The 140355-nt window shown below is 31.3% G+C and overlaps 8 protein-coding genes and 9 long non-coding RNA genes across 45 annotated transcripts; 6 read left to right on the forward strand and 11 right to left on the reverse strand.

Moving 5' to 3' along the window:
• Positions 1 to 4202: 4202 nt before the first annotated feature.
• On the forward strand, positions 4203 to 8944 carry LOC123891778. Its single transcript, XM_045941672.1, has 5 exons — positions 4203 to 4377; positions 4814 to 4887; positions 5565 to 6574; positions 6638 to 7389; positions 8298 to 8944. Exons 1-5 carry the CDS (start codon positions 4203 to 4205, stop codon positions 8942 to 8944), a joined length of 2658 nt encoding a protein of 885 aa, XP_045797628.1.
• A 6582-nt stretch (positions 8945 to 15526) lies between these two features.
• Positions 15527 to 16856, reverse strand: LOC123891786 (glycine-rich cell wall structural protein-like). Its single transcript, XM_045941678.1, has one exon. The coding sequence runs from the start codon at positions 16854 to 16856 to the stop codon at positions 15900 to 15902; it is 957 nt and encodes a 318-aa protein (XP_045797634.1). The 3' UTR covers positions 15527 to 15899.
• Positions 16857 to 25305: 8449 nt separating this feature from the next.
• On the forward strand, positions 25306 to 25830 carry LOC123891799. Its single transcript, XM_045941689.1, has one exon. The coding sequence runs from the start codon at positions 25306 to 25308 to the stop codon at positions 25828 to 25830; it is 525 nt and encodes a 174-aa protein (XP_045797645.1).
• A 1564-nt stretch (positions 25831 to 27394) lies between these two features.
• LOC123884349 lies at positions 27395 to 28272 on the reverse strand. The gene is made up of 2 exons (XR_006800741.1): positions 28199 to 28272; positions 27395 to 27853 (listed from the first exon to the last, which is right to left on the reverse strand). It is a non-coding gene; the product is annotated as an uncharacterized LOC123884349 (long non-coding RNA).
• Positions 28273 to 34239: 5967 nt separating this feature from the next.
• LOC123885583 lies at positions 34240 to 35408 on the reverse strand. Its single transcript, XR_006801192.1, has 2 exons — positions 35182 to 35408; positions 34240 to 34573 (listed from the first exon to the last, which is right to left on the reverse strand). It is a non-coding gene; the product is annotated as an uncharacterized LOC123885583 (long non-coding RNA).
• Positions 35409 to 44787: 9379 nt separating this feature from the next.
• Positions 44788 to 45424, reverse strand: LOC123899263. Its single transcript, XR_006805555.1, has 2 exons — positions 45260 to 45424; positions 44788 to 45063 (listed from the first exon to the last, which is right to left on the reverse strand). It is a non-coding gene; the product is annotated as an uncharacterized LOC123899263 (long non-coding RNA).
• An 11279-nt stretch (positions 45425 to 56703) lies between these two features.
• Positions 56704 to 60245, forward strand: LOC123891809. Its single transcript, XM_045941696.1, has 6 exons — positions 56704 to 56784; positions 56828 to 57493; positions 58432 to 58659; positions 58923 to 59227; positions 59723 to 59965; positions 60041 to 60245. Exons 1-6 carry the CDS (start codon positions 56704 to 56706, stop codon positions 60243 to 60245), a joined length of 1728 nt encoding a protein of 575 aa, XP_045797652.1.
• A 57-nt stretch (positions 60246 to 60302) lies between these two features.
• LOC123885564 lies at positions 60303 to 61720 on the forward strand. Its single transcript, XM_045934851.1, has 2 exons — positions 60303 to 60428; positions 61211 to 61720. Exons 1-2 carry the CDS (start codon positions 60309 to 60311, stop codon positions 61436 to 61438), a joined length of 348 nt encoding a protein of 115 aa, XP_045790807.1. The 5' UTR covers positions 60303 to 60308; the 3' UTR covers positions 61439 to 61720.
• Positions 61721 to 63763: 2043 nt separating this feature from the next.
• On the reverse strand, positions 63764 to 64522 carry LOC123885313. The gene is made up of 2 exons (XR_006801127.1): positions 64307 to 64522; positions 63764 to 64218 (listed from the first exon to the last, which is right to left on the reverse strand). It is a non-coding gene; the product is annotated as an uncharacterized LOC123885313 (long non-coding RNA).
• A 167-nt stretch (positions 64523 to 64689) lies between these two features.
• LOC123884678 lies at positions 64690 to 92234 on the forward strand. The gene is made up of 3 exons (XR_006801034.1): positions 64690 to 64865; positions 91763 to 91848; positions 91960 to 92234. It is a non-coding gene; the product is annotated as an uncharacterized LOC123884678 (long non-coding RNA).
• Positions 72972 to 87694, reverse strand: LOC123919633. 21 transcript variants are annotated; one of them, XR_006814200.1, is made up of 11 exons: positions 87507 to 87667; positions 87238 to 87383; positions 87077 to 87133; positions 86575 to 86672; positions 85307 to 85547; positions 85101 to 85200; positions 84634 to 84787; positions 84483 to 84548; positions 82795 to 84378; positions 82459 to 82607; positions 72972 to 73406 (listed from the first exon to the last, which is right to left on the reverse strand). It is a non-coding gene; the product is annotated as an uncharacterized LOC123919633 (long non-coding RNA). The 21 variants fall into 21 exon arrangements; XR_006799559.1 differs by lacking the exon at positions 84483 to 84548 and having other exon boundaries at positions 73209 to 73406; positions 82795 to 83029; positions 84183 to 84378; positions 87507 to 87676; XR_006814065.1 differs by lacking the exon at positions 87238 to 87383 and having other exon boundaries at positions 73210 to 73406; positions 82795 to 83029; positions 84188 to 84378.
• On the forward strand, positions 73461 to 77588 carry LOC123908718. Of its 9 annotated transcripts, XM_045963297.1 has the most exons (11): positions 73461 to 73746; positions 73807 to 74099; positions 74181 to 74267; positions 74711 to 74787; positions 74875 to 74925; positions 75001 to 75081; positions 75537 to 75633; positions 75710 to 75831; positions 75927 to 76011; positions 76103 to 76247; positions 76669 to 77588. In XM_045963297.1, the coding sequence occupies exons 6-11, from the start codon at positions 75030 to 75032 to the stop codon at positions 76846 to 76848; spliced, it is 681 nt and encodes a 226-aa protein (XP_045819253.1). In that variant the 5' UTR covers positions 73461 to 73746; positions 73807 to 74099; positions 74181 to 74267; positions 74711 to 74787; positions 74875 to 74925; positions 75001 to 75029; the 3' UTR covers positions 76849 to 77588. The 9 variants fall into 9 exon arrangements, with proteins under 9 accessions (XP_045819253.1, XP_045817779.1, XP_045819145.1 ...); XM_045961823.1 differs by having other exon boundaries at positions 74038 to 74099; positions 74875 to 75081; XM_045963987.1 differs by lacking the exon at positions 73461 to 73746 and having other exon boundaries at positions 73877 to 74099; positions 75496 to 75633.
• An 8732-nt stretch (positions 92235 to 100966) lies between the features above and the next one.
• LOC123883189 lies at positions 100967 to 101623 on the reverse strand. Its single transcript, XR_006800199.1, has 2 exons — positions 101445 to 101623; positions 100967 to 101320 (listed from the first exon to the last, which is right to left on the reverse strand). It is a non-coding gene; the product is annotated as an uncharacterized LOC123883189 (long non-coding RNA).
• Positions 101624 to 106687: 5064 nt separating this feature from the next.
• Positions 106688 to 108182, reverse strand: LOC123915072 (pyruvate, phosphate dikinase, chloroplastic-like). Its single transcript, XM_045966475.1, has 4 exons — positions 108073 to 108182; positions 107883 to 107972; positions 107433 to 107749; positions 106688 to 107343 (listed from the first exon to the last, which is right to left on the reverse strand). Exons 1-4 carry the CDS (start codon positions 108163 to 108165, stop codon positions 107187 to 107189), a joined length of 657 nt encoding a protein of 218 aa, XP_045822431.1. The 5' UTR covers positions 108166 to 108182; the 3' UTR covers positions 106688 to 107186.
• On the reverse strand, positions 108182 to 109785 carry LOC123917833 (beta-galactosidase 5-like). The gene is made up of 8 exons (XM_045970043.1): positions 109715 to 109785; positions 109548 to 109625; positions 109249 to 109308; positions 109006 to 109101; positions 108803 to 108915; positions 108652 to 108718; positions 108458 to 108550; positions 108182 to 108298 (listed from the first exon to the last, which is right to left on the reverse strand). Exons 3-8 carry the CDS (start codon positions 109249 to 109251, stop codon positions 108182 to 108184), a joined length of 489 nt encoding a protein of 162 aa, XP_045825999.1. The 5' UTR covers positions 109252 to 109308; positions 109548 to 109625; positions 109715 to 109785.
• Positions 109786 to 131267: 21482 nt separating this feature from the next.
• On the reverse strand, positions 131268 to 131770 carry LOC123883696. Its single transcript, XR_006800562.1, has 2 exons — positions 131562 to 131770; positions 131268 to 131472 (listed from the first exon to the last, which is right to left on the reverse strand). It is a non-coding gene; the product is annotated as an uncharacterized LOC123883696 (long non-coding RNA).
• A 1996-nt stretch (positions 131771 to 133766) lies between these two features.
• Positions 133767 to 134473, reverse strand: LOC123881953. The gene is made up of 2 exons (XR_006799747.1): positions 134198 to 134473; positions 133767 to 134100 (listed from the first exon to the last, which is right to left on the reverse strand). It is a non-coding gene; the product is annotated as an uncharacterized LOC123881953 (long non-coding RNA).
• Positions 134474 to 140355: the final 5882 nt, after the last annotated feature.

Here is a 140355-nt window from a genome sequence, read left to right on the forward strand (position 1 = left end):
TTTGTGAGGATAAAAAATATAATTTAACCATTAATCATTATAACAATTTAAATTTGTTTTTTCAAAATTAAATATTTTTTAAAATAATATAAAATTGGAGAAGCATAAATTATTAATAATATTTGTTTCGAACTGCTCAATCTAGGTATACCGTACTCGACCTCATCACAATGAATTCATCCCTCTGAAACTTCTAAGCCGTTAGATATTGATCTCAATGGTTTAATGTATTCCCCTTAGACATCGCATATGCAGTTACAACTTGCTCACCTATTTAAGTGTGAACCACGTTTGCGTCAAGGTAGGATACAGTGTTTCTACTTTCACTCAACCCCCTTGATCTCATCCTGACTTGAGCGTCATAATGCTAACCTCTTTGGCAGATACATTTGCTACCGTGAACCACCACTCTATGAACTTGTAACTGCCATAACTGCTCAGCCTATGTTTGGTTACACGTCCAAAACCATTAAACGTACGTTTATGGGCCTTAACGTGATTTTATCATTCTTACAAAGTGTTTGGGTTTTTATGGAGAAATCAATTTTGTAGTCAAAACGTGATTATATATGAAGCTGGTATTTGTAGCTTTCGCGTTATGCAAACTTGATTCTATCATTTTTTATATTGTTAAACTGTGTGTATATTCCCAACTAACCTTCATTGCCTTTTGTTTATTTAATTTAATGCATTTTTTTTAATTTCAATTGTTTATTGTGACACAATAATTTATAAGTTTTGTTGACTAATATACTAGGACACTAATTAATATTTCATCGGTTCTTTTTTAAGTGTCGTTTTGAAATATTAACATCAAATTAACGAAGTGTATTTTTGTACATATTTTTCCTGTTATACTCTCATTTTAATCCACCAATAAATTCTTATTTTTTTAGTCCTTGTGAGCTTAACTTAGTTGACAGGGGCGTCACACTATATGTGCAGGGTTCGAACCTCGGACACTCTACTTATTCAGCTTTAAGTGAATTTTTTAGCCACCGGACTACTTTACCCAAAAAATAAGGTCAAAATAGATCATATTAGTAAAAACATAAGGTTAAACAACATCTCATATGCTAATATTTGCATGTATATATTAGTAAACAAATAAGATCAAATTAGGTCATATGAATAGTACACTAAGTAAAAAATAAGTCATTTATTTTGGAATAGAGGGAGTACATCATATTTAAATAAGAAGAATTTTCTATTATATGCAAATTTATACATATTAAAAAATTCAAAAGAGTAAATTTGTATTAAAATTTGTGTATTTTATATTAAATGCATAATTTTTAATAAATAATTGTTGTTTTTCAATACAAAATTACTACGTTTTGTTGTACATAGACAAACCCAAATAAAAATAATGTATGTTATATGAATTTATCTATGTCCATTATGGTAATTATACATCCAAAAGCAATTTTGTTTAAAATTATCCAAACAACATGGATTGATAACAATCAATTCTAAATTATTGTATCCAAACATAAATCAATTCTGTCAAACTCAATTCTGTCAAAATGAATTCTATCAAACTCAATTCTGTCAAAATCAATTCTGTCTACCACAGAACCAAACACATACTCAATCTTCGTCATAGGAGTCAACTAATTCAGTTCTCTTCATAGCAGTGACAGAATGGAAGTGATGACATGCATGCAGGACCGAAAGTTTTCTAAGAATATAAGTCATAACTATATAGTGGAAAAAGAATCTTGAAACTTATGAGATAAGGGATAATACCCCTGTTTAGACATAGAAACAAAAAAATCATGTTTTAGTGGAAATAAGGGAGCAAAAACTATATTAAAGTAAATTATTTATAAAATTGTTTTCATTAGACAAACTCAAAATTTGACTTTACCAAAATAAAGTTTCCACAAAGTTGAATTTTATCTTTTTAGAATAGTAATAGATTCCAAAAACCTCAAACTTGAATTTTTCGTAATATTAAATGTGTTCATACAAAAGTCTGTGTTTTAAAAACGTCAAGGGCAAATTCGAGATTTAGGGGTTTGAAAGGGTTGAAGTAAAATTTGAGGGGTAGGAGACTAGGAGGTAAATTTTTTCTAGATGTTTTCTCTTCCGACCCCGTGATTCTTTCTAACCCTCCAACATTCCAATTTTATCCTTGCAGAAAAATTTGGTTCGCAGAAACCGAATTTTTTCTAGTGCAAATTCAAAGAAAAATTCGGTTTCTAGAAACCGAAATTTTTTTTTCAAGGGAAAAAAAAAATTGGTTTCTAAAAATCGAATATTTTTGCAAAAGCAAAATTAGAAATTTAAGGGGTATAAAAGAAACACAGAGTCGGAAAAGAAAACATCTTTTTTCTAATTGCTGAACTTGGCCAAGTGGCAGCTGGTGGCTTTGTAGCCTCTTGGGCCTGGAGTTCTCTTGTGGATGGGGCGGTCCATCAGTGAGTGTAGGGGGGAACCCAGCAGTTAGACGGGTGTATATAACATAGCCAAACTCGTGAAAGGAAGTACAAAAATTAAATCCAAACATTTACTAATATAAAATGAAAATTTAATCATTTGATTGTGTTTAAACAATTAATGAATTTCATCAAAGACAAATTATTCAGAAGAATCTGAGTTCGAATTTTAGGACAAACAATTCTTAGTCAGACTATATATACTAATTAATATTTTCAACCGAACTCTAAATTATCAGAATCTCTTATGATATCAGAGGTTAAGAAAAATGATATATTTTTTTTCTTTCTAAAAGTTGGCCAAAATCTACCAACTTAATCAAGCACCACCATCACTAGTAATCAACAAATTCTAAGGCTTCATCCATCTCTAACTCCAGTTTAAACTCGAAATAAAAATCCCCACGAAGAATGTGGTTATATATATTTTTTTGACGAAGAAGAATGTGGTTATATGATAAGCATATTTTATTAAATCACAATGATGACAATGAATATGGGTATTACGACGACTTACTTTTGCACGAAAACAAAGAGTTTTTATAATGCAATCTTTACTTTCTTACACACTTTTTATTTTGATACATAGACAACAAATACCATTGAAATTTACGAGATATAAGTTTTAAATTCAAGTTAATATATTCAATCTGCCAATATTAACATTAATTGATGGTTGAACAAAATATCATGAACACTTTTGGATTGATTATCTCTACTTTAGTCACATTTTCTTCCACAAATAGTAACTAAGCCGAATGACATGAACTCGAGATTAAGATTTCTTTTTTAAATAAAAAATAAAAATAGATAGAATTTTACTTTTTTAAGCTGAATTTTAAACCACTTATTTTAATTGTCACGTGTTAGAATGATAAAACTAACATTTTATTTTTGTACAAATTTTATGTCACTTTCTTTTTCACTACCAATACATCATATCCATCATATCGGTTTTGGTTATGGCTCCATAGAGGTAACTGTTGTTCTATGATCATGGATATTTAGATATCTAAGTTTTGATAATAATATTGATGATGTTTTCTTAAATAGATTTCAAATTTTATTTTGTCTCATACATATTTTATTCAGATTATTTCAATTCTTTGATCTCAAAAGTTCTGGGAATTTTATTATTTTTCTCTGTTTTTTATGATAGTTTATTATTTTTCTCTATACAAACACAATGAGAAAATGCTTGTATATTATGGATGACCTTTTTTCTTTTTTCTTCTAAAACTTTTTCAAAAGCTTCTTCAATTGCAATTCCTATTAATTTTTTTTATTATTATTATTAAATTCCTCTAAAACAATAATTTATTATTAAATCAATTATGGAGATTTATTGTTACATTTGAAAGTTAAATTTGATAGGAAAAATTCATACACAATGGCGTTTTAGGCGATACAAGATTATCAATGCAATATCAATTCGGGTTGGCACTGATGGTTGGACCTTCTGATCACACCCGACTTAGGTTTAAGTCCAGAATTCTCTAATCGTTAGCTTATACGTATATTGCAGCGTAAATTCTCAAAGAGGTTGGTCGTTTTCTCTGATATTGCAAGAGTTTATGCCTCCCCTTATCTACATTTTTAGCAACAATTTGTTTTGTTTTTTCAGAATGTAACTTGTATAAAATGGTGTTAAACTTGTAGAACTAAAACTACTTTTGTTCATGTATGTGATTATTAATTAATATTTGTTTTGTGACATGTATTAGGTATATAAAACAGTGTTGATATTGAATTTAAGTAGCCATGGGAAAGCGAATTAGAGATAATAAAGAGGTTGGAATGTCTAATGGAATCAATTGCCATCATACTCATCCAGGAAGAGTATGGGGAATTCTTCATATTATAAAGTATCATCATTGGCGTCATGTCAAGAGAAGGATTACACCTAGAAGGTGTAGTGGTGGAAGTCATGATGCAAGTAAGTCCGATGTTCAAACCATGTCTGTGTCTGGTGTCTGACATATGTTGATGTCCAAAATCATTATAACATCAATGCATATGTAGTTGCATTTTGGTGTCCGTGTGTGCTTTATAGGTTGCGATGAAATTTTTGATATTGTCGAGATCATCACAGTCAGATGTGTTGTGATCTCCAATTGCAGTCGCATATACATTAAAAACCTGATGTCCCAATTCGTAACCGCAAAGTATAATGTACGGACACTCTTTAGATTAGGCGTGTTCCAGTGTCATACATGCATCGGTGTCTGACATCGATATATATGGTTACATTGAATTATGTCATTTTTCTCAAATTATCATCAATATGGATGTGTCGGTGTCCGTATCTGTGTCCATGCTTCATAGTTTCTATTTCTACTAGTTAAATGTCAGAACTTGTTTTCACTTTTAAGGGGATGAATTTCCAGGTACTTCTAATGATTCTGAGGTTGATAATGTGGCAGATCCAAATACAGCTTTATCCAATGTAAGTAAAGGATAATATTTTGGTTGCTTTCATTTCTTTTTGGTGTTGCTCTTCTTTGGTTTTGAGTCTATGTCATTATTCTCCTCTTATCTAGAATATTTGTTTTTTGTTATATATTGTGTTGATCTTACTTCCTTTATAATGTTAGACATTCTGATATTCATTTTGTATATCATTCTATGAAGCATCGAATACAGACACTGGACATGACACCGCACGTCGAGACATTTAGTTGACATCACCATCATCCAGGATCTGTTTGGATAGACTTATTTTGGTTTATTTACTGACATATACTATTGTGAGCTATGTCGCATCACCACTTCCAATCGAACATGTCCTGGTGTCCGACATGTGTCCGTGTCTGATAGTGACACATTTGATTACATTGAATCATGCCATTTTCTCAAAATTTTATTGGTGCCTACATGTTAGTGTATGTGTCGAATCCGGTGTCCGTGTTTGTATCCGTGCTTCATAAGTTGTGAGACTGTCTGAGAGAACTTTATTGAAACAACTTAGGATGTACGCATAAGCTATTTTCAGCTTATTACAATAAGCTTTCCAGAATAGCTTACGAAAACAACTTAAAGCTTATTTGAAATGATTTAGCTTTATTTTATTGTAGTCTCATAAAGGAACATAGTGAAAGTAATATCTAATATAAAGTTTTCCAGGTTGAAGAAAATAAGCTGGTACACTCCACTCCACATACCAAACAATCTATAAAATCAAGACTAAAATCACTTCTACATGAAGATATATACAAAAAGAAAGGTAGACATAAGAGAAGTTCAACCTGTCCTGCAAAGCCGTCGCAGTCGCAGCTAACTCGCGTTGATTCCGTTCATCACCTAGAGGTTGATCCACTAAGTGAAATGTTGTTAACTGTTGAAAATCCAGAACCAGTTATAGAAACTTTTCAAAACCATCTTGCTTCAGGAACATTAGAAGTTTTGTCACCAGTTTTCTCAGGTAGCAATAAATCAATCAATAGCAATAACACTAACAATGATAAATGTGTGGAATGTGGTGCAATGTTTTCTAGTGAGCCTTTGGAAAATCATGATGATAAGATTCATCATAAGCATCATAATATATCGATAGGTGATGGTTTGCCGGAAGATAAATTGATGAATGCGAAAATATTTACAACCGATGCTTCACCACATCTTTTCAAGGATTTTCTTGATGCTTTAGAAGTAATCAATACAAACAAAGACTTTCTAATGAAATATATCAATGATCCTGGATCTCCTTTGCCGTTCGAAATTCATACTCAACAACAGTCTCCTAATTTTCAACCAAGACGCGCCAATTCAATTTCGTTACCTGTTTATGGATCATCCTCAGGAACCAAAGATTCTGAGCACATGGTAGATAAATTGGGGAAGATACAATCACAAATTCAAAATTTAGGAGATTTAAACAAACCATCAACTTCTTCTTCACATAAAGTTGATGAGGTACACAATTCAGATCAAGAATCGGTTGAACGAGATTGTAAAAAAAATTCAACAGATTTGTCACAGGTTCAAAATCAAGTGAAGCCTAGGAACTTCATGGATCTTAGAAAGAAGATAAAGCATATAATTGAAGAAAGCAAAAATGAAAAGCGTCGCATTACGATGGATGCTATAGTAGATAAAATTCCTGGCGGAAATAGGTTTTCGGAAAATGTAAGGAAGTTGATTAACCATAGTCAATCCAAATGTCACAATAGAGAAGGAAAAGAAAGTGGAGCAACAAGTGGTTATTATGGTAATCGTCTTTCTAAGTCTTGCTCGAAAAATAAGAGTCAGTTATCGAGTATGAGGACTTCATCTCTAAAAGAATCGGTTGATCGATATTCTCAGCTTTATGACACTTGTTTTCAACATGAAGCAGCAGCTAGCAATAATGAAGTTAAGTATCCTAAAACTGAGAGCTTAAAATTGAAAACAGAAGAGAAAAGTTCGATATTAAAGACACCGAAATCCTTTCAAAGGTTTCTCTCATTACCTAATCTAAAATCTCAACTCAATCAAAGTGGCGAATCTTCTTTGCAATCATCTCCTAAGAATTTAATTAGAAAATCTGAAGACAGAACAATAAGCAGTGAAGAACCTTCTATGCAATCATCTCCTCAGAATTCAATGAGAAAAACTGAAGACAGAACCATAAACACAAATGATGATTTTTCGAAGAGTCAAATTCTGTCACCTACACTTTCTGATCATACAAATGAAGAAAGCACTGTGAATGATGAACAAAAACAAGATCATGTTAAGAGTGGTTCAGAATCAGAATCAGAATCAGAATCAGAAGCCGGATCAAATGTTAATGATGAGATAAAGTCAGATAAGAGTATAGTATTTGATGGTTTAGGAACCTTGAGAGGAAGTGAAAGTGCTGCTAGCATTGGATCTAATGCTATGTTGGTTGAAGCAAACTCAACTTTTTCTTCTGAAGCCAGCTTCTTAGATTGTACATTTGAGTTGGAAAACTTAAATGGATTGGAAGGTATATATACTTTTTCCTTTTTCTATTTTAACATTACAATATGTCATTCTTAATATATATAATCCAAACTCATTGTATGTGTGCATGCATATGTTTTTGTATGTGTCAAGACATGCTTAATGTTTTTGTAATTGTTTAGCTTAATTAGATATTTTTAATTTGTGATTCTTCCTATATAAATAGACCATGCTCGTATATCATGAAAAATAGCGGTTTGTTCAAATTCTGCTATACTACAGAGCTATAGCGTCGCTATTTGACAACACTTTGTACTAACAGCGTATCATGGAAAAATAGTTTTTGTTCAAATTCTGCTACGCCGTAGTGTTATAGCACCACAAAAGCGACTATTTGACAATGTTAAGAAGTCCTACATAGGTTGCGAGAACTGGATATATGTTTATAAAGTAGAGGCAATCCTCACCTTACAAACCGATTTTGTAGGATTGAGTTAGGCTCAACTCTCAATTCTAAGATGGTATCAGAGCCTCCTCCACGATCCGCTGGCCGCCTGCTATCAGGTTTCTGATCGGACCATCCCCATTTATATCCGCGCCTCGGGCCCAATAGTGTTGTTGGGCGTGAGGGGTTTGTTAAGAAGTCCCACATCAGTTGTGAGATGACCTGGATTTATGTTTGTAAAGTAGAGGCAATCCTCCTCACCTTAAAACGACCAAACGAAAAGGCCATGTTCCGGAAAATAAATCAGAGAAAACAGCCATTTTTTTGGATAGGCAAATATTAGCTGTTATGTTACTATATTCTCCTTTACTATGGTTTGAACCTCGGTCCTTAAATTCTTGTCATGTTGATTTGCTTATGTTTTTTCTGAAAACAACATATTACATTCACCACGGTTCTTCGTGTCGGAATTGATTGTTGTAATATTAATGTTTGTATTGAACCAGATCAAGAATTAAAGCCAGTGCCAGCTGATGTTGAATTGAATAACATATTTGAGCAACAAGAGGCTAAAGATGAAAATTTTCTGAAATTTGGATATGAAATTCCAAGCATGGAAATTGATACAAATAATGAAGCTGCATATAATTATGTAAAAAAAGTTTTAGAACTCTCAGGCTTCACCAGCAATGAATCTCTTGGAACATGGTATTCAGATAATCAACCACTTGATCCATCAGTTTATGAAGAATTAGAAGGATGTTTACTTCTTGATCCTGATTGTTCTGGTAATTGTGATGAAGGTGGACAATGCAATCATCTTCTTCTATTTGATATAATCAATGAAGGATTATTAGAGATTTTTGGAAGATCATATAATTATTACCCTAGGCCTTTATCTTCACTATCTTATGTTCATCCATTGCCAAATGGAGGAGATAATGTTTTGCATAAAGTATGGAAACTTATTAGTTGGTATCTTAATTCAGCTCCTAAAGAGGCTTATGCTTATACATCATTGGATTACTATGTTGGTAAAGATTTAGCAAAAAATGATGGATGGATGAATCTTCAATTTGATTCTGAATGTGTTGGGCTTGAGATTGATGATTTGATTTTTGATGATCTCTTGGAGGAAATTATCTACACTTAAAGTTCTTTATGGGATTAACTAATTTTCTGCTTCATACTTTATTTATTTTGTTGACGATAGCCATCTGGTTCCTAGGGGAAGGGGCTCCAGTAATCTAGAGTTCGGCCATGAGGTTAGAAAAATATGATCAAGAATTGTTCGCATCAGGAATCAAACTCAAATTCTCCCGAACGGTCCGTCCTATGGGGAGTTCGTATTCGAGCCCAATGTCTTAGTTTGCTTCATAATGTGGCCAAATTTTGATATAAGAGTTAATGTAGCTTCTAGTGTTTATTTTTCCTAGTTTAGTTCTTTTATAGAATTAATTAATGATTTAAGGAAATTTATCTATGTATGTATTTTAATCATGCATATTGTACAGATGGATTATAGTTGTTTCAATTTTGTACTATTTTTTGTAACCAAAAAAAAAAATTGTACTATTTTTTAACAGAATGTTTGAATCTTACACTAACCATACAAGTTTCATATATCATAACTGTATTTGAGAATATAATTATTTGAGTTATACACTTATTAGTTATTGTGGTTTATATGGAAATTTTAATTAACACATAATGTGACAAAGGATACGTTATTTGATTGATTTCTTATGACTAGAAAACTATTTCCTTTTTTTAAAAGAAATTTTTTAAGAGGTATCGCTAATAGTGCAATCCCTCTTGAGTATGGGCTATAGCCACACCAGCCCAGCCCAAATTTTTCTAAAAATAAAAAATAAAAATTTTATAAATAATTTTAAGTCATTTTGTATATATATTCGTATAAATATTAATGTAAATATTAGTTTAGAGTTTATTATTGATAACCGTAAGTATCTCGTATATATATATATATTAGTTTAATTTTTAGTGCAAATATTAGTTCATAGTCTATCATTGATGATTTCAAGTTTTTGGTTATACATGAAGTATTATTTTAAGTTATATAGTTTAATTTTGGCTTAATTGCATATTTAGTCCCTTATGTTTATTTTAGATTTTAATTTGGTCCCTTATGTTTAAAAAGTTTCAAGTTGGTCCCTTATATTATTGATCTCAACATAAGTTGGTCCTTTTCATTAAATTTGGAGTTAATTTTTTCGAACTTTTTTGTTAAATTTTGAGTTAATTTCTTCTAAAATTTCATATAGTACTCTCCTAAGTGGTTCATGTACGCAAATTCATTAGATATGTCGACAATTTAAACAAAAATTTGACGAAAATGACCAAATTGAAACTTTTTAAAGATAGGGGACCAAATTGAAACCTAAAATAAACATAAGAGACCAAATATGTAATTAAGTCTTTAATTTTATAAAAATCAACTTTGAGTTTTTTGTCAAAAAATAGTGGACAAGGACAACTAATTGAATTTATAGGATTGAGTAAAATTAGCAATTGAACTAGCATATAAATATAATATGACATAAAAAAATGTTTAATATATTTAATTTTTTCAAGTAAGATAATACGGGTAAAATTGGAATAAAAATTAATAAGTTATAAGTTGATTGAGTTAAACAAGTGATATGCATGATTTATCATATATTCAATAAATTATAGTTTTTTTTTTTTTTTTTTTTCGAATAGAAATTTTGTGGTTTTGAGATATAGTTTATTGGTTTCTTTTTTTAAATAATTAGTTTCTGATTCATTGGTTTGTTGTTTTTTTTTTGGATATACATATTGTATTAGTAGTAATTTCACATATTGTTTGTTGTTTAACTGAATTAATATCAAGATGAAAAAAATTGTAATGTCTAAATTTTTTTAGCCCCACTAGAAATTTGTGGCTGGGTCCGCCCACTTGAGGTGAGATCCATTAAATCCATATCACTTTTAAACAATACCTCATAAATTACTTCACTGGTGAAATCCTTTTTTGTTGAGTAACACTGATTTTTTTTTTTTTTTGGGGATTATGAGTAACACTAATTTTAAAAGTGTGTTTTGATGAGTTAATTAAATTCTTAAAATAATTAGAATTATTGGCAATTCAGATGCTTCATTCTTAAACATGGTTGAACTGCTTTACCAATCTGTTAGAACAGAATAGTTCAAGCAATATCTTATGTATTAAGGTTTTTTTTTTTTTATGATAACAAACATTTAACGTAACAAAAGGAATCATCAGGGCCGGTTCCGAGATTTTCGAGGTCCAGGACAAATACTAAAAATGGACCCCTAATAATTTTTTTTTAAACAAAACATCATTTATTTAAATTGTAAATAATGTTAACAACATCAAAAATAGTTATTTATTTGTGTAATTAACATAAAAAAAAAAGTCATATATATTCCGCAACATTAATTGAAATTGATTAACAAATAAAATTAATAGTGTAACTAAAAAATTAAGAGAAAATTAATAAATAAAATTAACATTTACACAACAAATAAAATGAATAACAAAATTGATAGTATTTTGATGATCTAAAAAAAAATTGATAGTGTTTTTAATAAAAATTACAATTTAATTTTATAAATTCATTCTTTATTTTCAAAGAAATTTTTCAAAGAAAATAACAAAATGTAATTTTTTTTTAATATAAATAAAGTAGTAAAGTAATAAAACAAACAAAAAAATTCCAACCAAAAGATATCAAAGATAGGAGTTGAACCCACTCCTCCTAGATCATTCAATACAAGACTGGTGCGCGCCAACCAACTGTGCTATCTTCATCTCATGTAAACGAAATGTCAGCAACAATACTTAACCGATTTTCATATGATGGGCATACAAAAAACAAATGAGGCCCCTGTTTTTTGGAGGCCCTGGGCTCGGGCCCTGCTTGCCTTGGCCCAAAACCGGCCCTGGGAATCATTTATCTAATTGTGCATTTAAGTGTGTAAGAATGAGAAATAAGCTTAAAAGATACATTCCTTTGCGAGTGGTTGGTGGTACCTGGGCTCCTTTCCTATGCGATTGCGATCCTGTCTCGTTGTGAAGTATAATTTGCTAGTTCTGTGGGATTGGGCTCAAAGTGCCTCTAGGAGTCGCACGTTTGCTGGTTCCATTCAACAGTAGATATTTGAGCGTTTTGTTGTTGGAGGAGTGTGTAAATACTTTAAAGTATTCATTGGTGTGGGGGTTAGCCGGTGTGATTTGCTGGCCATTTGGGTTTGATGGTCTTGGTTGTGGTCTTCTCTAGTGACTATACTTCTGATACCGCCTCCTACTTATGGTTCAGGGGTTAGTGTTGTAGGATTCTCTTGGTTCAGTGGGAGGACGTCTAAGGTAGCATTATTGAAGGTGAAGTTGGTTTCAATGTCTGTCTATTTTGCATAAGCTCAAAAATAAGTAAATCCAAACGGACTCTTAATAGTTTCACTTATATTTTAACAACCGCTACTATAGGGCTCAAATGGCGGTCTCATAGTTGTTCGTTTATCTTAATGTTTTTCTGGATTTTTAGGTTTCTTTTGTTTTTATTTTCGTTTTCCTTAGTTTTAATTTGGGTACGGTTTTGTCCCCCCAATTTGTAATTTCCTTTTCCCTTTCTTTATATATAGAGACGAGCACTTGACAAAAAATTAGAGTTCACAAGGGATGTCAACCTAGTTGGGATGTCTTCTGTACTTTTTCATATCATTATGCTCTTAATAATTCAGTTAAAAAGAATATTTAACAATATCTTATAACCAATTTTTAAATATTTTTTACCTTACAAACTTAAATATCAAATATGTATTATTATTATTATTATTAGTACAACTATTATTATTAAACTGAAAAGAACAGAAAAAGAAAAACAGACAAGCTATTAAACTGAATGAAAGTAAACATAAACATCCTCTTAATGTAATTTTTTTTTGTCTTAGATGAAGTGGTAATCTAGTGAAATTAAACTCGCATATAATTGTGAGATTCCGAGTTCGAACCCTGGTCACGACGTCCGGCTTAACAATTTTGACATTTTTGCCAGTTGAGCTAGGAATTATGGGACGTCAATGTAAAATTATTTTACATATATATCTAATAATCTAATAATATATTAACACATTATGTAATTTGTTTTAAATGTCATGATGTGTCACATTCATTAAATAATGTGACAACACATTAATATTAAATATATGTATAGAATAACTTTACACTAAATGTGTACAATAATTAAACTCAATTTTTTAGGAGTTTGAATTACGTAATAAAAATTCGAAATTCGTAATTAAACCATACAAATATTAATGAAGTCAGACGAAACTGGGTAACAACTGCATCGCATATTAGCATGGAGTAATAACTGCGTGTGGGTGATGCCATATGGCTTTGAATGAAATAATAATGCTAGCAACACACTCTTTAACAAACACACTCCAACACACTCTCTTTTATTAGTTAAAATTCACATGGGTCCCATAAAAAAATGCGGACCCGTATAACTTTTATGGGACCCATATAAATTTTAACCAATAAAAGAGAGTGTGTTTGTTATTTGAGTGTGTTGCTAGCACTCCTCTTGAATGAAATCCAAGTCAAAGATACAACGTACTTACTCAACGTACTTACTGCTACGTAATATTCCCTCGGAATCTCTAATTATTTTATAAAAAACTTTTGATTTTTTAGATTAATTTAATAATTAATGTATAAAATATTTGATTTATATTATAGATCAAATTTATGAATTATTCAATGAACTTAAAAAATTAATAGTTTCTTATAAAAATAATCAAAGGGAATAAAACTTTTTCGTTGCAGAACTCAGCCCAACCATACAAGTGGCAGCCATGCAAAACGGAAGTCCAGAATGCATTTTGTTTACCATCTGACTTGAACTTACACTTTCTATTTTAGCGAGAAACAATTAATTTTTTAAATTTATTAAATAATGAATGTATCTGATTTATATTATAGATTAGATACATTAATTATTGAATTGGATATAAAGCGTGAATAATTTGTTATAAAAAGTGTCGGAGGAAATATATATATCTTTTTTGAACACTAAACAATGAATTATATAGGTAGTACTCGCCCAAAAACTATTGTACAGAGTAAAACTCAAAACCTATTCCTCCCTACTAAAAATTAACTAACAATACAATCAAGAGGATTAACGTGCCATTCATAAAATAAACAAGGAACCTTAATTTTCTTTGCTACCAATCATTTCCACGAAGTAATTTAAACTTTGTCGAATAATTCTTCCGCGCCAACCTCTTTTGACGCAAAGAGGGAGTATTGTTTTCATAAATAAATGTTAAGAGTCCCTTATTAGATGCGAGATGGTCCGAACATAAATTTTATAAGTAAAAGTGATCATTGATTTATAGATTCTAAGATGGTATTCTCAGGTGAGGATTACCTAGGATACCATCTTTTTTTTTGTTTTAAAAAAAAAGATGGTATCTTAAGTAATCTTCACCTTAGTAGCGGACAAAAAAAATTATTTTGCTATTTTAGACAAATTTTACTTTGAATAAAAAATTGTCTTGCATGTTTAGTGAGCCATCTTAGTAATAATGTGGTGCTAAAACTACTCTTGACGTTCACTTCGGCAATGTTTTTTTCTCTTTCAATAGGAGAGTGCATCTTCTTCCTCTAAAAGAAATTCATCTCCCCCCTTTCAAGAGTAATGTAATGTTTTCCTAATTGGAGACCAATTTCTAAATTTATGTTTTGAAAAACATCAGTTGTTCATTTTTTTTTAATGAAAAATATATGATATATAAATATAAAAATGAGAACAGTACAAGAGAAAGTTCGGAAAAGTAAAGAGGTATCAGAAGTACACTCTATCAGAACCTACTAATCTCTATGATAAGATACAAAAACAAATAGGCAAAATAAAATTACAAACAAGAAGACATATCACCACCAAAACTATAGCCCCTCAAAGACATCATGAGAACAAGAAAATCTCTCAGGAAGAGAGAGACAATGATTAACCACTGGTAGGACAAAGTCAAAGAGGATCTCCAATCTTCCTGACCCAACGAGACCCAACGAGACCCAACATGACAACCCAGCAAAATCTATCGGTTCCAGCATAAAGTATGGTGAATTCCCCACTCATAAAAGGAACAGGGGGAGTCAGAGTTTTTTCATAGAAACCACTTCCAAGATAAAAATTTCACCCTATCTACCAGACACTCGACTGAAAATGTCCCTTGCGAAAAGGAAACGTCATTTCGAGATTTCCAGATAGTCCACACAATAGTATGCCAAATTAACAACCACCCAAATTTATTTTTTTCTACCCACACCCATGCCCAAGAAAACCTAAATAAAAAAACCTTAAACATTTATTTATATAGGTACATGTGCCGGTACGTTGAAATTAAAATAATTTGCATTGAAGTTTAATTTTTAACTTGTTCAATAATCTCACACTATTTATTTGTTGATGTTGATAGTTTATGAACTATATATTTTTTGACAATTATCAATTTTATCAAACAGATTATTTGCGATCAGTATTTATTTTGAAATTATAAATTCATATATGAATTAATTTAATTTTAAATTGATTTAGCTTCGGATAATTTTGGCACTGAACATATTGAAAAAATCACAATAATTATTTATCTAATTTTTTTATGGAAAATAAATATTTCATTTATTCAAAAAATGTTTTGCAAAAATATGCATCAATACACAACACACCTGCAATTCAAAGGAATATAGTACTAGTACTATTTAAGGCTGCCAATTAAATATCCTCAATATGAACTTGAAAGATAGCTACAAAATTCCATATGATAAGAACATGAAATGCGATCACTACAAGAGTTTTGCTTACAAACTAGGAATAACAATAAATTGATGCATGATTAAAAAGAACTTCAAACTCTAAATTGATCCGACATGACAACAACATTTGAAGCTAGAAACGGAATAACATTAATAAATTACTTGGAAAAGGAAATGCTAAACCTAAGACTATCTAACCTAAAACAATAATAATATTTGAATTGGCAACACAATAAATCAACAACAACATGCATGCAAAGGATCAAAATGAATCTAATTAAGGACAAGGGTGAAGAACATCTCCACAACTTGTAGTCCCCACACCACCACCCAAACCACCACTACCACCACCTAAACCACCGGCACCGCCAGCACCACCGGTCCCACCAACGCCTCCAACTCCTCCGGTACCACCAAAACCTCCGATTCCAGAACCACCACCTAAACCTCCACTTCCACCACCCAAGCCGCCAGCTCCACCACCGGCACCACCTAAACCTCCAACACCACCGGCCCCACCTAAACCCCCAACACCACCTAACCCTCCAACTCCTCCACCGTGACCGCCAAGAACTCCAACTCCACCACCAATCCCATGGAAGCCACCAATTCCAGCTGCACCGCCGATCCCACCAATTTTACCTACACCTCCAATCCCACCAAACTTCCCAATACCACCACCAATTCCAGCTGCACCACCAATACCATGGATACCACCAATTCCACCACCAATACCATGGATACCACCAATTCCACCACCGATCCCACCAACCTTCCCAATGCCACCACCAATCCCACCAAATTTTCCAATACCACCACCAATCCCACCAACCTTCCCAATGCCACCACCAATCCCACCAAATTTTCCAATACCACCACCTATCCCACCACCAATCCCACCAACCTTACCAATTCCACATCCAATCCCACCACCTATCCCACCAACCTTCCCTATTCCTCCACCAATCCCACCAATCCCAGCATAACCACCAGCAAATCCACCAACACCACCAACCAAAAAATTCTTCTTTTCATCAACACCCTTACCATTCAAACTCTCTCCATGTTTTGCACCATTTGCATGCACCACACTCACATTTTTCTCATCACCACCCTTTGGAACATCAACTGCTACACTTGCATGTTCATCACCACCCTTTGGAACATTACGTGCAACACTTACATGCACTAAAACTAGTACAACAAACACAAGAATTGTACTAAACTTCACCATCTTTACTTACCTACCTTTTCAACAGTTTTTCAGTGGGAAAAACTCTATGTGATGCTATAGATTGCATGCAAAATGGATGTTATATAATAGTAGAAGTTGTATAGTTGACAGTTGAGAGTAATAAAAGATAGCAAGTGAAGTTAATAAAGAGTTGTCAAGTGTCAAGAATGCATGGGAAGAATTTAATAAGTTTAAGGGTATCAGAAAGTTAGGTAGAATCAAAAGAAGAGAAAATTTAAGAAGGTCATGTGGGATGTCGATGATATAGTAATTGTAGAAATCACAACAACAAAGGTTTATTGTTTCCAGTAAGTTCTGGACCATGCTTCTCTTCATCCAGCGCCTATGCCACCACAAATGTCTTGTATAATTGGCTATCCAATTTTTAATTTTTTTATTTTTTTTATAGATAAATAAAAAGAAAAAAAAATACATTTATTAAGAATATAACAAAACATAATATTTTTTTATCGACAAACAAAATAAATTTGAAGTATTTTCACTCTTTTAAATTATAAGTCGTTTTGATTATTTCATGCAAATTAAGAAATGTAATTTAATTTTATATGAAAAAGAAAAATTATGAGATAGTTTACAAAATTGTCTTTTAATTATAATAGATGATTATTAGAATTTGGGACAAAAGTTAATTTGAGAGCTGAGATTTGCACTACCCTTATAAAGACTATCTAGACGGAGCTACTTCACTCTTGTGAAGGCACGTGCCCCCACTTAATTTTAACATGCTAGGTGTATATATAATGTGCCACCACAACACATACCAATACATTTTTTATTTGACAATAGGTCTTCATCACCTTCCTTTTTTTTTCTTATTCTGTTTTGTTTGTAATAGTTTTTCATTTCTATTGGTTTGAGGTTCGATTCTCCCTAACGCCAATTTAGATGGGCTAATTTAGCTTCTTAAAAAAAAAAAGTTCTTCATTTCTATATCAAATTTTAATACTATGTAGAGAGCTTTTATGATATATTAACAAATTGAAGAGTACGTGTGTTACTACGTTTTTTTTTTGTCAAAATCAATTAAAGATAATTTTCAAAAATGAAAGAGCTATTTATGGACATTTTGTATTTTTTTTTATAATGTTGGCAATGAAGATCGAACCTAGGACCTCAATCTCATGCATACTATTCAATTCTCTCACGACTAGACCAATCATTTCATAAAAAAAATAAAAATATAAATGATCGAACTATTTAAAGGACCTAACTGTTATCTACAAAATTTAAATGATCGAACTGTTACAAACGCGAAACTTAAAAGACTTTTGAATCCATTTAATTTTTTTAATACTATAAATTTTTATGTAAATATCGTCCCCACTGTTCAAAATTGCTAGCTCCGTCATTGACTCTAGCCAATGTGGGACTTGTAACACGCCCCCTCACGTCCAGGACTGAACAAGCTGGAACGTGGAATCAACAACAACGGGTGACCCAAATATGGGAGGTCTCAACAACAAACAACAAATAGTTCTAGGATATATAGACTCTGATACATACCATATTAGAATTTGGGAGGCCTATACTCAACCCCAAAAGCTAGCTTGAGAGTTGAAGTTTCCACCACCTTATAAATGATATCTATGCCATATCTCTGTACCTAATATCCAAATATACCCTTGTCTTTTGTTTTAAATTAAATTATTTACTACATGAAGATGAACCTGTCAAAAGGGCTGGTCCGGCCTAGCCCGATCCGCCCCGATGGGCCAGACTATATATATGGGCTAGCTCGGTCCAATTATTATTCGGCTTCACATTTATCAGTTCGGCCCAGCCCGTACGGGCCATGTGGGTTAATGGGCCGGTGATGATTATTTTGCAAGTGTACAAAATTGATCAAGTAATAAAGTAAGTAAGTAAGATCGTCTTCATAGGGATTGCGTATACAACAATTCAATTTTCACTAAATTAGGATCAAATCAATAATTTGGGGGGGGGGGGGGGGGGTTTCAAGTTTGTTTGTATCAAGAGCATAAAAGAAATAATAAAAGATAAAGTTTGTTTGTTTTCAAGATGAGAAGAATAGTGAGGTTGTTTCGAATCTCTTCCCTTTTCATACTTGTTATCCTGTTATTGTATTTCACAATTCAAATTAAGTCTAGTTCATCACGACAAATTAACCCTTAAATAGTAATAATCACTCCCGTGTCTTATTACCCTATTCACTAATAAAACACTCCCTAATCCCTTATATATATATATATATATATATATATATATATATATATATATATATAAATCCTAAATAGTTCTCCTACCAGTAATCCTAACCCTAATTGTATTAACCAATCATAGCTTTTAAATCATTTTCTTTAAAAGGTAAATAATAAAAAAATTAACAATTGTAATTAATTTTTTATTTAGCCACATGTCACATTGCTTCTAATGATTTGTCATATGCCACATTTAATCTGAAGCATTCATATGCCTTTTCATTTTATTTTTAATCATACACCATTATCCTTTTCATATGTCCATTTTAATTACCAAGAAATGTAATGGTTTCCAATGAAAAGTATTTTTTGAACCAATGAAAAGTTGTACAAATTTAATTTCATATAAGCACCTATATTTTCGGTGGACATTATAAATACTTTTCTATTTCTTTGTTTCTTTTTCAATTCTTTCCACCACCTGAGTTATTTGGAAAGAATTGATTTTCTTCTTTACCTATGCTTTTTTTTTATCTTCCATTCACATTCACCTCTTCATCTTCTTATTTTTTTTCATTTTGTTCCTTTTTAATGAGCTTGCTCATGGTATTAGGTAATAGTTCGTCATTTTAACTATTTTTGTTTCCTCCCTTAATTACTCGCATTCAAGATATTTGCAGCAGTAGGTTTAATTCATATGTTTTGAATATCTATAAAATCTTTTGTTTTGTAGATATACTAATTTACATTGGTTTATCTAACAAATACTTTATTTTAATTTTTGTCAGGTAGATGTTGCTATCATCATGGAAGTAGGACTTGGTGTGATTGCTAATATATTTATAACGTAATACTACTATTATGCATTTGCCTTTATATATGCTACTATTTATTTTGGGTTTCTATTACGGGAGTATATATATTAAATAGTGTATTGTTTTTTTTATTTATTTATACTTTTTTATGCTTGCATTATATATATTTTGATTTTAATTTAGAGATTGATATACTTGATCTATATATATACATGATTTATATTATAATTGTGTTTCTCCAAGCAATTGACACTGTTTATGCTTAATAATTGATTTGTTTGATTGATTTTTGGTTACAAAGTTGGAAGAACTTGAAGAACTATGTTTGTACCAAAAAAACAACTATGAACTATGTATGTCCTTGCCTAAAAAAATGTATGTTCATGATTTTTTATTTATTTCAAGTTTCAACTATAAGTCATTCCTCCTTCAATTATTTAGAGTTTTTAGTTGACGTTATATTATAAACAACAAATAATACCTTTGCATCGCACGGGTAAGGGTCTAGTAAATTATGAAATCATTAAAGATGCGCGTTAATTCAAAAGTCACAACCACAAACTACGTATCCCTACAATAGCCGCAAGTTACGTATCCTTAAAATAACCCTATTGAATAATTATCATCAATTTTTGAATATCAAAAGAAAATTCCGTAAACAATCGATATCTATATAATTTCACTAATACGTATACTAATGAAAAACATTTAACATAAATGATAATTAAATCATTAATAAAGACTGAATTGCAATAATATAATAACCAATTACATGATCAAGTAGTTCTTGTGAAGTTCATCTACTCAACCTAACCTAAAGGTATTAGCTACTATTAAGCATATTAAGACAATAGAGTAAAAACATGCATAAAAAGTAATCTCACTGCCTTGCGGAGGAAGTTTCATCTCCCTGTGGTGCGGGAGAGTCTCCTTCCCTTGAGAGCTCCTAAGCCCTCCTTGCTCCTCCTCCTTTGCTCTTTAGAGGCTTATAGTTCTCTGAAATTCTGAATGAATAATTGTGAAGGAGGAGAGGTCTATTTATAATTTTTTTTTAGTGAATTTGGGCTTTTATATTGTGCTGCGATAATCCCAGCGTTGGAACCATCGTGACCACGATGATCCCAACGTTGGTATGATAGGTTTGTCTCTTCCTTGGCAACCAAGTTTCCTTCTCATCGTGGTACGATGTAATCCATCGTGGAACGATATGATAAATTCAAAATTAGATTTTTGCTTCAACATGAAAGTTGTAGCTCTTTGTTTTAACTTTCGAATGCATGGTCATGGGTTTCGATCCGATACACGTAGCTCTAGTTATGGCATTTTTGCTACAATGTGGTATATCAACATATTTCTTCCTTTTTTTTGCCATTTTTTATGCATTTTCTTCAACTCTTGCTTCTTCTTCAAGTGACTTAATTTTCTTAGGTATTTTCCATGCTTTGGTCTTGAAAATTACTAAAAACTACAAAAAAAACTAACCTAAAAACTATATAAAAATATAATATAAATACCTGTCATCAGTCGGCCCGACCCATTTCACTTTATTTTTTCTCATTTATTCGATCTTTTTTTACATGACTTTGATGTATTAGTTTCTCATAAGTATACATTTTATTGAGATATAATTGTATGCAAGTGTAAATAATTTTTACATCAACACTAGATATCAATTAAACTCAAGTTTCATTATAAATAAAAGAAATTAAATCAAATCATTAAATTATAAACTTAATTTTTTAAAAAGTTTTAGGTAAATATGACCCTTTTTATTATGCTTACACATTTAACTATATTTTTTATAATAATTTTTTAATTAGATGATAATTTTTTATATTTTAATTGATATTATGTTTACAAAAATAAAATAATTTTGTCAATAATGGGCCGGCCCGAAGCCCATTGGGCTAGTCCGGCCCAATTTTCATTTGGGCTACACGGGCTTGGGCCAAAAAGGTCCGGTTTCATTTGGGCTAGATTTTTTGCGGCCCGATCCGCCCAAGCCCGTGTATTAATGGGCATTACCGACCATTTTTTACGGCTCTACATGAAGATGACCTTTGATATGTGACAGTACACAGGTGTGTAGAAGCTAGTGTGGGGTGTAGGGTGAGGGTTGTCTCCAGTGTATTTTTCACTTAATATCTTCAACTGTGTTCATCCACCCATTGATTTAATTTTTTTAATAATTAAAATTATAAGTGGTGAAAAAAATAAAGGGTTGAGATTTCACTAAGAAAAAAGGGCCTTTTTGTTTTAGATTTAAAAAAATTGATTTTTTCTTTGTATTTTTGAAAATAGATTTTCTAAAACCGTTTTTCAAAATACAAGTTTTTTTATATCCGTTTTTTCTAAATTGAAACACTAGTTTTGATATCATATAACATAAACACATATGATTGAAGATCAAAACATAGTCAAAATCACAATTTTTCAAAAAGTTGTATTTAAAAAATGATATTTATGAAAATCTATTTTAAATATATATTTTTTTTTTTGCAAAAATGGAGAGCATGGCATCATAGTAAGTCATCGACATCCCAACTATGCTGGCACCTCAATGCACTACCACTCCTCTACCATCACACCAAAAGTATTATTAAAATGAAAAACAAAAGAAAGGGTGGGGGGACATAAACCAAACCCACCAAAACAAGATTAGCAAAAGCGATAATTAGACAAACCAACTCTATCTCTAAAGAAACTCTCTCTAGAGCAACTTGATAATTGATCCCACCAGACTAACCCATCAACAAAAAAACCCGCATTAGCTAATCTGTCTGCACAAGTATTTCCTTCTCTATAAATATGAGAAAATCTAAAACGAAAATTTCTAATGATATGAAGACAATTTTTCCATTTAACCTTCAGCTTCCAAGGGACCACATTCACATCAGTGAAAGCTTGAACTAAGAGGATAGAGTCACATTCAAGCCAAAGATGGGTCCATCCTTTAGCAAAAGCAAATTCAATAGCATAAATTGCAGCGCAAATTTCAGCATAAAGAGAGGTTGCAACACCAATGTTAGCTGAAAATGCACCTAAAAAAGTACCAAGATGGTCTCTAAAGATGCCACCACAAGAAGATATACCTGGAGAACCTCTAGAGGCTCCATCAGTATTGCACTTCACCCAAAAACTAGGAGGCATGATCCAATTAACTTGTTTAATAGATGGCGGAGGGGAGGATGACAATCAACACAAAAATGCTTGAGGATAGAAAATTATTTTATAGATGAGTACATGTGACCTTTGGAATAATGAGCTGCTTGATGAATAAGACTTTTCACATAGATCAGATCACGAGAAAAATAGGGATAAATATCATTAAATCTGACATTATTCCTGCATTTCCAGACCTTCCACAAAATATTGACAATGGCTGCAATAATGAGATCATGTAATTGAGGACTCCAACCTTTGTTACACATGCCAAGAAGGGAATCAAAATTTGAGAGATCAAGAGGCATGCCTAGCAAAGAAGATAACTAGTTCCAATACTGCATTATAAAGGGGCAGCGCAAGAACAAATGAGTAACAATTTCGTAACTACTGCCACAAAGACTGCAACAAGAAACAATCGTGAGGCCTCTTTTGATCAAGTTATCATCAGTGGCAATAACATGGTGCATAATTCTCCAAGCAACTAAAGATCTAGAAGGAGGAATAAAAAGTTTCCAAATGAACTTGGTCCAACCTATACATTGAGGGGGTTGCATATCACAAGAATATGCAATTTTAAAAGTCAATTCTCCAGAGATAGAATCCTCTCAAACTAATTCGTCTGGTTCCGGTGTGGATGGGAGAGAAAGAGCATGAATATTGCAAGTAATAGTAGGAAATTGTACGGGTGTGCAAAATATCCGGTCATATGGATATGACTATATCCAAATCCAAAACCAACTCCAAATAACCAGATATTTGGAAATAGATATTAACCAGACCATTCTAAAAATGGTTGGGTATCCATTCTGTAAATCCGGTTTTTTAATTAAATGCCCATATCCATGTCCAAATCCATTGAATTAGACTTTTTGCGCATTTCTTCGTTTTTTGATAAGAAACTTTTGACTATTTTTTTTAATTAAATGCCCATATCCATGTCCAAATTCCAAAAATTGACTATAATCCCTAAAATCAGATGAAAACCAAAAAAAATTGGCCGAAAAACCAAAAATCGACCGAAAAACCCAAAAAATCGGCCGAAAACCTAAAATCGGCCAAAATCCAAAAAATCGACTATAAACCCTAAAACCGGCCAGCAACCCGAAAAATCGGCAGAAAAAACCTAAAATCGGTCAAAATTCCAAAAATCAACTATAAACCCTAAAATCGGCTGAAAACCCAAAAAATCGGCCGAAAAACCAAAAATCGACCGAAAACCCAAATAATCGGCCGAAAACCTAAAATCGGCCAAAATCCAAAAAATCAACTATAAACCCTAAAACCGGCCGGCAACCCGAAAAATCGGCAGAAAAAACCTAAAATCAGTCAAAATTCCAAAAATCAACTATAAACCCAAAAATCGGCTGAAAACCCAAAAAATCGACCGAAAAACCAAAAATCGACCGAAAACCCAAATAATCGGCCGAAAACCTAAAATCGGCCAAAATCCAAAAAATCGACTATAAACCCTAAAATCGGACGGCAACCCGAAAAATCGGCAGAAAAACCTAAAATCGGCCAAAATTCCAAAAATCGACTATAAACCCTAACATCGGGCGAAAACCCAAAAAATCGGCCGAAAAACCAAAAATCGACCGAAAACCAAAAATCGGCCAACATCCAAAAAATCGGCCGAAGAATCAAAAATCGTCCCTAAACCCAAAAAACTCGGCCGAAAACCTAAAATCGACCCAAATTCCCGAAATCGGCTATAAACCTCAAAATTGGCCGAAAAACCTAAAATCGACTATAAACCCATTTTTCGCCCGATATTAGGGTTTATAGTCGATTTTTTCGTTTTTCGGTCGATTTTTCGTTTTTCGGTCGATATTAGGGTTTATAGTCGATTTTTGGGTTTTCGATTATTTTTTTGGGTTTTCAGCCGATTTTAGAGTTTATAGTCGATTTTAGGGCTTTTGGTCGATTTTAGGTTTTTCAGCCGATTTATGGTTTTTGACCGATTTTAGGTTTTTCGGCCGATTTTTTGGGTTTAGGGTCGATTTTTGGGTTTTCGATTATTTTTTTGGGTTTTCAGCCGATTTTAGAGTTTATAGTTGATTTTAGGGCTTTTGGTCGATTTTAGTTTTTTCAGCCGATTTATGGTTTTTGACCGATTTTAGGTTTTTACGCAAGTTTTACTAAATTTAGATTTTTTTCAAAAAAAAAAAGATTTTTTTAAATTATCTTAAAACCAATAGAACCAGTATTTACAAGAGTGTTGCAAAAATTCACTCTATGCTACACTACTGTGCCGTGGCTTTCGACACACCGACGTCGGTCGCCGCAAATATGTTATCTCAGCAGTTAGTGGCATGGCCCTGTCCCCCAAATGGTTACGTTTGTCTGAATGTTGATGGAAGTTTGTTGGGTTCGCCTCAATCCGCAGGTTTTGGTGGCCTTATCCGTAATAGTTTTGGATCCTTTCTTGGAGGGTTCTATGGTGTGGCAGCTCAGGCTAGTATTCTATATGCTGAGATCATGGCCATGCTTCATGGTTTAGAGTTATGTTGGGAGAAAGGATTCAAACATGTCATTTGCCTTTCAGATTCCCTTCAAACAGTTACTCTTGTCAAAAATGGCACCTCACCACATCATAAATTTGCGAATGAAGTCTTTAGCATCCGCCAGCTTCTAGATAGAGACTGGAATGTTGTTATTAATCACACGCTCCGAGAAGGGAACGCGTGCGCTGATATGCTGGCTAAAATGGGAGCTAACACTATCTCTCCCCTTGTGAAGCTTGTTGAACCTCCTTCCGAGTTGTCTCCCCATCTCTCTGCTGATGCATGGGGTGTGGCTTTTATTAGAAAATAGTTTCCCTTTTGTTTTTTCCTTTCTCTTTTGTAACAAAAAAAAAACCAATTTTTAAAAGGAAATAACTGATTTTTTTTATCAGATTTAAAAATAACCGGTTAAAAATTGGATTGAAAAAATGACCGCTTTTAAATTTGGTTTGGTTAAAATAACTGGTTATATATCCATAACCAAATTTATAACCAGTTTTATAACCGGTTTATAATAAAATATGGTTATGGTTATGAATCCAAATCCAATTAAATGGTTTCGGTTTGGATATAGTTTGGTTTGTCAAATTATCCGACCATGCACACCCCTAGGAAATTGTTGTTTAAAAATTTCAGGTAAAGCCCAAACTTGATTATGAACGACTTCTGCAACTTTGGCATTCACCAGATGCGAAATAGGATAATTAAGTGATTTTTTGAAATTTAGATATCGAAAAAAAAGTTTCAATAAAATGATCAAATACCTAAAATAACATTTCAAGAATAACTATTCAAACCAAATTTTTATTTGAAGCTTTTATAAAAAAATTCTTTGTAAATTTTTTTAGACAAAATTATTTAACACTAGAATCTATTTTAAAAAAATCTATAACAAACAGACCCAAAATTTCATGGAGATAATCTCTTCCTAGTGTGAGGGTAATGTTTTTTTTATTTTTAACAAAGTGTGAGGGTAATGTTAGTACTATAAAAACGGTAGAAATTAGAAGAGCATAACGGATATACTTGAAAACAAATTTGGAAAATATGTAGATCTATGTTTAAAATTGAAATATTGACAATAAATATAAAAAACATTTAACAGCAAAAACTTGTATAGATATATATATTCCAAAAAAATGGAACATATAGTACTAAATCCACTAATGGGGAGAAAGTAGAGAAAGTACAAGAGATACTTTACCCAATAAATATAATGATTACATCTATAAAAAGCACATGAATTATCAATAGAAACTTATTTTAAAAGTTCTAACAAACACTCAAGATAAACATTTTCAAAATCCACAAAGTCTTCAAAAATGTAAACAGCAAATGAATTATCGCCCGACTTTCTCAATAATTCAACAACTCAAAGTCATAAAACAGTCTCACATTTATTTCGTGCTTAGGGATATCTCACACACAAATCATGTTTTCACACAAATGAAAAATTAGTTTTTATCCCAATTTCATGCTTAGCGGATATCCCGAAGTCATAAAATAGTTTTGATCCTAATTAATTCCATGATATAGTACGTTATAATATGAGTAAAATATATAATCCTCCTTTTTCTTTTTAAGTATCATTTTAAACCACCGTACATATGTCAATGTACAACTTTGTTTACTAATATATTTAATTATTTATTATACAAAATTATGAAAATTTTAAATTGAACAAAATTTTATATGTTAATATTTATTTTTATATAATAATCAAAATTACGATCAAAGTAAATTATATAAGTAGTACGCACGATTGTCAAACGACACTTAAAAAGGAACTTATGGAGTAATAATACATTTGTCTTATAAAAAAAAAAAAAAATACATTTGTGATGCTTGTCAAAGAATTTAAAGTAAGAAAAACATAAATCAAAGTGTGCGAGAAATTATACGATACAAATAAATTATACACTTACTGTACAATATAGTTATATATAATTACTTTTCATATGGATAACTGCATCGACATGGTTATTGTTTTCAACTATCCGAATTAAACTAACAATTTAGATCTTAAAACAATGTTCCAAATTTATTAAAATATATTATTTATGTGATCTATATTCATTCTAAGGGTTCACATGTAGTGACTACATGACTGCAGCATGCTTTGACTGCATGAGATCCAGTCCCTAGACAATCTGATCACAAATCAACAATTATAATTAATTACTGTGCTTAACTGCGTATTTTGTTAACAATCGGCGGATATGGAACCTTAAATCTGTCATAGTAGCATTGACAAATACTCCTAACACACTTCATAACCGTAGTGAATGGACAAATATCGATTGGACAATCACGGACTGTATTGCACGATTCATCTGCGAAGAAGTCAAATAATAATAAACAAATATTATCAAAATCGTAGGGATGACAATTTGACTAATACACAGTTGATATATGCAAAAACCCACATTTTAAATATGGATACGAGTACGCGTAATAACCCGCAAAAATGAGCGCGTATATATGCGAGTACGGGTACTTTAGTACCTACCCAACTCCATACCTACCTAATATATATATATTTTTAGTTTTTTATTATATAATAAGATACGTATATCAATTGTTTTTTTGATCAACTACGTATATCAATTGTTATCCCTATAAAAAGAAAAGAAAATTTGTAAAACATAAAGAAATAAACAATGTCTAAAATTACTTACATCCGTTGGTTACCACAAGAAATAGCAAAATAATAATTAATAGAGTGAAAATTTGAGCCATATTTATCCTTGTAATAAATTAAAAATTCTTTAAGCAATTTATCAGTATAAATTTCTTGCTACTTAAATAAAGAATTTTTAGCACTTAGGAGTCGCAATAAACCATTAATAAATTTCTAGTTGTCTCTAAGACAGATTAATGTATTGTGTTTAACCTTTAGCATAGTTTAACGATCATTTCTTATTCTTTTTTTTAAGCAAACTCGATTGGCTATATAACCTTAGTAAACATCTCGATTAAAACTCTTGATGGTCATAAAAAATTCATTAGATTTTTTTTTTATATTATATTAGCTTTTGATCACTAGAACAGTTTTTATCTACAACAACGACCGAAAACCGTCGCTGCCTTCGACAATGGTTTTTCCAACGTTGTAGTCTAAGGCATTGCCTTTTATTTTGCATATAGGCAATTGCAACAGATAAAAACCGTTGCCTATAGCTATTAAAGAACATATTAAGATCGTTGCTAACCATTAAAATAACACATTAAAAATGTTGCCTAGCTATAAGTTAACAAAGTTCACCACAAGAAAATCCTGATTAATGATGGCAGTAGCTGTAGCTAATTCGTAGCTAATCGCTAGCAATAAATCTCTAGCCAAAGCCAAGCATTTCAGATAAATAAAAATATGTAAATGGGAGCCAAAACATCTGCACTTTTTGGCTATTCTATTATTTTTCATTTTCCCTTGCTTAGATATAAGTGTTGTAAACTCTTGCCCTTGTTCTTGCTCCGCAATGTCAACCTAAGCTTATCTTGTAATTTGCATATATCTGTTTGTGCTACTAAAGGAAGTGCACGACTTTGTGTGTCCCGAAAGACATTGTGCATAGTGGGTTGACTGGTGACCTTCAACTCCAATTAAGTCTCCAGGACGCATTCTTGCACTAGTGATCATTCTCCTCGCTGTCACTGTTCCGTCAACCCGTGTCTGATTTTTCGCCCTTGTATTCTCTTGAATATTATCATCTGCAATCAGTGTCTTAAAAACCAGACCAAACCGGCCGGTCAAACCGTTCGAACCGGGAACCGGAGGTCACTGGTCCGGTCTGGTAGTTGGATCGGCCATGTTAACCAACCGGACTGAACCGGTGAACCAGCGGTTTTTCAAACCGGACGGTTTTTGTGCAAGTTTGGTTTTTTGTTTTTGGAAACTTTTTTTTTTTTGTAAATTGTTTTATTGAAACACGCTTTTTTTTAGTAACTTTTTTATTGGGTAGTAACATGCATGAATTTTAAATGACTAAAAATATAAGAAATTGTCAAAGACAAGTTTCGAACCATTGACCTCTCCATTAAAGATGAGGCACATTGCGACTGTGCTAAGTTGTTCATTTGTAAATTTTTTTATTTTGTATTCTATATATTGCATATATTCTTGTATTATATTTTAAGCTTTCTCACAAGTTTTTATTTGTTTCAAAAATACATTTGATTTTTTTTTTTATGGACTTAAGATTTTATTTATTGTTTTTTATGGACTTTATATTTTATTTATTATTTGCCTTTTTTTTTTTAATGTATTATTTACCTAATGTTGATTCAATTGTTCAACTCTCATTTTTACATATAATAACTAATGTTTGTGTGGTAAAAAAAAACTAATGACTCTAATTTATTATATTTACAATTAAAATACATATGCTATAATTTTTTTAAAAGATAAAATAAAAAAGGTGTTGAATCACCGATTCAATCCAATTTAATACATATAATTATTTTTTTAAAATTAAACTTTGTTATCCTGTTTATAATTTTATTAGGTGTCATAAATTTTGTTAGAGACCGAGTTTTTCGGTTCGATCGATTTAATAACAATATAATTTTATTATAGAGACCGGTTCATTCCATCGGTTTATCCGGTTTGATCCGGTTTAGTCACGCGGTTCGACCAATGACCCGGTGATTCGACCAATGAACCAGTGACCCAGCACCCTCACTGATTCGATGTCCGGTCCAGTTTTTAAAACATTGTCTGCAATGATAATCTCAATATCACGACCTTGGTTATCCATGTCCAGGTCTGCAACTTTTTCAAGGATAGGCAATGATTCCGTAGTAATTTCTCCATGAGCAATTTCATCTCTGTAACGTTTTCCAATGCCATGTGGAAGGAGGTATAGAGGCCTTAATATATTGATCGGCTTTGCCCTGCACATTAATGATATAATCTGCTGCAATCTATTGCGGCACCGGAATATGCTGTTCCAGTTGTAACTTATAGGCTTATAGCCTTTGCTACCATCATGGATTGTTGCTGCGCAAGCTGCACAATATCAATGATAACCGGCTTTTTCAGATCCCCATGCAGGATGCTTACTATGGTTGCGGTTTCTGCACAATACCATGGGTTGCTTGACAGGTTCAATAGCAACTTATTGTCGTCTCTCTCTGTAACTCCAAATTTTGTGGAGTTTGATTTTGTGGAAAACTAATTCGATTTCGGTCATTTCGGTACCAGTTTGGTGAATTATGGATCCAAATGGAATTCTGTGCGAAGTTTTGAAGTTGTGACTCGAAAGCAGATTTTGTGCAGAATATTTGGGGGACATACCTTCACTAAAACGGTAATTAATCTCTCTTTGTAACTCCAAATTTAGTGGGGTTTGATTCTGTGGAAAGATAACTCGATTACGGTCATTTCGATATCCGTTTGGTGAATTATTGATCCAAATTTAGTTGTGTGCGAAGTTTTGAAGTTGTGATTTGAAAGCAGAATTTTAGGGGGGGCAAAATCCAAAAAATTATAAAACAAGGGGGGTAAAAGTCCGCGTTTTAAAACAGGGGGGTAAAATTCCGATTTAATTAAAATAGGGGGGCAAAACTGCATTTAAGCCTAAATTTTATTAATAGAAGAGTAGCAAATGCCTATGTATAACTAGCTACTGACTTTGATGTGCATTAAGTGTAAGCATTATACTTCCACAATTTTAACAATTAATGTGATGGCACTACACTAAAGTAAAATAGGATTAAGGTGTATTGAGAACCTGAAATGAATCATGATTTTTTTTTGGACAGGAAATGAAACATGATTATGAATCTAATAAACCGTAGATTCAAATTGCAAGTATATGCTAGCTAGCTAGGGTTTGTTTTATTGCCTTACCTAAAAGAATTAGGGAAACATGAAATACTACAGAAATGAGAAAGAGGAATGTGAACCCTCCGAACCTTGAATTTGTAAGAGGAATGCCACACAACAATCAGAGCCAAACAGTTAGTGCTAGAGAGTAGCAATTGTTTTGGAGTAATATTAAAACCCCCGTTAGAAGTCTCATATTGGCTAGAGATATGACATAGGTAGCATTTATAAGTGTAATGCAAACCTCAACTCTCAAGCTAGCTTTTGTGGTTGAGTATAGGCCTCACAAATTCTAATACCCCCAATTCCGCAACTCGGCATTGATGTAGATGGAGAAGGTTCGGCGAGTAGCGCGCATATATGCAATTTAGACGAAAAAGTCAACCTAGATGAGGAAGAAGAGAGATGTGGCAGCAAGTATATGTTATATATAGCCTGCGTGCATGAATTAAAGCCTCCTTCCTACCTAGTCTTTATGTAATGACAGTATGTGATTCTATCTTTTGAGTAGCAATTTTATAATATTTTAATAAGTTTTTAGATATAATTACATGGTTTAGAGATCATTATATCAGGGCGAGTAGCATATATATATATGCAATTTAGACGAAAAAGTCAACCTAGATGAGGAAGAAGAGAGATGTGGCAGCAATTAAGTATATGTTATATAGTCTGCGTGCATGAATTAAAGCCTCCTACCTAGTCTTTATGTAATGATAGTATGTGATTATATGTTTTGAGTAGCAATTTTATAGTATTTTAATAAGTTTTTAAGTATAATTACGTGGTTTATAGATGATTATATCACGAGTCGAAGACAAGTCAAGAGTTTAAAGAAAAAATACAAAACAGATGAAATTTCTGGAAAAATTGCACCACGATTCATCAGCATCGTGACACAGTTTTTAGCTGCTTGGAATTAAAGATTTTCTACAAGAATCATTACACAATTTATCACGCAATCGGGCGTTGCTAGATGGAAGAGTTGCAAATAATATTTTATTTTATATTATTTTATATATATTATTTATTTAAATATGAAGAGGAATAGGTACATATGGTCGACCAAAAGAAATAAAAGAGGAAAAGAAGTGAGTGTGGCTTGTGGGCTTTGTTTTGCTGATCTTGAAACAAAATTGAGAGCTGGAATATAAAGAGGGCATGAGGTTACATAACAGAACTGCGGTATCAACAAGCAGCAACATACTTCCTCGTCTTGTTCCTTCTTTTTATTATGTTGCTTATTAATTTAATTATGAGTAACTAAATCTCTATCAATTAGAATTAATAGATGATCTTCCTTGAATTGATTTAAACTATGTAAATTATTGAGGATAATTGGGGACCTTTTTAATATTGTTGTTATTCAATTATTTATGCGCGTAATGCATTTTATAAACTGACGAATTTATTAATTGAATTTAGGAATCGAATGATTACTAACCATAACTTTTGAAACTTGAATATGAAATAATTTTTTGGTCAATAGTTGTTTTAGAGATATCGGATTATTGAATCATGATAGATAGAATTAACGCGCATAAGTCTTTCTATGAATTTGTATTGACCTAAGACATTAGAGAATTATTTTTATAGAAAAGGGTTCTTATTCATTAACACTGATTTGAACTATTTAGTTAATTCATCGTGACAACTTTGCTTAGCAAACCCCCCCTGCATTTAGATCCTAAATACGATACGATACATCTGTCTTGTCGAAATTGAAACAATTCATGTGGATACGAATTTAATTAATTACTTATCAATAAATTAGTACACTTGCTAATTTTGTCATTAGTATGCATATAAATGCATTTCGAAAGATATGTTCTGAAAGATAGCTAGTAAAAACTTTTAAACTAGCTATCTTTCAGAACATATCTTTCGAAATGCATTTATATGCATTTCGAAGTTATCTCTCAAAACGTTTGAAATAAAATTTCTGAAAAATTATGAGAGTAAAATTAGAGTTTTAAGGGACCGGGAGCATTGCGGGAGTCCAAAAGAGTAATTTCCCAAATTTTCATTGTTATTGAGCCCATTAGATTAGACATCAACTTGGTTTCTAGATCTGCTGATGTCATCATGCATGCAGGTTGACGCTGTTTCTAATCTCAACACTTGATTTAAAATTGGACAATCTAATACATTAATTTAATATATCTAAATGATCTTGACCGTTGATTGAAATGGAATTGTTGAAACTTATAACTACGCAATTATAATACCAAATTCAATTCCATCAACTTTGCTAGAGTCTACTTCATCTGATATATTTCTTAACTTCCTCTCTCATCTAAAAAGTCAAATTTTGACTAAATATAGTATTACTTTTTCAATTAATCTAAAGAGTTAAATTTTATTTATGGAAAATGTTATTTAGACACGATGTTTTAACAAAAATACAATAAAACTACACTTTTTGTTTTTTTAATATTTGTTGCACACCTCGATATTCGTGATGTTAGTGGAGAAAGTACGATGTCGTATTTTTGTCTAACCATTTTGTGTTTACATAGCACATCTCTTTATTTATATATAAAACCTAAGAGAATACTCCCTCCGTCCAAAAATATAAGCAAAAATGAGTCAAATAAATTGATGCATTTGGTTTAAGATTTGGAACAAATACATTAATTTTTGTTGACCAATTTTTACTTATGTTTTGGGACGGAGAGAGTACTTGTTTTGTGTTTTACTAGTTTCAATGTTTGATGGTAATGGATGGTTCCCAAAGGTGCTGACTTTTTATCTAAACCAAATGTATAGTGTTGACATTTCTTGTTATGTTAATAATTTTCAGAATAAAGGCATACCAAACAAATCTTCGCACACCAAAAGAAACCACAACACACCACCTAAATGAGGTTCATAGCTAGACGACATTCCATATTATCGAATAAAGGTAATTATATACTTACGAAAATACTTATGTAATACAATAATACATTTTTGAACTTGTCAAAGAAATAAAAATGCAAGAGAAACTTAAATCAAAGTGTGCTCCAATTATGACGTACAAATAAATTACACGCCTTTTTTTTTTACACACTTATTATTAACATATAGTAATTGTTTTCATATAAAAGTACGTGTTCTTTTTTCTTTTATATCAATCTGTACTTTTTCGCATAGTCGCAATCACATATATTTCCAATGCACTTCGCAACCATAGGAGGGTCACATATATTTATTGGACAATCACCGTCACCTTGGCACTTCCAACCTGTAAAGTCAAATAATAATAATAAAAGAATGTTACAAAATGTAATGAATTGTTATGTATAAAAAAAAGGGTTAAATATATTTTTAGTCCCTACATTTTGTTATATATTTTTAGTCTTTATATTTTTTTTATAATTAAAAAAAATTCAACACTTTTTTTTGTTATCAAAATTGGTTCCTGCCGTAATTTTTTTTTAACATAATGCAGATGTGGTGCAACTGATCAATAACATGATGACATGTGTCTTTTTCCACAAGAGTTATTGTGCACCTTTTCACGTCAAATCATCTTTTATTTGTATTTGCATTTCCGGATCTAAGTGTTTATAGAGAAATGCAAATACAAATAAAAGATGATTTGACGTGAAAAGGTACACAATAACACTTGTGGAAAAGACATGTGTCATCATGTTATTGGCCAGTTGCGCCACATCTACATTTTGTTAAAAAAAATTAACGACAGAGACCAATTTTGATAACAGAAAAAAGTGTAGAATTTTTTTTAACCATAAAAAATTGTAGGGACTATTCTTGACTATAGAGCAAAATGTAGGACTAAAAACATATTTAACCCTAAAAAATAAGTAGACAATATCCAAAATTACTTACGGCCTTTGGTTACCACAAGAAGTAGAGAAAAAATGACTAATAAAGTAAAAATTCGAGTCATATTTTTTCTACTTTGCATTTAGTAAATAAAAACTTGCTTGATCAACACTTTATAAATACAAATTTTTTGGTTGGTTAACTTCAAGTAAATAGCTTTTAGCACTTAGGAGGATTTGCAAGAAACAATTAATAAAATAGAGTTATAGATAATATTGACTTTAAGATAGACCAATGTGTTGTATTTAACCTTTAATTCACTCGATAGATCACTTAACTTTAGTAAATATTTAAATTAAAATTCTTCAAGATCATCAAAGATATGTTCATTAGATTTTTTATTTATTTATATTAGCTTTTCAAGATAGACAAAGGAAAATTCCCAAAGATAAAAGATATAGATGAACTTTTAAAAAAAAGTTAATTTTAAAATAGTGTATAAAAAATGTGGAAACGCGTTTTATTTATAAAATAAAAGTACCATAGGATTATTTTTTATTGTTGACAAAAAATATAAGATCAAATTAGTGACATAACTCAATCAGAGTTTATTAACAACTTTAATCACAACTACCGTAGTAAAAATAAAAATATTATACATATTTTGAAAACGCTCCTTTACAAAAGGTTCTGAAATTAACATCATCCTAACTAAATTAACTTTCCAAGTTTCAAAATTTAAACAAAAGAAAATGGAGTGACAATTCAAAGCCCCTTTTCCTTGTGACTATATTATCTATACTTCAATTTTCATTTGTCAAGAAAATTATATCAAGAATCTATTAAGAAAATTCAAAATGATTGAAGCATATTGTTATATCCTTTAATTAAAATTCTACCCTGTCTCTTCTTTGTTCATGTGGATTCGATACTTTTTTTATTTTGAGACATACTATCGCACTGCGACCGTGTCAACTTCAATTTTTTAGAGTCCACCACGACACAAACGCTATATTAGCATCATCACTATGTTTGTTGATCGAACGCTAAAGCTTTTCTCCATTAAATATTAATATTACGAGTGTCGCTAAATATAACGTCTACCTCTGTGGACGCTACTGTGATGCTAAACAAAAATGAAACATACATTAGATCTTAGCAATCGTCAGTGTTAGACTCAGATACTTTTTGTTTTAAATTTTAATGATAAATTTAGCAACGTCTACTTTAGTGAAAGCTAAAAACTAAATTAAATAATTATTTTCAATAAATATTTTGATTTTTCACCAAACCCGATTTTATTTCGCTTTTCTCAATCTCACAAAGCTGTTTTATATATATATATATATATATATATATATATATATATATATATATATATATATATATCATGCTTCATGATCATGTTCCCATATTTTCTATTCAATATTCTGTTTAGTACGTTTATGAGAAAACGAAGAGGGTTAAAATAGTTTGAATAAATGATTGTGCGTGATTTTGAGGAGTGCTAACAACACACTTTTTAACAAACACACTCTAACACACTCTCTTCTATTAGTTAAAATTTATATGGGTCCCATAAAAATTATATGGGTCCACATTTTTTTATGGGACCCATGTAAATTTCAACCAATAAAAGAGAGTGTGTTGGGGTGTGTTTGTTAAAGAATGTGTTGCTAGCATTATTCTTTGAGGTTATTACCCTATAATGATCTATTAGCTTATCTCTATAGTATATAATGGAGGTTCACCGAATTGGAAAAGTCAAGACTTCAAAGCAAATAAAAACAACTTATCAAAAGTGGTTAGCATAAAGTCTCTTTATATCTCTCTCCTCGATCCATTAGCTTGTAAACATTCTGATTTCACTTTATTAGTGTGTAAATGTGAAATTGATGACCGACTGTTAATTTTGTTAAGTCTTGTGCGACTTATAGAAAGATTGTGGGTCGTAGAGGCTTACAGAATATAAATTGCTAAAAGTCTTAAGTGGCAAAATTGTAAAGTGCAAGAGTTGAGATGGTTTCTCAAACATCGTAATGGAAAATCTCACTAATTTTTCTGAACGTGAAGACTGGACTACATACCTAAACCAATATAATTTTTGTGTGTCGATTTTCTCAACCACTTATCTCTTTACTTTTAGTATTTCTTCACATCACACACAAAATTATCACTTTATTTGCTTGACTAACCCATTGAAATTAACATCATCCTAACTAAATTAACATTCCAAGTTTCAAAATTTAAACAAAAGAAAATGGAGTGACAATTCAAAGCCCCTTTTCCTTGTGACTATTTTATCTACAATTTTCATTTGTCAAGAAAATTATATCAAGAATCTATTAAGAAAATTCAAAATGATTGAAGCATATTCTTATATCCTTTAATTAAAATTCTACCCTGTCTTTTCTTTGTTCATGTGGATTCGATACTTTTTTTATTTCGAGACATACTATCGCACTGCGACCGTGTCAACTTCAATTTTTTAGAGTCCACCACGACACAAACGCTATTAGCACCATCATTATGTTTGTTGGTCGAACGCTAAAGCTTTTCTCCATTAAATTTTAATATTACAAGTGTCACTGAATATAACTGTTAGAAATAATATAAAACCATTGATATGGCTCTGTCAAATAACCGATTATCCCAAAACCTTAGGCTATGTTTGGATTGATGGTACATAACGGAATGGAGCGGAATGGAATAAGATGGAATGGAGCGGAGCGGGATGGAATGGAGCATAAAATGTATTCCATTGTTTGGACATTTTGTATTCCATCCCATACACCCCAAATTGGAGGGGAAGAAAAATAAGAGAAAATGATGGAATGGGATGGAATCCATACCATCACATACCACTCCATTCCATTCATTTTTAAAGAATCCAAACAATGGAACTTCACTTCATACCACCACATACCACTCCATTCCATCTCATACCACCAATCCAAACAAAGCCTTAAGGTGTTAGGATAGAGCCATATCAATGGTTTTATATTATTTCTAACAATAACGTCTACCTCCGTGGATGCTACCATATGCTAAACAAAAATGAAACATATATTAGATCTTAGCGATCGTCAGTGTTAGACTCAGATACTTTTTATTTTAAATTTTAATGATAAATTTAGCAGGGTCTACTAGTGAAAGCTAAAGACTAAATTAAATAATTATTTTCAATAAATATTTTGATTTTTCACCAAACCCGATTTTATTTCGCTTTTCTCAATCTCACAAAGCTGTTTTATATATATATATATATATATATATATATATATATATATATATATATATATATATATATATATATATATATATATATATATATATATATATATCATGCTTCATGATCATCTTCCCATATTTTCTATTTAATATTCTGTTTAGTTTATGAGAAAACGAAGAGGGTTAAAATAGTTTGAATAAATCTATCAAAAAAACAAAATAGTTTGAATAAATGATTGTGCGTGGTTGTTTTTTTTTTCTTCTAGATTTGAGCATAATTTCAATTTTTGAATTTTTTTATTTCTTTTGTTTGCAATTTGAGGTTATTACCCTGTATGAGAATATTGATGAGTACTTGAATGTTGTAGATCCTTATGCTGGTCGTATACTTCATAATTACATGATATCATTCAATTCCATCACAAATAACATTGTAGCGTCCGCCACAACACAGACTATAAATTGATACTAATAACACTAATGTAGCGTCTTTTATTTTGGTATTTTGATTTTTAAGCCGACGCTCCAAAGCAATTTTGTTGTAGTATGAATAAGTTTCAACTTCTAGTTCTTGATCTTAACTCCTATATATAGGTAAAAAACTAGTTGGAAGATTACTCTGTAAAGTACTATTAATAAGCCATCATTTAAAGGTAATACAAAGGCTTGAGAGACACATTTTAGAATATCATCAAAGCTAGAAAACAAATGAGATAAAGAAGAGTTCGTCCATTCATAAGCTCTCATGCATCTTACAACTCATACATCTTTGTGTATCTAAAAAGATAATTAAGATTCAAATTCACATTCTGTAAGATTTATATCAAACCATATATAAGTGATTTCATTTCAATCACAAAATCACACCTAGTTGATCGTAAGCACATCACCAATATAATTATACGCTTATTAGTACAAAATAATTATATTGTTATGAACTATTTCTAAAGAATAGCAAGAATATAGAAGGAGAAGAGAAAGAGAGAAGAAAAAGGAATAGACCATTGTTATTATTCTATTCACAAGTGTGCTTTACATTGTAACAAAGGGGTCTTATTTATAGGACACAATTAGGGGACAAGAAAACCTACACAATAATGGACATTCATTACATATTATTCATAACACTCCCCCTTGAATGTCCATGAAGGATATTCTTTCTCTAAAAAAAAACCTAGTGAAGGAAAAAGAGTACATCATCATTTGTGTGTGAACTGCCTCATTAAAAACCTTACCAGGAAAACCCAGTGGGATAAAACCATGGTGAAGGGAAAAAGAGTGCAGTGCATATTTGTGTCTCCCCCTCATAAAGACAATTATATAGAGATGAAAAACCAAATAATCTTCGGTACTAGTTGATCAAAAGTTTTACTTGAAGTTGACTTGTAGAAAGATCTGTCATATCTTCTATATTATGTTCTTCTCCAAATTAGCAGTGTGTCCGATATTACCTTCATATTGAATTGTTGCATGAACCACCCTTTTGTAATAAAAACAACAAGTTTCTTGTATGTGTTGAATTACAGACCTCGACAAAAATGCCTTCTCAACTTGCTTGATGTAGTACTGAAAATTTCACATGATTGAATGATATTGGTGTTTCTTTAAGGTATAAATATTATGCTTGACTTTGTTCCAATATTTGTGTTAGTTGAATAAAATACCACGACATGTATAACTATATATAGTAAAATATATCAGTGTCCTTAATTGAATTAAGATATGATACTTCAGGACCAATTCAAATTGTTCATCATTTTTCTTAATGCATTACACTATCTTTGCTCAGATCAAATGACATCGCAACTATTTTAGTACACAACAGATTTGTCCATGTCAAACTGTTTTAATACTTTTGCTATATAATTTTATTATAAATTTGCGATTCCAAATAAACTTTGCGCATCCAACATATTTCTTTAATCTACAAATTTCAGAAGCTCTTCAGGAGTTCTGATAATATTTATAGCAAATGATATTTCTCAACAAATATATTAACATTTGATATATGGTACTTCAGGACCAATTAGTAGTTCACTATTGATGAACTTTCAACAATTTCATATATGTTTTATATAAGGTTCATGATTCACGAAGCATTCTTCAATTACTTATTTTGTAAGAAAAATAACAATATCTCATAAGCTCTTCATGAGTCTTAATGATATTTTTATCATCAATATAAGCCTCAGATATAAAAAATTCATTGTCAAATATAACTAAATCCTTCCGGGATCATCATTATCAAGTGAGCCAGTCAAATACGTTAAAACACATATTTCACATGAATTGAGTATTTCATATGCTACTCAACTTAATTAATTTTTTGAATTCACTTCAAGTGAATATGCTTCTTGAAAATCAATGATAGACATTTATCAATATACTTGAATAAGAACTCAAACTCTAAATATTTTATTTCCATTATTTTTCTCTTGAAAACTTATTCATATCGAATTATTTTCATCTGCAGATGAAATGGACTACGGGTCCAAAAACATTTCGCTTTGCAAAGTTAGTTTAATTTTGTATCAATTGCGTCTAACTATTTAGTCAATCATTTTATTGTCTATAATCCTTAATAGACTTTGATTTATGATCCTCATTGTCATTTATCACATATATAGCGCTTTATTATGTGCAAAAATATTGTCAACGTTGACTTCATCTCGGTTTCATCGTATTCCATTCATGACATAATTTATTGAGATCTCTTTATTTTCATAAATTTTAGGTACCTAATAAGTTCTTCTGGAACTGAAAAATCAATTATGTCAAATGCTCTTTTGAGATTTTCATATCCTCACTTGGGTCATCTTTCTTTTTTTTTAGCTCCTTATCTTATTTGAGGAATTTATCCTTGAAACCGATTTGCTTACCATGCTTCAAGCGTGGTTAAGAATCATTTGCAATATTAGATTGTCCGACAGGGACATTCATTTTTATCAGAGCATTAGCAGCTATTGATTGATTTCATAAACTTTGCAAATGAGTTATCTTTTGAACATTTGGTTCAAGCTATTTTATATGAGGATCAAGATGAGATAATAATAATAATAATAATTTATTTCAAGTGATTCATTTGAACTTCTAGTTCATATTTTTAGCTGCTTATTCCCTCCCCCTAATATTGGGAAAATTAATTCATCACTTGAAAATTAGCCTTCTGGGCTATAAACAAGTCCCTAATTATTGGCTCAATATAATTTATAAGGGATGAAGAGTTATATCAAATATATTTTCCCAATATTCTTTTACGACCCATTTAAATGCATTATATTGGAGCAATTGAGACGTACCCAACACATCCAAAAATGTTCATATATGGGAAATTAGGTTTATAAACCAAAATTCAAATAAATTAGGGGAGAACTTATGTATATAATAATTTGTTGGCATGATGCTATTCAATATCTCAACATACATGTTTGAGTGTTCCCAACTATAACTTAAAATGGATCTTCAGGTCCATTAATTTTTTTTTTGTTTGTACGAACATATTTCACAAGATGTTCGGTATAAATTTCAATTAACATGTGATATTTATCAAATACTTTCTAGAATAATATATATAAAATGATCTCTTAAGAATAATCTCACAAACTTCTGGTTGTGAGTTTATAACAAACATACATGTGACCATTTGGTTGATGCATCAATTCAAATTTTAGAAATCTAATCGGTCCACATGATCGGTGTATTGATTTACAAATATCACCTTATATATATTCTAAAAAATAAAAGATGCTCATTTACTTAATTTATCAACTTCCTTCGGGAACTAGTAACACATAAAAACTATTAGATTGAAGAAACTTCAGGCCCTTCAATTCATATAAAATTATTTTATATTTCACATCATAATAGATTCGGGATGACCCATCCGATCTTGCCAATTACAAACTTAATATGATTTAAATTGTAAACTTCTGGTTTACTTAAACATGTGCTTAAGTTGCACTAATATCATAAGTACACCACAAACTAGGGACAAAAGTTGATAATATGTCTCGTAATATAGAGATAAAATATCTCCGTCGTTTCTTGTTTCAATATGATATTCATTTATGTGAATATCCTTCGGTAACAAATTTCTTTAAGACTTAAAATATAAAATACATTAGCAAATTGCAACTTTGTTTCTCGATATAACAATGCATTGACTCTTCTGGAGCCTTCAATAATTTTCGTACTACCAAATATAAAATTTAATTTTTCATGAATAGGTATTTATGAATATTTTCAAGCTAAACAAATATGTTTCTACAAAAAAAATCTTTTCGGTGGAACACAATAAAAAAAAAATAATAATTTATTTGTATGAGAATTAAAAGAGTGAAAAATAAAGTATAACAGAATAATGTTTACGTGGATTTCGGTAGAATTAGAAATTAAAATATAGTAACAATTAAAAGATTTTAAAATTAAAATCAATCAATTGATTTAAATATGTAACCGAATAACTAAAATCAGTTTATGTTTGCAAAGAATAATTTGAGTTTAATCATTATTATGAGAGGAAAAAAAACGTATGAACCATGCATTCAATCATGAGTTTAATATATCAATAACATCCATCCAATGTATGTACAACAATGGATATACAAAATATTTTTGAACTTATTTTTTTCAAAGTTGCTACTTCAAGACATAAATAATTCTTCAATTGATTTCCTTTAATTTTGGTCCATCTTATACGAAGATCAAATATATCATATAGATTGTAATCATGTTGTAAAATTTTATAAGTTCTTCAACAAATCTCTTTTTAGAATGACCGGAGAAATTCACAATTTTACAATCCTTCATTTCATTGAGCGATACTACAAGAATGCTTTAATATTGGATTTTATGTTCTTCAAGAACTATACAAATAATTTTTTTCATTAACAATAGCTAAGGAAATCCATATTCTTTGAGTAATTCATCTAAGATGCGTCAATATTAAAGCTTTAGTTCTTCAAGAACTATATCACAAGTGACCTTCATATAATGATCACAATGATCTTCATAATTTCTTCAAGAAAATTTCATTCTTTGAGCAATCATTCAAAGATGCTTCAATATTAAGGTTTTCCCTTTTTCTTCTTTAATTAGTTCTTCGGGAACTAGCTAATATCACATATATTTTCATTAGTTTTGCTAATTTGTCCACTTTTCCTTTTTTTTTTCTTTCAATTCTAGCGAGAAGCCGAGCTTTTAAAATTAACACGGCCATGACTATTACCTCAACGATGGCCACAATTTTGTCCATGGTAATCGTGTGTTGCTACATTCACTTCCGGGAATGGAGTAACATCAATGGGTTGGACTTCATTCACTTCTGGGAATGATTTTTCATTCATTTATCATTGATATATACTATCATCAAATAATAAAATTAAGCAAATACTTAGATAAGCATAATAAACATAGTCAAATAAAAAAAATTAATTCCAATTATTTTTTATTAATACTAATGTAATGTAACGTACTGAAAATTTATAATGCAAATTAAATAGTAACTTAATAATAATTATAATGTAACCTATGTTATGAATAAGATTAATTAGTAACTTATTGAAAAAATAAAAATAAATTGGCATATAACGTATTGATAACAAAATTGGCATATGATATACATTTTTTATGTTTTGTACAATATAGAAATAAATAAATAAATCCATTGAAAATTGTAAATTGCCAAAATTTTATAAAAATTGGTAAAACTATCCTTTAGGGATGCATATGTATATTGAATTCTTAAGAAATAATTTGATTTTTCTTTTAAGTTCTTCAGGAACTATATAATATCGTTGTAATGTAAGAATAATCCTTTATGCAATCCTCATAAGAATAATCCATATTCTTCGTTATATTATAATATATCTAATTGTACAATCCTTCATAGATGTATCCATAATGAATTCTTCAAGAATTCGTGGAGTATAATTGGTTTTTAAATTGTTCAAGAACTATATAACAGATCAAATCAGTTATTTATCCAATCCTTCAGGGATTGATGTTCATTTTACTTATATCTATGAATCTTCAGGATTCATATTTTAAAAGATATTTTACGGTACTTTTAGAAGCGTATGCTTATGAATCTTCAGGATTCATATTTTAAAAGATATTTTACGGTACTTTTAGAAGCGTATGCTTATGAATCTTCAGGATTCATATTTTAAAATTTCATCATACTATGAATCTTCAGGATTCATATTTCAAAATTTCACCACAATACTTCTGGATCATAGGTTTGTGAATCAATATAAAAAAACGAGAAGAACAAAATGATCTGAAAAAATAGAATAAAAAAAATTCATATATAAAATAAAATTGTCACTTCCCATTGTTGTTATACCTTTCTTGAAAGAGGAGAGACTATCGTGCTGATAACGTGTTATGAACTATTTCTAAAGAATAGCAAGAATATAGAAGGAGAAGAGAAAGAGAGAAGAGAAAGGAATAGACCATTGTTATTATTCTATTCACAAGTGTGCTTTACATTATAACAAAGGGGTCTTATTTATAAGACACAATTAGGGGACAAGAAAACCTACACAATAATGGACATTCATTACATATTATTCATAACATATATCATTATTTTTCATTTGAACATGAATTTATTCACATAGTCGCATTCACATTTATATCTAATGCACTTTGGAACTACAGGAAAGCGACACATACTGATTGGACAATCACTAGCCGTTTTGCATTGCACATCTGCGAAGTCAAATAATAAACAAACGTTAGCAAAAGGAAATGAAATGTTATCTAAAACCTAAAAAACTAAACGGTGTATGTAAGGGTCGGAGTTCGAATCACGGTCATTCCACTTATTTACTTTAAGGTTGAAATTTTTAGTCACTAAATTACTTGACAAAAAAAAAAGAACTAAACAGTGTCAAGAATAACTTACATCCGTCAATTACCACAAAAAATAGCGAAAGAATAACTAATAGAGTGAATATTTGAGCCATATTTTTCATGCTTTGCATGTTATAAATAAAAACTTAGCTTGAAGTATTTATAAGCATAAACTTGTTTCTTGGTTAACTTCAGTAAAGGGTTTTAGCACTTGGGAGTTGCAAGAAACAATTAATACATTGGAGTCATTGTTGACTGTCTCTAAGATGCATTAATGTGTTATGTTTAACCATTAGTTCAGTCGATTGATCACTTCCTATTTTTTAAACAAACTTGATTGGACGGTTAACCTTATCTCAATTAAAATTCTTAATGCTCATCAAAGATTCATAAGATTTTTTATTTTATATTAGCTTTTATTGATAGACAAGGGAAAATTTTCAAAAGACAATTAAAGAGTTTTTTTTTACAAAAATTAATTTTATTTTCTAATATGATACAAATTAAATAAAAAAAATCTGAAACTAAAAATCAAATTTTAAGCTATATTTTTAGGAGCTTTTTATAATTTGTTAAACACATCTAAAAAATAATTATTCAAAAATGTACATTGACATACAACAAGGAATAAAACTGTTTGCATTAAAAATATATATATAGAGATAAAAAGCTGTCACTTTTTTATAGGAGGGAAAATGAATTTTGGTAACTTTTTAGGGACGACAAATGTAATTACACTTTGTTTGTACGATTTTTTCAAAACAAGTCACCTTATTTTCTCAAAATTATTGTAAAATTAGGAAACTTATTACATTCACATATACTACAAGTCATCAATTTCAAATAAAAATCCTCTTTTGTTTTCCCTACACATGGACAAACAACACATCAAATTTCATATATCACCTTTAGTATCTTCAACCATATATAATATAAGGGTGAATTTCCTTATCTAAACTAAGTCATGTCATGCGAAGGTTAATGTCATAAAATAAATAATAAAATGGTTGAACAAAAATCAAGACAACAAAAGGAACTTTTTTTAAAAAAAAATTTATGTAATGATTCATGAGATGCATATAGACAATAATTCAGATATCGCTCCAATTGACATGATTTTTCTTTTAGTCAAGTTGACATAATATTTAAATCACACCCTTTTTAAACCTAGAAACAAATTGCCCCATTCGATAGTTATTAATTAAATCATTCCAATTACACATAGTAACAAACGACCCCAATTGATTCTTAATCAATCATCTTATTTAGCACTTAAACAAATATCCTCAATTAACATTTAAAACACACTCTACATGCCATGTCATGCAACTATAAAATATATTTTCTCTTTTAAAATATAAGCAAAAATTAGTTCATAAAAATGAATGTATTTATATGTAGTCCGATTTTTTTAACTTATTTTTGTTTATATTTTAGGACGAAGAAAATAAGTTATGATACTTTTTCAAACAAAGTTAGTATAATGCATTTAATTTTATGTCAAATAAATCATATTTTTAATCAAAATCCACGGAATACTCGAAGTTGCATTAGTTATTACATCTTTATTTATTACATTTATTGTGACTCTTATTTATACTCTATGTGTTTAGACTTTTCAATAATTTTTAGAAAAAATAGTGTCACCCGTAAGTGTGTTTTTCACTCAAGAATAAAACTTTTAATACAAATTTATTTTTAATAAGGAAGATTTGTTTTCCACATCTATTTCACTATATATATGCTATATATATATAGGGGGCTGTTGGGTCTAAATTAGCAAAGTGCACCTTTTCAGTTAGACCAAAATACCTATTCTTTTTATTTTTGACAAAGTATAGCAACAGGGACATATATGTAATTTACATGATAAAAACACGCGCCCCCCATATCTCGCGCGCCCCCCATACCATTTCACCAAATCAGTTTCACGCGCCCCAAAATAATCTAATCAACGCGCCGCCAATTCTAAACTCATCGCAGATCCAACGAAAACCACCATCATCATCATCATCATCGCAACCACCGTCCACCGTCACGATTCAACGAAACCATCATCATCATCATCGCAACCACCATCGTTCTTGTTGGTGTTTTGATTGGCTACATTTTGCAAAAGCCAACCAGCCAGATGCTGGACTGAGATGCTGTAGCATTATAGTACAGCATCCTGAAGCTCTGTTTTTCGTGCAGAATTTTTATTTCAAATCTGAGCCAAGATTTGCTTCAATTATATATTCAGGCACGTGCGTTTAGGCAAGATGAGACTTACTCAGCAAGTCTTATTGAAGTCGGTCAAAGGAAAGTTATTTAAAACAAAAATATAATTATATTATATTTTTGCGTTTTTTTTTGTTTGGAACAACAGGAATTATATTTCTGAAAATAATATAGGGTTGGCCGCAATTCTCACAGCTGTACAAGTCTGAAGACCTAACTTGGACATCAAGACAATTGAAGACTATAAATATGTGAAGCCTCAAGCCTTTACAACTCGTGTATTCAAAACCTTGTCTTTCATAAAGCGTGCGTTTTTTAAGGTTTTGGTTGTGTGTTTTTTGTCAGCCTTTCTTGTGTCAATCTGATGCAAGTTTAGGACTGTGTTTGTGTTGTTTATTGTAAGCTGCTCCTAAGCTTTGAAGCACGGAGTTAGTGTGTGTGATTCACTCATAAGCTTTTAAGCAAGAGTGTGGTCTAGTTTCTAGGAGAGTGTCTCCATCTTGATCGTTATTATTGACAGCAACATGGTATGTGTTGTTAGAGGGAATTTGGGACGGGGTCTCATTATCTAAGAGGTGCTTAGGTAGGATTGCACGGGTAGTGTCTAGGTGATAAGTCAAGTACCGGGTGTTGGTCGAGGGCTTTGAACTAGAGCTATTATAGTGGATTCATTCCTGGATTGGTATCCCCCAGAGTAGGTGACGTTGCACTGAACTGGGTTAACAATTTCCTGTCTTATTTATTGTTCTGCAATTTATTTATTTATTTACTGTGTTCTGCGACTGTCTTGCTGCAACGTGTGCTATAGCATCTTGTGCAGCATTGTGTTCACTGCGTGCCAGATTTCAATTGGTATCAGAGCAGGCACCCTTTCTGGTTATAGGGTGAGCTCCAGGGAAAATGTCTGGCAACATTGAAAAGGAAGGAGGGCTTGTAAGCAGACCACCGCTTCTAGTTGGTGTCTCCAACTATGATTATTGGAAATCGCGCATGATTGCTTTCCTAAAATCTATGGATAGCAAAACTTGGAAGGCTGTTTTGAAAGGATGGGACCCCCCCGTGGTCATTGACAAGGATGGAAAGCCAACACTTAAACTAAAAGCTGAGGAGGACTGGTCTAAAGAAGAGGATGAGCTTGCTTTGGGAAACTCAAAAGCATTATATGCATTATACAATGGGGTAGATAAACACATCTTCAAACTAATCAAAAAATGTGTCTCAGCAAAGGAAGCTTGGAAGATTCTTGAAACTGTTCATGAAGGTACTCCTCAGGTAAAAATGTCTAAATTACAGATTCTTACTACTCAGTTTGAAAATTTACGTATGAAGGAGGAGGAAACAATTCAAGATTTTCATATGACTATTCTAGACTATGATAATCAATTTGATGCTTTGGGGGAGAAAATTCCCGAAGAAAAGTTAGTAAGAAAAATGCTTAGATCACTTCCAAAGAAATTTGATATGAAAGTCACAGCTATGGAAGAAGCCAAAAATATATCTGAGATGAAGCTGGATGAACTGGTTGGATCACTCCAAACTTATGAAAGTGTTGCAAATGGAAGAAGTGAAAAGAAAAATAAGAGCATTGCCTTCTCATCTAAAAATAATGAAGAAGAACTGGAGGATGAAGAAGAATCTAATGAGAGTATCTCTGAGGCCATGGTGTTATTAGGAAAACAATTCAACAAAGTTCTGAAACGAATGGATAAGAGACCCAGATCAAATTTCAAAAACAATGCTCCAAGCACTATGCGCAGCAATGAGAGTCAAGGAAAACCAAAGGGTGATGAAAAATCAAACTTAAACAGAAACATTCGATGTCACGAATGTGAAGGATATGGTCACATCAGACCTGAGTGCCCAACATATCAGAAGAGAGCAAAGAAAGGACTAACTGTCAGTTGGTCTGAGGATGATGACTCAGAAGATGATACAGCATCTGTAACTGCTAAACATATCTCAGTCTTAACAGGTATTGTTACATCTGATACAGAATCTGATGATGGAGAGGTAACCTATGAAGAGCTTGCTGCATCCTACAAGGAACTTTGTCTTAAAAGTGAAGAAATCTGCAGGGTTATTGAGAAACAAAAGGTAACCATCAATGAGTTAAAAGCAGAAAAATCTGAGAATATCTCAAAAATAGAGGAACTTCAAAAGAAGGTAAATTTTCTATCCTCTGATCTTGAGATCTGCAGGGTTATTGAGAAACAAAAGGTAACCATCAATGAGTTAAAAGCAGAAAAGTTTGAGAATACCTCAAAGATGGAGGAACTTCAAAAGAAGGTAAACTATCTATCCTCTGATCTTGAAGAAGCTAAAGAAGTCATTGAAAAATTAAATACTGACATTTGGCGGCTGAGAAAATTCTCTGACATGTTGTATAAAGATGATGAGCATCTTGACAAACTTCATAAGGCTGATGGACAACTAGAGGAAATCTTAGAGAAAAATGTTCGAAAGCCTAGAAATATTGGGCTTAGCTATGAAAATGTCAACAAATTCAAAAATTACAGTCCTAACCTCATGTACATGGAGCCTAAAGAAACTCAAAAGCAAAGGATGCCTTATCAGAAGCCGCAGCATCATCAGCAGCATCCCATGTCAAGAAATAGAAGAAAGCACCATGCTTGGAGATGTCATTACTGTGGTAGAAAAGGGCACATAAGGCCTTACTGCTACAAGCTATATGGGTACCCTAACAGACGTCCTCAGCACAAACCTGTTTCCACAACTGCTCCTACTCAACAAGAATGGAAACCTAAAGGAGAAAATGAGAAGAAAAGTGATACAATTCAACCTGAAGAAGAGATTACTGCTCTGATTGCTCACACATCACTTAGAGCTTCATCAAGGGAAGACTGGTATTTCGATAGTGGCTGTTCAAGACACATGACCGGAATAAGTAAATTTCTTGTTGGAATAAAGTCTTATTCAGCTAGCTTTGTTACCTTTGGTGATGGTGCAAAAGGAGAAATTGTTGGGATAGGGGAGCTCAGAAGTAATAGCTTGCCTAAACTAAACAATGTACTGTTAGTAAGAGGATTGACTGCAAATTTGATAAGTATTAGTCAACTATGCGACCAAGGAATGAAAGTAAACTTCACCAAATCTAAATGTCTGGTTACAAATAACAAAGGTGAGATTTTGATGAAAGGTGTCAGATCAAAAGACAACTGCTATCTATGTGTTCCCCAAGAAGAAGCAAATATGTCAACATGCTTAATCACTAAAGAAGATGAAGTAAAACTATGGCACCAAAAGCTTGGTCATCTTAATCTAAGAAGCATGAAGAAAGCAATATCTAAAGAAGCCATCAGAGGACTGCCAAATCTCAAAATTGAAGAAGGTAGCATATGTGGAGATTGTCAGATTGGAAAGCAAACCAAGATGCCACATCCAAAGCTGCAGCATCTTACCACTACCAGAGTTCTTGAACTTCTACACATGGACTTAATGGGTCCTATGCAAACTGAAAGCTTGGGAGGAAAAAGGTACGCATATGTTGTTGTTGATGACTTTTCTAGATACACTTGGATAAATTTTATTAGAAAGAAATCAGAAACCTTTGATGTGTTCAAAGATCTATGTATTCAACTTCAAAAGGAGAAAAACAATGTGGTATTAAGGATCAGAAGTGATCATGGTAAGGAGTTTGAGAACTCCAGTTTCTCTGACTTTTGTGCCTCTGAAGGCATCATACATGAATTCTCATCTCCCATTACACCACAACAAAATGGTGTAGTAGAAAGGAAAAATAGAACTATACAAGAATCTGCAAGGGTAATGTTACATGCAAAGAAGCTTTCACATGGTTTTTGGGCAGAAGCTATGAATACTGCCTGCTATATTCATAATCGTGTCACCCTGAGATCTGGAACAACAACTACTCTATACGAATTATGGAAGGAGAGGAAACCTACTGTTAAGCACTTCCATGTGTTTGGTAGTAAATGCTACATCTTGTCTGATAGAGAACCAAGAACCAAAATGGATCCTAAAAGTGATGAGGGCATATTCTTGGGATACTCAACAAATAGTAGAGCCTACAGAGTATATAATAATAGAACCAAAACCATGATGGAGTCTATAAATGTGGTAATAGATGACACCTCAAGTGAAACTGCTGAAGATGATGCAGAAGATGCTACAGCATCTATACCAGGTGATGTAGATTGTGAAACTACTAATGAATCAAAGAATGATACAGAGGTTACTGCATCTGACCAAATCTCTGCTACTCCAAAGAAAGGACCTTCTACTCGTACTCAAAAGAATCATCCTACAGACCTGATTATTGGTAATCCCAATCAAGGAATTACTACTAGAAGGACACTTGACATAGTTTCTAATGCTTGTTTTGTGTCTAAATTTGAGCCAAAAAATGTGAAGGAAGCTCTGACTGATGAGTTCTGGATAAATGCTATGCAAGAAGAGCTAAATCAGTTCAAGAGGAATGAAGTTTGGGACTTGGTTCCTAGACCTGAAAATGCAAATGTAATTGGTACCAAATGGGTCTACAAGAACAAGTCTGATGAAAGTGGAACTGTGACCAGAAACAAGGCAAGGCTGGTTGCACAAGGATATTCACAGATTGAAGGGATAGATTTTGATGAGACTTTTGCTCCGGTTGCTCGTCTTGAATCCATTAGATTACTTCTAGGAGTGGCATGCATTCTAAAATTCAAGTTATTCCAAATGGATGTGAAAAGTGCCTTCCTCAATGGGTACTTAAATGAAGAAGTATATGTGGAACAACCAAAGGGGTTTGTTGATCCAAGCTTTCCAAATCATGTTTACAAATTAAAGAAAGCTCTTTATGGATTAAAACAAGCACCTCGAGCATGGTATGAAAGATTGACTGAGTTCCTTACTAGTCAAGGCTACAGGAAAGGAGGAAATGACAAGACTCTATTTGTGAAAGAAGATCAAGGTAAATTTCTAATAGCACAAATCTATGTTGATGACATTGTCTTTGGAGGAATGTCTAGTGAGATGGTACAGCATTTCGTGCAGCAAATGCAGTCTGAGTTTGAGATGAGTCTTGTAGGTGAACTAACCTACTTTCTTGGGCTCCAAGTAAAGCAGATGGAAGATACAATTTTTATCTCCCAAAGCAAGTATGCAAGAAATATAGTGAAAAAGTTTGGTATGGAAAGTGCTGCTCATAAAAGAACACCTGCAGCAACCCATTTAAAGCTTACCAAAGATGAAAAGGGAGTTGATGTAGATCAAAGTCTTTATAGAAGCATGATAGGAAGCTTATTATACCTTACAGCCAGCAGGCCTGATATTACTTTTGCTGTAGGAGTATGTGCTAGGTACCAAGCTGAGCCAAAGATGAGTCATCTTGCTCAAGTGAAAAGAATTTTGAAGTATGTGAATGGTACATGTGATTATGGGATCTTGTATACTCATGGTGAGAACTCTATGCTAGTAGGATATTGTGATGCTGATTGGGCAGGTTGTGCAGATGATAGAAAAAGCACCTCAGGAGCTTGTTTCTTTTTGGGCAACAACCTTATATCTTGGTTCAGCAAGAAACAGAATTGTGTATCCTTATCTACAGCTGAAGCAGAGTACATAGCTGCTGGTAGCAGCTGCTCCCAGCTATTATGGATGAAACAAATGTTGCTGGAGTACAATGTGGTACAAGATGCTATGGCATTGTACTGTGACAATCTTAGTGCCATCAATATTTCAAAGAATCCTATCCAACATAGCAGGACGAAGCATATTGATATTAGACACCACTTTATTAGAGACCTAGTTGAAGAAGGTATTGTGACTCTTGAGCATATTGCCACTGAAGAACAACTGGCTGATATTTTTACTAAGGCTCTAGATGCGGTCCAATTTGAAAAATTGCGAGGCAAACTTGGGATTTGCCTATCTGAAGAGTTATAGCAATTATTGCAAGTGTGGCGTGCAGTTTTCTCTTCAACTTATTTAGTAATGCACGCTGTTATGGGTAATGTTGAAACATCTGAAGATTTGGTAAGAATTGTGTGTTTGTTGATGATAAGGATGTTTCTTGTGGTGAGAAAGTATTTGTCAGAGAAAGTTATGTGGTGTTCTCCCCTACTGTGTTTAACATTTGTTGGTAATGATATTAGCGCTCCAATTGAGGTCAAAGATGACTCTGTGTTGGAACATGTCAAGAAGAGTGTTCCTGAGAAAGATGCTGCACATGATGCTACAACATCTGCAGCACGGGAAAATTTGGATAACATCTTGATACCCGAGTCTCCAGATGATGTTATTGTTCCTGACAAAGAAAAGGGTTCTGAAGCAACTACTACTGATAATGTTTTTGTTCATGATATCTATGTGATCCCCTATCTTCTGACTTCTGTGACTTGGTACTCTCTGGATCTTTGCTTTGCTCCTATTCTATGGTACTGACTTTATTTGTCAGAATTTATGGCTAAAAAGGGGGAGTAAGTTTATGTGCATGATGTGATGAAAAATGCTATAGCATTTAGTATAGCATGTTTTGAGGGGGAGTGAAGTTTATGCATATATTGAGGGGGAGTAGGTAGAATTTATTTTTCTACTACTTTTAATATGCATGCTTATATAGGAATTTATTTTTCCTATTTTCTGTGGCGCTGCTTAAATTTTAAGGAGTTTATTTCTCCGATCTTGAATCCACTATGTGAGAGTTTATTTCTCTCTATCTGTACTTTGAGGCTAAGATGTGTTATGTTCCGCTGTTGCATGCCTCTGATGCTTACGTGCTAGCTATCTATTCATCTGATGAATTCTTTTACTTTCTTTCCTAGTTGTGTGCGTATGTTGACTCGAAGGAAAGTTTAAATAGCTTAGCATCGTTCTACTTTCTTTCCTAGTTGTGGGCTTATGTTGACTCGAAGGAAAGTTTAGACTGTATCTCTCTATGCACTGGCCTAAGGTTGTTTTAGCCAAAATTTGCCAAAGGGGGAGATTGTTGGTGTTTTGATTGGCTACATTTTGCAAAAGCCAACCAGCCAGATGCTGGACTGAGATGCTGTAGCATTATAGTACAGCATCCTGAAGCTCTGTTTTTCGTGCAGAATTTTTATTTCAAATCTGAGCCAAGATTTGCTTCAATTACATATTCAGGCACGTGCGTTTAGGCAAGACGAGACTTACTCAGCAATTCTTATTGAAGTCGGTCAAAGGAAAGTTATTTAAAACAAAAATATAATTATATTATATTTTTGCGTTTTTTTTTGTTTGGAACAACAGGAATTATATTTCTGAAAATAATATAGGGTTGGCCGCAATTCTCACAGCTGTACAAGTCTGAAGACCTAACTTGGACATCAAGACAATTGAAGACTATAAATATGTGAAGCCTCAAGCCTTTACAACTCGTGTATTCAAAACCTTGTCTTTCATAAAGCGTGCGTTTTTTAAGGTTTTGGTTGTGTGTTTTTTGTCAGCCTTTCTTGTGTCAATCTGATGCAAGTTTAGGACTGTGTTTGTGTTGTTTATTGTAAGCTGCTCCTAAGCTTTGAAGCACGGAGTTAGTGTGTGTGATTCACTCATAAGCTTTTAAGCAAGAGTGTGGTCTAGTTTCTAGGAGAGTGTCTCCATCTTGATCGTTATTATTGACAGCAACATGGTATGTGTTGTTAGAGGGAATTTGGGACGGGGTCTCATTATCTAAGAGGTGCTTAGGTAGGATTGCACGGGTAGTGTCTAGGTGATAAGTCAAGTACCGGGTGTTGGTCGAGGGCTTTGAACTAGAGCTATTATAGTGGATTCATTCCTGGATTGGTATCCCCCAGAGTAGGTGACGTTGCACTGAACTGGGTTAACAATTTCCTGTCTTATTTATTGTTCTGCAATTTATTTATTTATTTACTGTGTTCTGCGACTGTCTTGCTGCAACGTGTGCTATAGCATCTTGTGCAGCATTGTGTTCACTGCGTGCCAGATTTCAGTTCTCTTTAATTTCAGAGAATCAACGATTCAACGAAACCATCATCATCATCATCATCGCAACCACCATCAACATCACAATTCAACGATTCAACGAAAACACCATCAACATCATCATCGCAAACACCAGAAACGACCATCACGATTCATTCAATCTCCTCCAGACAACATACGGTATCCCTTCCATCTCTTGTATCTGTAATTCTATTTCATTTTTGTTCTGAATCTGAACTTTAATTGTGCGTTTTTTATTTATTTATGAAATTGTGTTTGTGTCTTACTATGAAACCATTTTGCTAATATAATGGTTTCATTCAATTGGGTCTACCTATGGTTTGGATTACGGTTTTGAAGAATTAACAAAAGTCAGGGATGAATAAATACTAGTCACTGATATTTGGATGAAACCATTGTGAATGTAGAATGGTTTCACTGATATTTGGATAAAATTATATAATAAATAATCACTGATATTTGGAGTCCTAATGGCTTTTTGACTAAGTTGTGAATATTTTATACTGATATTTGGATGAAACCATTGTGAATGTAGAATGGTTTCAGAGAGTTGTACTCTGAAACCATTATACCAGCAAAATAGTTTCAGATAGTTTTTCACTTGTGTTTTGCTTCATCAATAGTAAACTAGATGCATATTCAGTTCATATTATTTTATCCTCTTTTACCATTTTTAGTTGTATCTTTATTTTTCCAGGGCAGTTCATGGTGCTGTTGTTGTTTTTTATTTGATAATCTGTTCACAAGAGACTGGAATTTGTTATAATAATTGTTGGTCAAATATGATCATGCTATTTGAGAATAATTTCAATATCTTTAGTAGAATAAGTTTGGCTTACATCAACTGGATTTTTGGGTCTTGTCAGGCTGTAGATTTTGTGTCTTAGAGAATACTCAGGCACCACAATCCCACTTTTTTCCTGAGAAATTCATAAGAGCCAAAAACTGAAGCTTAAATCAAAAGACCACAAAAACACCATAATCTATTAACTACTGTGGAGTTGGATGAAACCATTGTGAATGTAGAATGGTTTCACTGATATTTGGATAAAATTATATAATAAATAATCACTGATATTTGGAGTCCTAATGGCTTTTTGACTAAGTTGTGAATATTTTATACTGATATTTGGATGAAACAATTGTGAATGTAGAATGGTTTCAGAGAGTTGTACTCTGAAACCATTATACCAGCAAAATGGTTTCAGATAGTTGATACATTTTATTTGTTCTGTTTTATGCTTTTTTTTGTGATGATTTTTGTGATGGTATAATGGTTGAGTTCTTATGAATTTGTTATGTTTTAGGGTGAAAACATTTAAGTACCTAGAGATGGTAGATCCACCAACCTTCAGTCTCGGGTTGACAGCTTCGGATGAGGAGAAAGGGAATGCTTCATCATCTGGTGCTGAGGCAAATGTAAAGCATAAAGGAAAGGAAAAAAAAAGATGAGAAGAAAGTAAGTGATAAAGTGAGGAAAGATAACGATGCCGATCCAAGATTGAGGCACAAGCTTAGCATACCTAAGGTGTACGACATTATGCAATTGATAGAAGGAAAAACAAGGAAAGATGAGATAGTTAAGGAACTTACCGAATGTGGCTTTGGAGGAATGAGGTATATATGTAATTGGACAAAGATTCCTACCTTCTTTGTGGATTGGATAGTAAAAAGCTTTGAAAAAGAGCACATGTGGATTAGACTGACAAAGACAAAGGTACTCCCTTTGAGAGATGATGATGTACATCGAGTGTATGAGCTACCAATGGCGGGGAAGGAAATTAACTTGGATCTTTGTTCTGATGGAGCTATAAGGAGACTAAGAAGAGAATTAGGATTGGGTGGGGATAGTTCTCCACATGTGAAGGTGAGTGATTTGGAAAGCAAATTGAAGACGATCGAGCATCCAAAAGCATGGGTTAAAGGGGCAATCTGTTATATCATTCACAATATTTTGTGCCCCACTAATCATAGTGGTGTATCACTACAATATGCACAAATATTGGAGGATCCAGCCGGCGTGTCATCGTTCAATTGGTGTTCATATGTTCTTCAATATATGAAAGAAGGTTTGCAAAATCCGATTGTTGCAAATCCATTAGCCGACTTCCATTTCCTCATGGTAATATTTCTATACCTTACTACTTATATTTTTTTTGGATAACAATTAACAACTTGAACATTTTTGGACCACTATAGTTAGTTTTACACTCAATAATGTGATTAGGAAGATGGTTTTGAATTCAACAAGTGTAAATTGATATGATAGTGATAATGGTAGTCCTAGTCTAGTAATGTAAACACAAATAGGAAAAATGGTTTTGAATTCAACAAAACATTACTCAGATATTATACTCATTCATAAACTTTGTTGATTTTGTAACAAACTCATGAGCTTCTAAATAGTATGATTCAGATGCATTTTTACCAAGTTTATGATGAATTCCTTTGTTTAAAATTGGATGACACTGACTATGAAACCATTTAACTGTGATAATGGTTTCAGTGTATAACGTTATGAAACCATTTAACAAGAAAAATGGTTTCATTAAAAAAATAGATTTGTTGTTGTGACTGTTGTGATGTTTTTACACATTTTGACGCTGTAAAAGATCTCGACACAGTTGATTTGAAATCAGACGGTTATGGCACGAAAACTTATTCCCTCAGTTCATAGTAATTTTTTTATAAGTTTACTTATTTTTTATTCACTAGATAGAGAAAATCTAGTGATACATACATTCTTGTTTTGCTTATTTCCGACGACTGTTAATGTCTCTATCTTTTAAACATTAAACTGGCTATGAAACTAATTAACTGTGATAATGGTTTCAGTGTATAACGCTATGAAACCATTTAACTAGAAAAATGGTTTCATTAAATTAATAGTTAAAAGCTAGGATGTAGGATTCCTAATATCTCTTTTAAATCATCCTATAAACAAACATAAAAAGAAAGATATAAGGCTAATTTTTTAAATTATGTATGCGATTTATTGTGTATTCCCAAATCAGTCTCTTTTTATTGTTGATGTTTTTATCATGCTAATTTATTGTGCAGATTAATTATATGGAAAAGATGGGGAAGAAAAGCCCATTTCTGACCGGGAGATACAAACGACCCTCACTTCGTGATTGGGACGTAAAGACGGCAACCCAAGATATTCAAAAGGTCCACGACGTTATGGGACTCGAGTATGGATTGACAGCCAGTGTAACCACATTGAACAACACTGATGAAGTGCCACTCGTGCTATGCTTTGATGCAGATACTTGTCCATTGTCTGCGGTGAGTGAAAAATAAAGATAGAAATTAAACAATTAAGGAATATTAATGTGGAAACCATTAATCTTGCTAAATGGTTTCAATAAGCTATACTCTGAAACCATTATACCAGCAAAATGGTTTCAAATAGTTGATACATTTTATTTGTTCTGTTTTATGCTTTTTTTTGTGATGATTTTTGTGATGGTATAATGGTTGAGTTCTTATGATTTTGTATAATTATTAGTATTGTGAACCCGGTTATGTTAATAATTATTTGTATACAGGCACCGATGCATCTTAATCACTGTAGGTCCTGTATAATGGTCTACAATAGAGCTGCTGAAATATTGGAAAGAAGGTTAGCTGAGGGTAAAGATGGGGCAGATGAACAAAAAGTTGGAAATGAGCAGGCAAATATTGATGAGGGAAATGTTAGGAAACAAGGTCTAAGATATAAATCATCAGCTAACAGAAGAAAAGTAATTCCCAATGTAGAAGATGAGGAAGCAGATGATGGACAAGGACAACAACCATCACTCTCTGGTACACAAGAAACAATACTGCAGTATCCACAATATTTTGATGCAGGGTAAGTAATGACTAGTATTTTGTTTCAGTTTTTTTTTTAAATATAAATAGTTTCAGTAAGTTATATACTGAAACCATTAGTCTAGATAAATGGTAGAATATTAAGGAATATTATAAAATTTATATTTTGTAGAATATCCTTAGATAATATTCTAACATCTTATACCATATCTTTAACACTTGTTACACAAGAAACAAGAAACAATACTGCAGTATCCACAGTATTTTGATGCATCATCAGAATACTGTAAAGAAGTTGTTGTAGAGTAAGAAGCAACAGTTGCTTTATATGAAATGATTTCATTATACTAATAGATTTTTTTGAAACAGATATACACAGGACCAGCTTTTAAACATTAAAATAGCTCTGAAACCATTTAACTATGATAATGGTTTCGGTGTATAACGCTATGAAACCATTTAACTAGAAAAATGGTTTCATTAATTAAATTCTCCACAATTCTGCAAAATAATAGCTATGGCATTTATTTGGCAGGGCAACTCCGTTAAGGACGGTGTTGGTTGATGAAATCATTGACTTGAGTCAAGAGGACACTGTTAAGCCAACTATAGTGAAGAGGAAGAATGAAAAGGAGGATCGCACATATCCTGAACGTAGACGAGCTGTGAAGAAATCAAAGTACCTTACAAGCCCATATGATACTGCTGTCTACGAGTCAACTGCAACTAAATTGCAGAAGGATATATGCACCTATGCATGGAGCAGTTCAATTGATGAGTAAGTCAAAATCATTTTAAAATATTGTGATTAGAATAGGTGACTACAAATCCTAACTGCTTAATAATTATATAGGGAGGAAATTCTCTACTACTCCAAATCACATGACTTCTCTCTACAACGGAAAGAGTTATGGACTCTAAACAAAGATGAATGGATCAGTTGCTTTGTTGTAAATAGTTGGGTAAATTACTTGAATTGGAGGCAACGAAAAGGACAAATGACAAGGCTTGTTACACGATATATCAATCATGTACGGATTATATTCCATGAATATTAATAGTTTACTTACTTTTAAGTTTTTTTGGAATTGATTTTACTCATTTAATATAAACAACAATACATGGAAAGACCGGATGCACTGGAAATAGAGCAACCAGCTGCGTTCAATAACTTCATTGCAAGACTGAAATGGTTCAAGTACATGGATTGGAAGAAAATTGACCCTACAAGTCTGGAATACGTAAGTCCTTCCCCGACTATTAGTTGCTTTAATTATGAAAAAGTCTATTAAATGTCAATTGTGTATAATTAACCAAACTAATGGGTTAATTATTGAAGTCATTTAACAACACTAGTGGTTTCGTTGGATATACTAGTGGTTTCATTGGATATGTTATACAATAAAACCATTAATCTTGTTAAATGGTTTCAATAAGTTATACATTGAAACCATTAGTCTTATTAAATGGTTTCAATATCTTACGGTTTAGTCTTATGGTTAATTAAAGGTAATCTTTACCAAGTTCTAATTAATACATTTAAGTAATCAGTTCTGGTTATGCATCTAGTTTAGTTAAACACTTGCAATTGTAGTACCTTCTAATTAAAATTACAGTTTAGATGTGGCAATAAGTAAGTACATAAATCATTGCTAATAAACCTTAGATTTAGGGGCTAGCTGTGAGTCTTCTGATTAAGGGAAAAAAAAGATGTTTATTCTTGTTTCTAGTATGATATATTTTAGTTTACATGTCTTAGATTTTACATGTTATTTGTACTTTGTTAACTCAAACTACGCCACTTTTAGGGTGCAAGACCCAACCTAATATATTAAACCATTAGGTTCAAACTTCCATTTTGTTCCTTTTTTTTAAGTTACTAAAATATATCATACTAGAAACTTCCAGTTTTGTGATTCTTTCAGTGTTTAAAAGGTTCAGGCAAACTTCCAGTTTGAGTTATCTGCTCAATTTTGTTCCATTTTTTTAAGCATCCTAATATATTTTGTGTGCTTTTAAACAGATCATGACGCCCGTATTGATTGGCAATCCAGGGAGTCATTATGTGTGCTTTGTTGTCAATTTGAAAAGCCACAAATTCCAATTCCTAAACAGCATGTATGGAGATAAGTTGGATTTGGACCCACCAAATATATACAAAAAGATGTTTGATGTATGGTTGAAGGAGGTGAATGCATTTCTTATAGGATTGTATACTCATAAAAAAAATGCCATTGCCTTTCCACTTTAGCAAATTTAGTTGGGAATCTCCAAGAATGCCAACTCAAATTGATAAAGACAATTGTGGAGTCTTCTGCATGAAGTTCCTTGAAGAATGGCAAGGTGACCATAACATCCAAATGGAGTCTTTCAAAAATTGGAGCCAACTCGGAAAGCGAGACAAAATTGCAAGGGTGATGGACTTCAGAATTGGGATATTGTCCACAATTTTAACCGACTCCAGCAATTCAATAAGACAAAAAGTGGAAAAGAATGCAACTTCTTACTGTGAAGAACTGACTCAAAAGCTAGGATGATGTTTGAATTTCTGAATTTGAATTTCTGGATTATGTATAACTAATGTAGTTGTTTAAAGGTTGTTGGAGGCTGCAATGTGTTGCTTTAGTAAAGGTTGTTTGAATTTCTTACTAATGTAGTTGTTTCAGATTGAGGTTGTTTGTGTTTGTGTCGGGGACTGCCGTCTGTCACACACAGAGTTTCAATGGTCAAATTTGAGCATGTTTTTTTTTTTTTACTAAAGTTTGGGGGTGGTATTTACTGGTTTTGGAATAAGTGCACTTTGTTACAACTCTTGATAGTTGCTTGCTTAACAGAATTTACTATTATTTTTTGCCACTTATAATTAGTATTTTCGCTCTTTTTGATATATTCTGAACCTCTTATATCTTCTCTCTTTTCTGTCATTAAAATATATAACTCTTTCTTTTTAACTATTAGGTTAATGAAACCATTTTTCTAGTTAAATGGTTTCATAGCGTTATACACTGAAACCATTATTACAGTTAAATGGTTTCATAGCATTATACATAATTTTAGTATTTATTTTAGCTACAACCATTATTACAGTTAAATGGTTTCATAGCTAGTTTAATGTTTAAAAGCTAGTCATGCTAGTCATGGGTATATCTGTTTCAAGAAAAACATATTACTTTAATGAAACCATTTTTCTAGTTAAATGGTTTCATAGCGTTATACACTGAAACCATTATTACAGTTAAATGGTTTCATAGCATTATACAAAATTTAACAGCATACCAAAACATTGTTGACAACAACCGGGATGTTACGATAAGCAGGGAGAAATTGAACCTCTTTCTCATCTAACAAATCATGGTTGTGGACATTGTTGAAATATATTACCACCCATTTTTCTTCCGATCCAATTGTCTCTTTAGCAACCACCAATCTAGCACTACAACTACACCTTGAAGCTTTCCGTTTCCTTTGACTTTCCAGTTCATTAACTTTGACTGATTTAGAAACCCCGGATCGATGGCAAACGAACTCTCTTTTGTAAACTGTTTGTGGATTTCCCTCATCAGTAGTGTTTCTATAAACGTGATGACGTCTAATTGAGAAACCACTTCTTTGTGCAAACGAAGAGTAAAAATTATAAGCATCATCATCACTATCAAAAATTTGACCTTGACAAGGAATCCAATCATCAATGTTAATGGCTCGAGGGAAATCAACATTTGTAAGAAGTTCAATTTCATCAATATCAACTTCATCCCGTACTTCAGTCGACATGTCTAATCTTATAGTTTAAATCTGAACATATCAAAGTAATAACATATCAATTCAGAACTCAAAAATCATATGAACTCAAAATCATCACAAAAAAAACCATAAAACAGATCAAATAAAATGCATCAATTATCTGAAACCATTATACCATCAAAATGGTTTCAGAGTACAACAATCTGAAACCATTCTACCATCACATAATTTCATAAATCAAAATAAACGCACAATTTCATAGTTCATGAAAAAATAAACAGGAGCATAAATCATGCACATATAGCAAACGAAACGCATGTATGATTGTTGCAGAAATCACATAGATGATTGTTCATGAAAAAATAAACAGGAGCATGTATGATTGTTGCAGAAATCACATAGATGGAAACGAAACGCATAAATTTAACTAATCAATATAGCAAACGAAACGCAGTAATGAAGTGTTGAAGATGAAATTGTGATGGTATGCGTTCATGAACTATCTATGTGAATGATGATGTTGAAGATGAAAACAGACGAATATTTGGGATGGTGATGGTGATTGCACGACGATGAACATTGGCGTAGCTTGTTCGGCGATGGTGATGGTGATTGCACGATGATGAAGATGATGATGACGGCGATGGTGAAGAGTTGGGTTGCGATTTGGGGGCGCGTGTGGCGCGTTGACTTGAGAAACAAATCTAATTGTGTTCTGTAGAAATGGGGGGCGCGAAAAGAAGAGCTATGGGGGGCGCGCTAAAAAAACAGTTACAATGACATCACTACCCTTCTATACCCTTCTAATTAATTAATAGTTATTGGGATATTTTTGTCCAACTCAAAAGGTGCACCTTGCTAACTTAGACCTAACTAGGGTCTAAGTTATATATATATATAAAAGAGATACAACGTGTCACATACACATACAATAAAAACAAAACTCCTAGCTAAAACACGCATGAAGAAGCCACAAACAATGCCTCCAGTCTCCAAATCACCAAATAAGTTGCACCGATCCAATTATACCATGAAATTGTGAAAAAAACTCATGATGAGACATTGTTGTTTTTTTTTTTATCTTTTATTAACAATGAAGCTAACAATAGTTGTATAAGATAATGATGTATAAATTATACACAATATAATTATATATTTAGTTTTCATATCACGGTTTATTTTTCCCATGTCTCCCATAGAAGCACTGACATATGGATCTAGCGCACTCCGGAAGCACTGGAGGGATACACATATTTCCTGGACAATCACGTTTTGTTGTGCATGGTTCAACTGCAAAGTCAAACAATAATAATAAAAATTTAGCAAAATGAAATGAAATGTTGTGTATAACATAAAGAGTGTTTAAAAAATTACTTACATCCATTAATTAACACAAGAAATAGCGAAAGAATAATTAACAGCGTAAAAATTTGAGCCATATTTTTCGACTTTGGATGTAATAAACAAAAACTTAATTAGACAATTTATAAGTATAAATTTCTTGCTTGGTTAGCTTAAAAATTAAAAAGTTTTTAACATTTGGGAGTAGCAAGAAACAAATAATAAATTGGAATAATTGTTAATTGTCTCTATAAGACAGAGTAATGTATTGTGTTTAACTCTTCGTTCAGCCGATTGATCATATATTTTTCTTTTTTTAAAGCAAATTCGATTGGTCAGTTGCTCAATTAAAATAATGCTCATAAAAAATTCATTAGATTTTTTTTTTATTTTATACTAGCTTTTGATGATAGACAAGGATTGAATTGGACTCAGGTTTTGTTGTGCTTGGTTTTTCAACAAACCCAACATTATGGTTACTTGGAATTTAAGGAACAGATGAAATAATGTCATGTCTCTTTCCAAGCAGATGAATGGTTTAGTGACTCACATTTATAGAGAAGGGAATCAAGTTACAGTCTGTCTTGCAAATCATGGTTTGTACTTTATCTTCTTTCACTTTTTGGTATCATGCTTCTGATTTTTATTAAGGAGAACATGTTGAACAACAAATTAGGTCTCCCGAGTTTTAGAATTTGGAATTGATGGAGTTTTTGTTTATGTCTCCTCCATAGTGTTTCCTTGTTTCGTTTTTAATATATTTGGGGTTGGTTAGTTCTCTGCTACCACCCTCTTTTTGCAAAAAAAAAAAAACAAAATTATTTTTTTAATTTTTTTTTGAAACAGCAAAAATTTATTAACTCAACCTTAAGCACAAGGAGAGAAAGGGAACAGAACCCAAGCTGGAAAGAGAGACTCCAATCCTAAACACACTTGGAGAGCAATCTAACCAGAAGGAACAACAAGAAAAGCTCGCAAGACCACTACCAAAGACAACTCCTAACAAAACCAAAAAACAATACAACACCAAACCTGCCAAAGAAACACCAGAAAAAACGCAACAAGCTAGGCCAAAAAAACCGCGAAAGAGCCAAAAAAATAGGCCACAACGCCACAGAAAAACAGCAAATGAACACCAATGATCACAGCTAACTTCCCAAGCAAACAAATGGTTCAGCACACCATTCGTACAGTAAACAAAGGAGACATCTTTAATCTAGCTAAGCTCCAGCGCCATGACAGCCTTTTAATGTCCTCAACAACCTGTTCTGCTTCCTTAAAACCATTCCCAAACAGAGTATCGTTCCTTGCTTTCCAAATTAACCACACAGTCGCATTCCAAATCAGGCGGACACCCTTCCTATGATCTTTCCCAATAGCAGCATCAGACAAACAAGCAAACATATGAAACAGATTTGGAGGAATAATAATTAATAGCCGTACCAAGCCACCTGAAAATTGCGTGCCAAATAAAGGAAGCGAAACCACAGTGAAGGAAGAAGTGGATCGAACACTCGACCCTACCAACACAAAGCACACAGTCAGAGAATTCAACAGGTTGCAAAACACCCCTACGCTCCAAATTAAACCGCGTCGGAATACGATCATGTAGAAGTTGCCACGCGAACGCGATAGATTTTGAGGGAGCGGGACTCTTCCAGATTTGCTCAAACACTTCCTCTTGAAAATCACCCAGGGGTAAAGCTATGTTGATCTCCGCAGACAGAGAAACATAGGTCGACTTAACCGAGAACAAACCGTTTTCCTCCAAACCCCACACCCAAATATCCTCCGCTGAAATGAAATTAACATTAGCTAAGGAAAGGGTTAATTGGTCAAGCAAAACAGTTTCCCACTGAAAGAGCCTTCTGCGTCAACTAAGATTCCATGTCCAAGTATCATTGACCCACTCTCCCAACTCCTTAACAAAACTCGATTTCTGAACATAAATAGAATAGAGTCTCGGAAAAGTAACACTGAGTGGAGCAGCCCCTAACCAATGATCAAGCTAAAACAAAGTAGAAGCACCATTGCCCATTCTTCTGGTGACAGCCTCCGAAAGCCAACATTTACCTATGACTACCGAATCCAAGGCACACACATCCTTCCACCAACGTGAAGAGAAAGCCGGGAATCGAACTCCCTGAAGATCCACTTCATACAGAATGTTACCACCATATTTAGCCACAAGAACATCTTCCCAAAGAGGTATATCTCTCTGAAGCAGTCTCCATCTCCACTTGGCTAACAAGCTCAGATTCATCACCTTAACATCTTTCACACCCAGACCACCTCTTCTCTTATCCTGGCAAACCATATACCATTTCACCCAACTGATTTTCTTTCCCCCTCTCACACCCCCCCAAAGAAACTCTCTTTGGATCCTAATCACCCTCTTCAACACTTGAGCAGGAATTTTCAAGAAAGAGAGTAAAAAAATCGGCATAGAGTTCATGACCGAATTTAAGAGCACAATCCTCCCACCGAGGCTAAAAAACTTATTTCCCCAAGACTTCAGTTTCGTCCGCAGCTTGGTCAATAGCGGTTCCCAAGTAACCATACTTCTTTGATTAGCACCAATAGGGAGCCCAAGATAATTAAAAGGTAGCGACCCTTGACTGCAATTAAGGAAGGTGCAGGCTGTAGCCATAAAGTCCGGAGAAGCATTCCCATTAGGCAGCTCTTCGAAAAATTAATCTTCAAACCCAATGCCATTTCAAAACCCCTCAGCACCGCCTTAAGGGTCCATAAATTTTGGACATTGGCTTCACCTATACACAACGTATCATCCGCATATTGAAGGTGAGAGACTTGCAACCCTTCCCGGCCAATAGCGAAACCTTTGAAGCTGCTCTCCGCCACTGCCTTCCTCATCACACCACCAAAGCCTTCAGCAACCAACAGGAACAAGAAAGGAGCGAGAGGATCGCCTTGTTTAAGACCTCTCTGAATACTTATTTCTGATGTCGGGCTCCCATTGACAAGAACCGATAGATTTCCTACAAAGACACATGCCTTCATCCACTTAATCCACAAACTACATAAGCCAAATCTCTTCATCATATATTCTAAAAAACCCCATTCCACCGAATCGTAGGCCTTCTCGAAGTCAACTTTCAAAATTAAACAATCTTTCCCTGTTTTCTTAGCCAAATCCACTATTTCATTAACTATCATCACCCCGTCCACTAAATTCCTCCCTTTAATAAACGCCGATTGAGAGGAGGCGATAATCGAATTCATGACAATAGAGAGCCTTGCAGCCAACACTTTTGCAATAAGCTTATACAGACTGCCTAATAAGGAAATCGGCCTAAAGTCTGCTAGCCCAAACGGAGAGCTAACTTTGGGTATTAAAGTCACAAAGTAAGATAAAAAGCTCTTAGGGAACGTACAGTTACTATGGAATTCGTCAAAAAGAGTTTTAGTCTCACCTTTTAGCATCTCCTAAAATGACTTAAAGAAGGTGAAGTTGAAACCGTCGGGACCCGGGCTTCTATTCCCATCGCTCGCCTTAACCACCTCTCCAATTTCTAATAAAGAAAAGGGCAAAGCTGACCCTTCATTCTCTAACTCAGATAAGGAGGGGAATGAGACCCCCTCCAACGTTGGCCTTTCCCACCTCTCCGAGGAGAAGTGATTTGTAAAGTATTCAATGACAGTCTCGCGAATCTGAGATGAAGAGTCCACGCACACTTCCCCCACTTTCAATGCTGTAATCGTATTCCTCCTCGCCCTTGCTTTAACACAACCATGGAAATAGCCAGAGTTAGCGTCTCCTTCCTTAATCCACTTCGATCTAGATCGTTGGAATAGAACAACTTCTTTACTTTTTAATAACTTCCATAACTCAGCAAAATTGGATTTTCTAAGAGACACCTCATGCTCGTTGAGACCCACCAATTCCCCTCTCAAATCAAGGTCCTTGATGTCTACAATTAGGGTATCAATCCTAGCTTCTAAGCCACCGTAAACTTTCTTGTTCCAAGCCTTCAATTTAACCTTGAGGCCCTTCAACTTTTCCTTCATAGCGAAACCCATCCACCCATTGATCACTTAACCACTCCACGCCTCCTCCACCACCTTTTTGAAATCCTTATCCTCCAGCCAATGATTGTTAAACCGGAAGGGTTTAGGACCCCAATCAACAACGGAGCTCTTCAACACCAAAGGGCAGTGATCCGATACGTCACGATCAAGAACCCAAACTGAGCTAGCTCCCCAACAATTAACCTACTGATTTGAGATAAGGAACCTATCGATACGACTAATGGAGCTGCCGTTCGGATAGAACCATGTAAAATTGCGGCCTAACAGCGGAGTATCCCTAATCTCTAGGTCCAACAAGAAGTCCTCAAAATCACGCATCTCTAAAGTCAGCCTAGAATGGTTGATTTGAGACACTCCTCGCCTTTCTTCACGTCTATACACAGCATTAAAATCTCCCGCAAAACACCACGCGCCGTCCTCGAAACCTCTTTTCGACATCACCAAGTTCTCCCAGAGTCTTCTTTTAGAGACCAGATCACACTTTGCATAAACATTTACAACAAAAATAACCTTCTTCTGGATACCACTTTCTAAGCACACACCAACAAAACCTTGACCTGTAAAAATGAATAACAGTAAGTTGTTATCCTTCTTCCAAATAGAAAGGATCCCACCACTGTTTCCTTCGGATGGAAGGAACGTCCACTCACAATCCTGAGAACCCCAAAGATAATAGCACAAGCTCGATGAAATAGTTTCCAATTTTGTTTCCTGTAAAGCTAGAAACTCAACATGTTGTTGACTGACCAGCTCTCTCACCTTCCTCATCTTCACCCTACCACCCAAGCCTCTTACATTAAAGGAGACTATAATCATTGAACAGTTCCTTCCGAAAGATCCGAAAGATACTAAGGAATTCCTTTGCTAATTTCGAAACATACTACAATGAGATTCAATTTTCATTCGATATATAAAACTTTATTTGTCTTCGTGAATTTAGCTCAATTGATAAAAATATCACATTATATATGCATAACCAAAGTTCGAGTCGAACATTCTACTTATTCATCTTTAAGGTGAAATTTATAGCCATTAAATTAATTGACAAAAAAGAATTTATTAAAATTTTGTCGATAATTGAAAGTCTGTTAAAATTTAAATAGTGAATATTCATTCTCAAATATGAAAAATATCATTCAACTTGAAAAAGAATAGCAAGTGGATCCTCTCAATCAACTATTCTCTCAATCTCTCTCAAGAGGAATTGGCCATGAATCCAATGCGGCGGCGGAGCGAACAAGTGTTGTTAGGGTAGCAGAAAAGCGTGACTTGAAAACACTTATCTCTCTCTAAAATATTTTCTTTGACTTCTTTGGATTTTCTTCTCTGTTCATGTCTGTGTTCTGTTTCTTGGTGTTTTGGCTCATCGTCGTCGCTTCGCGATGGGTTGTGTTCTATTTCTGGGTGTTGGATTGTGGTTGTTTCGATTCTGCTACCTTCATGGTTGTGGTGTTTAGTAAGTGGTGTTTCGATTCCGCATGTGAGTAGGTAATCATGATATTTAATTTTCTGATTGTTTCTAAATATGTTGAGATTTGCAGGATACATGGTCTCTGATTGACCTCTACCACGCCGGTGTCAACTGATTGGATATTCTCGAGTCTTGTTTTGTTTCTTCGTGCTTGGTTGTGGTGGCTGATTAAAAGGCAGGTGATTTCTATGAGGTTAGACAATAATGATTTCATATCAAAGGTCATGGAGTGTTTCAAATCAAAGTTGTTAGACAGCAATGGTTTCACTACATTCATAGCATGAAATTTTGAACCAAATATGAGTAAGTCGTCTTAATAGAGACATATGATAGTGCAAATTTATATTTTTCAATTTATAGCAATGCATTTGCAACTTTTATTCACTTTAAACACATTTGATGTTATTAAATATTCAAACTTTTCATGTCATTTCTTAGGAGCCTGTTTAAGATCAAAGACTTATCCAACTTACATACCTTTTGCTTTCTTGGTCATGGATTAGAAAACCTTTTGGTCGTTACATATATATTTCTTCTTTTAGGTTCACCATGTAGAAAAGTGATTTTAACATAAATTTGGTGTACCAGATTTTCCTTGTGACTAGAGAGAAAGTGTCTAAAAGAATTGGCTACAAGGAGACCCTTGTATTTGTCAATTGTTCCATCGAATTTTAGCTTCTTTTCGAAATCAAATTACAACCTTTCATTTTTTAATTAGGAGACAAGTCTACTAGATGTCAGGTTTTGTTTTATTATTAGACAATTTAAATTAATAACTATTACTTTTTATCTTGATAAATATTTGGCTAAATCGTATTTTTGAGTCCTTAACTTTTACAATATTGGAATTTTGACCCATTAACTTTCAAAATAGCAATTTTGTCACCTAACTTTATCAAATTTGCAATTTTGGCCTCCTGACCAAGACAATGCACATGTGGCAAACGACTCACATGCTATGTCAACATGACTTGCCACGCGGACAATGACTCACATGTCACGTCAACATATATATTTGGTAAGTTATGCTGCCGTGGTATATGATTCATTTTACAAATGGCAAGACATATATATGTTGATGTAGTATGTGAGTCACTTGCCACATGTGTGTTGACATGATCAAAATTAATTGGGGTCATCGTTTTGCAAAAGGGGGTATAGTTATTGTGTCAAAATTGTAAGTTTGTGAAAGTTAGAGGTCAAAATTGCTATTATGAAAGTTAATGCGCCAAAATTGCAAGTTTGTGAAAATTAAGGACCAAAAATACAATTTATCCTAAATATTTTTTATTTATTAATTACAAAGCAATAAATTCCTTAGACGATAAACTTCAAAAAATATAATCAATTATTAATAAATTTAACGTTATTTAAATATTTTTTAAATATATTAACTTTATAATTTAGTCAACAAAGTTTTATATTCAAAGTTGATCAAGATAGTAGATGTTAGAGGCCACGTGAAAACCACAAAAAAATAGATTTACTTATGTTTTGTCCTAAACTAGTGTAAGACCCGTGCATCGGCACGGTGTAATTATCTTTGTTAAAAAAAGAATTTTTTATATATAGAATAAATATTATCAATAATGTAAAAATAAAATAGATGTATCATAATTTTATTATAAAAAAAATGTGTCACAATTATTTATTTATTAATTATAGGTGTTTTTTTATATAGATTTATGATTAGCAAATATTTGTACCTTTTTACTGTATTAATGATCAACAAATTTCATGTCAAAAAAAAAAATGATCAACAAATTTGTAAGACAAATAATGAGATTAGATATAAATTTAATACTACTAATACAAATAGTAATATAAAACATTACACTTGAATAAAATTTTAGATAAGGTTACTTCATACATTCATCCATTTTATAAACATGAGTTACATCTATATTCATGAGTTACTTATGCACGGGTGTAAATATCACTATTTATTAAAAATAAATATAATGTGTAGTTTATTTTGCGGTAAAAATATTTAACATGTAGTAATAGTATAAAAATATTTAATTTTTTTGTGAAAATGTAATATATATATATATATGGTCAAATGATGTAACTTTATGGTGTACAAATTAACGAAATTAGTTTGTTATTGATTATAATTTTCAACATTTTTAAAAACGGTCCGTTATTATAAAAATGGCTGCGACAAAACGATATAAGTGGTGTTTGTTAAAGTTTTTTCCGTTTTAATAGTGAATAAAAATGACATAAACGACCGCGGCAAAATGATGTTGCGCCGTGATGAAACTCCGTTACAGCTGTGAAAAATAGGATGAAACAAATTTATTAGTGACAGCGTTTGGGTTAAATTCGAAAAAAAAAATGAAAATGACATCCGCAAAAAATGCCATGCGTTTAAGATCTCTACGTATAACTACTTTTAAGATCTCTGCGTTTAAGATCTCTTGGTTTTTTGTTGTTGGAGGTGTCTTACTTAGTTTTCTCTTTAATTATTATGCTAATTAAATAGTGTGTTCTCATGTTGTATTTCGTTTTGTATAAGAAAGGACTTTATCACTTTGTTCATGTTTTTTTATTACTTTGTTCATTGTGAAAAAAATAACTTCTCAATATGCCATATGATTCAATATAATGGCATGAAATGAAACATTATGTGTAGCTAATATTTTCTTTTTAAAATTATAGTTGATAACGGCAATTCCATGATGACAATTGATCATATGTGATGCTATGTTCTTAATCACTGTTTTATGTTATTTTGAACTCATTCAAAGAATTTATGTGCCAAACACCTAGCAGGAATATCCCCTTCATCATATAGTATAATGGTAAAAAAAAAAAAGGTTAATATGCTTTTACCCCCTGCAAAGTAGGCGAGTTTTGCGTTACCCCCTGTAATTTTTTTTCTTGAGATTACCCCCCTGCAAAATTTATTTTTTTGATTTACCCCTTTTTGCTGACGTGGCATGCAAAAGTCAACTGCCATGTCAGCAAAGTTCACTGCCACGTCAGCAAAAAACTTGACTTTTTGCCTGCCACGTCAACAAAAAGAGGGTAAATCAAAAAAATAAATTTTGGAGGGGGGTAATCTCAAGAAAAAAAATTACAGGGGGATAACACAAAACTCGCCTACTTTGCAGGGGGTAAAAGCCTATTAACCCAAAAAAAAAATAAAGCACCATATAAAAGAATGAATTTCATGTGCTTGATGACATGATCTCTACTTAGGTTTGAGACTAACCCAACTTCACAAACCCCGATGAATATAGGATAAGCTCACATGTCACAATAAGTTCTGTATCAAATTCAATCCTACAAAACCGACATATCTTAATCTATGTAGCACCGACACTTCACATGGAATCTGTGTCCGCTGTCTGACATGTGTCAGTGTCCATGTAATTACAATCAATTATTCAATTTTCTTCTTCAAATTATTACCAGCAATCGACATGTTTGTGTTATTGTTGTGTCTATATCATAGATCTCTACTAAAAAGCTCCATCCAAATTCTAGACTTTAATTCTATTGACAAAGATCAAACAATCAAATACTTTAAGATTTTCATCATTTGATTGAGAGAGATCTGGCTTACCTATTCTTCCTTTTCTCCAAGAACCACTGAAGTGAAGCTTTCCTAGTCATTGGTAAATTTGAAAATATGAAAACAAATGTCATGAATGCAAAAAACACAAAGTAAAACAACAAAACATCCTATCTATTAACAATAGAAACCGCTTCGAAGAAAACTGTAGGAGGCAAAAACACTCCGTTTTTCAAAATCCAAGCCTGTCGTTGCTTCATACACTGTTGAGTTACACAGATTTAGGGTTTTCAGTTCATCTTCTCATGCTGTAGACGCTCAAAATGAAGAATCTTGCCATCCCTTTGCCCACGTCGACGGATTCGTTCAAGATTCGGTTTTCTCATCTTATTCTTCAACACGTTCCTCAATCCCATCGCAGCATCACTGTAAGGTAAGATTCTGATTCTATTCTTTTAATATTCTGATTCTGATTCTATTCTTTCTTCCTCAGCACGTTCTTCTCCCTCCCATGTTTCCATTCCATCGCAACATCACCTTATAAATACCCATCAATGGTATGCTTTCATCAATCGGAATTGGAGTTTGTTGTTGTTGTTGTTCTTCTTCTTCTTCTCTGTTTCTTTATTGTGTTCTACTTCAATTTTTATGTTGTTCTATTTCAATTTTATATATGCACACCACCTGTTTGATAAAATTTTGTTGTGATTCTCATCAACATTAGAAGCTATGGTGCAAAAAGGCAGTCCAGACTGTTGATTTATTTTATAGTTACCGAACGCTGAGGTGAATTTTGGCGTTTTTGTTAAATTTTGTATGAAACTTGATTTTTTGACCTTTCGTATTTATTTTGTTAATTTGTTTCAGAGGTATAATGTTGTGTTTGAGAGCTTTGAGTGCTTCCCGTGACCTTCTATGTTTTGTGTTTCCTGGCAGCAAGGAGATTTCCAGGAAGTATGAACATTTGCAATGTTCTATTTTAGTCATTGCATTATATGTGATTGTTTTTGTTATTAATAGAAAGTGTTAAGTAAACATTATATGGGGTGTCTTTTTGTGGCTTATAGTTAACCGATTGTTATTAGTAGAGAGTGTTAAGCAACACATTCAATTTATTTGTCCATCTTTATCATTGATTTCAAAAAAATACGAAGGAGGTGGGAGGAATGATGACTGAATAATGCAGCCAGCTACCAAAACTGTAATGCTTATGAAGTTAAAATTTACCCCAAATAAATTGACAGTGCTTGGTTGCTTGTGAAAGGAAAAGTGATTAAGCATTTTCAAATCCCCGTATTTCCCTTTAGATATTTGATTATAAACCAGTTCTTTAGGTCTTAGTTGATTTAAGAGTCTATTATACATATATTAATATTATATTTATTTGTTTGTTTCAGGCTGTTTTTTGGAACTGGTGAAGGTGCCAAGGGTGGAGTCAAAATTAAGAGTATTCGCTTTCAAAATTCAGGCTCAGGTTTATTGGTGTTTTTAACATTTTTCTTTGTTTCGTGGATTTGGTATTTTCCTTCAGTTATCATATTTTCCTTTCCTCTTTATGCAGGTTACAAAATTTAGGAAGAGTTTAAACACTGTGAACTCTGGCGGTGAAGAGGTACTTTGCTTTTGCAACTACTAACACTATGCTGTTTGTATTTCTTTGACTTTATGCATTTTTTCTTGGTTATAGCTCCGAAAAGTGACAAACTAAAGGACATCATGAAGAAAATATTTGTTTTGTGTAATACATTGAATCAGGGAACACCAAGAGGTAAGTCTTTTTTAGTTGTGGTAATACTTATCATTACTTGTTTCTGGACATGGTAGACGTAGACTTGATGGTGCTAGCTCTATTTTTAACATTTTGATAATCACTGGCTTTTCCTATTTATCGTTGGAAAAAACTTTTATGACGTTCTATTAGGATTTTTTATCATGTTGATCATCTCACCATTAAAATTTTTTGAATCCTTATCCCACTTATGTATTTTTGAAGTTTAAACCCCTAATGAATTTTAATGGAGAGATGATGAACATAACCCTCTCATGTTTGATTCAAACATGAGAGGATACAAATCCATTCTATTAGATCTTCTCTTATGGATTTAAGTTGGGTAAAAATTTTATGAGATTCTATTAGGATTTTTTATCATGATCTCACCATTAGGGCCCGTTTGGTGCGCAGGATAGGATAGTGACAGGATAAAATATTATGTCATTGTGTAGATGTCATTGGTTTAATCTCTGGTATATCAAATGAGAGGGAGTATATTCGTGCTGGCAAAGTCATCAAGATGGTTGTGCTTGAACTTACAGACAATAGGTAATACCAAGTTTAAGTCGGTTAATATTGGTTTTTGCCTAAATTTATTTGCACACTAAATTTTCAATCGGATCAGTGGTAAATGTGAATGCGCGTTGTTTGGTGATCATGTTGATGAGTTGCAAAGATTAATTGGTAATTGTCCTTCCGGTCTCCACGTTGTTGCACTACAGTTTGCCAAAGTTAAAATATTTAGAGGTGAGTGTTTGTTATTTTAGTTCTTTTCTCTTAGTTGTGGTTGTACAAGTGTGTAATAATATCCCTTTTTTTTTTCCAATCTTTTCCAATCATAGGGAAAGTTTCCATTCAAGATGTTATGAATACCACAAGGATTTTTCTTGACCCTGAGATTAAAGAGACATCCGAGTTAAGAAAGGGGTATGCTATTGTTGTCTTGCCAATCTTAATGTATGCACTGGATTTTTCTCATTGCTATCTTATATGTTTATGTTTTATTTTTATTATATAGGTTAGCCATTGCTGGTATGTCAAACTCCGAAAAAAGTATTGAGCAAATTAATGCTATGAATGAGGTTGGAGTGTTTGATGTCTGCAAAGAGAATCCAATTGTTGAACTTTTTGAGTTAGAAGACGTTGGTCAATCAGCCAATAAAGTATGAAATTTTATATTTAGTTTCATTTATTTTGTTCGGATGTTCATCTTTGTAAAATTTTATGGTTGGTTTGTTTTTAAATGGTATGAATCTCATTGTGTTTGCTTTAGGTCAATGCCAGAACTTCTCAACAGAATTCTCTAGAACTTCTCATTTAACTAATAAAAAAAATATAAAAAGTAATTAAAATCATTTCATGATATTTGAGAACACTCTAGACCCCAAAGACCCTGAGTTATTCGATGACTTTTTCTTTTCTTTGGGTAGACATTCATCTCTCAATTTTCTGTAATTTTTGCCTCTCTCAAGTTGCATGTTTAATCCGATGGATGGCATCATCTTTTCTTCCCTTTAATTCAGTTTTTAGGTTGCCAAAATCTCTAATTTTTCAACTGTGTTCTCACTGTTGTTTTGGTTGAAGCTTCCATGGAGATTGGGTGCTCACCATTCTTACTCCCCCACTTTCGTTTTTCACCAAATTTGCAAATCTAAGGATAAAGTGTTCCAGAGAATTAAAAAAATTGATGCTCGAGGAAAAGGAAAATTGATTATTCTCTGCATATACGCAACATACCATACCTTCCACACTGTTGCAATCTAAGAAATTTCAAGGAGGTTCCATTGTTGTATCAACTCAATGACATCAGCTACACAGTAATTTTATTTGATGCGTTTATTGTTCATCTGACTTATTTGCATCTTATTCAGCATAATTTTGTATTTATGTAATTGTTAATTTCCTTTTTTATATATTCTATTTTGGATTTTTTAATAACAGTTGTTTCTCTTTTTCTATATATAGATAAGGTCATTTACAGTTCACTCCCAAGTAATTCCAATGAATCTTATATTTCCAATGAATGATAAATTTGAAACTTTTTCTCCATTGTCCTCGCTGAAGTCAAATAAATTGGAATGGCAAATAAAAGTTAGAGTTATTAGTTTGACACATAATAGAGTTATTAGTTTGATAGGATTGAGTTTTTTTTTTTGTATGAAATTAAGGGCAATGATTTAGCTGAGTTTGTTGCATCTCATGAGGAAAGGTTGGCTTCAGTGCCTTCTGGTTGTGGATGTGTTGTTCCGCTGAAGCTAAAAAAGAGAAGGTGGAGGGGAAAGATGAATCTGATGATGCAACTTGCCAAGTCTATTGAAATTTTGTTCAAAAGAGTTATGCACTGTGATTCAAATCCGGAGATTTTGTTCGTTTCAAAACTGATAGCCACATAAAATAAGTGTGATAAAGGATATCACATGTTATCTCAAGCCTTTTAATTAATTATTTTTTTGCCACATGCCTTTTAATTATTTAGAGTTTGACTTATATGGGATATGGTGACATTATAAATTATAAAATTAATGTGTTTATTGTTAATTAGTAAATCTACATTGCTTGTCTGATGATATGATTTCTTCTTATTTAGTCTCCCTAGGCTATTTGATAGTCATACCCCAATTAAAGACTTTTCCTCACCAAAAAAAATAAGACTGATTTTAAAGTAAAGACTATAACGGTAATTGTTCTATCCAACGGTAACATCCATCCCTTAATAGTAACAATATTTTTTTTTTTTGAATGGCATATAAAATATATATAATAAGAACGAAAATACAGTCAATACAAAAAAACCAAGAGTATAAATACTCTTCATAATAAAACAATAAGAAACAACTAAATAGTAACAATATATTTCATTTCAATCTAATAAATTTAGAGATATTTAAAATAGTTTATTTTGTTTTCTTAATGGCAAAATATCTTTTATTAGGGTACTTCTTTTCTTATTATCACTTGCTTCCTTATTATTTTTATTATTAATTATGAAGTATTTGGAACATAATTATATTTAATTTTAGTAGAATGGACAGATAAACCAACATAATTATGTTTATATTATATTGATTTATCTGTACATTCTACAACGGTAATAAACAGTAACAGTGTCGGTAAATTTACTATTCACCAACGGTACGATTTATCATTTAACAGTAACTTTATTCATTATAAAAAGATATATATTTTTTCAGTAATCACATATCATTCAGCATTTTCATGATGTCTAAGCTTATACTATTCGTCATCACTCTTCTTTCTTTTCTACTTTTATTTATTGATGTGATCAAAGTTGAAGAAATAGGTTACTTTTTACTGATAATTGCTGTAATTACCGTCATACCCTTATTAATTTTAGCTTGGATTGCTCATTATGCTTGGATGAATTGATTATTGTCAAGTAATGTATTCTACTTATTACTTTATTTTAAAGGAATATATTCTTTTTAAGTGATTCTGATTCTCCCATTTTATTCTGATTCTATTCCGTTTATATTCTCATAAAAAAAAATTATTTATATGATAATATTATTCTTATTTATTTTAAAAAGAATATATTCTTTATAATTATGTTCATTATATTTTGATTCTGATTCTCTAATTTTATTCTGATTCTATTCCATTTATTTCTCATAAAAACTTTGATTTATATTTTTATCTCATTTCTTCGCACCTCATCTTATAAACCAACTTAAAATTTTCGTATAAAAATGTTTAATGTTTTTTTTATTCTATTGGAACATTCCAAACAAATATTATTTTATATAGAAACATTACTAAAATGAGATAACAAACAATTGTTAACTTTTACATTTAAACTGGCCATTATACATCACGGCCCACGTGAACCCCATCCACAAATCAGAACCGTACGACTATGTTCAAGAGAATATGGTTGGAAGGCCAAATACAGCTTTATTATTTCTCCAGATATGGATTTTTTTTCCGATTTGTTCTATAAAATTTGTTGGGTTTTCTTTTTTTATTTTTATAATTACGTTATAGGAATGCTAAATTTTGCTAAACAAAATCATTATTTGGAGAGAGTATTAATAGACAGATAAATGATTTAATTGATTAATAAGTAATTATGTTTAATTAGACTTAACAGTAATTATTGATTTCGTAATGTCCCCGTTTGACATATTTATTTTTTACTTTTCTACATCTCTTTAAAAGAAATAGAGAAGTAAAAAATTATATTTGGCCTTATTTCTACTTAGAAGAATTAGAAAAATAAAATAAAGAAGTATAAAACAACGAGAAGTTAGTTCGAGCACAATTTTTTACTGATTTACTACTTATAAGGAGAAGAAAAAAAGTGAAAAATGAGTAGGATCAAACTGTATCTATGTTTAATTGTATTATTATTTATTTTATTCAATTGAAAAAATTAGCTTTGCGTACTCTCTATTCTTTTTTATATTAAACTAAAAACTGACATTCAGGGGCTGTTTGAAGAAAAATTGATTTAATAAAAAAAAATTGTCAATAATCAATAACAAATATTTTATCATTAAAATCGCAATTATACTACTTCCTTATTTGCTTCCTTATTTTGGTAGCATGACTTATGTTTTTCAAGTTCGAATCACAGGAATGCCAAACCTCGTGCTTTAGTTTGTCCCATGACTATTTTTAAGAAAAATTATTAAATTTGTCATATGCCTTTCTGAATCATCCATAGCTGATAATTACCTTCTTTTATTTCATGTTTATTAAAATTGTATTTAAATTAAATTTTATGAAAATAAAACTCATTGCTCTTATAAGAGAGAGTTCATAAAAAAAAACGAAGAGACAACTAATAAAGAATACTAATTAGTAGTAAAATAAAAACGAATTAACACTACGAAACCAGTAGGAAATTCCATAATTTAAGCTCTTCTATGTTTTTATGAGCTAATAAAAAAAATCGAGGAAATAAAAACGGAAACACGGATAATGAATTTATGATGATAATTTTTCTTTTAATTAGATGATAGAGAGAGTATTTGGTGGTCCACAAATCCTAGCTCAATTGGCAGAAATGCCGAAATTGCTAGTGTCGGACGTCGGGATCGGGGTTCGAACCCTGGTCACTCCACTTTGTGTGTGTGAGTTTTCATTGGCTTTGCACCGGTGTAATTTATATATATATATATATATATATATATATATATATATATATATATATATATATATATATATATATATATATATATATATATATATAATTCAATAGTATTTGATTGACATAAACAGTGTTATTTATTCCAATCAACGACTTAGCAGATCAATATTTTTCCATTCAACTATACCAATTTCAACAAAGGAAATATTTTGGGTGATTCCATTTTTATTGTTTGAATTTTAGTCATCCTTAGTGGGTCCTATATGTTTCAAATTTTTATTTTTTTTATTTTTATCTCTATATGTTTCAAAGTTTCATTATAAATATGTCATATTATGTATGATATTCATTATATCCCCCTTTCATCAATCCCATAAAAAATGGATAATAAATATGAACACCTTATTGATGTATTATCAAAGGCATCTTTCATCACTCTTTTTTTAGTTAATCAGGTTATTTTATAATTTTATATTTATTGTAATTGGTTGTTGGTTATACTGCTTGGTGTATTATTCTGTGTTATTTTTAATGTGGAGTAGTTGGCTTATTTTAATTATTACTATGATTGTAGGAATTTGGTGAAATTGAGCCAAAATTCATGGACAAGTTTTCTCAAAGATTGAGTTCTTCTTGGGAGATATCTAATTTTGTCGACAAAAGCCTTATTGTAACTTCAAATCTAAGTATTTCTCAACCTCTTATTACATTTGGTTGGAAGGAGATGCCAAATGTATTTGAGTTTTATGGAGATCAATTTGTCAAATTAGGATACTATGGCAATGATATTTTTCGTTTAATTTCGATTAGTCCTCTTAAATATAACTTTGATATTCCTGTTTATCATAGTCGTTCAATGAGATATGGATCTACTTGGAATTATTCTGTTCGTTTAACGGACGATACCATAAACAAGCCTTATCTGGTAAGATTTTGTTTTTTTGCTTTTTTTTTTAAAATATATTTTTAATGATTTGTGTATCTATTTACAACTTTTTTGTTTAATTTTCACATGTTAGAGTATATTCAACCACTTTGAAGGATACGTTCGATTTCACAAATCTCAGAATATAATTGTGCGTTGTGACAGTGGACTTATTATTTCTTTTGATGTTGCATCTACCGAAGATCCATTTGTGACAACTTCTATTGGACTCGCTTGGAATGATTTTTGTAAAATCAATAATTTCCATGCAGGTGATACATTGCGTTTCAAATTTGACGTCGTCAACCCAAATAACGTGGCTCACGTTTACAAAATTGATGTATGAACTAGCATCATGTTGTAGTGCATTTCAGTAAAATGCGCACAATCTCTTGATTCTATTTTTAGTTATTTATATGAGTTTTTATTTTCAACTTCCTTTGTTATCGGTTAACTTTTATCCAATATTAATGATATCATTCTCCAAAAAGGTCATCGAGTTCAACGGGATAACTACTCGACGATTCATTCTACAAAATAAAATAAACTTTACGTACATTAGAAAAATAATGACAATATTATATGCAATTTAATCAATAATTATCAACCATACCATCGAGCTAAGGATTTTGCAAGTTTGAGGAGCAAATGATTGAACAACATCATCAAACATAACAAAAGTGAGTTCATCGCTATGATCGGAAACATTGAAAATCAAACAAATCAAGCATATCCTCTAAAATATTATACATCCAAGTTACTATATTGACAGAATTTCTTGGAAGAAATGATAGATAAGCAGCATAGTTGTCGGTGGAAAAAACCATAATGTCTTTAGCTTTTTCATCTGGAATATCATCAAGCACAATCACTTTCCCGTCATAAAAGATTGTCATTTGTGCACATTTAGTTTCTTCCTTTTTAATACCCTTCATTACACTGTAAGGGTGTGTGATGTTCAGTGAAAAAAAGGAATAAAAAAACAAATGATTCCTAAGTAAGGAATAATGTAATAGTTGAGTACTGCTCAATGATTCTTAAAGGAATAAAACCTGACAAATGATTCCTAAGGAATAATGTAAAAGGAATAAATACTAAATCTTATGATCTTATCCAATTTCAAAAGCAAAGTATTATGGAGAAGAACACAATTGGAAATGTTGAAGCTGAGGTAATTGAAAACTCTCATTTTTGGGATGAGTAGTGGTGTTAGTGTGATTCTGCTTATAGATTCCAAACAAAAAGTAATCTAGTCGTAAATGACCATCTTTTAGCTAATTGATTAGAGTCAAATAATTAACCAACATCAAATAATTTTCAAGTAACTAAATAATGGCACCTTTTTTAGGATATTACAATGAGTTTGATGATGGAGTTCCACTTCATTTTGGTAAGCTTATAAATCTAACTCATCTTAATCATGCAAATTGTAGTTTGAAAGGCCTAATTCCACCTGAGTTAGAGTGGAGTTAGAGTGGTGCCATATGCCTGCACATTCCAAATAGAAGCATATTTAGTTTATTTTCAATAAAACTTCAACAATATTCATAGGGAAGGTGTTAACTTTTTCCATGAACTGCACAATATCTAATATGTCCAAGTTTAACGAAACTAAAATAAATATGTTTCCTGATCTCATTTTGCATATGCAAGTAAAATTAAGATAGAATCTGACCTTCAACCTAAATCAATCTGACCATTGAGTAATCTGGTTTGGGTTCATTTGTTTTTGATTCCATATCCATTCATTCCTATTATGCCACAATCATCATAAATCAATTCACCACAGCCTCGACTTCTCACGAACAAATATCTAGCACCACTTCTGCTACTGAATTCATTCTTTGAACTCTGTCCCAAATTTGAGGCCATAATCCTGCTGTTTGCCAGCTCTGAATACTCATATCACACTAAAAAAGAAAATGCCAATCACTCTCCACCGAATCATTACAAATTACACAGTTTATAGGACAAGCATTGAAGGATTAAAAAGCGAATTCTGGGCCAAACATAAATAAGTCACAATGTGCATTAGCGTCAGCTACCCTGGGCCTGTGGATGTGAAAATCAATACCAAAAAAGTAGACATCTAAAACTAATAATAGACTAAAATATAGCTCACAACAACTTTCTTGTCAATATAACTTGTGAGTTGGTTCAAAAGGGTTCTTAAGAGTTGTAATCAATGGCAGCATCATCAAATCAAATATGAACACATGCAAGAAGAGTAAAACAAATTTCATTTCACCATACACATTTTGAAATTTCAATAATTAAATCTCCATTCGAAATTTACAGGAGCATAATGTGCTAATTTTAAACTCTTAAAACAACTTCATTAACAGCAAACTTTAATTTTAATATATACAAAACCAAAAACGGAAGCTCGCATTTACAATCTATATAAATATAAATATCTACATAAAAAGAATAATTACATAGGCATTGAACATCATTGCTACCAAGATAAAGAAGTACATTCAAGAAGCTAAAACAAATGTCAATCTACTTAAGATCAAGTTTCTGAATAATTATTATGCTTTGTGCTTCATATTCACCTTAAAACACATTTTTTTTAACTCCATATGGATATTATCAGTTTAAAATTACTAACATCATGGCAAACAGGCTGATTAGAGAAACAAAATAGTAGAGGAAACATTAACAATGGAAGAGCTTCAGCAGCAAGTAAAGAATAACAACAATTAAGACTAATCCAAGGAGCATTCTTGTTTTTCGATCCTGTTTCAATTATAACTACAATTGTCACCTGCAAGCTTCATAGTTGAAGCTTCTTTTGCAACCTATGTTATTTAGCAATATAAGGTTAGAAATAATCACAGCGAAGTACGACACGTCTTAGCTTTGAGGTTTACCCCACACTTCAACTAATGATTATGACAAATATTAAATCATATTTCACCTTCTTACCACAATATAAATAAATTTTAAACAAATATTATGATAAAATGGTGAAATATTATTTCAACCTTTATTAATTATTACTACAATATATAGGTTTGCAGCATAACCGCGACCTCAGTATAGCAAAAGTCAGGTTACCTTACCTCAGTTCCAGTTATTCTCATAGCAATTCCTATGTCAGCAAGCTTACGTGAAGGTGCACCATTCACACCATCTCCAGTCATTGCAACAATCTCTCCCATTTCCTTCAATAGTCTCACAATTTCTTCGTTGTGTCTAGGCTCGGCTCGAGAGAAAACCTTGCCTCATTCTCTCAACAATAATTTAACTTGTTCTGAATGAGAAAGAGACATGAATTATTTACCTGTCAAACTCTAAGAAAAATTTGATTTCCTTACAAATAGCCTCATTTGTTGACTTATTATCTCCTGTTATTACCATAACTCTAATACCAGCTTGCTTACAATCCTCAATTGCTTTATGAACTTCCTCTCTAGGAGGGTTCTAATCAATTCAATTATAAACTTTAATTAATATCTTCAAAAATTTGCATCACAAGAAGATTGATAAAGCTATAGTGCAAACTTACTCTTAAACCAACAACACCAGGAAAAATTAAATCACTTTCAATCGATGATGAGTGTCTGCATAATAGTCTGAGAATTCTCCCAACTCATCTTTACACGCCAAACCTAAGCAACACAATCCCTTCAAACTCATCCCATGGAGTCTTTGAAGAAGACCTGCTATTTCAATTTGTTGTTGCTTTTTAACTCGATATGCGTTATCATAAAAAGGTTAAAGAATGGTTAATCAGATAGAATTAGCATTTGTAAGGCTTAAACAAATTGACTCGTGTAATCTTAAATATATTGTAAAAGTCATACACATACTCATTGATGCCTCTAATAGATTCCTGAGTATGTACAGACAATACATTATATCTCAAAATTAGTGCATATATCTTATTGTCTAAAATAATTAAAGCAAAAGCAACCATGTAAGTTCATAGCTGTCCAATAATTATAAAAAATGATAAATCAAACACACGCACACCTGCTTTGGCTGGCCATTTTTACCAGCAATGGTTGTGACTGACAATTATATATCCGGTTTCGGTCCCATCTCCATCTACCAAGCCAATGACTTCCATTTTCTGCATTTAGATTTAGATCAGCAATTTTTTACATTATTAGACTGCATATTCAAAAAACCAGATGCTTATTCAATAAGAAAAAATGAAAGAAAAAAAATGTGTTAACCTTATGATCATTGCCATTGCTAGTGATATGCCACAGTGGCTGTGTGTTATAGTGAAGAAAGGGAGGACCTAGTGATAACCTTTGTTCTGTGTGAATGCTTAAGTGACCCAAAATCCTTAGGCCTGAAGGTAATTGGAATATCAATGTAACTAATCCCACTTTTTTCAATTTTCACAGACTTTGCAAGATCAGCACCTCCGATTCTAACCTCACCAAAGAAATGTTGGTCGTTGTTCGCCGTCTGTATATAGAATAGGAATAAATTTGTTATACATAATTCATTAACAGAAAGGAATAACAAAAATTGAAATATCGGATTATCAAAATTTATATCAGAAAACCAAGAACCATAGTAGCCATGAGAGAAAATGGAGAAAATACATAATTTTCGCATATAGAGTAAACAAAATATGCACCAACTGAATTATTATTTTAGTCCAACAAATATGATCACTCAACTCACTCGAAATCGTGACCGTGATTCCTGACGGAAGAATAATAAGAACACAACTTAAAATTGTAGAAGAATCGCGCCCTCTGAGTGTTGCATTCTTTTAGTAATACCCAAAAAGTTTGGCTTAAGACTAATAGGTGAACTTAATTAACTCGAAAAATTCATTTCATCAAAGATATATTCTATGTGGACTTGCTAGGCTCATAATCATTTTTAATGATACATTCTATTTTTTCCAATGGTAACAGGGATGCCTACATATTGTTAATTATGGTTCACTCTCATTTTTTAAATATCTTTACTTACTCGAATATATTATCATCCACTATTATTTTCTATTATTGAGTTTTAATTGGTAAAATATATTATCTATATCCCCTAATTTTGTTACTAATGGCTGTGAAAGTGAAAAAACATGACCATAAAAACCAAAATATTCATCATATATGAGATTCTACAAAAGAATATCATAAGGAATATAGCAGTAAATTAATGAATGCAAAACAACCAAACTTCTTTGAAAACTCGAGAGTAACTATTTAACAAAGCATTGGCACAGACAAGGATATCGGACACGAAACTGACACGTTGACACCGCTATAATTGAATTTTGAGAAAATAATATAATTCAATGTCATACACTACATCCCTTCGACATGAAGGGTTGGCGTTACATAGCCTGAAACAATCGCAAACAAGCAACATGTGTGTATGTGTGTTGTAAAAAGGCAAGTAAAACTTTGAAGTTGGTTAAGGAAGTTCAAAATTATACAAATTTAAAAATATAATTTTCCAAGTTAAAATAATTCCTAACCTGATTTATCCGTTAGAGCCTGACAGAACATCGAATAGGCCACAACAACTCAACCAAGAAGTCTTATGCACTATAAGTGGAGCAGATGCTACTGGAGGCTGCATTTCAATACAATTCAGCAAAGAAAAGCTTTTAAAATAATAATCTACACAAAAGTTCAGAAACTAAAAGTGTCTTAACGAAAATCACACACACTAGTAAGTTCAAGAGTACATTAAGAAAAGCTTCTATATAGGTTTGTTAGACATTTTATCAAACATCTACAATGCATTTTATCTCAATTACTAATTCTATTTCTAACCCCATTAAACTACCCACCCCCAAAATCAAATAGTTTAACTAAAATTGATATTGGGATAACAACTCACAATATTTTAACAATTTGGCATATAGATTTGCAAAAGGAACAATATTTCAAGTGCATGAAATGAGAAGAGAACCATGTCTATTATGCATAAAAGCTATGGTAGAAAAAATAAACACGGAGAAGATGAAACTTTACCAAGAATTGATATGAGGAATCCTTACAACTCTAACCTTCATTCTCTCTGCTTCCTACCTGGATATAAATCAGAAACCAAATCCAATGAAGAATTCATAACTAAGCAACTTACAATTAAAAGCAACAAAAACAACGGAATGAGCTCAAATCCGGGTGGGTACCCATTAGAAATCCCAAAACAGAGAAGATGAAGAACTGATCGAGAATGGATTGTGATGGAAATGGAAACTATCAATTGTTATTTATAGGGAAAGGGATGAAGCAAACAACATATTGATTACTAAGAATCTTGCGTTCCTATTCACACCTAGCAAACAGGGAACAAATATTCCTCATATATTCGAAATGGATCGAATCTTATGTAAACAGTTACAAAATTTCGAAATTCAAAAATGGAATAGAAATCAAAGAGATATAATAGATTATTAACCTTTCGAACTGCTACAGGTTTTGGAGGGAGGAGCCGAAATCTGAAGAACAACACAATTTCGAATCGCAGCAGCGTCCTTTGAAATGCACAGTGACGAAAACGCTGAGGGAGCTCCAATTTGAAATACTCCAACCTCAGCCCCTCTCAGCGCCTCCACAGTACTTTTATTCAACATAAAAGACAAAATTAATGAAATTTTATAATATGGTGAATTATATAATAATTATTTAATTAACAATTGTGCACGGGGAAGTTGATGATAATAAGGAGAAAAAAATTTAAATTAACTTACTATATACAAAAAACAGGTTTTTGTTGATAATAAAAAAATTAATTAACTATCGTACATGGGAAAACTGATAAAAAATCAAATAATACGCGAAATAAGTTGTTGTTGATGAATTTATTTAATCAAATATTATATACAAATAACAAGTTGTTGTTGATGAAATTTTTTAATTAACTATTATATACGGAGAAGTTGGTTAAAAGTTAAATAATAATAAAAGGAACAAGTTGTTGTTGATAAAAAAACATTTTCTATTTTTCAATTGATATAAAAATAAATCATTTTAAAATACACATGACACCCACGACACGCGCCAAAGGCGCGCCCGTGTGGCAGCACCGGTATCCCGCTAGTTTAGTCAACAAAGTTTTATATTCAAAGTTGATCAAGATAGTAGATGTTAGAGGCCATGTGCAAAACCACAACCAAATAGATTTACTTATTTTTTGTCCTAAATATGGATGTACTTTTATTCAACACAAAAGACAAAATTAATGAAAGTTTATAATATGGTGAATTATATAATAATTTTTTTTTTACAAAAGGAAAAGTATATATACACACACAAACATCTATTTTTTTTTATTGATAATATCTATGCATAGAATTGATATAACAAGATACAAAGAAATGGCTCAAAAACAAAATTTTTTCATGCTAGTCTTAATGATGGTTCTTCTATTCTCAGTAGGTATATGAAGATATGTATAATTTGATTGATTCTTTTCTTTCTATGCATATTTTGTATCATCAGTATTCGTTTCACTGGACACTAACTAATATTATTATTCTAATTAATTAGGTATGCACAAAACTGAATGTAGACAAGTTGTAGTTGTTAAATGCATTGGAACATGTCCAGGTTTTCATGATTGTGAAGTGGAATGCAAACATAAGGGTTATACAAAAGGGGGATGCCTTCCTCCTAAGTATTACTATTGTTGTTGTAGTACTTAATTTCAACTATTAGCTTGGAAATTAGAGGTTTTCTTGGAGTTGAAATAAAATGTTGTTTCATAAATAATAGTATATTATAAGCTTCATTATTACATAATAAAAACTTGATATGTTATCAAGAAGTTGAGTTTATCCAACATCTATTGTTATTCCTTACTATTATTTTGCTCGAATTTTTTTAAGCTTTATTGTTTCTTTTTTATCAAATTAATAAAATATTTAAAGTTAAACATTAATATTGGTCAATTATATTACTAATGATAAATAAGATGAAATATATAGTAGAATAATAAATCTTTGTTCTCCTCAATTCAATTTAAAGCACTATTGGTGGACTCATCCTTTACAACAATGTTGACCCATCTTTAAGAAAATTTGAATTTTCTAACAGACACGATAGTAAATTAGAACCGTTTGATCTAAAATGTATAGTTAAAATTGAGAAATTATTTATAATCGCATAAATTTTAACTGTTCAAACTATAATAAATAAATGGTTGAGATGCAAAATTGTGTACTTATTTATTGATTATACACTAATGTGTATATATTTATTTATTTTTTTTACTTTTAGTGCTCAAACTAAACCATGTAAATAAAATTAATAATTCTCGCACGTCCTACTTTTTTACTCATCCACTATATATATAAATAATAATTATCGCGCGCCGTATTTTTACTCATCCCTATCTACGAGTTTCTCGTGCGCCCTATTTTTACTCATCCACTACCTACGAGTTTCTCGCGCTTCATATTTTTACTCATCCGCTACCTACAACTTTCTCGCGCGCCCTATTTTTACTCATCCGCTACGTACGAGTTTCTCGCGCGCCCTATTTTTACCCATCCACTACTACGAGTTTCTCGCGCCCTAATTTTACGCATCCGCTACTTACGAGTTTCTCGTGCGTCATATTTTTGCTCATCCGCTACCTACGACTTTCTCGCGCGCCCTATTTTTACCCATCCGCTACGTACGAGTGTCTCGCGCCCTATTTTTATTCATCCACTACGTACGAGTTTCTCGTGCGTCCTATTTTTACTCATCCGCTACCTACAAATTTCTTGGGTGCCCTATTTTTACTCATCTGTTGTACTTAAAGTAGCAGACGGTGTTTTATAATTTATATTACAAACTAATTTCAAATCATCCAAAACTAATTATTTATATTTATATTTTATTTTATTTTTTTAATTTTAATTTTTTCACGCTTGCGGGCCGCCCGCGGCCCATTCGGGCTAGCTCATATTTTAATCGGGCTTTGTCGGGCCGGGCTAAAAAATCCGGAAATAATTCGAGCTAGGATTTTCAAAGCCCGAGCCCAGGAAAAAATCGGGCTTGGCGGACCGGCCCATTCGGGCTGGCCCATTTTGTCAGCTCTACTTGTGACTAGAGAGAAAGTGTCTAAAAGAATTGGCTACAAGGCGACTCTTGTATTTGTCAATTGTTCCATCGAATTTTAGATTCTTTTCAAAATCAAATTACAACCTTTCATTTTTTAATTAGGAGACAAGTCTACTAAATGTCAGGTCTTGTTTTATTATTCGACAATTTAAAGTAATAACTATTACTTTTTATCTTGATAAATATTTGGCTAAATCGTATTTTTGACTCCTTAACTTTTACAATATTGCGATTTTGACCCATTAACTTTCAAAATAGTAATTTTGTCACCTAACTTTATCAAATTTGCAATTTTGGCCTCCTGACCAAGACAATGCACATGTGGCAAACGACTCACATACTATGTCAACATGACTTGCCACGTGGACAATGACTCACATGTCACGTCAACATATTTGGTAAGTTAATTATGCTGACGTGGTATATGATTCATTTTACACATGACAACATATATGCTGATGTAGTATGTGAGTCACTTGCCACATGTGCGTTGACGTGATCAAAATTAATTGAGGTCATCGTTTTGCAAAAAGGGCAATAGTTATTGTGTCAAAATTGCAAGTTTGTGAAAGTTAGAGGTCAAAATTACTATTATGAAAGTTAATGTGCCAAAATTGCAAGTTTGTGAAAATTAGGGACCAAAAATACAATTTATCCTAAATATTTTTATTTATTAATTACAAAGCAATAAATTCCTTAGACGATAAACTTCCAAAAATATAATCAATTATTAATAAATTTAACATTATTTAAATATAATCAAAAATATAATTTAGTCAACAAAGTTTTATATTTAAAGTTGATCAAGATAGTAGATGTTAGAGGCCACGTGCAAAACCACAAACAAATAGATTTACTTATTTTTTGTCCTAAATATGGATGTACTTTTATCCAACACAAAAGACAAAATTAATGAAATTTTATAATATGGTGAATTATATAATAATTATTTAATTAACAATTGTGCATGGGGAAGTTGATGATAATAAGGAGAAAAAAATTTAAATTAACTTACTATATACAAAAAACAGGTTTTTGTTGATAATAAAAAAATTAATTAACTATCGTACATGGGAAAACTGATAAAAAATCAAATAATACGAGAAATAAGTTCTTGGTGATGAAATTTTTTAATAAAATATTATATACAAATAACAAGTTGTTGTTGATGAAATTTTTTAATTAAGTATTATATACGCAGAAGTTGGTGAAAAGTTAAATAATAATAAAAAGAATAAGTTATTGTTGATAAAATACATTTTTTATTTATCAATTGATATGAAAACAAATCATTTTAAAATACACATGACACCCACGACACGCGCGCCCATGTGGCAGCACCAGTATCCCGCTAGTTTAGTCAACAAAGTTTTATATTCAAAGTTGATCAAGATAGTAGATGTTAGAGGCGACGTGCAAAACCACAACCAAATAGATTTACTTATTTGTTGTCCTAAATATGGATGTACTTTTATTCAACACAAAAGACAAAATTAATGAAAGTTTATAATATGGTGAATTATATAATAATTTTTTTTTTACAAAAGGAAAAGTATATATACACACACAAACATCAAACTTTTTATTGATAATATCTATGCATAGAATTGATATAACAAGATACAAAGAAATGGCTCAAAAACAAAAGTTTTTCATGCTAGTCTTGATGATGGTTCTTCTATTCTCAGCAGGTATATGAAGATATGTACAATTTGATTGATTCTTTTCTTTCTATTCATATTTTGTATCACCAGTATCCGTTTCACTGAAGACTAACTAATATTATTATTCTAATTAATTAGGTATGCACAAAACTGAATGTAGACAAGTTGTAGTTGTTAAATGCATTGGAACATGTCCAGGTTTTCATGATTGTGAAGTGGAATGCAAACATAAGGGCTATACAAAAGGGGGATGCCTTCCTCCTAAGTATTACTATTGTTGTTGTAGTACTTAATTTCAACTATTACCTTGGAAATTAGAGGTTTTCTTGGAGTTGAAATAAAATGTTGTTTCATAAATAATAGTATATTATAAGCTTCATTATTACATATTAAAAACTTGATATGTTATCAAGAGTTTATCCAACATCTATTGTTATTCCTTACTATTATTTTGCTCGAATTTTTTTAAGCTTTATTGTTTCTTTTTTATCAAATTAATAAAATATTTAAAGTTAAACATTAATATTGGTCAATTATATTACTAATGATAAATAAGATGAAATATATAGTAGAATAATAAATCTTTGTTCTCCTCAATTCAATTTAAAGCACTATTGGTGGACTCATCCTTTACAACAATGTTGACCCATCTTTAAGCAAATTTGGATTTTCTAACAGACACGATAGTAAATTAGAACCGTTTGATCTAAAATGTATAGTTAAAATTGAGAAATTATTTATAATCGCATAAATTTTAACTGTTCAAACTATAATAAATAAATGGTTGAGATGCAAAATTGTGTACTTATTTATTATCGCATGAAATCATAGTCCTCTTTAAACACGAGACATTTTTCTGTCAAACTAATCCTCATGAATCTTAAGCCATTGCTTATAAGTTTTCTAGCAACATATAAATGGCTATTTCCATGTCACAGATCGATCTGAACAATTTAAAATTTCTAGGCAAGACTTTTTCTTCATTTTGAGCTATATTTTCAAGTTTACTCTATAAATCTATAATCAATAATATTGGTAACAATCTCAAACAAGAAAACCATAAATCAACCGTCTGCTCACTTCCTTGGTCAAACAAAAGAGTCATTAATTAATCTCTTTAATTATTTTTGTAACTTATCGATGCTACAACCTCTGCCGATCCTTCAACTAGTTCTCTTCGACTGCGACGTAAATTATGAAGCATGAGTACACCATTTGAGTATATGAGTATCGGATACGTACCAAATACTACTACATGTGTGGTACCCTTATGGTCTGCATTAAAGCCTTACCTTTTGTTTTTCTTTTCATACATGGTAAACACAAAAGAATGTATTTATTTTTTTCTTTTATGTTCGACTTAGGTTTTTTTTATTTGTTAATAAGCTTTCTTTTGCCTAGTGTTTAGAATTTTAATCTTAAGATAAATAAGTTTGCGTCTACAAAATTCAAACTCCATTACTACGTGTATATAATGTCAGGGCCGCCCTGAGGCAAGGCAAGCAAACCTAAATCCTAAGGCCTCAATATTTTGATCAGGGCCTCAATCTTATGAGAAAGAGTACCAACAAAGAAAAAGAGAAAGAGAAGAGATCATCAAAAAATGAGAAATAGAAAGCAGACACAGATCTCGCCAAGACTTCCAAGACCCAAAATCAACAACACACAAGACTCTAACCGCTCTATCAATAAATAAGTTGCACCTCCAATTATACAGTGAAATTGTAAAAAAAAAAAAAGAAAACTCATGATGAGACATTGTTTTCTGTGTATTTTATTAACAATGAAGGTAACAATAGTTGTATAAGATATTCCCTCCGGTCATATATATATATATATAAGGAACACATCGAGAAAAACACACATGCTAAGGAGGCTTATTTTTTTATTAAAATTTTTAAAATGTTATCCAAAACTAAATTGGGAATGTATTTGTGTAATTAATGCATAACATTGGAATAAATTACAATTTATACAATTTAATAAGAGTATATAAGAAATTATCTATTTAATAAGGAATAAACTTAAAGAGTGTTTCTTATAAAAAGGATCAAAAAGAATTTCCAAAGTGTTCCTTATATATAGGCTGGAGGGAGTAATAAGATAATGACATACTCCCTCTGGTCCTATATATAAAACACATTGAGAAAAACACACATATCAAGGAGACTTATTTTTTTTATTAAAAATTCTAAAATTTTATGTGTTATTCCAAAACTAACCTTGAGAATGTGTCTGTAAAATTAATGCATAACATTGAAATAAGTTGCATTTTATATAATTTAATAAGGGTATGTATAGGATTTTCTATTTAATAAAAAATAAATTTAAAGAGTGTTTCTTATAAAAAAAAAAATCTAAAATGTTCCTTTTATATATATATATGATCGGAGGGAGTATAAAATAAATAAGGACAATATAATTACATATTTATTTTTCATATTAACGTTTTATTTTTCCCATGTCTCCCATAGAAGCATTGACATATAGAACTAACACACTTCGGAACCGCCGGAGGGATACACAGATTTTCTGGACAATCCGTATCTGATGTGCACCGGGTGTCTGCAAAGTCAAATAATAATAATAATAATAATAATAATAAAACAAATTTTAGCAAAATGAAATAAAATGTTGTGTAAAAGTAAAAGAGTATTTACAGAATTACTTACATCCGTTAGTTACCACAAAAAATGTTGTAAAAAATTGGACCTAATCACAATAATAAACCACGTATATTTATATAAGTAATTAATCAAATAATGAATAACATAAAAATAAGAATAAACATTGTAGAAACTTATCTTTATTGATTTCGTCAACCACCAGCCATGAACTTTCAAAACCATGAATGATCTGCAAAATAGTGAACCATCGAACAATACCTGAGGCGTGCTGATCGCACTGTCCTTAAGGATTTATCCGCCTCATAAGCGCAAATCCCCCAGGATTCAACAGGTCCTTCCCGGATATGAATCATATCCGAGGTGACAGAACTAGCAAGACATTATTGACACCGGTTATGTAATCTAGGAAGATAACTCAATTATATGTGAAAAAGAAGAAGTTTTCTTAAGAGTATTTCTCTAATCACTTATATTTTACTCACATCTCATTCTCATAATTTATCCTCTCACGTACCACCATCATCTTATGTTATTTTACCTAATATACTCATGTTCTAATTAATAGTACCAAGCATAACTTCCAATCCTAGTAATTAGGATTAAAAACCAAGTAAATAGGAATTAAGACAAAAACGTGTACTATATGACTTGGTAAAAAATTAATTAATTTAATCATTATACAATAATTAACTTTAAAATAAATTTATTCTATAAAATATCCAACAATCCCCCACAATTTATTTTAAAGTTTAGAAGAATACTCAAAATCATTTCCTGGATTAACATCATTGATGTAATGCATCAAACTGGTGTAGCAAGCTATATGAACCAGTGTTAGACTGATAGTACTTAACACACAGTAACATTGGTGTAGCAAGCTATATGAACCAATGAAACTTAGCGTATGTTAGCGGTCTATCAATCGCATTACACCCCACATTTCTTGCTGTTGTCGCTGTGGTGCGCGAATAGGCCGTGCGCGTGCCTGGATTCTTTCATGAGTGCTCTAGAGATTTCGCCAAAATCTCATACAAGCGGCCCCACTTGACACTCACATAGGTGATTTCATCAAGTGTATGCTGCAAATCATACACCACCCATAAGGGATATGAAATTCATTAAAAACTTTATTGTTTACCCTCTCAATAATGCAGTGTCTAGCACTTTCTCACTCACACCATAAGAAAAGGACTAAGACAAAAATTAATTGATTAATTTTTGGTGCTAGCAGATCTAACAAGTAACTTGTTCTTACCCATATGAACCTTATTCATGGGATCTCCAATCACAAAGGTTGGGTTCCTATCACTTGTTGATTTCAAATGGCTAAAGTCCAATTCCTCTCGATGTGTCACAAAATTATTTCTTCCCAGGGGCTTTTCAAGTACGTACTTTACACAAGTGATGAAGACATAATTTTCTTTCATCAAGTAATATTGACTAAGACGTCTCTAAGTCAATTAATCTCATATTTTATCGAAGTCTATAATAATAAACTTGTTCTTCACAATAAATTCACTTATCGATTTTATTCTCATCGGCTCTTATATCCGATTAACATCATTGTATTATTTTAATACAATGGCTCATCACTTTCTCATATGTTATCAAACTGACTTTCATCATATATAATTCACCAGGTCTACTTGAAAGACTATCAAGCGACATCACCCACACATTTGGTAATATAGGTGAATTTTTTTTTATTTAGGTCTACTTGAATGATTCAAGTGACAGTGTCCCCACAATAAGGACAATTTATAATTCCGCACACTGAGATATATTTTCTCATAAACAAATTTCACTAAACATCATTGTATTATTTTAATACAATGGATAATTCACAATATATTAAACATCATTGTATTATTTCAATACAATGGATAATTCACAATATACCATATTATAATTAATGGTTTCTCAAAATATTTAATGAATCACAATCATGTTCAGGTCTACTTAGAATATTTCTAAGCGGCAACATCTCTATCACAATGTATGTGTCACCAAAATTTTCTCAATTTTATTGTCGATAATATAATAATTAAGTAATAAGAATTTTCCACAATAAAAAAATGTCTCAATCCATGACACACCAAAATAAATTCTCACAATATTATGCATACACATAAAATATGCCCCCACAAATTATAAAATATATTTATTCAGATTTTCTCATATGGAAATTACTATTCAAACCATAGTATAGTATTTATACGGTACTATAGAAACATAATCATAATCTCAGTAATATAATAAGTCATATCAACAATCAAAGAAAATTAATCCACAAAATTAGAACAAAATATATCTTCAAATTTCACATATGTTATCACATATAAACACAAATTTCAATTTCAACTCACGGCTTAGTTTCATAATCTCAGTAATATGAACAACTCATTTCAAAGACCAGAAAATAGAAACTAATAAATCTCTATCTTAGCATAAGAATTAATTTCACAGCACAATAAACAATATACTGATCCAAGTAAAATAAAACTGGTTTTGAAGTTATACCGAAAGAAACAAAGCATTTGGACATGTACAAATTCCAATTTAGAATTGAGTGTATAATTTCAAAACTATCATATCATTCATTCACATGGATGTATATATACGGACAATCATATATAACTCTCTAAAACATTGTGAAAACATTAAGCTTGATTAACTAATGATACTTACTTGGCTTTTCCAGCGGTCATACATATCGGGTTTGCACATATCATCAGCGCGTTTCTTCCGCTCATTAATCGGGATTCCAACTCACCGAGAGTAAATTTTGCGCTGGACGAAGTATATAAGGTATAGCTTTCGTTGACTTATTCACCATTTCTCAGTACACATCAATTTCTCTATAGTTTTCAGATTGAGATAACAAGATAAATCCTGCCAAAGGGCATTATATATAAATCCTTAAGATTGTTGTAAAAAATTGGACCTAATCACAATAATAAACCACGTATATTTATATAAGTAATTAATCAAATAATGAATAACATAAAAATAAGAATAAACATTGTAGAAACTTATCTTTATTGATTTCGTCAACCACCAGCCATGAACTTTCAAAACCATGAATGATCTGCAAAATAGTGAACCATCGAACAATACCTGAGGCGTGCTGATCGCACTGTCCTTAAGGATTTATCCGCCTCATAAGCGCAAATCCCCCAGGATTCAACAGGTCCTTCCCGGATATGAATCATATCCGAGGTGACAGAACTAGCAAGACATTATTGACACCGGTTATGTAATCTAGGAAGATAACTCAATTATATGTGAAAAAGAAGAAGTTTTCTTAAGAGTATTTCTCTAATCACTTATATTTTACTCACATCTCATTCTCATAATTTATCCTCTCACGTACCACCATCATCTTATGTTATTTTACCTAATATACTCATGTTCTAATTAATAGTACCAAGCATAACTTCCAATCCTAGTAATTAGGATTAAAAACCAAGTAAATAGGAATTAAGACAAAAACGTGTATTATATGACTTGGTAAAAAATTAATTAATTTAATCATTATACAATAATTAACTTTAAAATAAATTTATTCTATAAAATATCCAACAAAAAATAGTAAAAGAATAATTAATAGAGTGAAAATTTGAGCCATATTTTTTGACTTTAAATGTAATAAACCAAAACTATTTTAGACAATTTATAAGTATAGATTTCTTGCTTCGTGAACTTAAAAAGTAAAGAGTTTTTAACATTTGAGAGTAGCAAGAAACAAATAATAAATTGGAATAATTGTTAATTGTCTCTATAAGACAGAGTAATGTGTTGTGTTTAACTCTTAGTTCCACCGATTGATTCACATCTTTTTTTTTTTTTTTAAGCAAATTCGATTGGCCAGTTGTATTTCAATTAAAATAATGCTCATAAGAAACAAATAATAAATTGGAATTTTTGACATATGGTAGAGGTAATGGGAGAGTTTTTTTTTTTCTTTTCTGAACGGCAGGTAATGGGAGATATATTAATTAGTTCAGAGTATAAAGAGTGCTAATTAGGGTTGGGAATAGGTCAAGCCATACTTTGATAGGCCTGAGCCTGATCTTAGATTTTTCTTCAAGTCTAAGTCTGGCCTACGGCCTATCAAATGCAATTTTTTTTTGCTTGGCTTGAGTCTGTTTAAAGTCTGATCTGACATTATAGCCTGTTTAAAAGTCCGTATTACATAAATACCTTTATATAGTCTTTTTAAATAGGGTAAACAGACCTTAAAACCTATTTCTCATATAAATTTTTATAATTTCTACAACACTAAGAAAAAGCTAATAAAGTGATTAGCACAAGAATAAAAAGCTAATAAAATAACAAATACGATTACGACAAAGTTTATTAAGTATGCTATAATACAATTATTATATAAATAATAATATTATATAAATAATAATTATTAAATATAAACAGTCCGACCTACCAGGCTATGTAGGCTTTTTTAAAAGCATGAGCCTGACCTATTTATGTAAATAGGCTCTTTTCAAAGCCTGAGCCTAACATTTTTAATAAACAGGTCAGACCATGCTTAAACAGGCCAGACCGAAGGCGCCTGTAGGCCGCCTGACCTATTCCCAACCTTAGTGGTAATGCACTTTCTTGCTAAGATATCGAAATGAATTGGAATAAGGTGTCATTCGCGCAAAGCTTCTAATTTTCTTGGTAAAGAAATACAATAATTTTTAGAAGAAAAATGGTGTCACGCACTTATCCTTATTAAGTGTTTTTATTAATTTCATGCAAGAATAACGTTGTTAACACACCAAATAAGTGTTTAAAGAATAAAGTAAAACTCTACAATGGTAGATAAACAGTGTAGTAACATAGTGATGTCATTTTATAGAGTTGTGAAATTTCAAAATGATTTTACGCCGCAACAACTGTATTGTGTATCGCAAAAACCACAATGACGACAATCGCAACAACCGCAATCATTACCGCATCCGTGACTGTAACCGCAATTTAAAACTTACTGTAAAAGACAAAGTGACCATGATAGAAGGATAAAGAAAAAATATTGAATATTATAGACCGACTTGGATCAGATAAGCGAAGAGTAATTTTTATGCAGATAAACCAAGAGTATAGAAGTGAATAATTATTAATTCGTATAGAAGTGAATTGATAAGCCAAGAGTATAGAAGTGAATTATTAATTCGTATAGAAGTGAATTGATAAGCCAAAAGTAGTTTTTATGCAGATAATTATAGAAGTGAATCTGTTGAAATATGATGCACATTTCTAGATATTTCTAGAATACATTAGTAGTTTATAGAATAACTTAGCATTGGTGCACATGCTAGAATTTTCTAGAACTAGAACACTTTAGAAGTTGATCATAGAATAGATCAATACCATATATGTATTAAGAAAATGTCATGAAAATTCTAGAATGTAGTATCTAGAATATACCACTCATACCTATAAATAGGTAAACTATGTACAATTGTATTGAAGCCTTTGGAATCCAATATCAATAACATTAAGACTTAAATATACTACTCTCCTCCTACAATAAGTTGACTACTACTGTGTTACATCTTGTTCCAATATTAGCTTTCACACTACTTGTTACTATCTTCCAACTATCAACTAAAATCTTCTACTCTATGAAACTATTTCCTAACTATCACTACTACCTCAACTACTAACAGTGGTATCAGAGCTGCGTTCGGTCATTTACTGGGCGTAGCAAACTATTTTTTCTTGCCACCAACTATTTGTTTAAACTAGAAAACAGGATCTATGACTCAAACACAAAAGGAGTACAGGTAGCCACACGGCTCGACTCTGTTTGAGTTCAAACCCAAAACTAAAAATGAGATAGAGGAGTTCAAGTAGCCTAACAGCTCGACCCTCTTAAGTTCATGTCCAACTAATGTCAATCCTTTGGCAAATAAAGCTCGAGTTCAGATAGAGCACAAGCACAGATGATAAATACAAATGGAGACTTGTTGCCTCTGAGGCTCAACTTGAGTACAAAGCCGGGAAGACAAATGCAACCACTAAAGCAAGAATGAGTCCCTGTCCAAATTCTACTACAAGTGTGACAAGGAGACTCAAGCAATTTAGAAGCAACAAGAGTGGTCCTTGTTAAATGTCTTAACAAGACAAACAAGGAAGATCACAAGCGCAACTAAGGAGCAAGAATATTGGTGCTCGTCAAAAGTCTTTAACAAGACTAACAAAGAGTTGTGGCAAGAGGTGTGACAAAATTGAATCATGAAGGAGGTAAGAGAAGATAATTTAATAAATTCAAATTTGAGCAACTACAAACTATGCATGGAGTTTCCGAAATATGCATCAAGGAGGAGTGTTGAAATATGATGCACATTTCTAGATATTTCTAGAATACATTAGTAGTTTATAGAATAACTTAGTCATAAAAAGAATTCATGTTGTAATGTTGTTGTTTTATTATAAATCTTATAGTATTATTTTGAATGAAGGTAACAAAGGTTGTATAATACAATAATTTATTTTTGAGATTGTCAAAGAAATTAAAACATTAGAATATAAATCAAATTAATTGTATGCGAGATATTATAACGTACAAATAAATTATTCATGAGCTTAGCTCAGTTGGTAGGAATATTACATATATTATATGGGAACCGGGGTTTGAACTCCAATCAATCCACTTATTCACCTTTAAGGTGGAATTTCAAGACAATAAACTAGTAGACCAAAAACCATTATATGATTATTAATACAATATAATTATATAAATATTTTTCAGATTACTCAAGTGGAATCCAAAAGTGGTGTGCACTGACAAAGCAAATTTTTGCAAATGGCAATCATAGGAAAGATACACATAGTCGTTGGACAATCGCCGGGTCTTTTGCATTCATCTGGGAATTGAAACAATAATAAAGAAATGTTACCAAAGAAAATGAATTTTTTATTTTTTTTTGAAGCATGAAAATGAAATGTTTTGTAAAACATAAGAGGTAAATAATGTCAAGAATTACTTACGTCCATTGGTTACCACAAGAAAAAGAGAAAGAATAATTAATATAGTAAAAATATTAGCCATATTTTTTCTACTTTGCATCTAATAAATGAAAACATGTTTAAACAATTTATAAGTATAATTTTTTTGCTTGTTAACTTCAAGTAAAGAGTTTTTAAATAATTTTGTTGCTTATTGAAAAAAAAAACTACAGAGTTTTTAAAAGTTAGGATTTTTTTAAAAAAAAAACCATTACTAAATTAATTAGAGTTATTGTTAATTGTTTCTAAGATAGATTAATGTGTTGTTTTTGACCTTTAACTCACTCGATTGATGACTTCCTCTTTTTTTAAACAAACTCGATTGACCATTAACCTTTAGTAAATATCTCAATTAAAATTCTTGATAATCTTCAAAGTTTTATTAGATTTTTTTATTTATTTTATATTAGCTTTTGAATTTTGATGACAGACAAGGGAAATGTTCAAATTATATTATATATATATATATAAATCCTAGATAGTTGTGAAATTGTCTATCTAAACCCTAATCCACAAACCAATGAAAACCTTTTATTTAGCTACATTATCCACTTACATCCATTTAATGTGTGGTACTATTTATAATTATTATTATTATTATTATTATTATTATTATTATTATTATTATTATTATTATTATTATTATTATTATTATTGTTGTTGTTGTTGTTGTTGTTGTTTTGAGTTATTATTCATTTTAAATTTTTTTGTTCATTTTATTATTTTGTGTATTTTTATTTTTTTTATAAAAAAATAATGTTTTTGCTAATAATCTTTTGTCCAATCTTTGTAAATATAAGGAGTTGGTCGATTGTCAGGACTACTTTCTAATGTTAGTAAAAAAAATAGATAAAATAAAATTTACTAATGGTTGTTATGCCCTGTGTGATTTTTTTCATATTCGATATTTGAGTATGAGTTAAGTTGGTTTATCTTTGCTCCAATAAGTTTCAAATTAATATAAATGTCAAATTCGATAATACAGTAGTTTTTTTGTAAGAGATAATGAAGTAGTTTATCCAACTCAGAATCCTTCAATGAGATTTATAATATAAAAAAGGGTAAATGATCATTTACCCCCCTGCAAAATAAGCAAATTTTCGTTTACCCCCCTATGCAGATTTTTTTTCTGTTTACCCCCCTGCAAAAAATAGATTCCCTCATTTTGCCCCCTAGGTGTACAGCAGGACATGTGACTGTGCAAATCTGCTGACGTGGCTTGTACACATGGAAAAAATCATTTATATTTATTTTTTAAATTCCATGTCACATAATTTATTTTTTTAAAAAAAAATCCTACAAAAAAAAAACGAATTTTTTTTCCCAAAATTTAAAATAAAATATATATATATAAATCCTAGATAGTTGTGAAATTGTCTATCTAAACCCTAATCTACAAACCAATGAAAACCTTTTATTTAGCCACATTATCCACTTACATCCATTTAATGTGTGGTACTATTTATAATTATTATTATTATTATTATTATTATTATTATTATTATTATTATTATTATTATTATTATTATTATTATTATTATTATTATTATTATTATTATTATTGTTGTTGTTGTTGTTGTTGTTGTTTTGAGTTATTATTCATTTTAAATTTTTTTGTTCATTTTATTATTTTGTGTATTTTTATTTTTTTTATAAAAAAATAATGTTTTTGCTAATAATCTTTTGTCCAATCTTTGTAAATATAAGGAGTTGGTCGATTGTCAGGACTACTTTCTAATGTTAGTAAAAAAAATAGATAAAATAAAATTTACTAATGGTTGTTATGCCCTGTGTGATTTTTTTCATATTCGATATTTGAGTATGAGTTAAGTTGGTTTATCTTTGCTCCAATAAGTTTCAAATTAATATAAATGTCAAATTCGATAATACAGTAGTTTTTTTGTAAGAGATAATGAAGTAGTTTATCCAACTCAGAATCCTTCAATGAGATTTATAATATAAAAAAGGGTAAATGATCATTTACCCCCCTGCAAAATAAGCAAATTTTCGTTTACCCCCCTATGCAGATTTTTTTTCTGTTTATCCCCCTGCAAAAAATAGATTCCCTCATTTTGCCCCCTAGGTGTACAGCAGGACATGTGACTGTGCAAATCTGCTGACGTGGCTTGTACACGTGGAAAAAATCATTTATATTTATTTTTTAAATTCCATGTCACATAATTTATTTTTTTAAAAAAAAATCCTACAAAAAAAAAACGAATTTTTTTTTCCCAAAATTTAAAATAAAATTTCCTACAAATAATTTTTTTCCTACAAAATAAAAAAAAATAAAAGATTTCGTACAAAAATAACTTTTTTTGCATAAATAAAAAATTAAATTTTCTTATTTTGTCCCCAAAATAAAGAATTTAACGATTTATTTTCAAATATCTTTTAATTAAAAAAAATAGAATCTTTATTTTTGTCTGCGTAATTTAGTGCTGCAGATATAGTACAAGCTAAGGTTGCTGCACAATTTAATATCACATAAGAATTGAAGCATAATTTTGCTTAATTTTTTTTGCTGCATAATTTAATATCACATATAATTTTGGTAGAAGAGGAAAACACAAATAAAACTTCTTCTTCTATTTTTTTTTTAATTCAAAGAGATTAACAAAAAAAATAAAGTTTTGTTTTTAAAAATTAAAGATTATGTTTTTTTTTTTAATTTAAAGAGATTTGAAAATAAATCTTTAAAATATTTAATTTGGAAATAAACTTTATTTCGGAGTAAATCTTTATTTTGGGAGTAAAATAAGAAAATTTGTTTTTTTATTTTGGGAGGAATTTTTTTTTTTAAATTCGTTTGTAGGAAAACAAATATAATTTTTAAAATTTTGTAGGAAAAAAAATTATTTGTAGGAATTTTTTTTTAATTTTGGGAAAAGAAAATTGGTTTTTTTATTTTGTAGGAAAAAAAATTTATTTTTTATAAAAAAAAATATCTGATGTGGAATTTTTTAAAAAAATATAAATGATTTTTTCCATGTGTACAAGTCACGTCAGCAGATTTGCACAGTCACATGTCCTGCTGTACAGCCAGGGGGCAAAATGAGAGAATTTATTTTTTACAGGGGGGTAAACAGAAAAAAAATATGCACAGGGGGGTAAACGAAAATTTGCTTATTTTGCAGGGGGTAAATGATCATTTACCCTATAAAAAAAAACTTATGTTTCAACATCGATTGCTTTCCATGGTCAATGATATGTTGTCATTTCCATAGTTATTTTGAAGAATTGATTAAAGATATTGCTAATCAATGTTAATGAAGAAGATACCAAAGTAACTTCAAATGTCATGTATAAATAAGTTTTTTAAATGTATAAACATCTATATATATTCCTAGTTAGTTGTGCAACCACTAATCTAACCACAGTGTATGAGTATGACCACAAACCGTTTTCATAGTGACTTGGCAATTTATGGATTATCAACTTATTTTGGTAGATGCAATAGGATCCATTATAATCTTTTTGAAATGTATAAACACATCTTTAATATCTATCTTATATTTACATCACTTATTATTATTATTATTATTATTATTATTATTATTATTATTATTATTATTATTATTATTATTATTATTATTATTATTATTATTATTATTTTGTTTTTGTTGATGTTATTATTATAATTTTCATAATACATATTGTTTCAATTTATAAGAATGATTTTTCAACATTATAATATAAAATACTGCATAATACCCGTGCATCGCACGGGTGTGGGACTAGTAAACTATTGGCCTACGAGGTTCTGTGTTCAATATTGTACAACTTTTATGTTGTTTGAATCTCATTCATAATAATAATCTTGTTTTTAATGGTAAATATGATATATATACCAAATGTATGAAACAGGTATATTTTTAGAATAAGACGAAAGTGCTACAGTGCGTCGCAGCGGGGTATACAGTAGGAAATGGTTTTAAGAAGAAAGTATAAGGTTTTATTTCTCTGATAAATGTATGAAACAGGTATATTTTTAGAATAAGACGAAAGTGCTACAGTGCGTCGCAGCGGGGTATACAGTAGGAAATGGTTTTAAGAAGAAAGTATAAGGTTTTATTTCTCTGATAAGTTCTTTTACAAAGTGATTACAATAGAAAGTGGTGCCTAAGATGAGAAACAAATTCCCTTTTTATAGGGAAATATGGAACACTATTTGTTCCGGTAAAAGGTGCTTCTTACCTAAAGCAACCAGTAAATAAAAACGACAAAATTAATAATACAAGCATACGACAAAAGTTAATAATGTCGGGTACACTGAGGGCCCCATCGACACGATTATTAACTTTGAAATAGAAAAAGAAAATTACAACATAAAACAAACAACTTTTTTTTAAAGTGGTGTAATTTGCCGGCAGCATCATTTGCTTCCTTGAAATGAATTTTTCTTAACGGGAGAAAATTAACCACGTGTCCTCTTCCCTTGAGCCACGCCTTCTATGAGACTGTCCCAGAAATCTTCTGGAGTGGGAGATTGAGATTCTCCTGCTAGGATGTCCATTGAACCCTGAGAAGATGTCGACATTGTATCTTCTTTGCATGAAGGAAATGTCTTCAAAAACTGTGATTTCATATGATCAAGAGTCCTGATCATAATCTCGTCTTCAGATTCATTGGGATATTTCTTTTGGAAATAGCTTTTCATCTGATCTAGAGAGAATTGAGTAGCCTCTTGACCACCTTTCTTGGATTTATCTTCCTGAATTGATTTATTAATACTGCTAGCAATATTTTGAATATCTTCTGGGGACATTTTATTCCACCATTTAAAGAAAAAGTTTCTTTCTAGGATCGGAATATTAAACCGATCTTTTGAAATCTTCAAAGACCACCTCCAAATCCATGGAACACTACTGCAGAAAGGGGATTCCACTACTGGCCAAATGGACTTTCCACTACTGGCCGTGGCCGTAGTGAATGCTGGCGTCGTTGTAAGTCCAGACTTTCCACGTCGGGTCTTTTAATACCCGTCGTGGTATCCTAATTTCTTCTTTAATTATTATTTAAAATTATGTAGATTCCACGTCGGTTTTTCCAATTACCCGTAGTGGTATGTACGGGATTCCACGTCGGTTATAATGAATACCCGTAGTGGTATGTATGGTTTCAAATTTTTTTAATATAAATCATGGGGATTCCACTACGGTTTTAATGTATACCAGTAGTGGTATGTATGTTTTTCACGACTGTTAAACTGAATATCAGTAGTGGTATGTTTGATATTTTTTTTTTTTTTTTCGTTTTTTGCTTCCTGTACAATTTTTAGGCATCACAAACAGACCATATGTATTGGTACCTCTTTTTATCCACTACAGACCACTATGTGAATACTCTATCAGGGCTTAAATTAAATACAGCCAAAACCATTCAACAAGTTCAATCATGTAATATAATTTATAGTATAAATTTTTATGCCATACAATTTTTTTTTATTGCTATTAAACTATAATGCTACTGCTATACAAGTTCAATCATGTAATACTACAAACTATAATTTTGCTGCTATACAATTTTTTTTTGAAACCTCACCATAGTTTTGTTGAAACCACACCCACAGGTATATAGTTTTGTTGTAATTAACTTAATCCATTCCTTTGGCTAAACGATCGTGCTCATATAACTTTATTAACATCATTTAGATAAATGATCCTTAGTTTGTTTTATGATTCTATGCCTAAAAGATATTTCCATTGAAATGTAAGGTCCTTTTTAATGCATATATATAAAGGACCATGCCTGAGGTGTGCCGACAAGTGGAACCATTATCTCAGGATGAACTGCAATACCATCTTTACTCGCTGAAACAGCAGCTTGGAAAATTGCGCGAGCCTGCATCTCGGTCAATTCTGGATATGATATTCCCAACCTATTCACATAATTTCAAATTGTTAATTGTTATTTTGCAAATATGGATAGTTATTTGGTATGTGCAAGCATCATAAGAAGAGGACAAACCTGCAGCCGCGAAAACCAAGCATGGGATTAACTTCTGAGAGTTTTTCTATCCTAGAGGATATTTCTTCTTTTTTCATGTCTGTCAAAGAAGTTAGTTCACTGGAAATTTGCTCCAAGTTACCTTTAGGAAGAAATTCATGAAGTGGAGGATCTAACAATCGGATTGTAACTGGGAGACCGTCCATTGCACGAAAAATTCCTTCAAAATCTGATCTTTGATAAGGTAACAACAAATCAAGCGCAGCTTTCCTTTGTTCTAGGGTAACAGCCATGATCATCATTCTTACAGCCTTTAACCTCTCATCTGAAGCAAAAAACTAAAACACAACAAAACATGCACAAAATCATAATTTGTACTACCCTGTGTTAAAATCATAAAAAATGACGATTTCAAGCATCGCAAGGATAACTTTTATCTTATGCTATACAGGAGTTGAATATTATTTGTACCATGTGTTCTGTCCTGCAAAGTCCAATCCCTTGTGCACCATTTCGTCTAGCTTTTATTGCGTCTTCAGGTGTGTCAGCATTTGCCAAAACCTGATAGATAACAATGATATGAGTGAAATTACCTAACAAGAATTAGTCATTAGATGTTTTGATTTGACTCAAGACTTGTGCAGCTAATAAAGAATAGCACCTTCAGTTTCCTTATTTCATCAGCCCAAGACATGAAAGTTTCCATATCATCAGTTAGAGATGGTGGAGAAAGTGCCTGCTTTTCCAATATCATTAAAGCTCTCTACAAACTAGATAATACAAGGGACTCCTGTTTTCAATCCAACAGCCATATTAGCAGCCCAGTTTATGTATGCATGACCAGCAGCTCCCGTTGCCCTACTCTCTGGTCCGTATTCGTTCTCAATCTAGATAATACAAGAGTGTAGCAAAAAAGGAAAAGGACAAGACTTCATCTTAAAGCAGTAGTTTATTGGTATGAAATGTGAATACACTTAAGCTCCATCTACTCCTAGTTTTTTCAGCATTTTCTTCGATTATGCACACATTGAAAAAGAACCGCATACCTGAGAAAAAATGATTGGACCACCCTGAGATTGAAACAACTTTTCATTCTTCATCATTTGAACAATCTTCTGAGTAAAACCTTGCATAGCTTCCTAAAATAACCAAAAACAAAATTATATCAATCAGATTATTCAGGACTCAAGACAACAACCAGCATTGATAAACCAGGTCATGAAATCACAGAAAATTTAACCTTGAAAGGCCCATTATCTGTTCTGAAGCTTATGCCAGGAACAAACTTCAACCAAACAGGAATTCCCCTATACCATCAACTTAAATTGTTAATCACAATAAGCTTACATAAAACTAAAAAACAAAAATTGAAGCAGCAACATGTAATGTACCCAAAATTCCACTCAGCACAAACATAAGGTCCAATGCGAAGATTGGCGTAAAGCCCCACTTTTTGCACTGTCTTAATAAACCTTACTAGATCATATCTTCCTTCAAAATTGTACTGCAATGCAACCCATAATCAGAAAAAACAACAAAAATACCAAAAGAATACTTTTTTAAAGGGCTTCATGAGGAATAAGGGTATTATTACATTGTGAGGAGATGGTTCATGAACATCCCAGAAGACATAAGTGTCAATAACATCAAGACCACCATGTTTGGCCTTACGAATTAGATCTTCCCACATCTAAAAATCACACATTTGAAACAAATTACAAAGCAATAAGTTGAACTTAATAATCTTAACATGCTAAATATATTTTACGTTAATTACCTCTCTACAAACTATAATTTCATAAAGCTCAAAAATTAATTACAACTTTTGAAACCTCACCATGATAAACAATAAGGAAAGGCAACTTCCAATACATGTCTTAGCACCATGTGCCTCTGCCTGAACCATGTCAAGAGAAAAAACTAACATTGAGACAATAAGAAAAATAATTAAGGGATGAGCTCTCAAGGCTCGCTCAAATATACTATCTCAATGAAATCATACTAAAATTAAATCTATGATGATAAATTTCATTAAAACATCAAATTTTGAATCTAAACCTAATTACTAAATTTCAAAATCATACTAAAATTTCAAAAACCCTAAAAATTTAACAATAAACAAATGAGAAACTGGACCTGGATTTTGAAGATTGAAGTTGAAGGTTGAAAGAATCCGAGGAGAAGGTTGAATGAAGGTGAAATCAGAGAACGGATCTGAAGCTTGGAGGTGAAATCAGAGAGTGAATTTGAAGGTGAAATTAGAGAACGAAGATGAGTTGAAACGAACTAAGGTGAAAACGAACCTGAATCTGAACGAACGAAGATGAGTGCAGCGGATTTGAAGGATTTTTGAGTGAGAAAGAGGAAGGGAAATAGTTTTAGGGTTTTTAGTGAGAAAGATTTCACGTACGAGAGAATGAGAAGGAAAGGGTATACAGTCTAAGTTAAGGGATTTAACTACCGTTGAAAGGGTATACAGTCTAAGTTAAGGGATTTAACTACCGTTGAAGACCAAATCAGTAGTGAAATCCAATTAAAACAAATTTCAACATAATTACAACATTGCCACCGTGTCTACTTTTCACTACTGATTTAAGAAAATCAGTAGTGAAATCCCTTGTCTATGAACTTTTCACTACTGGTATTCAAATATCAGTAGTGGAATCCTTTGGTCAAATGTGTTTCACTACTGGTATTCACATACCAGTAGTGGAATCTCTTATCCAAAAGTCATTTTTCTACTAGTGGAATTTGGAATTTTATTAAGAATAAAGCTGGACATTGTCCTGTAATTAAATTATCTGAAGTGATTTTTAAAATTAAAGGACTATTATCACACCAAGAATTATAAAGATCTAATAATTCTTTTGGTAAAATTTCTAGAGAAGGACCAAATTTGATCCACCACTCAAAAAACCAATTTGGTATTTCAGAAGCCAAAATATTCGGGTTAATTGAGAAAAACCAAGAATGTTTATTCTTTGGATTCTGGTAATAGAATACTTGCGTAAAGGCTTGGACATAGTCCCAATAATTAAAATATATATATTTTCCTTCAGCTACTTTAATAGCTTTTTCTCCATTTGGGTTAAATCCCCATTCTCTTGGGAGTAAGATCTTATTAATATGGCATTTTGAAAAATTTATAAAATTTTCTGGGTTATTACCTTGATAATAATGGGTTATAGTTACAGATTCTGTAACATTTAATAGAATTTCTAAATTCGGTCTTGATTTTCCAAAAAGACCTGGATATCCCCTTGAATCTAGATACTTTGTTTTTACTGACCAACCATTATTATTGGCTTGGGTTATATCATCATGTTCAACATGCATAATTTTCTCTGTAACAGGATTTTCAAAATATTCTGAAACCTGTTCTGGATTATTAATCATAGTATCCTTATAAGTTATTAACTTATTTTGCTCATTTGAATTTGAAGAAGATGCTTCTTCTTTTCTGGGTGTTTGCTTATTTTTATTATAAGCAATTGTGGTCCAATCCCCTATTAGAGGAATGTTAGATTCTTGCAAAGGCACTATGTCTCTGCTATGTCTTCCTCGGCCACGACCTCTTCCCCCGTAGGGGCCTGACATCTTAGTCGCCCTGCAAAAATTCACGTGTAAGGTAATCAGCTAGAGAATTATTTTCTCCTTTAATGTATTGAATATCAAAATCAAAAGCAGATAATTGGGCTTGCCATCCTGCAAAAATTTGTTTTGCAACTAGATTTTTAACATCCTTTTCAATTATTGACTTAGCTGAACTACAATCAATCCTGAGTAAAAACTTTTGATTTAAAAGGTCACTTTGAAATTTAGAAATGCATTTTATAATGGATAGCATTTCTTTTTTTATAGTTGAATATTTTTTCTGAGTATCATTCCATTTTCCAGAGGTAAATCTAACAAGGACTTCTTTCGAAGTTTCTGGTATAACCTGTTTCAGGATACCTCCATATCCTAAATTGGAGGCATCAGTCTCAACAATCTTAAAATATTTAGGATTAGCTAAGGATAAGCAAGGCAAACATTTAACTTTAGCTTTTATGTTTTTAACTGCCTGGGTATGATTCTCAGTCCAAGGGCCAGGTTTATTTTTAAGCCTGTTATAAAGAATAGCGGTATCCTCTGCTAGATTTTTATAATAGTCTGAAATATAATTCAAACTTCCCAAAAATCTTTGTAATTGGGTTTTATCAATGATAACGTCGGGAAATTTAGAAGCAAATTCAATACTTCTACTAATAGGAACTATTGTTCCTTGATTAATTTCATGTCCTAAAAATCTGACTTTTGTTTGAAAAAGTTTCATTTTGGGTGCAGATAAAACAAGACCATTATGTATAATAATGTTTTTAAATATTTTTAAATGTTTAAAATGCTGATCTAGGGATTTAGAAAAGACTAACACATCATCAATATAAACAATAATAAAATCTGAATAAGGATTAAAAATATCATTCATTATATTCTGGAATTCAGAAGGGGCATTCTTTAATCCAAAAGGAAGGACATTCCATTCATAATGTCCAAAAGGAACGGCAAAAGCTGTTTTATATCTATCAGTTTCATTAATCTGAATTTGCCAATATCCAGACTTCATGTCAAATTTTGAAAATATTAATGAGTCATTTAACCTATCTAATAAGTCTTTCTTATTAGGAATAGGATATCTAATCCATTTTAAAACCTTATTAAGGGGTTTATAATTGATAACAAGTCTAGGAACACCTCGTTCCTTTTCAGCTGCCTTATTCACATAAAAAGCAGTACAACTCCAAGGGGATTTTGAAGTCCTAATTAATTTTTTGTTAAGTAAAGATTCTATTTCATTTTTACATAAACCAAGATATTCTTGATTCATTTGGGCTGGTCTAGCCTTAGTAGGAACCTGACTTTCTTTAAAGTCATCCTCATAGGGTAAAGAAACAACATGTTGTTTTCTATTCCAAAAAGCATTAGGAAGGTCATTACAAACTTCGGTTTGAAATTGACTTTCCAGTTTCCTAATTTGAATTTTAATCTTCTCATCATCAAGTTGATTTTTAATATTGAAAATATTAATTTCTTCTTTAAGGAAACATATTTGTTTTTCTTTTTTCTTTAAAAGTAAATCTCTTACCTCATTAAGCATTCTAGTTTGAGGGTCAGAAATAAAATCAAAAGTAATTTTTCGGTTTTCCAAAATAGTTGTGATGCCCTTTTGATCAATCTTAATTATAGGCATTATCATATGTAAAAAAGGAGTACCCAAAATAATCCTATGGGTTAAATCTTTTACCAAAATAAATGGAGTTGGTAAGCAAATATTATCTTTACAAATATAAGTATTATCAAGTTTGAAATTAACTTGAAGTTTACTTCCACCAGCCTGGGTAAAACTTTGGGTAGTTTTGACAAAATATTTTGTAGGGATAATACCCTCCTGAATACAATTAAGATCTGCTCCACTATCAATAAGGGCTACTTCATCTTTTAAAACAAAGATTTTATTAACTATCAAAGTAATTTTAGTAAACCATTTTTGAGAAGTAACTCTTTGAATAATATTCAAATAGCCTTCAGAGTGATAAGAGGGATTTTTTATTAAATCACTATTATTTATTAGAATATTATTATTTTCTAAAATACTAACCTTATGATTAAGGATATCATTATTATTTTTTATCTGAATAATCTCGGATTTTAACTGATTAACTTCCCTTTTTAAATCTGTTATTGAAACCGGAGTTTCTTTAATATTAACCTGTTGAAATCTAGATAAGACTTCACTGAGCTGGTAGGGAGCTTCACTAATCATGGGAGATTTTTCCCTGGAATTTTCCTTAATCAGAAATTCAATCATTTTCCTTTTCAGATTATTATATGAAATAGACTCTAAGACTTTTAAAGCTTGAACTTGTTCTGAGGTAAGAACATTTAATCCATTCATGTTAACAATGGATTTCCAGTAATCTAACTCATTACATTGACAATTCTTATTGTCTGAATCACTATCTCCAGTGCTTAATTCTTCATTTTCTTCTGACATATAATCAGATTCCTCATTAATTTCTGACATATAATCAGATTCTTCAAACTCATGATCTGAGTTTAGTAATAAAACCTTTTGTAAATGATTCCTAAGATCCTCATCCTCAATATTATTGAGAGCTTTCTTAGTCAAACATTCGTTAGCATAATGGCCAACTTTTCCGCACTTATGACAAGTGATACCTAATTTCTTGGCTTTTCTCTTCCTCTTAGGGTAAGATTTATAAGGTTTGTTGTCTATCTCCTTTTTGTATTTATGCCCTTTTTTTCTAAAAGGTTTAGTATAACCCTTATTTTTTCTAGGGTTTCTGTATTCCTTGCCTAATTTCATTCTCTTCCTTTCTTTAGAAGGAGGTGTCCCTAAGTCAAAAGCAAATTGTTCACAAAACTCTCCTAATTGGTGTTTCTCTGTAAGACGTTGTTTTTTCAACTGGTTTTTGAGTTTTATGTCATTACATAAATTTAATCCTTCATTTACACAGGCACTAATAATTTGGCCGTAGGTCAAATCAGAGTAATTTATATTAACTCCGTCATTTTTATTGCGAAGGGACTGCCTTACCTTTTCACTAAATAAGTGAGGTAGACCATCAATAAATTTTGATTTCCAATGAATTGAATTAGGATTAGTTAATTGAAAAACTCTAGACAGGAATGTGTCTTTATACCACCTAAAATGTGTTAAAGATGGACATCTAAGGTTTTGGAGAAGGGTATTTAGCTTCTCAGCTATGGGAATATTGGTTCCAACAAAATGTTGCAGAATAGAGAGACATATTATATAAACTGCATCTTCTTCACCAGTCATAGCTGTGGTAGCTAACATAGAACTACTAGATTCTTCTATTTTAATAATTTTTTTATGAGAAAGAATTTCTTTCTTTTGGGCATCACTAAGATAATGATCCCACCATCCTCTGAGTTGACCGACAAAACCCGTAGTAATAAAGGAGGCTATAGAGCTGTCTGAATTACCTTGTTGTTTACAGACAGTGGAATACATAATCATTCTATGTATTATATCAATAATTTGCTTATCATTATATATATATATATATATATATATATATATATATATATATATATATATATATATATATATATATATATATATATATATATATATATATATATATATATATATATATAAAAGATGTATATTATGAAAATGATAAAGTTATATGAGAATATGAAAATGAATTCCAACCATTAGATTTAAAACAATGGCTGAGATTAAAACAGTACCATGTGCCATTGTCATATCTTATTTAATTCCAATTCAACCTTCTATCTCCCAGCCCAGCAAAACACGGAGTTGTTTTAAGGGAATAATTTCAAGATTCACAAGATTTCTCAGGATGTAAAATTTATTTAATTCATAATTAAATACTATATATTTTCTACATTAAAACTAATTGAACACTTCGGCTATAAATTTTGTTCGGACATGTATCTATTATCCAATCAGTCAATTACATGACATATTTCTATGTTGATTTGTTTTAAAATAAATTCAAATCATATTATTAAATCATATTTCATCATGGAAATCATTACTTATTCAAAGTTTTATCTACCACGATAAAAAATGATCCCCGTGATGAACAGCATCTTTAGATGATAGTGACAACCGAGCACAAGAGTTTTATTGTGAATTGGCGAAGGAAATTTAGAAGAATTTTTTATTATATTTTAGTTTAACGGGAGGGGTAGACATTTAAGCTGTCGGTGGTCTATGAACGACTTCCGGAGCTTTGTCACCACTGCATGTCGTTGGTGATCAAGATGTTTTGATTTGCAAATGGTTACACCCGCCGAAAGTAGTGCAAAAGATTGATATTAAGAAAAAGGAGCTGCATGAGGTAATTAAATAAGAAAATTATTAATTAAACATAAATATATATGTGGCTAAGGCTATTGCGTAATCAGAGGTATTGTTACAGTAGAAACACCATGCGGGTTACTCAAAAAGATAATTTAAAGGTTATGGTCGAGGGTAAATAACCCGCAAGTACAATAATCAGATGGAGGAATTGATTCATAAAAAGGCACTTTTAGCATGGCTTTGAAGGATGTTAATGATGAGATTGTCCAAGAAAACCGGATCCGGTCTTGAATTGATGATGTAGAGCATATTCTCATGGTCCCTGCAACACAACTTGTGAGGGTTGTTAATGACAAGGAATTTGATGATGTGGTGCAAAAAGACTTACATGTAGTAAAGAAGCTCTGGGCTGATATGGAAGAAGCAAAACAAGGAAAACAAGGAAAAGTTTGCTAATCTTGGACATGCTTGCGCTCAAGTGGAATAGTGGGAATCGTTTACCTTACTATGTGATGATTTCTTGCGGGACAAACTTTGGTTCCGATATTACCGAAACTTTTAATTGACTCTCTTTTTGTTTCTTCGGGGTAATGCCTAGTCCCCTTTGTAATTATTTTTATTTTTTAATTTAATATTAGATATATAGGTATGGGATGGGATGAGGAAGGGTAGTTGAGATGCCTACTCTTACCTTCATATCTATATGCTTTTAATTTATTAAAAAAAATATTAAAAACAAAATCAATTTTTTATAACACCATTAGTTCTTATTAATTAAAAGAGTGTATTTTGTGCTACCTGACAAAAAAAGAGTGTATTTTGTTATTATTAATTAAAATATGACTATACTTTTATTATTTTTATTTTCAATAAAAGATTATATATTCTTTTTAAAATTGTTTTTTAATAAAAAAAACATTAATTTTATTTATTTTTGTTGGGTCTTTTTATCCATTCATGCATTATTTGTCAAGAGAAAAAAAAAGATACATTCATGCATTCATTGCTGGTTTGGATCTAGTAAGTAAGTATGTGATGATATGGCTCCTTGAAGAGGCTCTATATCTTAGATAATATAACCAAGTAAAACAACAATGTTACAACATGATGTCTCGATAGATTAAAAGGGATTGAGGTTTTATTGTTGTTTTTTGTCCTCCTTGTGGTTGATTCTTATCTCGCTCTTCTTGAGGGTGTAAAATGGAACGACTCCATGCCAAAAATCGATTAGCAGAAAGAAAAAGCTAATTGAGAAAGATTAATTATAGCAAGAAATGGGTTAAGCATACTAATGCCTCTTCTTTGGTTCATGTTGTTCAATCTAACTGATAGTGAATATATGCTTACCCTTTATTATATAAGAAGGAGGCAATTTTGTAAAAGAAGGAAAAACCAAATAATGAGAAAAAAACTGAAAAAAACTAAAAGCATAAGATAATGGAACTAACTTGAGATAATCAAATACTAATTATATATCATCTAACAGAGGGGTTTTCTTCTTCTTGTGATAAATTTTTGAGGGGTTCCTTTTTTTTTTTTTAAGAATGGATTGTAATTTGTTGATGGTGGTGTGACTCCTTATTTTCCTTGCAATATTATTTGTTTGTTTGTTTTGTTATCTTACTTTAAAAATTGTTTTTTTTATAAGCAAAATTTTATTATAAGGGAATATTAGGGGTACTCAATCTCTTACAATACAAAGCATATGATTAAATGCTTTAGAGACATACAAGAGGATTACTACACCAATCATAAAAAGAGAAATAGGAATTCCGGCCTTTGCGACACCTAAATCAGAACCAAGAAATAATTTTAATATCATCTATCAATAGGGAGCCGTTTAGAATAATCTCATTGAACACCACGTTATTTCTCAATTTTCAAATACACCAAATGGTAGTCAGTCATATCAAGTGATTCCAACTCTCATACTAAATGTAGAACATAATATTTTTTCTAGCTAGGCTGAATTAGTCATGCTGAGTCAAAAATTTATGAACAACTCATTAGGTCAAATCGCATAATTTAATACTAAAAAAATTTAAACTTCATTTTAACAAATGTTTAATGATTGAAATAACTAAAACTTGATGATGACAGTCTTAAGCTTATATTAGTTAAAGCTAAGTATACGCCAGTTGTTGCTTTTATATATAATAATAATATATAATAATAATAATAATAGTTTTTAGTATTCACAAATATATGCGATGTGGGGACTATTTGTTTCACTGTTTATACAATTTGTTTTTATCAAATCTCTCTTTGTAAACTTAAATGTGGCTAATTCTTTATTATATATAATCGAACTGATTTATGAATCAAACGAGTCGAACTATATATAATTCAGTTCATTTATTTAACGAACTTAATTTTTAACTTAAATTCAACTCTTTTAGTTCATGAACCAAGTTCAATGAAACAATTATCGAACTGAACTTCGAACTATATACAATTATCAGACTGATTTAATTTATGCTTAAATCGGAATTTTACCCCTCCTAGTTTAAAATCCGGAATTTTACTCCCCTATTTTATAATTTTTTGGATTTTGCCCCCCCCTACCCCAACCAAAATTCTGCACAAAATCTGCTTTTGAGCCTCAAGTTCAAAGCTTCACTAAAACAGTAATTTATCTCTCTCTGTAACTCCAAATTTAATGGAGTTTGATTATGTTGAAAGCTAACTCCATTACGGTCATTTCGGTATCCGTTTGGTGAATTATTGATACAAATTGAGTTTTGTGCGAAACTTTGAAGTTGGAACTAGAAAGCTGATTTTATACATAATTTTTTTTTGGGGGGGGGGGGGGGGGGGCAAAATCCAAAAATTTTAAAATACGGATGTAAAATTTCGATTTTTTCAAAACAGAGGGGTAAAGCTGCATTTAAGCCTTTAATTTATTAATTTTAGGGAAGAATAACATTGTTAACACAAATTTGTTTTCGATAAAGTATTTTTTTTTTTTGATAAGCGAAAGATTGTATTAATAAGAAGTACAAGGAGTACTCAATCCTTACAATACATAAAGGAAACTAAAAAGTTTCAAAAGCTTTGTAAACAACATAGTGGATTAATACACCAATTGGAATACGAATATCCTGCTTTGCGCCCCGCTCTACCACTAAACCAGAGTCAAGAAATGAATCTAATTTGATCAAGCAGTGCAGAAAAATCAGCCTTGTCACCTCTAAACAGAATATTGTTTCTCGTACGCCATAAACACCAAGTTGTTGCTAACCAAATTAAGTGTATAACCTTCTTGCCTTTCTTGAATTTAATAATTAAACCAAAAGACAAAAAATGTTTACAACCCACCTCCTGTAAGTTATAATCACAGCCCAGCCACAAACAAACTTGTCTCCAAAGTTCAGTAACTTTATTACAACTGAAGAAAAGATGATTGCAGTCCTCCGCAACTTGAAAACAAAAGACACAAGGTAAATCATGTGGGCTGGACAAAATACCTTTGGATGCTAAATTCGCTCTTGTCGGTAGTTTGTCAAGAAGCAACCGCCAACCAAACACTCCCACCTTAGATGGAACATTATTCTTCCACAATTTGTGTAAAGCAGTCAAAATTTCTGGATCGATATTATTCGACTCAAGGCGAGATTGCAGAAAAAAATACACAGATTTTACATTGAACAAACCTGTCACAGCAGTGTTCCATCGCCACCGGTCTGCTATGTCCGATTGAAGAACCAAACCGAACAAAAGATGCTCTAATTCTGCCTTCTCTACAAAAGATGCTCTAATTCTGTTTTCGATAAAGTATAGTATTTGTTTTCCACATCCATTTCAATATATGCTAAATTTATAAGTAAAATAAACAATGTTCATAATCAATATATATCGGCATTAATAGCCACTATGTTTGGTCTAGTGGTGAGATATTTGGGTAGTATGTTAGACAGTGGCGTCTCCGAGTTTCAGGGGGCTCTGTGCAAAATATAAAAGTGGCCCCTTAATAATTTTTTTTTTTATTTTATAAAAAAAATTGTCGATTTAAATTGTATATAATACAAAAAAAATCACTCTTATTCTTGTAAACATATAAATTACCAATATTAAATCAAATGGGAGAAAGAATACAAAACAATTATTTTTGTATATAAAGTCAAAAATGAACCTCATAATCTAAGATTAAATTTTATGCAAAGATTAAAATGGACTAGAACTATATTTACGAGTATAGATAATTAATCTATTGATAGTTTGACACTCTTATGATATTTTATGAACATTAACAATATATAACTATTACTTTAGGGCCTAAAAATTAATCAATTAATATACACCTGATATTTCGTAGGTATAAATAATATATAACTAATATTATATAGGACCTCAAAATTTTGAGTTGAGGCCCTCAAAATTTTGAGGCCTGATGCCGTCGCACATGCCGCACATGTGTGCAGGCTGCCTCTAATGCTAGAGATTATAGATTCGATCTTCAGCTCATTGTAAACAAAAAAGATCTATATAGGCATTACTTGTTAAAGTAGCTAATTTTAATTATGTAGTATTGACATTGTGAAAAAAAATCATGTTGTAACGTAAGAGAAACAATAGTACATGTGTATAACACAATAATACGTTTTTGAGCTTGACAAAGAAATTAAAACGTAAGAGAAACATAAACCAAAGTGTGCGTGATATTATAACGTACAAATAAATTATACACTTATTTAGTACAATATAATTATATAAATATTTTTCATATTACTCAGTGGAATCCAAAATTGAGGTAGGGATGGCAATGGGTAGGGTATGGGTAGGGTACTATAGTACCCATCCCCATACCCGCGGATTGAAAAAATACCCGTACCCATCCCCATACCCACGTGGGTAACAACTTTTGTCCCAGTCCCCATGCCCTATGGGTACCTAGGTACCCATACCCGTACCCGTTACCCGCATTTTTACTAAAAATAAATTGATCAATTATAAAATATCATATAATTTTAATAGAATTAAAAAAATTTCAAAGATTTTAATATTGACTAATGAAAATTATAAACAAAGTTATTACTAACCTTATGTTAAAGTTCATATTTAGGTTAAATATTCACATTATTTTTATATTATGTTATAAATAAACATTTTTATTAAAAATATGTAATAGTTTAGTAGAGTTGTATTGTTTTAAATTGATTTACATATATTATAATATAATAATATAAATAAAATAAATAAATATATATTATGCGGGTATGGGGCGGGGTGGATACTCCCGGACCCGCACCCATACCCGTTCATTTTTGCGGGTATGGGTGGTAATTACCCATACCCGTGCCCGTACCCAAAATGCGGGTTTTTATCCTACCCGTTGTGAGTAATTTTTGCGGGTACCCTCTGAGTATGGGTCAAATTGCCATCCCTAAATTGAAGCACTGGCAAAACTTATTTTTGCAAATAGGAATCATAGGACGGATACACATATCCTTTGGACAATGGCTGGCTTTTGAGCATGGCACCTTAGCTCCATTGCTTACCACAAGAAATAGAGAAAGAATAATTAATATAGTATAAATTTGAGCCATATTAATTTTTCCTACTTTGCATCTAATCTAATAAATAAAAACATTTTTAAACAATTTATAAGTATACATTTGTTGCTTGATAGATCACTTCTTTTTTTTTAAGCAATATCTTAATTAAAATTCTTGATTACTCTTCAAAGTTTTATTAGATTTTTTTATATTTTATATTAGCTTAATTTTTATGATAGACAAGGGAATATTTTCTAAATATTTTTTTTAATAAACTACGTTTTCCTAGCAAGCTATGGACAGCAAAACATATATATTAAAAGAAAGAGAATAATGTAGGGGTACAAAAACCATAACTCTCAAACTAGCAAAATTTAAAGAAGGAAGACCTAACCTATTTCTAGAATATTGTTTCCTAATTACAAATGTTAATTTAGTTTTTTCTGAATGGCGTAATAATCCTTTAGATTGTTTTCAACACATCTAAAGTGATCTATTCTGAATTGTAAGGGTTTAGTACCCCTTGTACTCTTTATAATTGATTTTTTGCTTATAAAAAAAAAAAAGTATTTCTAAAGAGTTTAATTGTTGTGCACCGTCGGTGTAAAAGTTTTTTACACATGCATCCAATAACACGTTGCCACATCATTTAATGAATGTGACACATCATGTGTTTTTAATTACCATACATGATGTGTCGGTATATTATTGGACGCATGTGTAAAATAACTTTACACCGACGGTGTATATAAATTAAATTCATTTCTAAACACCAAACATAGTTATGCAAAGAGAGAATAAAATTGACTAATTTTCCTGCACATTGATTGCCATCACTAAACACATATTTCATAAAGTTTATACTAGTCTTGAGTAAACAATTCTCCCAATGACTTCTTAAGGTCCAGGGAAGCATTTGAGGAGATTTCAAGCCAAAATAGAAAGATTTGAGTCACATTCAACCAATGAGGAATGTCAACCTCTATATAACTTTTTTTACCGGGTTGATGCAAAATTCTAATTTGATATTTTAAATATAACAAACATTTTAATTATATTTTGATTAAAAAAAATCTTAATTATATTTTAAGAGAATTCTACTTTTATTGTGATCTAACAAATGTTCTTGAGTGATTATATTAGACAGGAACAAAAGGTCATTCATTATATATGACTCCCTTTGAAATTGTTGAAAATTGCAAAAATATATTAGAATGATTAGATAACATTCTCCGGTTTGATCAAGTGACAAAGAATCACTTTTTTCCAAGACTTTACTTCACAAAATCTCTACATGAAATAAGTCATTTAAGGCAAGTATTAAATAAAGGCAAAAGAAAGTTTCTCCTTTGATCATGTTTAAGGAATAAATTAACATGAACACATTTTTGACACTTTATTTCTCAAGCTCACATACTCTCATCAAATATTATGTGATGACATTTTATGGACCAATGAGATTTAGACAATATCTCTGAATCATTAGTTTAATTTTATTTGTCTATTTGCTTTATTGTCTTACTTTAGAAATTGTTAAATTCTATTATTTAATTTCCTGAATTTTCTCTTATATTTTTTCCGTTTTTTATATTTATATAATATAATATATTTTCCATAAAAAATTAAAATATCCAAGTGTTCGACATGCGCTTTTTTTTTTGTACATCTAGACATGCACTTATTAGTGTTGATATTTGTGAGTTAGGATCCTCTCCATTTCCAATTCTTTCCATTTCCTCTATTATTATATAGTTTTGGGAATATAAATACAAAAATGTGACATCAAGTGGGTCCAAATGTCATTTATACACCCCAAAATATTTAAAAACTTTGGTAATGGAAGAAATGGAAAACATAAGAAATGGAGAGGATCTCAACTCGATATTTGTGACTTTTACTTACGTATTTACTCATTTTAATAATTTTTAGAAGAAAAATGGTGTCACGCACTTTTTATTAATTTTTTTTTGATAGATCACTTTTTAATAATTTTTAGAAGAAAAATGGTGTCACGTAGGGACGGACCGAAGGGGGGCAAGCAGGGGCTTCAACCCCCTCCTCCCACATATATATAGTTGCTAATGACACCTCTTAAATAAATTATTGTGATTTTATTTAATAATTTTGAGTTAAATATATTTTTAGTCTTTATAAAATTATGAGTTTTTAAGTTTTGTCCTTCAAAAAATTTACTTTTAGTTCATATTTGTATTTTATAGGACTATTTTGAGGATTAAAAGTATCAATTTTTTGTAAGAATATTTCAAAATGGGGACTATTCTTAACAAACTGCAATATTTTAAAGGATATTTTAAATTAAAATTTAATAGGACTAAACATAAAAACTCGTTATTTTATAAGGATAAAAAATATATTTAACTCTATTATTTATTGTTAAAAAAGAAATTCGGCCCCCCGTGTGATTGATTTCTAGATCCGTCCCTGGTGTCACGCACTTTTACTTACGTATTTACTCACTTTTTTTTTTGATAGATCACTTTTTAACACAAATTTGTTCGATAAGGTATACTATTTGTTTTCCACATTTCTTTTGAACAAGTTTTTTTTTTATTATTAAATACTCTAATGGTTAGAAATTTCATTTTTAAAGTGAATAAGTAAATGACCGGTAATGTTCCTGCTAACTGAATTAAGCTCATGGAACACTACATATATTAAATATATGCTAAATTTATAAGTAAAATAAATAATGTTCATAATCAATATAGACATTATTTATTAAAGTAGCTAATTTTAATTATGTAGTACTGACATTGTAAAAAAATATAAAATCATGTTGTAAATTTGTTGTTGTTGTTTTATTTTAAATTATTAAACTAGTTTAAAGACTCGTGCATTCGCACGGGTCTATTGAATTTTATTCGATATTTGAGTTTGTCACTATATTAATGTAGAAAATTTATTTAAAATTAAATATTTAAAAATTTGTTATATAATATTGTTAAAATATAAATGGAATTATTGTGTTAATTATTTCTTGTAAATTTATTTATTCAATATTTTATGTTTCAGTGACAAATAATTGTCCCGTGTACATTTTTAATAAAAAATTAGAAACTTTATTAGGAATATTCAGAGTAATTTAGTAAGTTTGATATGAATTAACTTTATTATATTATTATTAATGGTTAGTAGTAAACTTTGTTGTAATATTGTTTATGTTTGGTTTATAAAAAAATTGTTTATGTTTCTTTTTCTATAGAGTATTGTTGTCATTTCTATATTTCTATTTTGATGCAGTTTCTTTTTATTTTTTGTATAATTTTTTTTAACAAAACATTCTATAATTTTTTTATTGACTACACTTTCTATAATTTTTTTTTATTGTTTTTTTTCCCTATTTTTATGTATAGATTGTTATGTTTTGTTCCTATTTTTAAGTATATCATCTTTCTATTTTTTTATAATATTTTTTTGTAGTAAAACTTGCAACATGATTAAAAGTAATAAGGATAAATTAGTAATTTTGGTGATAATCGATTTTAATATATTAGTAATATATGAAGGTAACAATAGTTGTATAATACAATAACACGTTTTTGAGCTTGTCAAAGAAATTAAAACGTAAGAGAAACATAAATCAAAGTGTGCGCGATATTAATTATAACGTACAAATAAATTATACGCTTATTTAGTACAATATAATTATATATATATAAATATTTTTCATATTACTCTGTTGGAATCCAAAAGTGGTGTGCACAAGCAAAACTTATTTTTGCAAATAGCAATCATAGGAAAGATACACATATGGTTTGGACAATGGCTGGCTTTTGAGCACGGCACATTTATGAACTTACTTCCATTGGTTACCACAAGAAATAGAGAAAGAATAATTAATATCGTATGAATGTGAGCCATATTTTTCCTACTTTGCATTTAGAATGTAACTTGATGTATCAAGAATAATTTTCATGTTTAAACAATTTATAAGTATAAATTTATTGCTTGATAGATCACTTCACCTTTTTTTAAGCAAACTCAAATGCCAATTAACCTTAATAAATATCTCAATTAAAATACATGATACTCTTTAAAGTTTTATTAATTTTTTTTATTTATTTTATATTAGCTTTTGATGATAGACAAGGGAAAATTTTAAAAATAATATTTTTAATAAACTACTTGTGCTTAGCAAGCCACGGACATCATATATATATATAAAACAATGTGCACATTTTTACTTTGAACCAAAAAATTATTCATATTTATTACTCCCTCCGGTCCTTATTATAAGGAACACTTTGGGAAAAAAATTTGGTCCTTTTTATAAGAAACTTTGACTAATTTTCAAATGTTCTAAATGTTCAATTTCACTTATGCCCTTATTTATTATGAAAGAGAATTTAAAAATAAGTAAGTTAGTTGAATAAAAAGTAATTAAATAAGGGTAAACATGGAATAAATTTAAATTTATAAGAGTATTAAATGAAAATAACTATGTTAAATGTGTTTCCTTGGTCTGTGTGATTTTTTCAAAGTGTTCCTTATAAAAAGGACCGGAGGGAGTATTTAAAACTAGTAACTTGAGGGATAGTTTGTAACTTTCATAAAAAGTATTCATTAATTTGCACTCACTTTGCTAATTTACACCTACTTTAATTTATTTATAAACACCTTTTAACCCATTTGGGTTGGTGCATTGGTATTGGCTTGGGACCTGGGAGTGTGCTGGTCTGAGGTTCAATTCTCTCTGGTATCAATTTGGGTGGGCTAATTTAGCTTCTTAAAAAAAATATTATAAACACCTTTATGTTTGGATTATATCTAATTGTCTTTTTTGATTTCCTAGGTTGTTTATTTAGGTTGCATATATTTATAAGGCAAATGCTAAATAGTGCCCCCGGGGCACTATTTAAGCCCATAAATAGTAAACTTTTTATAGAATTTTTATCGGAATGCGTAAAGTCAACGCATTGGAAATTGTAGTGTTTAACTTTTTGAATAAAAAGTTTCTTTAAATAGAATGCTTAAAGAGTGCCCCGGGGGCACTCGTTAGCAAGACCCTATTTATAATTAAGTGGGTGTAAATTAGCAAATGGGTTCACATTTAATAAAATTTACCTAACTAACCCTCAATTTTGTAGTGTAAAATAACTAAATGCCAATTGTTTTTTGTCTAAAGCGAAAAGGTGTGCATTGCTAATTTAAATATTCCTTTTTTTAGGTAGATCTAAATTAGCAAGCCACTCACACACACATATCTCACACACACACACATATATATATATGGGGGTTGCTAACTTACTCCCACATATTTTTTTAGGTGGGAGTAAGTTAGCTAGCTACCACTATATATTGACCAAAAAACCAATTTAAACCATTAAAATGTGTTTTAAATAAAAGGACAAATATGTAAATTACATTGTATTCTATTTTTAAAACAAAAATATTAGAAACATGTTTTCTTAATTTGAACAAATGTCTCATATTTTATTTTTTTGTGTTTCTTGATCATTTAAATACCAAAAAATCCCTACTTTTTGCCTTACTTTTCTTTTTTTAGATACAGTAATACATCTTGCCTTGAAATACTCCTGATGAAATTAATCAACAATTAACAAAGTACAAAGAAAATGTCCTTTTTTTTTGTTTTCAAAGACCCCAAATCTATAATATGTGCCAGATAGGATTTTTTCCGATCAAATTGATGCACTAGCAAACCTAACAACCTATGTAATGAGAATTTTACCATTGTATATATCAAAGAAACATGTTTTTCTTTTTTTTTTAAACGGCAAAGAAAGTCAATATACTAATAAGTGAAATCAGTATAAGAGATACTTAAACCACTAAAGAAGAAAACGTACGGAAAGTACTCCACCCAAAGAATCGAAACCCACAACGAATTCTAATAACTAATATATCAAAGAAACATGTGATTGTGTGGTTTTTGTTTTTAATTAATCAAAGAAAATTTATAACACTATCTGTTGAACTATATAGGTTCTCTACTTGATCTTTCTCCTTGATTTGTTGGTCCTTAGATGAGCTAATTACCTTTATTTAGCACAACTTGAGTATTGATGTTTCACTTTGTAGACATCGGACCCTTTTGATATTCTCTACTTGATCTTTCTCCTTGATTTGTTGGTCCTTAGATGAGCTAATTACCTTTAACACAACTTGAGTATTGATGCTTCACTTTGTAGACATCGGACCCTTTTGATATTCTCTTTTTTTGCTTCTATCTTGAGTGATTGAGTGCTCTTGATGGTTAAGCTTTGTGCCTTAATTGGCTTTGTTGATTTGCTTCTGCCCTTAGTTGGCTTTGATGGGTTGTGTTTCTTCCTTATGGTGGTTAAGCACTACTAGTTGTATTTGAGTTGTTTTCTAGCCGATGTATTCCGGCAAATTTCATTGTATTTTCTTTATATTGATGTACCTTTGTATTAGTGATCCCAAGCTGGAAGTGTTGTGACCACTTTCCAGCTTGCGGGAGGCTGTTGAACTATATAGAGTTAGTCTCATTAGCTAGTTAGTATAGGTCCATTAACTAGTTAGTATATAAGATAGAAGTTGTACTCATTTGTGATTTGACACATTCATTTGTATCAATTCTATTAGTTCCATTACAAATTTCTCAAATTTTTCTCTCCCTTTACTCTGATATCATGAATCTTAACACTATCCTTGTAATTATGATTGTCTTGTAGAGATAGAAAAGAGCATATATAAAATGGGTTTGTTTGCTGTTCCAAGATGGTTCGTTCTATCCTACAACAATTTCCCATCAATTTTGTGTTCATATTCTATCAATAAAATATTTATAGTTCCTTTGTTTTAAAAATATGTATGTTCCTTTGTTACTAATACTTTGGATAAAATATGAACATGAAATACGGAGTAATTTAGATTTTATTAAATTATATTTCAATTTGAAAAGTTGTGAATATGGACGCAGTGGAGGAGAGAAGAGAGGCAAAGAAAGAAAGAAAAAAGATTCTGAGTTGTGACACAGGAAGAGGAAAGGTTGTTGAATGCGTGTTCATTGAAAAAAGATTACCTGCTGCTTAAAAAATAAAAGGTCACCATAAAGATTGATTTAATGGCTGAAATTTAACCCTCTCATCCTCTCATTTTAAAACCGCTCTCATTTGAAAGTTCCTCATATATATATATATATATAGAGTCAGGATCCGTTGACACCAACTAGTTTGACACCAAATGTTACACCTCTCAATAACGTTTTAACCGATATAAATTTTATAAAATCCACCGTTGGATTGAAAGTTTACATCATATAGATCATTTGTGTAAAATTTCAAATAAATCCAAAATCATTTGATATGTTATTGAGATACATCAAAATTAACGGTTTTTGTATTTTTTTAAATGCCGTTAATCTTTATGTGTCTCAATAGCATATCAAATGATTTTGGATTTGTCTGAAATTTTACACAAATGATCTATATGATGTAAACTTTCAATCCAACGGTGGATTTTATAAAATTTATATCGGTTAAAACGTTATTGAGAGGTGTAACATTTGGTGTCAAACTAGTTGGTGTCAACGGATCCTGACTCATATATATATATATATATATATATATATATATATATATAGGGTCATGCTAAACAGTGCCCCCGGGGCACTAGTTAAGCATACTAAAAAAAGAAAGAAAGAACAAAATTAATGATGAGAGATAATGACTTTTTACATCTTTAAGATATTGAACTCACAATTTCCAAGATAAAATTTCTATTTTGATATCCTTAACCAGTGCCCCGGGGGCACTGTTTAGCATTTTCCATATATATATATTAAAAGAAAGAGAATATTGTGGGGCACAAAAACCAAAACCCTCAAGCTAGCTAAATTTAAGGAAAAAAAGACCTAATCTATTTCTAGAATATTGTTCCCTAATTACATAAGGTATTTCTAACCACCAAACATAGTCCTGCAAAGAGAGATTAAGATTGTCTAATTTTCCCTGCACATTGATTCCCATCCATATAAACACATGTTATCATAAAGTTCATACTAGTACGTCTTGAGTAAACAATTCTCCCAATGATTTCTTAAGGTCCAAGGAAGTATTTGAGGAGATATAAAGACCAAAATAGAAAGCTTTGACTCACATTCAACCTATAAGGAATGTCAACCTCTATTAAAAGTAACTTAAAGCACACATTGTTGAAGCAAAATTCCAATTTGATGTTTTAAAGATAACAAATATCTTAATTATATTTTCAGAGAATTATGATCTTTTTGTGATTTAACAAGTACTCTTAAATGATTTATTTAGACAAGAACAAAAATTCATTCATTATATATCACTCTTTATGAAAATGTTGAAAATGGTGGTTGTAAGAATGATCATATATAGAACATTCTTCAGTTTATGTCGTATATTCTTCCAAGATCTTGGTTAGAGAGAGAGAAGCAAGTTACCTTTGAAAGTGCGAAGAACTAGCAGCTTCTACTTCTCAGAAGTATGAACCCTAAAAATGTGTTCCGAGTAAGAATCTCAGATCTACCAACGAAAGAGAAGGATTTGAGATTACTGTTTATTAATTACATAATCATACCTTAGGAGTTCCATCGGTATTTCATGGCTGCAGGTTCACGCTCACACGATTTGATTCTCGCCGATGACAATTTGGTGAGGTTCACGTTCACACGTTCACGATTCGATTCTCCATTCACGATTCGATTCTCCATTCACGATTCGATTTGGTGAGGTTCACATTTACAAATCCTTCTGAGTTGAGACGAAATTGGGGTAAATGAAAGTTGAAGGAGGGAAAAATGAAAGTTGAATGAGGGAAAATGAGAGCGCGTAGTATTTTTATTTGTGAATTTTCTGTGCCTATTTGCGGGTGTTCTAAAACCCCTGAGTTTAACCAATTAGTTTTAATATGGTTCAATTTTTTAAACTATTTACGGGGGTTCACTGAAAAAATGACTTAATTTTATGACAACTAAAAAAATGACAAGGAAGCACATTTACAAGATATATAATTCACAGAATCTCAACAGCATATAAGACAATAACTGAATAGCGACATGCAGTCCTCATATTTTATGGGTCCTAGGCTATAAGTGAGAAGAAAAAAAAATCATTTAACATAATAATATTAATACTCTCTGGCTAGTGATATTAATGATATCAAGTGGTTTTAATAACCTCAATTTTGAAAAGCTTCTTGGGATATTGTCATTTTGTTTCCATGTTTTCTAGGTAATTTTTTTTTTTAAAATATGTTTTTAGTCCTAACAAAATCATGAATTTTTAAGTTTTAGTTCATTAAAAATATTTATTCACTTTTAGTCCCTATTTATATTTTAAACTGATTATTTTGAGGACTAAAAGTACCCACTTTATTTTTTAAAAGATATTAAAAATAGAGACAATTATTATCAACTGCAATATTATGAAAGACTAAAAATGCTATTAAAATTTAATAGGAATTAAACTTAAAAGAACGTAATTTTATAAGGACCAAAAATATATTAAATCACTTTTTATTTATTTAATACTAAGATTTTTATAACGTAATAATTTTAAAAGTTTCAAAATTCAAAAAAACACACACCCCACCCCCACCCCACCCCACTACCGCTTTCTTGTGAAATAACTTTTCAACTTCAATTACTATATTAGAGCTCTGTCTTTAAGCTCGAGCATTTAACATTTACTAGAGGGAAAAAGTTGGGAAGGAAATAATAATGGCATGCATATGAAATTATGTGTATTTAGTAAGATGTTCGGGACAACTTGTAGTTGTTTATCTAGTTCAATGAAACCACACATAGGGATACCAATCCAGAAAATGAAACTCATTACTCCGAATTAATATTTAGTTTTACAACGAACGACATAATCTATTATTGCTTATGCTTTTTATTACTGTCTCTTCTCCCCGTTTGAAAATAGCTTAGTGCATAATTCTAAAATTAATTTTGATGAATAATTTTGTAACTTAAAAACTAAACGATTACTATAAAAAAATTGATATGTTCTCAAAGCTTAAGCGTCAGGGCCGAAAATTCCTTTACACAGCCCTGCTTATTGTGGTATTTTTTTTCTCTTGTAATGATTATTTTCAGACTCTGTTTTGACGTATATTTTCAGCCTAGCAAAATATATCCACAATTGATACGCTAAAAACTCGCGTTTTGGACGAATATGAATAATTACTTGCAAAAATGAACGGATATTAGTGTGGTACAGATACTTTAGTACCCAACCCGCCTTATACTCATATAATATATATATATTTATTTTATTTATATTATTATATAATGATATACGTATATCAATGTTTATTTATAACATAATGTGAATATGTTAAGAGAGATATGAAATTTAACATGAGGTTAATAATACTTTTGTGTAATTTTCATGAGTCAACATTAAAATCTTTGAAATTTTTTTAATTTTATTAAAATGATATGATATTTTATAATTGATCGATTTATTTTTAACAAAAATATAGGTACGGGTACTTAGGTACCTACCCATAGGGTATGGGTACTGGTACAAAGATTGTCACTCACACATGCATGAGAATCGGTAAGGACAATTTCATAGCCAAACTCGATTTCCCTTTCTATTCCTATTTCCCCTGGTAGGGGGGTTTCCATATTCGCAATCACAAATATAATTAATGCACCTCACGATCCAAGGATAGACACACAAAGATCTTGGACAATCACCGGCGCTTTCACAATCAACTTCTGCAAAGTCAAATAAAAATAAAGGAATATTACAAACAAACATAAAAAGAGTAAAAAATAGAGAAACAATAATGTCTAGAATTACTTACTTCCGTTTATTACCACAAAAAATAGAGAAAGAATAATTAACAGAGTAAAAATTTTAGCCATATTTTACGCGTTTAATAAATAAAAACTTTTTTTTTTTTACAAAAACTTAAAACTTGGTTGAACAACTTATAAGTATAAATATGTTGCTTGGTAAAGTTTTTCTAGCTCTTAGAAGTTGAAGAAACCATTAATTAATTGGCGTTATTATTAAATAGGAAAATGCTAAACAGTGCCCTCGGACACTAGTTAAGGATACAAATATAGAAGTTTTATCTAGTAAATTGTGCATTCAATGTTTTAATGATGTGAAAAGTTATTCTCTCTCATCATTAACTTTATCATTTCTTTCCTTTTTTAGTATGTTTAACTAGTGCCCAGGGGCATTGTTTAGCATGACCCTTTTTGAAAAATGCTAAACAGTGCCCCCGGGGCACTAGTTAAGGATACAAATATAGAAATTTTATCTCGTAAATTGTGCATTCAATGTTTTAATGATGTGAAAAGTTATTCTCTCTCATCATTAACTTTATCATTTGTTTCCTTTTTTAGTATGCTTAACTAGTGCCCCAGGGGCACTGTTTAGCATGACCCAAATTATTTTATACTCTTGAAAGGTTTTTTAGATTTTCTTATTTTATAGCTTTTGATGATAGACAAGAGATAATTTTCAAAAGATTAATAATATAGATGACCGTTTTAAAAAATTGTTTTAGAAACAATGCATAAAAAATGTGGCAACAAATTCATTTATAAAATAAAAGTAAAATAGGATAATTATTTTTTTTTTGTTTTAAATCTCTAGTTTTCAAAGATGGGAGTCTGCTCATTCAGAGTTCGGTCACAAGATAAGTAAAATTTGACCAAAATATAGGATAATTTTAAAAATCTACAATAATCAAAATTGACTTAATCTCTAATATTTGAGAATCATAAGAGTTTTACAACTTTAGGATAATTTTTGTAACTACAAACTACTAAAATATTAGTATAAAATTACTATTAAAACTATACTATGATAGACTCTCATCACATCAAGATCATTTTGATTTATTCGAAATGTGTTTTAGGAATGAAAGAGTATGGTTAAATTTTTTTTAGGAAAATGTTAAACAGTATCTCGGGAGCACTAGTTAAACATCTAAATAAAGAAATTCTATCTTAAAATGTGTTCATTCAATACATTGAAAGTGTAAAAAATTATTTTTAACAACATTAATTTTATCTTTTATTTTTATTTTTAGTATGTTTAACAAGTGCCCCCGCCCTCCCTCGTTTAAGTGTATAAGTGAGAGTATAATTGTTTAATTACAAAATTTTGTAACTTAAAAAACTAAAATATTACTATAAAAAAATGATATATATCTTCTCCAAATTTTAGCGTCAGGCCCCAAAATTCCTTTATACGGCCCTGCCTATTGTCGGTAATTTTAGCGTCAGACTCTGTTTTGATGTGTTATTGTTTTTTTGGGTCAATGTTATGTGATTTCTATGTATGTATATTATGTCAGTTTGATGTTTTGCTAGTAACAATATGCATAGTAATTTGATTGGTAATGGATGGTTACCAAACGTGGAGAATTTGTTTCTAAAACAGGTGGAGTTGGGTTTAGAACTAGGTCGAATGCTTTTTATATCCCAATTAATTTGGTGAAAAATTATCCCAATTAATTTGGTGAAAAACAAAAGTAATGAATAAGCGGGTATGAGTGCGGGTATAGACACCTTAATATTCACTTTGTCTCATACTCACATAATATATATTTATTTATTTTATTTATATTATTATATAATAATATAAGTATGTAGTATATCAATTTTAAAAAAATACAACACTATTAAACTATTACATATTTTTAATAAAAAAGTTTATTTATAAAATAATGCAAACACAAATACGAATATGTTAATAGAGATATTAACTTTAACATGAAGTTAGTAATACTTTTGTTTAGGGTTAGGGATATAAACTGAATTTTCATGAGTCAACATTAAAATCTATGAAAATTATTTAATTCTATTAAAATAATATGATATTTTATAGTTGATCGATTTATTTTTAGAAAAAATATGAGTAATAGGTACAAGTATGGGTACCTAAGTATCCATACGATATGATTATGGATACAAATATTTTTCAAACTCGGGGTATGGGTACTATAGTACCCTACCCATTGTAATCCCTATTGTCAAAGAAATTGAAAACGTAAGAGAAACATATATCAAATTGTGCGAGAAATTATTGTGTACAAATAAATTATACACTTATTAGTACAATATAGTTATATTTTATATAGATTAAGTCATTTAACTCAAGGGATTAATTAGCACCACTAAAGAAAACTTATCATTTGAGAGAACTTAAATTCATTTCTTGGATGGACCGATTTCTTGGCCTAAATCCCTTGTATCCCCTATTTCCCCTAGTTGCCCTAGGGGGATCTGCAAATCCGCAATCACAAACATAATTAGAACACCTAACAATCCAAGGAAAGACACACATAGATTTTGGACAATCACTATGTTTTTCGCAATCGATTTCTGCAAAGCCAAAAAATATATATTAAAAAAAAAAAAAATGAAATGTTATGTTATGTAAAACATAAATAGGTAAATAATAATATCTAAAATTACTTACTTCCATTCGTTACCATAAGAAATAGAGAAAGAATAATTAACATAGTAAAAATTTGAGCCATTTTTTTGTATTTAATAAATAAAAACTTGTTTGAACAATTTATAAGTATAAATTTGTTGCTTGGTTAACTTCAGGTTCAGGTAAAGTGATTTTAGCTCTTAGGAGTTCAAGAAACCATTAATAAATTGGAGTTATTATTAATTGTCTCTAAGATAGATTAAAGTATTATAAAAAATAAAAATAAAAGATAGATTAATGTGTTATGTTTAACTTTTAGCTCACTCTATTGATCACTTAATTTTTTGAGCAAACTCAATTAACCAATTAACCTTAATAAATATCTCAATTAAATTTTTTGATACTCTCTAAGTTATTTTAGATTTTTTTATTCTATAGTAGTTTTTGATGATAGTGAAGTGAAATTTTTAAAAGATTAATAACATAGATTAAAATAATTGTTTTAGAAACAGTGCATAAAAAATGTGGCAAAAAACTTATTTATAAAATAAAAGTAAAATAGGATAAATTTTTTTTTTGTTTCGAATCTCTGGTTTCCATAGAAAGGAGTCCGATTATCTATAGTTCGACCACGAGATAAGTAAAATCTGACAAAATTAAAAATTAAGATAATTTTTGTTGTTGGAAAAATTAGAAGATCAATTTGTGACTATAATAAGATCAAAATTATAACTCTTAATCAAGTGTTTGAGATAAAAATCGACGATAATCAAAATTGACTTAAATAATCTCAATATGTGTGAACCATAAGAGTTTTACAACTTTAATTGCAATTAGGATAATTTTTGTGCCTACATATTAGTAAAATACTATAAAATTACTGCTAAAACTATACTATGACGGATTCTTATCAGATCAAGATCATACTGATTTATTCCAAATGTTTTTTATGAATAAAAGAGTATGTATAATTTTTTTCTTAACTTTTACTTACATTTTACAATAAGGTTATGTTTGGATTGATGGATGAGATGTAATGAAATGGAGTAGAATAATGTTCCATTGTTTGGATTTGTAAAATAATAATAAAATGGAATGGAATAGAATATGATGAAATAGATTTCATTCAATACCACCACTTACCTTTAAAATATATAAACAATGGAATGAAATATTTATTCAATTCCGCTCACTCCACTCCACTCTATTCTGCTCTGCTCCATTCCATTATATTTCTTATAGACAAATTGTAAGTATACAATTGTTGTCAAGTAGTAATTAAGATATCGTGTCCACGAGTATTGTCCTTATTCGATCAACGCAGTCATATCCGAACATATTAAAGTATGAAAACACATATTTGGGGGAAATCTTTGAAATTCAGTTTGGTAGAAAACTAATTGGAGTTTAATTGGTGGAAACGAGGTCGGATACAAGTAAAGTCATTGAATCGCAATAATCATAAGTAATCAACCACAATGTGATGAACTTCTCACGTGTTACAACTAGATTAACTCGATGATGAATCTCAATCTCTTGATAAATTCATCCTATCCTTTACCTATAATTCGCCAATCTCTTGATCAAAACTATCGGTAAAGGAGTTCGTTAAGCACGTTAATCTTCCGTTATAATTGTCAGTTCAGATTCTCAAATGGATTAACAATTGCACAATGAATTATCTAGATCGGATTTCAACTAAATATTCTCATACAAGTCAAATTCAAGATTCAATTCATACATGATCAAAGCATGAAAGCATTAAGAGTAAAATTCATTGTATAACACTTAAAAGGAGAAATTCATTACATCTACTGGTTGATCACATTGAGAATTACATAATCAAAGCCTAAACATGTATCCTGTAACGCCCCATATTTTATTAATTATTTATTTGTGTGATTAATTGATTATGTGTTTAAATTGTATTATTATTTAGTTAGTTACTAAGTATGATTATGCATGTTAGTTAGTCATAAGTTATTTGGTTGCTAGAATAGTGGGTTTATGGTTATTAGACTTGGAGAGAGTTAAATGAAGGGTATTGTGGTAATTGGATGATACCTTAAGAGAAAGGTTTTAATTTGTCTTAAATAAGAGAAAAGAGAGGAAGAAAGAGAAGAGAGAAAAGAAAGAAAAAGAGAAAGAATGAGAGTAGAGAAGCAAATCCCGTTTTCCATGCATCAGCTCCACTAAATCTTCGATTGCAGATTCGTTAACCGTTGGATCTCAACGAGATTTTGAGGGTAGGTTCGCAACATACAAACGCAACTTTTGACCGTTGGGATCGTCAAAATAATGTCTGAGGTGGGAGAAATCATGCTCGCAATTTACAGTTCGAAATTGGGGGAAAATGAAGAAAAGGAAGAGAAATGCAAGAGCAAAGAGTAAATTGGAGCTTGAGGATTCAAGAGGAGTGGAGGACTAGAGTTTCCAACATTAATACAAGTTAAGAGGTTGGATTTTGTAGCTATGAGATGATTAATGAGAGGAGAGAAATCACATTTCTCTAGCTCAAACTCTCACATCTCTTTTTGGGTTTTGGGTTTTAATTGAGGGAAATTGGGAATGTGTTATTATAGATTTTTATGTTGAATCACATGTTGATAAATGTTTATCCATGATTTGATGATGTTATAATATGATAAAAATCTATGTTTTTACTTGTTGTTGTTGTTGTTGTTGTTGTTGATTGTTGTTATTTGGGTATTTCCATGTTTTGATAAAAGTAGTGATGAATATTGTTGATTCTCATGATCAATGTAAATTGGTGTCTTCCAAGTGTTTGTTAATAATGTGTAAATGAATGAAATGTACTAAAGGTAGAATTTAAGTTAACCTACCTTTTGATAGTTTGGAAAATTGTGTGTATGTACCGATACCTAGGAGCGTAAGTATTGATACATACATGTGTGAATTATGTAGAAACTTGGAAATAACGAACTTGTACCGATACAAGTTGTGTTTTGTATCGATACAAGGCCCTGTTTTAACATGAAAATGCTTTACAAACCTATGTTGGTGTGGATTAATTCTAATTTTCCTTGGATAGTAGATCTTGATGATTAATCTATGTTGATTAAATTATGATGTTTTGAGTAGCTAACTAATGATGTGTTAATGATTAAATTGATGATGTTCACAATGATGTTTTGAGTTATTAATTAAAACAATGATGATGTGAATAATTTAGCTAAGTTGCTATATTTTGTGATGATGATGATGATGAAGATGGATTAAGTTATCCATATTATAATGATGATGTATTGGTAGTTGATACCATATGTTTGGTATATACACATTTCATGCATTCATAAGTTGTGTCTATTGATGAGTATCCTAGAGACGATGATCTAGTTTACTGTTATTCTAGAGACGATGATCTAGAATATTTTAGAGACGATGATCTAAAACACTTGGGTTTAGTTATCCAATTTTATGACGATGGGTACCACATGCATTTAGTTGTGTCTAGGTAACATTGCACGTATGAGACATTAGATGCAATAAGAGATGAAGGTGCTTCTTACTTGTTATGTGTTAGGTGACATAATATGTTTTATGTTACTTGATGAATGATTGATGAGTGATTAATCTAAATGGTGATGTGATTAGTGCTCTTGTTGAGGATTAATTATTTGGTTTATGTTTTCCGAATAATGTTGAGTTGATGTTATATTAATTATTGCTAAGTGATGATTGTTTGCAATAAGCTAATTATCTATCAAATGAACATGTTTGATTATGTCTGAATATGACTGATACATGTTTATGTGTGTATGAGTTGTATATATGCAACTGTTGTTATTTATTTAGTGTCTGGTATACTTTATATTCAGTCACTTTACGGTTGCATTATCTAACCCTCTGTTTTGTGTTTGTGCTGAACCGTTGGGGGTTCAGGTTCTCAGGTTGTATGTTTGTTGGTGTTCGAATTATTGGTGACAGCTCCGCTCTGGTTGTGACACGGGGAAGGGTTCATAGAGTATTTATTTGTTGTTGTTTTATTTAAATTAAAGGTGTATCTTTTATAAAAGGATTTTGTATAAGTGATGATTACTAATTAATTTTATTAGTAGAGTTTTTAATGAAGAATGTAACACCTTGAATCGTGATTTATAATTCATTTTTTACTTCGAGTCTTAAAGTCATTTTTATCCGCTGCGTAGTTTCGAAAAACCATTCTTTTATTAAGATAAATTAAATAATGGGTCAGGGTTTGTTACATATCCAACCTCTTGAGAAACTAGTTCTTCATGGTGGATTGGTCAAGAATCAGCTCCCACTCCATAGCTAGACCTTCCATGGATTGTGTAGCTGCAATGGTGACCGATCTATGTGAAATTCTGGTATAGCAGAACCAGATGTTGTATAGAATGTCGAGACATCTGGTCTGACAAAAATAACACGGCAAGGCATATAACATTAAAACGGATACTGAGAAATAATGTTTTATCAGATGTTCCAACATTCAATTTAAAGAGAATGTCATACTTAATGTTGGAACATCTTACGAAACATAATAAAATCAACAAGTAAATAAACTGCACAGGAAATTGTTAACCCAGTTCAGCCAACCTGCCTACTCTGGGGGATACCAATCCAGGAAGGAAATCCACTAATAGCTCTAGTCACTAAGACCTCCAGCAAACCCTCGGTTTACGTCTTACACTAAGACCTCCAGCAAATCCTAGGTTTACGCCTTATGACCTCGACACTACTCATGTAACTTCTGCCTAGGAACTCCTAGACATGAGATCCCATCTCACTTCCACTCACTCAACACAACCTGTGTTGTTTATAAAATGTTGGGAATGATGTGGCAACAACTTACCAAGACACTACTTCACTCTTGCTTAAAAGCTTCAAGTGAATCACACACGGTAAACTCCGTACTTCAAAGCTTAGGAGTAACCTTACAATAACAAACTCAGTTCTTAACTCGTGTTATAGAATCCACAAGTAAGAATCACAATTAAAAATACAAACATTATCTCCTTGCTTAAAAGCTTCAGAGATATTACAATACTCAACTCATTACCTAAAGGTTTCTGAGTGAGGACATAGTGACCATCTCACAACCCGAGTGGTTCACTTACACCAACTCTCCTAGAGAGTGGCTTAAAGACACGAAACCCTAAAGACTACATCTTTGATGAAACAATGGTTTCGGTTGATTAAAATCTTGGTCTTGAGTCTTCTTTATATAGACAGAGCTAGCACGCTCCTGATCTTCCAAGATAAGCTTCAGAACACAGCTGGTCTTTGAGTCACGTCCAGCTAAGCAAATCAGACCTTAATAAAATCTTTCCTAAAATAGTTGATCCTCTTTAGGAAATAAACAATGTGTTGAATCATTCCATTAAGTCTTGATAATAAGATATCTGCACTAATAACGTCTTGATCAGATCAAATCTTGATATACACGTTTGTAGAGTGGATTTCCATATATAGCAGATACGTGTAATAAATGCGCGAGATTTGGGCAATCTGACTGTCGTACCCAAACATGTTACAACATTTGGTCCAACATCTTTTGTACCCAACATGTTGAAACATTTGGTCTAACATCTTGCTTGTATATTTGTTTTAGCAAAATGAGGCCAGCACACAAATATCCAACAATCTCCCCCTTTGGCAATTTTTGGCTAAAACAACTTCAGCCCATTAATTATCATAGAGAGATTTAAAAACCATACAATCCTTCAAGTCAACGCGAACACACAAATATGAAGGAAGGTAGAACATCTTCTATGTTACTTCCAAAAGAATTCCTCAAATGAAAATAACGCACAGGGTAAAGAAATAAACTTTACCATAAACCATCAGAGGCATACACAGCAGCGGAATCATAACATACTCAGTGGCGGAACCAGGAATAAAAACGCGGGTGGGCCGCTAAAATAAACTATAATATTGCAAATTAAAATTTAAGTAGTACAACTTATCCAAAAAAAAAAAAATTAAGTAGTACATATAAAAACAAAGTTGATACTAGAAAATTAAACTACATACCTTAAAATAACACTCTACGTGTATCTAGCGACGCGAAATCATCAATAATACAATCTGAACTAATACTTGCACTAATTTCCCTTTCAATGAAAACAGTCATGCTATCTGCTAGAAACAAATGGATTAGGGTTAGGGGATTACAATCAACAAAGATCAACAACAATCAATACTTTAAGGATAATATT

The sequence above is a fragment of the Trifolium pratense genome, linkage group LG1 (assembly GCF_020283565.1).
Source record: "Trifolium pratense cultivar HEN17-A07 linkage group LG1, ARS_RC_1.1, whole genome shotgun sequence".
Classification (NCBI taxonomy): domain Eukaryota; kingdom Viridiplantae; phylum Streptophyta; class Magnoliopsida; order Fabales; family Fabaceae; genus Trifolium; species Trifolium pratense.

Coding starts and splice junctions, on each gene's coding strand:
- LOC123891778 (XM_045941672.1), top strand. CDS start 4,203: ATGGGAAAGCGAATTAGAGATAATAAAGAGGTTGGAATGTCTAATGGA. Junction 6,575..6,637: donor TTTTCGGAAAATGTAAGGAA/GTTGATTAACCA, acceptor TGGAGCAACAAG/TGGTTATTATGGTAATCGTC. Junction 7,390..8,297: donor AAACTTAAATGGATTGGAAG/GTATATATACTT, acceptor GTATTGAACCAG/ATCAAGAATTAAAGCCAGTG.
- LOC123891786 (XM_045941678.1), bottom strand. CDS start 16,856: ATGGTGAAGTTTAGTACAATTCTTGTGTTTGTTGTACTAGTTTTAGTG.
- LOC123891799 (XM_045941689.1), top strand. CDS start 25,306: ATGTTATCTCAGCAGTTAGTGGCATGGCCCTGTCCCCCAAATGGTTAC.
- LOC123891809 (XM_045941696.1), top strand. CDS start 56,704: ATGGTAGATCCACCAACCTTCAGTCTCGGGTTGACAGCTTCGGATGAG. Junction 59,228..59,722: donor CCACAATATTTTGATGCAGG/GTAAGTAATGAC, acceptor TTTATTTGGCAG/GGCAACTCCGTTAAGGACGG. Junction 59,966..60,040: donor TGGAGCAGTTCAATTGATGA/GTAAGTCAAAAT, acceptor ATAATTATATAG/GGAGGAAATTCTCTACTACT.
- LOC123885564 (XM_045934851.1), top strand. CDS start 60,309: ATGGAAAGACCGGATGCACTGGAAATAGAGCAACCAGCTGCGTTCAAT. Junction 60,429..61,210: donor ACCCTACAAGTCTGGAATAC/GTAAGTCCTTCC, acceptor GCTTTTAAACAG/ATCATGACGCCCGTATTGAT.
- LOC123908718 (XM_045961823.1), top strand. CDS start 74,979: ATGCATTTTTTCTTGGTTATAGCTCCGAAAAGTGACAAACTAAAGGAC. Junction 75,634..75,709: donor CTTGAACTTACAGACAATAG/GTAATACCAAGT, acceptor CAATCGGATCAG/TGGTAAATGTGAATGCGCGT. Junction 76,248..76,668: donor TTGGTCAATCAGCCAATAAA/GTATGAAATTTT, acceptor TTTTGGTTGAAG/CTTCCATGGAGATTGGGTGC.
- LOC123915072 (XM_045966475.1), bottom strand. CDS start 108,165: ATGATATTGGAAAAGCAGGCACTTTCTCCACCATCTCTAACTGATGAT. Junction 107,973..108,072: donor ATGAAATAAGGAAACTGAAG/GTGCTATTCTTT, acceptor GTTATCTATCAG/GTTTTGGCAAATGCTGACAC. Junction 107,344..107,432: donor CTTGGTTTTCGCGGCTGCAG/GTTTGTCCTCTT, acceptor TTATGTGAATAG/GTTGGGAATATCATATCCAG.
- LOC123917833 (XM_045970043.1), bottom strand. Junction 108,719..108,802: donor TGTGCTGAGTGGAATTTTGG/GTACATTACATG, acceptor TTGATGGTATAG/GGGAATTCCTGTTTGGTTGA. Junction 108,299..108,457: donor GTCCAATCATTTTTTCTCAG/GTATGCGGTTCT, acceptor TGTATTATCTAG/ATTGAGAACGAATACGGACC.